Source organism: Heteronotia binoei, chromosome 1, assembly GCF_032191835.1.
Source record: "Heteronotia binoei isolate CCM8104 ecotype False Entrance Well chromosome 1, APGP_CSIRO_Hbin_v1, whole genome shotgun sequence".
Lineage (NCBI taxonomy): Eukaryota > Metazoa > Chordata > Lepidosauria > Squamata > Gekkonidae > Heteronotia > Heteronotia binoei.
This window is the reverse complement of record NC_083223.1, coordinates 13,745,287-13,853,034: the sequence shown is the minus strand read 5'-3', so window position 1 is coordinate 13,853,034 and position 107,748 is coordinate 13,745,287. Positions and strand designations below refer to the sequence as shown.

At 44.3% G+C, this 107,748-nt stretch overlaps 2 protein-coding genes and 1 pseudogene across 2 annotated transcripts; all 3 read right to left on the bottom strand.

Moving 5' to 3' along the window:
• Nucleotides 1-12,703: 12,703 nt before the first annotated feature.
• Nucleotides 12,704-45,753, bottom strand: LOC132566187 (cytochrome P450 2K6-like; annotated as a pseudogene).
• A 5,457-nt stretch (nt 45,754-51,210) lies between these two features.
• LOC132566256 (cytochrome P450 2K6-like) lies at nt 51,211-77,690 on the bottom strand. The gene is made up of 10 exons (XM_060231103.1): nt 77,477-77,690; nt 73,166-73,328; nt 63,185-63,334; nt 60,373-60,533; nt 58,924-59,054; nt 56,589-56,625; nt 56,166-56,307; nt 54,642-54,826; nt 53,739-53,880; nt 51,211-52,401 (listed from the first exon to the last, which is right to left on the bottom strand). Exons 1-10 carry the CDS (start codon nt 77,657-77,659, stop codon nt 52,214-52,216), a joined length of 1,482 nt encoding a protein of 493 aa, XP_060087086.1. The 5' UTR covers nt 77,660-77,690; the 3' UTR covers nt 51,211-52,213.
• Nucleotides 77,691-80,907: 3,217 nt separating this feature from the next.
• On the bottom strand, nt 80,908-106,925 carry LOC132566192 (cytochrome P450 2K6-like). Its single transcript, XM_060230978.1, has 9 exons — nt 106,572-106,925; nt 102,333-102,495; nt 97,595-97,744; nt 94,988-95,148; nt 93,446-93,619; nt 88,539-88,686; nt 83,729-83,913; nt 83,226-83,367; nt 80,908-82,207 (listed from the first exon to the last, which is right to left on the bottom strand). The coding sequence occupies exons 1-9, from the start codon at nt 106,752-106,754 to the stop codon at nt 82,020-82,022; spliced, it is 1,494 nt and encodes a 497-aa protein (XP_060086961.1). The 5' UTR covers nt 106,755-106,925; the 3' UTR covers nt 80,908-82,019.
• Nucleotides 106,926-107,748: the final 823 nt, after the last annotated feature.

The window sequence follows — 107,748 nt, the reverse complement described above, 5'->3', positions numbered from 1 at the left end:
AACCCAGTCATTCTTGTCTCATTTTTGGATAAACTGTTAATAGCCTTCACCAGGCATGTTCCCTGTGCATTATTCTGATGTTACAAATTGTTATGTGGGAATTTTCAGGCTTAATAATGATCCAGCATTAACACTCAGCTGTAGTGTTTCTCTCCATGACCTCTTTAACGTTTCCTGATTACTTTTGCTGCCACATTCAGATCCCTTGGTTCAACCTGAAGAGCAGGATGGGTTACTTGCACTGGGCAAAATGATGGAACAGTTATCACCTGGAGGTGGCTGTGAGGTAAAAGGGAACCCTTATTTCTAAAGAAATAGCTTCTTTTCCTTAAACAGAAATATAGTTTCTTGAGAAGTGAAAATGCTTAATTGTCTCAGTGTGGTTAAGAAGCCTAATGGTTTCATTAAACCTGCTATGCTACTTTTCTGGTTGCAAGATAGGTGCGGGCAGGCCTTATATCCTCCAAATTTTCTTGTATGACCAATTAAAAAAAAAGACTTTGGCAATTTTCCTTCTTTATTGTTATTTTTTCTTCCCCCAGACCTATCCAGTGTATTCTTAATTGTTCCATTAAAGTCCCCCATTATCAAAACTTGGTCATATGTCAGTTCATCAAATTGTTGTATAATGTCTTTTAAGAAAGCATCCTTTGCACCATTAGGTGCATACAGTCCCAATAACAACTTTTTTTTGCATTTAATATTATTTCTACTGCTACGAATCTTCCATCTTTATCTTTAAACACTAATTTTGGCTCCAATTCTTGTTTAATTTAAAAAATCACTCCCCTTTTCTTCTGTTCAGCCAATGAATAAAATTCTAATCCCAATTGTTTATTCCATAAAAATTTGTAATCCTTCTGTTTAATATGCACTTCTTGTAAACAAACTATATTACAATTTTGCTTTTTAATCCAATGAAACGTTGCCCTTCTTTTTTGTGGTGAATTTAGTTCATTTACAAAGACAATAATTTGTAATCCATCATGGTGCAAATTCTTTATGTTCTTCATAAAATCTACGCAGTTCCTGTGCATTTGTAATTGTGATTCTTTTTCCCTGAAGTTCAAAGCTCAGACCTTCAGGTATAATCCATCTAAACCTCATTTCATCGTCCCATAATTTTTCTGTCAATTTTTTATATGTTCTTCTATCATTTATCACTTGCCTTGGCAACTCCTTCATAATTCTTACTTTGCTGCCTCCCACTATCTAGAGGTGAGAGAGATTCTAGAAGAAGCCATCCCTCATTATATCAGGTGCCATTCACAAGTACATGGCCTTTTCCGCACAGTCTCCTACTCCATGTCAGGTCAGGATTGTGCGCCGGATTTAGCAAAGAGGTTCCACACGTTCTGCTCCTGATCAAATTTTTGGTCCTTCTTTTCTGCCTTTAACGCGGGTTTTCTGGACACCGCGAAAATCAGGAGTCCAGAAAACCCATGTTAAAGGCAGAAAAGAAGGACCAAAAATTTGATCAGGAGCGTAATGTGCGGAACTCTTCACTAAATCTGGCACACAATCCTGACCTGATGTGGAGTAGGAGACTGTGCGGAAAAGGCCCTTGACTCTGCATTCACCAACAGAGTAGAGGCAAAGCCAGGCACATCAGTGAATACCTGATTCCTCCTTTCCATTTCTGAGAAGATCCAGCCTGCTTTTGCTCCCTGCCATTGAATTTAAATGATATTCTGGAGTCGTAAACAATGAAGTAATGTCTTTATGTTCATTACTGGGTTGTTTTTCATTGCTTGCATAATCCAGACCAAATGATCTTTCAATTTGTTCGTTACACAATTTTGCCATTGGAAAGTCAAGAAAACTTTGTATCACTTTACATTTTTAACCACTACCCACCAGCTATATGTAAGTTCTGCTCACTGTATCCCATTCCCTCATTGGAAGTATGCCTGCATACAAAAGCTTACATTAAGAATAAAACTTACTTGACTACTTGACTCCAGTTTGGTGTAGTGGTTAAGAGTGTGGACTCTTATCTGAGAGAACTGGGTTTGATTCCCCACTCCTCCTCTTGCAGCTGCTGGAATGGCCTTGGATCAGCCATAGCTTTTGCAAGAATTGTCCTTGAAAGGGCAGTGTCTGAACAGAGCTCTCTCAGCCCCATCCACCTCACAGGGTGTTGTCGGGGAAGAAGATAAAGGAGATTGTAAGCTACTCTGAGACTCTGATTCAGACGAGAAGGGTGGGATATAAATCTACTCTCTTCTTCTTTATAATATAAACTGATTTAATTCATAAATGTAGCTAGCAGTGTGAGTGGGTGTCATTTATCTTTATCTCGCTGGAATTCTTCAAAGAACCTAGAGCACAATAAATTATTTGGTGGAGAGGAACATCAACATGGTGGAGGATAAGAGAATCTCAGCCATAATCCTCTGGTTTTTCAAAATTTGGCTTTACCCTTTATCTGTCAGCGTAGGGTTCATGGACATTCCAACAATGAGAGGACTCTTTTCAATTAGAAAATAAGTTTCATTTATTGGTTACATCTATGTAGCTACTGCAGAAGGTCTTTGAAAGTGATAACAAGCAATGGAAAGTTGCTGTCCTTTATGGACCAAGATCAAAGCATAGACATTTAAATCATTCTCACAATACATTTCCTTTCTACTTCTAAAAGGTGAATTGTTCACACAGTGATATCTCTACAAGCTAGCCAACACTGTCCTCCCATCTCTGTTCTCGGCCTTGGGTGGCCAACTGGGCTGCATAACTCTGCACATCAAACACTCTTTACAACCCTTTGGCGCCAGGCTCCCCTCTTCCTTGTTTTCATTCTCTGCTACACAGAATTACTGTCACAGTTCAAGGGGTTAGTAATCAATATGGCAATACAGCAGATCTGGTTAGTATCGATTTGAACACAAGCTGACATACTGCCCCCCTAAGCTCCTGCTCGGGGTTTGTCTGGGTGCAGTAGGTAAAATTGCTTAAGAAGCAGGGGAGCGTTGAGGTCGGCTGCTTTCACCCACTCATCGCAGCTAGGGGGAAAATAGCGCCACCTCACTAAATATTGCAGAACACCTCGGTGCAGTCTCGCATCGAGAATTTCTGTCACTTCGTGATGTTGTTGGCCCCGCACCTTGATCGGAGTTGGCTCGGGTCTCCGAGGATGCCAGTTCGACCCCCCCGGATCTCGACGGATAAGACTGCAATGGAAGACATGGTGTATTTTATTGAACAGTTTTGGTAAATCTAGCTCCACTGTAACTTTATTGATGACTCGCTTTATGCGGAAGGGTCCTAAGAACCGGTAAGCCAGTTTCTTAGAGGCTTGTGGTAGGGGTAGGTTTTTTGTAGACAGGAACACCGTGTCCCCGGCTTTGAAATCCCACCCCGGACTGTGTTTCTTATCAAACTGGGCTTTGTAGTCCCGTTTTGCCTCCTCCAGGTTCTCCTGGATGATCTTCCATGAGCTTTCTAAATTTTTCCACCATTGCTGGCATTCAGGGGAAAGAGGGGGGTCGCTCCCCCCCGGAAGCATTGGTAGCGGCTTCCCCTCATACCCGTGGACCGCCTGGAAAGGAGTGACTTTGATGGAGGCATGGAGGCTATTATTGTAGCTGTATTCGGCAAAAGGTAGCAAGTCCACCCAGTTACTTTGCTGGAAATTCACATAGCATCTCAGATATTGCTCTAAAAGACCATTAACCCTCTCACTTTGACCGTCCGTTTGGGGATGGTAGGCTGAACTTAATCCCTGCTCTATACCCATCAATTTGCAAAACTCCCGCAAGAAATTGGCAACGAACTGGGGCCCGCGGTCGCTGATCACTTTATCGGGGATCGAGTGGATCCGGGCCACGTGTACGAAGAAGAGATGGGCAAGCTCTTTCGCCGTTGGGAGCTTTCGACAGCGGATGAAGTGAGCTTGCTTCGAGAATGTGTCTACCACAACCCAAATTACTGTCCTTCTCCTGGAAGGGGGCAATTCTACTATAAAGTCCATAGAAATCGTTGACCACGGCCTCGCGGCGGAGGGCAGCGGTTGCAGCAATCCGGGGACTTTCCCCCCCCTCCTTTTTGCCATGAGGCAGGTCGGGCAAGTATTCACAAAGTCTGAAATGTCCTTTTTCATTTGTGGCCACCAGAATTGCCGATGGGCCATGTGGAGGGTTTTTACATAGCCGAAGTGCCCCGCCAATTTGCTAGTATGGCAGTGGTGCAGGACCTCGGCCTGCAGGGATTTGGGGACATACAATTTCCCTTCATGGTACCAGAATCCACCTTCTCCCTTTTTCAGCCCTTCTGGTCGTTCCTCCCCCTCTGCTTCGGCTTCCGAGATTAGTTTGCTTCCCCCCCAGGGTTCCTTAGCTCGCGCTTTGGTCTGGGATCGCGTTTGCACTGCCCCCACCACCACTCGCGGGGAGATTAGTGAGTCCACGATCTCCTACCGTTCGCTTTCGTGTTGGGGTTGCCTCGAAAGTGCGTCTGCTAAAAAATTCTTAGCCCCTGGGATATGGCGGAGAGTAAAATCAAATTTGGCAAAGAATCCTGCCCACCGGATTTGTTTCCCCGTTAATTTACGGCGCCCGGTCAGGGCCTCTAAATTCTTGTGGTCCGTCCAGATCTCAAACGGGATGCGGGCCCCTTCCAACCACGACCGCCATGTTTTTAAAGCGAAAGTGACCGCGTACGCCTCTTTGTCCCACACCGACCAATTTCTCTGCTCACTTGAGAATTTACGAGAAATGTAAGTGCACGGTCGCAGGTGCCCTTCCTCGTCCCTCTGCATGAGTATTGCTCCTACGGCCGTGTCGGAAGCGTCACATTGCACCACGAAGGGCTTTAGTTCATTGGGGTGCACTAGCACGGGTTCGCTCGTAAAGAGGCGCTTTAACTTATCGAACGCCTCTTGGCACTCATTAGTCCATTTCAGTTTGGCATTTGGCTTTTTCGCCTCCGGACCTTTCCCTTTGGTCTGTAATAGGTCCGTGAGGGGAAGGGCCACCTTGGCGAACCCCTGAATGAAGGACCTATAAAAATTTGCGAACCCGATGAATGATTGGAGCTGTTTGCGTGTCCTTGGGGGTTCCCACTCTAAGACCGCTTGGACTTTTGCAGGGTCCATCGCTAGCCCCTTCCCTGAGACCCGGAAGCCTAGGTAATCCAATTCCTCTTGATGGAACTCGCATTTTGATAGCTTGGCATACAATTTGTTCTGGAGGAGGGTGCTCAGTACCTCCCTCACAAGTTTCACGTGAGAGGCCAAGTCCTTGGAATAAATAATGATGTCATCCAGGTACACCACCACCCCCTTGTATAGGTATTTTCTTAGGACTTCATTTATGAAATTCATAAACACCCTTGGGGCGCCCTGCAGTCCGAACGGCATTACTAGGTATTCGAATTGACCTAAGGGCATATTGAAAGCCGTTTTCCATTCATCCCCCTCCTTTATCCTAACCCGGAAGTAAGCGTCCCGCAAGTCCAGTTTGGTGAAAATGGACCCCTCTGACACCGCACTCAGCAAGTCTTTGATGAGGGGGATGGGGTAGGCGTTGGACATGGAAATCCCATTAATCCCACGAAAATCTGTGCAAAATCTAAGACTGCCATCCTTTTTCTTCCGGAATAAAACTGGGGCGGCATGGGGGGCCGTTGCTGGCCGGATAAACCCCCGCAGCAGGTTCTTGTCTAAAAATTTTCGTAACTCTGCTTTCTCGGCCCACCCCATTGAATACAACTTGGCTTTGGGCAGAGGCTGGTCGGGCAACAGCTCTATTGCACAGTCCGTGGCCCGATGCGGGGGCAGATCGTCTGCCTCTGTCTCGCTAAACACCCCCTTCAAATCCCGGTATTTCCTGGGGATGGTTTTCGTTTCCTCTATGGATACACACAGTTTCTCATTCTTGGGAGGAGGTTGCGGACCCCAGATCTCCCTCCACAGGTGGGACGTGCACCTTCGGTCGGTGAAGTCTATGGTGTGCTCGCCCCACTGGAAGTCCGGCTGATGTCGGGCTAGCCAACCCACTCCCAGTACAATATCGAAGGAGCAGGAGGGGGCGATCACAAAAACCTCCATTTCCCAGTGTTCCTCCACCCCCATTAGGATTTCTTGTGATTGTTCGGTACATGGTTCCCCCCTCATTGGGGCTCCATCCATTTGCTCGAATTCGAGCAGTCGAGGTAATTTCTCCCACCCTATCCCCAATAGGTCCACTAGCCGCGGGGTGATTAACTCCCGCGTGCATCCTGAGTCTATCAGGGCCCGAGCATGAATGAATCTTTTTACTTTAACGTTCAGTAATGTCAATGGTATGAACATAAGTTCCCCCGAGATTCTCACCCTCAGTGGTGCCGCCTTCTCCGGGACCTGCTGCTGGGCACCCTCTAGCGCAGGTCGGTCTCGTTTCCCGCCGGCTCCATGCCCCAACTCTCCTCGGTGAGCTCGTCTAGCATTATAGAATCCTCGTCAAGCACCGCCGATAGTGCGGTGCTAACACGGCCCGATTCTTTCGGTTTCCCCACCCGAGTGGGCTTGGCCGGAGGGCCCTTGTGGACCGGCGCGGGGGTCTTCGCCCTTTCTGGGCAGCTGGAGGCCAAGTGATTGGGGTCCCCGCATTGGTAGCATTTGCGGGGCCCGGGGGTTGGCTTCGGTGTTGCCCCCCCCGTCTTTTTCACCTCGGGTTTGGCGGCGCCCCGGCTCTCGCGGCTGGTTTTCCCTTGTAGCCCTTGGTGCTGGATCGCCACCTCTTTCAGGTTGGTTTCGATTTCCCCTGCCAGCTGGATCCACTCTACTAGCGTGTCGGGGCGGACCTGCTGCAGGGCGCGGTCGAGGATCCCGGGGTTTAGTCCTCGACGGTATGCCCGGATCTTCATCGCCTCGCTCCAGCCCTTGATCTTGCGGCTGTGGTTGCGGAACTCTAGGGAGTATTCTCTGATGGATTTGCTCCCTTGGCGGAGCTCCTCTATTGCGGCTATCGCCAGAGTCTCTCGGAGGGGGTCTTCGAATTGTGCTAGTAGTGCTTGCAGGAACCCCGCCACGGTGGTCACCTCCGGGCCTCTGGTCTCGAACAGGGTGACGTACCACAGTTGCGCCTCACCCTCCAGCCTGGATCCCAGGTACGCTACTCGGCTATGTTCGTCTGGAAAGGACGTTCCCCAGTAGCGCATGTAGCTGTTGGCTTGGATCACAAAGTATTCTACTTTCTCCGCACTTCCAACAAAAGTGGCGTGAAGTTCTCGGGTTTTCACCTTCGAGCCCGGTGGGGGGTGTCCTGGAGGCCCTACCGGCCCAGGCGGCGAGGGAGGCGGGTTCATGATGGGCCCCGTTGGGGCATGTGGGGATTCTCCCACCGGAGGGGCTGCGGGTGCCGCCGCAAGCCGTCTTTCCACCACCGCCAGTACTCGGTCCACCTGTTTCACCACTTCGTTCCGGGTCAGATTCATGTTGCGGTTCATCTCCCGCCGGAGATCGCTCCCGAGAATCTCCATTTCCCTTCAGATTTCATCGAAAGGGTTGGGTTTCGGGGAGGACGGCCTCGAGTCGCCCTCGCCCTGGGAGTCGCCCCCGTTCGCGCCGCTGCCGCCAGTTCCGCTGGCTCCGGTGTCTTCAGGCACTCCCTCTCCTCCTCCTGGTTCCCCCGGGTTGCTTCCCATGTCTGAGTCTCCTGGATCCCCAGGATCGCGGAGGATGTTCGCGTGTCTCTGCGCCGCTTCCCCCATCAGTTTGGTGGAGGCCCTCGGCTTGCACGGGGCCTTTGGGGTGAGGAAAAGTATCTGGCTGCTCACCCGTTGAGGCCGCCACTTCTTGGTGCTGTACCAAGCCGGTGTCCCGGGTAGGCCAGGTATACAGGGTTCTCGGTCGTTTGGTGCTTCGGCCATCCGCCAGAAGTGACCCCGCCGATGAGCCCCATTAAAAGGGATCACTTTCAAAATGTCAGCGTAGGGTTCATGGACATTCCAACAATGAGAGGACTCTTTTCAATTAGAAAATAAGTTTCATTTATTGGTTACATCTATGTAGCTACTGCAGAAGGTCTTTGAAAGTGATAACAAGCAATGGAAAGTTGCTGTCCTTTATGGACCAAGATCAAAGCATAGACATTTAAATCATTCTCACAATACATTTCCTTTCTACTTCTAAAAGGTGAATTGTTCACACAGTGATATCTCTACAAGCTAGCCAACACTGTCCTCCCATCTCTGTTCTCGGCCTTGGGTGGCCAACTGGGCTGCATAACTCTGCACATCAAACACTCTTTACAATCCTTTGGCGCCAGGCTCCCCTCTTCCTTGTTTTCATTCTCTGCTACACAGAATTACTGTCACAGTTCAAGGGGTTAGCAATCAATATGGCAATACAGCAGATCTGGTTAGTATCGATTTGAACACAAGCTGACATTATCACCTGAAAGATATGAGAGTGAGTGAGAGTGAGAGAGTTGGATTTGGTTCAGAATTCATGACATATACTTGAGGAGTTTAGAATCATAACAAAAGCTATTATTGATGTCCGTTTCATGGTTGTTTCCATTGGTTTCAGTGGGAAATTCATTTCTGGATGAACTCATCTACGCAGCTCCTTTCTGGTTCTGTTTCCTGGACACACTAATCTGGTACAGAATGTTGGGAACTGGTTTCTAGAAAGATTCCCACATACCCAGCACAATAAACCTGCTGGTGGTTGGCACTGCCTTCTATGAACAGCAGTTTCTTATCTATATGATGTATGCATGTAAATTCTTATAGACTCCTAAACACACACACGCTATTATATTTTTAGATTGCTACTTAGGCCTATTTACTGTGAACCTAAAACAATAGTTTTTATACACACTCACATCCATACCATGATTGTTTTTCTATTCCCTTTTATGGCCTCTCAAGTCAATTCCTTAGCAACCTGGCATATGATATGGCAAGAGCGATGGTGGCACAAAGGATATTAGATACTGCCAGACAAACTGACTTAAATAACTCGCAAAAATGGCTTACCTTTATAGAGCCGTTTCATAGGTTACCTCCCATGCCATATTTGTTTCACCTAGCAAACCATGACTACAGAAGGATATTCTCCCTTATGAGGTGGGACGCCCTCCCTTCTTCAGTTACAGAGGGTAGATACAGGGAAATCCCCTATGAAGCTCGTATATACCCTTGCTGTAATGATAGCATAGAGTCATTAGTTCATGTCTTTTATGTCTGCAAGGGGTACAGTAAGCCCAGGGAATCCCTCCTGCCTTCCATGATTACTCCCCCTACTAGCAGTCAAAAAATATGCCAACTTAAAGAACTCCTGGAGGGCCAATATCCTGCAGTTACTCTTAAAATAGCTAAATTTGGTTGGTTTGCCTTTAGGATGAGAAAATTACTAGTAGCCTAAAATGCCGGAGTACGTTCATTTTAATGGCCATTTCTGTATATTTTTCAATTTTAATAACATTATAATACTTTTATCATGTTTTGCAGATAGTTCTTATGGATATGTATAGTTATCCTTTTTGTTTAAGATGTTGGCTTTTGTTGTAGATAAAATCTATCTGCTGTTCTTCTATCCATTGTCACCCAATTCCATTTTGTGGGCTCCCATAGGTTTGCCAGCTTTTCTCTGGCAATCCAATCAAATTGGTGAGATGCACAGTATAAAGTCCCAAAACTATGTAAGAATGTGTTTGAAGTAATATACTGAACAAATCCAAAATTATAGTAAATCAATTATAAAGTGTATTGTAATTGTTTCAAATATCCAAAATTAATTTTGGCGAACAACCAACAATGTTGCACAAAAAGAAGATACTCTAAACATCAAATCTGTTAAAAGTCTCTCATAACAGAAAGATATAAAAGTCTTTACATCCAATGCAGGTCATCAGGAAATAAACTCATGTTAGTATTTGTAACAAGTTATTGTAATTCTTTTTCACATATACAGAGGTAAAATTGTTGAGTTTAGCTGCTACATAAACATATTGTTGAATAATCTAAATTTTAATATTGTCATATACAAAAATGCATAGTATTTGTTACATTTCTTAATAAAAATTGAAACCTAATTTTTTTTAAGGGAAATAAATTCATGTACTCTGGGCTTTTACTGTAGAAAAGGGCCAGCAGGAACTCATTTGCATATTAGGCCATACTCCCTGACATCACCATGGTTTCACACAGGCTTTTTTGGTAGAAAAAGCCCAACAGGAACTAATTTGCATATTAGGCCACACACCCCTGGCACCAAGCCAGCCAGAACTGCGTTCCTGTGTGTTCCTGCTTAAAAAAAGAAAAGGAAAAAGAAAGGGAAAAAAACCCTGCATGTACTGTTCTCTCATGCACTGTACATTCCCAATGATCCAATACTTTAATATATCGGTCCACGTTTCTTCTGTACGGGCAAGTTACCTAAGGATAGCTGTGTTTTGCCAAAGCTTTATTAAGAAAAGAACCAATTTGCAGATAAACCCAACCATGTTCTGTCAATAGAAACATTTTGCATAAATAATTACAGGGCTTTTTTTGAGCAGGAATGCTGGCTTGGTGTCAGGGTGTGTGGCCTAATATGTAAATGAGTCCCTGCTGGGCTTTTTTCCCGCAAAAAGCCCTGTGTGTAACAATGGTGACGTCAGGAGGTGTGTGGCCTAATATGCAAATGAGTTCCTGCTGGGCTTTTTCTACCATAGAAAGCCCTGAATAATTATAACTTATCTTGTGTTTCAAGAACACTGCTACAAAGCAATCAAAAATACTCTGATACCTGTATACCAAATTTATTTTGGACAATACAGGTGTCTCATTAGAGTAACATTCTTCAGATTCTCAGACGGCAAAAACCTTAGCCATAAAAGGAAATTAAAAATCAGTCCTCAAACCAGCCAGGTGTTAACCATTGCACAACCTAAAGTTACCCTTAAAGCAATGTCACCCCATTTAATACATTGTCCAAAGTAATGGCTTATTTTAGTAACAGATATTTGTTAACGTTAATAGCACTGTAACCACGGCTCTAGATTTTCATGAGAACAAAAAGTCTTAGAGAGTCAGCATTATGTTGGAAATTAACAAAATGATCCAGGATCCACCTCTAAGACTAAGCCAATCTGTAGCTCTCTGGGAGGAAACCTTTCTGGCTGCAGAAACACCCCCCTGGATCAAAGCCAGTACTTTTAATTTTCTGCATCTCTTTCGCAACCGCAAAAAATCATTTCACCAAATAAAATCAATTGGGTTTTTGCTTACTCATTCACTGAAGAGTGGACTTTGTTTTATCCAGGGATCGTTTTGTAGAAAAACGGGGGAGGAGCTCATCCAGGGATTGTTATGCAGCTGTACCTACTATTCAATGGACAAGGAGGTGGAACTCTCAGAAGGAGGAGGAGGAACTCTCAGAAACATTCAGGAGCTGCGTGAGCTCCCACTGAATCCGAGGCCTGGTTTGATCTGTCCTTCTCTGACTTGCAGTAATTGTTCAAACAACATTTCAGAATTAGCAGGATGGGTAAGAAAACCAAGAAGATGAAGCAGATTTCATGTCCAGGGCTTTTCTTCTTCTTTTTTTTTTGTAGCAGGAACTCCTTTGCATATTAGGCCACACACCCTTGATGTAGTCAGTCCTCCTGGTGCTTACAGTAGGCCCTATACTAAGAGCCCTGTCACCTCTTGAAGGACTGCAAAAGAACAGTGGCAGCACAATATATGAAATCCAAAAATACAACAATACAAACTATTGTGCACAAACAAACACTCTTAACTGGTGTATATAAAGTTCTATTATAATGAAATGAACAGCCTACAACAGTGGGCATACATTCATACAGTATAAATAGAAAACAACAGTCTCAAAACAATATACCAAGGAGGACCCCACACAGTCACTGAGTTTTCCAAAATGAGTACACAGACTCAAAAATAATGTTCCACAGGAGTCCCTCCGTTGCGGCCGCAAATTAAGATATCAAAATGGGCGTTTGAGAAAGAACTTGGCTGGAGTTTTCAGTTGACTTACGAGGAAGCTGCAGGAGCAGCGGAATGCAATCAAATCCGGGGTTTGCGTGAAGGCTAGAATCTGTCCTTCAGAAGTCAACAAACAACGGAGGGACTCCTGTGGAACATTATTTTTGAGTCTGTGTACTCATTTTGGAAAACTCAGTGACTGTGTGGGGTCCTCCTTGGTATATTGTTTTGAGACTGTTGTTTTCTATTTATACTGTATGAATGTATGCCCACTGTTGTAGGCTGTTCATTTCATTATAATAGAACTTTATATACACCAGTTAAGAGTGTTTGTTTGTGCACAATAGTTTGTATTGTTGTATTTTTGGACCTCTTGGAGGACTGGCTACATCAGGGGTGTGTGGCTTAATACGCAAAGGAGTTCCTGCTACAAAAAAAGCCCTGTGTAAAACCCAGCACTAATGATATTTGTTTTGTCTACATAGCTGATACCCTTGGAAGGATCTCACTTGGAAGGATATAGTTGCCGTAGCTCAATTTTGTTGTTTTGAGGATTGGAAAACATCTGTAATGTGTCAGTGCAGGAAATCAGACACAGAAACATTTTCTACATACAGCAAACAATTCAAGAACTGAAGTATGGATTCTGAACCTAGTTATATCTCTGATCTAGCGTGTAGAGGTTCTACAGAGAGGTATATGAAACCCAAAGGTTTGTGACCAAGCATAGCGTGGTTCTGCTGATGCTGAGATGTCCTTATTAAGGCAAAAGATCAAAGTAGGAGTCAAGGTACACCTTTAAGACCAACAAAGTTTTATTCAGAGTGTAAGCTTTCAGGTATGCGCGCACACTTCGTCCGATGAGGAATCAGGTACAGTGGGCAGAGTTACATATAGTTGGTAAGCAGTGGTTTAGAATGCAAAATGGTACAAATTTAAGATCCAATGACTGAATAGTAAAATTAACAAATTGAGCAAAACTTTGATCTGGGTAGCATGAGCATGAGAAACCAATAAAACAGTAACATGTCAAAATGTGAGAATGCCTGCTAATCACTCTATTGTTATAAACCTGAGCTAAAAAGAGGGCATTTCTTTCTCAGATGTTTTTTCTATCCAACTAATTTACCTTTTAACATGTAACATACATATAGAAGAAGAAGACTGCAGGTTTATACCCCGCTCTTCTCTCTGAAACAGAGACTCAGAGTGGCTTACAATCTCCTATATCTTCTCCCCCCACAACAGACACCCTGTGAGGTGGGTGGGGCTGGAGAGGCCTCTCACAGCAGCTGCCCTTTCACGGACAACTCCTGCGAGAGCTATGGCTGACCCAAGGCCATTCCAGCGGCTGCAAGTGGAGGAGTGGGGGAATCAAACCCGGTTCTCCCAGATAAGAGTCCGCACACTTAACCACTACACCAAACTGGCTCTCAATTTGCCATTAGAAGGAATATACATTAAAATATAATGGAAGCTGTAGAAGAAGAGGACGGTTTGCAGAGGGAAGCTAAGCATGCTTGGATGTTATGAACGTGGCAGAGCACAGACACTGAAGGCCACGGGAGGTGTCGTGGCCCCAACTGTAGGGGTCAGGTCCAGGTCTTCTTTCGACATCCCAGGAGCTGGCTGGAAAGTGAATCTCTGCAGGAGGCTCGCGAAGAAGAGGAAGAGCTCCATTTTGGCCAGGGTCTCTCCAACACACGCTCGCCGACCTGTGACAATGAAAATGGCGCAGAGAAGCCCTGTTTATTTATAATGCTTTTATACCATCACCCCCATATAATGATGGCCGTGAAATGTAAATAAGGATGGCCGTGAAATGTAAAGAAGAAAATATGAGGACAGACTGAAGTACATAGGAACCCAGTGATTAAGACTACTGAGGAAGAATGCTAATCTTGAAAGAATAAGTCAGAAATGGCAATCGGGAACAGCTGCATTGGTCTGAAGCAGGAGAACAAAGTAGGCGTCCAGGGGCACCTTTAAGACCAACAAAGTTTTATTCAGAATAAATACGAAAGCTTACATTCTGAATAACGCTTTGTTGGTCTTAAAGGTGCCGCTGGACTCCTACTTTGTTCATCTGGGACATTGTTCTACTTGAGTATCTGATCTATTCATTAAATCCACAGTGATCAGTCCCAAAGGAGTTACCTGCAGAGAAAGGCAGGAAGGCATCCCTTTTGGCAAACTTTCCTTCGGAATCAAGGAAGTGCTCAGGATAGAATTGGAAGGGCTTCTCCCACTCGGATTCATCATACAGCACAGAGTACAGCAATGGAAGGATATATGTTCCCTGAAATGCAAAAGCAATGAGTTAATTGAAGAAAATGAAGATGGCCTATCAAGTATATCAGCTGTACTTCAGGCAAAGAAAATGCTATCCTACTAACAGAGGTACGTGAGAATTCAAATGCAATGAAATCTGCAATCTCCAGTGTGGAAATTGTGAATAAGCTTCTCTCTGATGTGAACATGGAGACTACGAAGAAAATAGTGAAGTTTTGTGCTCAAGTGATAAAATTGCGCTCCATATATATTTCTCAAGTAAATATGGGATCCTGGTTTGCCAATCTGTTTTACTAGAGTTGTAAATAAGTGCTTTTAATGGTAGGAATGTTTTGTGTGTGTGTGTGTGTGTGTGATTGTTGTAGTACCTTTTTGTGCATACTGGCCATGGGCCATTAATAAATCTGATTTTGACTTGGATGGACAATGCTTTCAGAATTTTTGGCGCAATCCAGGCCAAACCAGGCACACTCCCATTATTCCCATAAGACAAATCTATGCGATGTAAATGAACTTCATTAACTAGCTTTCTTATTCCATAAAACTAAATTTTGGTAGCAAAAAAAAAAAAAATCACAAATGTGCCATATTCAGCTGAGCAGTGAGTGTAAAGGAAAGAATGATCACCTTCGGGATGAAGTGGTCTCCAAGAGTGACGTCTGCATTAGTGGCATGTGGCAGGGCGGTAGGGGTAATATTAGCAAACCTCTGAATTTCATGAATCACAGCATCTGTGTATTGCAGTTTTGCCCGGTGCTCCATCCGTGGCTGAGCAGACCCGATTGCCTTTGTTATTTCTTCTTGCACTTTCTCTGCGAAAACAAAACATTTCCCCCCAATGAATTAAATATCTGTTTCGGATTTTGAATTTTTCCTCTAAATTGGCCTTAGAAAATTGCTGAAACAATTCAGTTTATATTGTAAAAGAAATTCACTATATGTCAATTACAATAAAGCAGAGATTATAGGCTTCAGCAAGTGGACGCGACGACGTAAATGAATGATGGGTGGGAACCTTTTAGAGCAGGTGACTTCTTTTAAATATCTAGGGGAAGTGTTTTATCAATCAGGTTACTTACTGGTCAGCACATATCAAACATACCAAACAGAAACTTTAGAGTAGTGATTTGTGTATTTAGATTTTATAGAGCAAAGGGAGGTTAGTTGGTGTCTCTCATGTTTGTAATTTTAAAATCTAAAGTACTCCCCCAATTGTTATATGGTGCCCCAATTTGGGGATTTGGGAACTTATACACTAGAAGTCCTACAGAATAAATTTGTGCGCATGTTTCTGGGAGTACTTGATTCAGCTTCATCAGTTATTGTTAGATCAGAGTTATTTTTGCCTTCAAAAGTTACATTAGCTTATAAAATTGCTATTAATTTTTAGCTGAAAATTTTCTTCTCCTTGTGGTCAACTTCTATAACTTTGGCCTATGAGGAGATGAAAAGAAAGCCATGGCACACCCAGATGTTGTGCTTATTGGCTAGGTTAGGATTCTCCAAGAAATACCTAAGGAGTTTTGTTCTCTTTATATCCAGACACTTGGTTAAACGAGGACGACTGGATATGAATGCTCAAGCAGATTTTTTGATTACTTAGTACCTTGAGATCAGCTTCTTTATAAAAGCCACATTTCTCTCTCTTTAACTTTGGGCGTTTTCCCACAGAGCTTACCTCGGAGCGACGTCCCTCTTCACCGCGCAGCGTCTGCGCGGATTTCCCACCAACTGCTCCGCATAACCAGGAAGTGCCGGACCTTTTGCGTCGCAGATGTAAACCGCTAAAAAGCAGTTTACGTTAGCGACACAAAAGCCGCAGCTATTCCTGGTTATGCGGAGCAGTTGGTGGGAAATCTGCGCAGATGCTGCGCAATGAAGAGGAACGTCGCTCCGAGGTAAGCTCTGTGGGAAAACGCCCTTTAACTCTTTTACTTTGATGATCTGCTGAGCATAGAAAGGCATTACTAAAGCTTGCATGGACATTTTACAACTGTCAGTACTGAATGGCAGCTTTCAACTTGATGAACAAGTTCTTGTGACCTTAAATCTGTTGAAGATCTGACTTGCGTGACCTTTCGGCGTGCAAGGTTTACAGAGGAGTGAGAAGGATACCTTGGAAATTTTTTTATTACGATTGTCAGGGAGATCATAATGAACTGAATTAAACATGTAACACTATTGGGAGAAATAAACGGATGACTTTGCTATTGACAAAAATTTGTTGATTGGTTGTTAAAACTAAGATAAAATTCAGATCTTTCAGTGTAAATCTTACCGATGAGTTATGATTGATAAGTAATACGTTACTATATGGAAGGTATTAGAAATTAATCTTTGTAATTACAGTTGTGAATCTTATACTATAGCTGGCAAGGCAACTGTCTGTGTTGCTATTTTATGATTATGTGCTTATTGTTTGCTATTATTTGAATCAATGCAGAAAAGTACTTTATGATGACTTCCCATCACCAGCCTCCTGTTTATTTATAACACTGCCCCTACACTTGAGTTGCTTTATTTATTTATTTAATATATATCCTGCCTTACTCAAAGCAGCTTACCTCATTCTCCTCTCTTCCATTTTTACAATCCTGTGAGGTAGGTTAGGATAAGAACATGGAACTGGCCCAAGGTCACTCAGTGAGCTTCCATGAGAGAATGGGGATTTGAACCTGTGTCTTCTAGATCCCATTCGAACTCTCTAACTGCTGCATTCACACTACTGTTAATTTATGTGCTGGAATATTGATGCCCTACAGTTAGCTCCCACAGACCTGTGATTTCTTGAGTCTGAATAGAGGTGTCCCATTCAATTTTAAGCTCGGGATGGAGTTCTGTATGTGCGTAGGGATGTCTGTATGAAGTTACTTCTTCCATTCAAGTAAAGCAGGAGCTGCATTGGTATTGGTGTACACGAGGGCATTAATCTCCTCCTAACCCCCCCCCTTCTGTAACATTAGAGCACATGGGAAAAAACAGGAAGTAGAGCTCACTGGTCCTTCCTGTTCTCCCTCACTCAGGTAACATCCAACAGTAGTCTCAGGGTTTTTCCTGTTCTTACTCTATACATAACTGAAACCCAGGAACCTAGAATAATGGAAACCCACCAATGGAAAGGACCTACTCTGAATTTCAGGATACTTCATCATCAGCAACAGGCCCCATAGCAAAGTAGTCGAAGTGGTCTCCATGCCGGCACCAAATAACCTCACCACAACAGCTTTTAGATTTTCATTATGGAAAAATTCATTGCTCTGGTTCTTGTTCTTTTCCTAGGAGATAAGTCAAAAGAAATCATTCCTTTCCCCTTCTCCAATTAAACTCTATGTCTCAATGCCTTGAGAAGTATAATAATCTGAAATTTCATTTGCAATCTCTATTTATTTCTCAAAAGACAAAAGGAATAATCAGGGGTGGAATTCTAGCAGGAGCGCCTTTGCATATTAGGCCACACACCCCTGATGTAGCCAATCCTCCAAGAGCTTACAAAAAAGCGCCTTGTCAGCTCTTGGAGGATTGGCTACATCAGATGTGTGTGGCCTAATATGCATAGGAGCTCCTGCTAGAATTCCACCCCTGGGAATAATTAGTTTTGTAACATTCAAATTTATGTTAGGATTTCAGTCTGAAATGGGAGCACCCTGCTTGGAATAGAATAGTAGAAATTCACCTACAATAGTATAATGTAACAACTTCTTAGGTTGGAACAGGGCTTTTTTTTTGTAGCAGGAACTCCTTTGCATATTAGGCCATGCCCCTCTTATGTAGCCAATCCTCCAGGAGCTTACAGGGCTCTTCTTACAGGGCCTACTGTAAGCTCTTGGAGGATTTATTGGACATTCCAATAAAATAAGATAAATTGTATTTATTCTTCCAAGTGAGCAAGAGCAAGTCCTGTCAGAGTAGGGAAGATGCAAACAATGCCTCTTGTAAATATTGAATCTAGCAAGAATAACATCCCTGAGAAGACCAGGAGGAAGGCCAATCAGGAGGAGGTAGTCAAAAAAACCTGAAGAACAAACTCATTGAGCATGATGGATAGAACTAGTAGGATCAATCCGCCTAATCCATTTTTAATTAAATGTACTGATTTAACAAGCCCCAAATTTGACATATCCTCGTTACCTCTGGTTTATTTGGCATTTGTAATTCCCCTTCCCTTGTTTCTTCAATTTTCCTTTATGTGTGTTGTTATAAATAAACTTTAAAAGATAGATAGATAGATAGATAGATAGATAGATAGATAGATAGATAGATAGATAGATAGATAGATAGATAGATAGATAGATAGATAGATGGATGGATGGATGGATGGATGGATAAGTTTTAGCAAGGAACCTCTTGCCTGCCATGTTCTTTGCTCAATAAAACTTTTTTTCTTTCAAGACAATGGTGTATTGAATCCAGAAGACCTTTCAGTATTTGACACACATCTCAAATGAAAACCCTGTAGTCAAGTCAAAACTTAATGCGGACAGGGACCCATCCAAAAACGAAAGAAAAATAAGTAACAAGTGGCATTAGAAAAACCAAGATATACAATTCAGCTTGGGTACAGTATAAAATATTTTACATTAAAATTTCAGTTTCCATTTTTAGTTCAGTCAGTCAGCCAGTTTATTATTACAGTCATTGACCAGAACATGTAAGTCATTTAAAACAACCTTAAAAGTACCTTATAAAAAATCCCACAAAGAGTCTACATATTAGGATTTGATGACTTGATGGTTATAACCGTAAAAAAGAATATAAAAGATTATTATTTAACTCTTTGGGTGCAGTCAGACATACCATTAAAAGCAGGTGTGTAGCGCTCAAATTTGAACGGCTGAATATTGATTCGATGCAGGGCCATTCAGACGAGCATCCAAGAATGCGACTCATTCTGTTGTTGAGTGATCAAACATCCAATACTATCATGCTCTTTTCTTGGAGCATGCGTGATCAGATGGTGATTTCTGGGAGGGGAGGTCCATTGAACATGCACCCAACTGTTTGGAGGTGGGAAATCAAACATTGCTTCAGAGGCGGGGGGGAAGGGGGGAAAGTTTCCGGAATTAATGTTGCCGATTCAAACCAAGGAACTGCCAGGAATTTCTTTCCTAGAAATTGGCAGTGACAACGATATCTGGAAATCCTCCACATTGAAAAAAATTTTTTTTTCCCCCTGTTCTGAATAGTGGGATAATGTTTCCTACCCCCCTCCGATCCTGTGTTGATTGGAGAAGCAGAAGCATCACCTCAGATTCCTGGATGATCTGGCAATGCGCATGTCTGCTGGGGCTTAAAAAAAAAAAAAAGGTGGGAGGGGCGGTAAACATTCCAAGGGACAGTATCATGTGTGAGCTCTCCAAACAGGAAAAAGCCAATCTTGTGCCACTTTTTTGAAAAAGGGCCGGACTTTCTGCGCTGTCAAATTAATGCGGCATTGAGGCGCAACAAGCTGGGATGACCCTGGATGACGCTCGATTGCCAGATGTGAATGTCTGAATGAACACATTTAATCCGTCAGCAAGATGGAGCTATGTCGCCACTAATGGTACGTCTGAACGCACCCTCAAAACCTTTTAAAAAGTCACTTTAACATTTGTTAAAAGATTTACAGTTTGGCCTATTTATCTTGCTTTTTGAGTTCTTTATGAACCTGGGAACAGAACCTAGCCACCTGTTGTTTCTAGTTATAAAACAAGGTAAATTAAAATATTTCATAGATATTTAAACGCTTTTATCAATTAGTTGTTCACAGCATCTTATGGCTTGTATAGCAAATGCTGCTGCCTTCATAGTAATTTCGTGGTTCTTATCTGCTAAAATCTTATCTAAATAAAAACTAAAATCTCTCCCCGAGAATTGGTCACAAATAGGAACAATATAAGTCGAGCGAGTGTTCTGATAAAGTTTACATTCAAAGAGAATGTGCTCTCTCATTTCCATCCTCCCATCTCCGCAAATACATAACCTTTCCACATAGGTTGTATCTGACCACTGAAGAGACCATATTTGCTCTTATGAATGTGAAGGCTCTTCTATAATCAGGTTTATCTAAATTCTGCAAGTATGCCATCAAAACTATTTGATTCAGGTTTCCCATGCCTGAAGGATAACATTTAATCTGGGACATATTGGCTGCTAACAGACTGGCACTTTGGGTCGACTCAGAGATGCCTCTAAGATTGACCCAAAAAACCCCTCCAGACGGCAACATCTGGTGCCTTTTCGCTGGGGCACCTCTGAGGTGTCTTCCAGCCGTCTGGAAGGCCGGGAAGTGCCTGGAGAACGTCCAGGGAGCTGTGGACGGAACGTGTGAGCTTTCCTGGGCTCCCCGAGTGCCCAGGGCCTGCCGCTTTCCCCAAGCGCTATCCAGAAGCTCCAGGGCACTCTATTTCTGGCCATCTTTATTTGGGGCGACTTCAAGTTCCCCCAAACCAGCCATCTGGTATCACCCTTCATGTTGTTTTTAAATATCTAGAATCCTTCGATTAAGGAAGGGTTTCACTGAACTGCCTTCCAACTGCATCATAACAAATGAAAATCACAAGCCTTGGCTAATTGATAGTGGTACTTCTATACATGTGAAATCAGATATTGAATTATTTGACTATTTGGACACAAATACTTCAGGAAGAGTGTGCCTAGCCAAAGGGGATTAAGTAGACATATAATGAAAAGGAAAAGAGACACTGAATTGCCAAATAGTGGCAAATGGTGGGACTGAAATTACTGCAGATGATGTTATACATTCCTGATTTAAAGGCAAATCTGCCAAGTGTGCCCACACTCTCACAAAAGGCATTTGCTATATGCTTTGAGAACGTATCTCAGGCCATGGTGAGCTATATTTCGCAGGCCTTGCTTGTTGTTTTTTATTGTTATTACAGTCCTTAGACCAGACACACAAAAAGAAAATACAAACACCAAGTCAAGCCAGTTGGCGGCTTGGAGAATACATTTAAAGTTAAAGTTGTTTTCTTTCCACCTCTGGCTTCCCATCTGTTTGCCTTCCTTCCTCCCTCCCTCCCTCTCCTCCCTTCTCTCAAACATCTGATGTTAAGAACATAAGAGAAGCCATGTTGGATCAGACCAATGGCCAATCCAGTCCAACACTCCGTGTCACATGGTGGCAAAAAAAAAAAATTATATACACACTGTGACTAATAGCCACTGACGGACCTCTGCTCCATATTTTTATCCAATCCCCTCTTGAAGCTGGCTATGCTTGTAGCTGATGCCACCTCCTGTGACAGTGAATTACACATGTTAATCACCCTTTGGGTGAAGAAATACTTCCTTTTATCCATTTTAACCTGTTTGCTGAGCAATTTCATTTAGTGCCCACGAGTTCTTGTATTGTGAGAAAGGGAGAAAAGGACTTCTTTCTCTACTTTCTCCATCCCATGCATTATCTTGTAAACCTCTATCATGTCACCCCGCAGGCGACGTTTCTCCAAGCTAAAGAGCCCCAAGCATTTCAACCTTTCTTCATAGGGAAAGTGTTCCAACCCTTTAATCATTCTAGTTGCCCTTTTCTGGACTTTCTCCAATGCTATAATATCCTTTTTGAGGTGCGGCGACCAGAACTGCACACAGTACTCCAAATGAGACCGCACCATCGATTTATACAGGGGCATTATGATATTGGCTGATTTGTTTTCAATTCCCTTCCTAATAATTCCCAGCATGGTGTTGGCCTTTTTGATTGCAATCGCACACTGTCTTGACATTTTCAGTGAGTTATCTACCACGACCCCAAGATCTCTCTCTTGGTCAGTCTCTGCCAGTTCACACCCCATCAACTTGTATTTGTAGCTGGGATTCTTGGCCCCAATGTGCATTACTTTGCACTTGGCCACATTGAAGCTCATCTACCACGTTGACGCCCACTCACCCAGCCTCAACAGATACCTTTGGAGTGCCTCACAATCCTCTCTGGTTCTCACCACCCTGAACAATTTAGTGTCATCTGCAAACATGGCCACTTCACTGCTCACTCCCAACTCCAAATCATTTATGAACAAGTTAAAGAGCATGGGACCCAGTACCGAGCCCTGCGGCACCCCCACAGTTTACCGTCCTCCACTGCGAAGACTGCCCATTTATACTCACTCTCTGCTTCCTATTAATCAGCCAGTTTTTGATCCACAAGAAGACCTGTCCTTTTACTCCATGACTCTCGAGCTTTCTAAGAAGCCTTTGATGAGGAACTTTATCAAAAGCTTTCTGGAAGTCAAGGTAAACAACATCTATTGGGTCTCCTTTGTCCACATATTTGTTCACCCCCTCAAAGAAATGTAACAGGTTAGTGAGGCAAGATCTTCCCTTACAGAACCCATGCTGAGTCTTCCTCAATAACCCGTGTTCATCAATGTGCCTATTCATTCTGTCCTTGATAATCGTTTCTACCAACTTTCCTGGTATTGAAGTCAGACTGACTGGCCTGTAATTTACTGGATCTCCTCTGGAACCTTTTTTAAGGATGGGGTGACATTTGCTACCTTCCAGTCCTCAGGAACGGAAGAAAATTTCAATGAAAGATTACAGATTTTTGTCAGAAGATCCACAAGTTCAACTTTGAGTTCTTTCAGAACTCTTGGATGTATGCCATCCAGACCTGGTGACTTATTAGTTTTTAATTCATCTATCAGTTGTAGGACCTCCTCTTTTGTCACCTCAATCTGACTCAGGTCTTTAAACACCCCTTCCAAAATTAGTGGTTCTGGAGCGGGCAAACACTTCTCATCTTCCACAGTGAAGACGGAGGCAAAAAATGCATTCAGCTTCTCAGCCATTTCCCTATCCTCCTTCAGTAATCCTTTGGCCCCTTGGTCATCCAAGGGCCCCACTGCCTCCCTGGCTGGTTTCCTGCTTCTAATATATTTGAAGAATTTTTTATTGTTGGTCTTTATGTTTTTTGCAATATGCTCCTCATAGTTCCTTTTTGCCTGCCTGATCACAGTCTTGCATTTGATTTGCCACAGCCTGTGTTCCCTTTTATTAATCTCACTTGGACTGGTTTTCCACCACTTAAAGGAGTCCTTCTTACCTTTTACAGCTTCCATTACTTTGTTTGTTAACCATGCAGGTCTTTTCTTATACCTGTTTGTGCCTTTCCTAACTTGTGGTATATATTTTATCTGAGCTTCTAGGATTGTAGATTTAAATAGCCTCCAAGCTTCCCCAAGGGTTTTGACCGTATTTACCTTTCCTTTCAGTTTCCTCTTCACATGCCTCCTCATCTCAGAGAATTTACCCCTTTTAAAGTTAAACGTGGTTGTGCCGGTCTTTTGGGGCAAATCCCTATTTATAAAAACGGTGAAATCAATAACGTTATGGTCACTGCTCCCAAGCGGTGCGGTCACTTTTACATCTCTCACCAAGTCTTGGGCATTACTTAGGACCAAATCCAGAATTGCCCCATCCCTGGTAGGTTCTGAGACCATCTGCTCCATAGCACAGTCATTGAGAGCATCAAGTAACTCAATCTCTTTCTTTCGACCAGAACACTTATTGACCCAATCAATCTGCGGGTAGTTAAAATCACCTATTACGACACAGTTTTTATGTTTAGCCGCTATCTTTAATCCTTCCATCATATTATAATCGTCCTCTCTCTTTTGATTTGGTGGGCGATAACAAACTCCCATAGTTAAATTTCCTTTTGGGCCCTCTATTTCAACCCAAAGCATTTCTAGAAGGGAGTCTAATTCTCTGACCTCAGTCTTACTGGACCGTATATTCTCTCTGACATACAGAGCCACTCCACCTCCAACCCTTCCCTCCCTATCCTTCCGATATAACTTATATTCAGGAATCACCGTGTCCCACTGATTCTCCTCATTTCACCTGGTTTCTGAAATTCCCACAATGTCTATGTTTTCTCCCAACACTAAATATTCCAATTCACCAATTTTACTTCGAACACTTCTAGCATTTGCATACAAATATCTATAATTTCCCAGGCAAGTTAGGCCCGCAACCTTCCTCCTGCTGCCTCGAGACTTTGGCAGACAGTCCATACTGTTTGTCACCATCACAGTGGACAACTCTGATCCATTACCCGGTAGAAAAGTAACAGCTAACCCTTCATTTATTTGAGATGAGTCCTCTCAAACCAGAGACATTTCATCTCCTGTTGGCTTTCCCCCAAGATTTAGCTTAAAAACTGCTCTGCCACCTTTTTGATTTTAAGCGCCGCAGCCTGGTTCCATCTGGGGACAAGTGGAGACTGTCTCTTTTGTACAGCTCCTGCATGTTCCAGAAAGCATCCCCGTGCCTAACAAACTTAAACCCTTCCTGCTTACACCATCGTCTCATCCACACATTGAGACTTCTGATTTGTGCCTATCTCTCCTGCCCTGCACGAGGAACAGGTAGCACTTCTGAGAAGGCTACCTTGGAGGTCCTGGCCTTAAGTCTCCTGCCTAGCAGCCTAAATTTTTCCTCCAGGACCTCACGACTGCATTCCCCCATATCGTTGGTGCCAACAAGCACCACGACCACTGGCTCCTCCCCAGCACTGTCTATCAGCCTATCTACTACACATGTAATGTCCACTGCCTTCACACCAGGCAGGAAAGTCACCATACAGTCAGTATGCGGTTTTGCCACCCAGCTGTCTACTTGCCTAAGGATCGAATCACCAACTACCAAGACCCCCCCCCTCTCCCCGCCCAGGGATGGTTCCTTGGCGCGAAAGGATTCCCGCTCACCAACTGAAGAAGAAGTCCCTTCTGAGGGTGCATTCCCCTTATCCTCAGCATGGTGCCCTGTTCCTTCTCGACCCTCACGCTCCCTGGCAGCAACGGGGCTGCCACGTTCAGAGCGGGGCTCATCTAATACACCCCTGAGAGTCTTCCCCGAGTGCCTAACTGACTGTCTCTGCTTCTCCAGGGCAGTCACCTCAGCCTCAAGGGTACGAACCTGTTCCCTGAGGACTAGGAGCTCCTTGCATCGAGCACACACCCAAGACTTCTGTCCTGTGGGCAGATAGTCATACATGTGACACACAGTGCAAAACAATGGAAAGCCTCCACCTCCCTGCTGGCATTCTACCTTCATGATAGCTTTTTAAAAAATATATATATACAGTCTTCTTTAAATCCTGTTTGTTTAAGTGGCTCCCCTTCTGGTGGGTCAACTTACCTTATTGGGAAAACAAGGAAATTAGGGATCTGGGTTCCTGGTCCTTACAGAGTCCCCAGGCTAAGAGCCACAGGCCAAGAGCCCTTTAACTCTTGCCCTTCGGCTCGCGCCTCTGGCAAGGCGCAGCTTAAAATGCAAAGAGGGTGGGGTGCACAGCCACTCCTAATCAATCAGCAACAATCACCTTCACCTTCAGCCCACTCAACCAAACAAACAGCAGTTCCTCAGCTATCGCAACCCAGCTGTGTCAGCTTATCTCAGAGTGGCTCTGCTCTGCTCTCCCTCAGACCTCTCTGAGATATGCTCAGCCTTTGGCAAGGCGCAGCTAAAAATGCAAAGAGGGTGGGGTGCAGAGCCACTCCTAAGCAATCAGCAGCAATCGGCAACAATCACTTTCAATCAGCTTCACCTTCAGCCCACTCAGCCAAACAAACAGCAGTTCCCCAGCTCTCACAACAAAGCTGTCTCAGTTTATCTCAGAGCTGCTCTGCTCTTCCTCAGACCTCTCTGAGATGTTCATGTCTTCTGGCTCTCAAACATCTGACATTTATTCTATGTGGCTCTTATGTTAAGCAAGTTTGGCCACCCCTGTGCTATAGCATAATAACAGTGACCATGATCTGTTAGCTCCTCTGAATTCTCACCTTTTCATTTTTTTAAAAAGTCAGTATTGTCTTTTTGTTGCAGAGACATAAGGAGAAAGACAATTGGGGAATTGGAGAAATCAGAATACCGTTTGTGCTGCGTAGTCAACTTGTGGTTTCCTTGTGGAAATTACAGCTAGTTTGAACATATATGAACATATGAAGCTGCCTTATACTGAATCAGACCCTCAGTCCATCAAAGTCAGTATTGTCTTCTCAGACTGGCAGCAGCTCTCCAGGGTCTCAAGCTGAGGTTTTTCATGCCTATTTGCCTGGTCCTTTTTTAGTTGGAGATGCCGGGGATTGAACCTGGGACCTTCTGCTTCCCAAGCAGATGCTCTACCACTGAGCCACCGTCCTTCCCCTGTTTGACGGGCTTCTTCCCTTTCCCTCAAGTTGGACTCTTTGCCAGCTGGCCTGGCCTGGCATTCACACGGAAAGAGAAGTTCACCTGTGATTATTGGCATGTTTACCTCTTGTTGTTGGATTAGAAACGCATCGATGAAGCTTCTCTGGTCATTCGCATCCAGTTCTTTGAGGTGTTCTGTCAAGGTGGCCTGTATGAAGGCGTACAGTTCATCGTTGTTCTTAAGGACGGTCTTGCGACCGCCAGAAAGAAAACACAGAGCAGGGAACATGTTGTACAGCTAAGAGAATAAAATACAAAAAAAAAAAGGGAAAAGACCAAGAAATCCTCTCAATTCCACTGCTGAGGCAGAAATCTCAAAAGTGTTTTGAGAATCTCATGTGACGCTGTAGCACCCAAACCCTCCCGCTGCTTTCCAGGAATTGCAGTAATTAGGATTACAAGGCTGTACAACAACCAGGAGAATAGGAATGGCGATATTGGGGAGGGGGGTTTACCGCCATTGTATGAGCTGTGATATCACTTCCAGGCAAAACCACAAGTGACACCACCCCGCGTGTGACATCGACATCTTTTAATCTTTCTGTCATTACTGTTTCAAGCAACAGTAAGCAACGAGGATAGACTGAGACCCTGCCAGCACTTAAAGTGCTACAGTTTTGGAAGGACTGTTTCATATATTTCCCTAAACATTTCAAATAAGTTGCCAAGTTTCTCAGAGCAAGTTTTCTATCTGCTATGAAGTCTTTTTTTAAAAAAAAAAAAATTATTAAGTGTGCATATATCAACATGTTTATACAGCTCATAAATACACGAGAGCCAGTTTGGTGTAGTGGTTAAGTGCACGGACTCTTATCTGGGAGAACCGGGTTTGATTCCCCACTCCTCCACTTGCACCTGCTGGAATAGCCTTGGGTCAGCCATAGCTCTGGCAGAGGTTGTTCTTGAAAGGGCAGCTGGTGTGAGAGCCCTCTCAGCCCCACCCACCTGTTGTGTCTGTTGTGGGGGGAGAAGATAAAGGAGATTGTAAGCCGCTGTGAGTCTCTGATTCAGAGAGAAGGGCGGGGTATAAATCTGCAATTCTTCTTCTTCTTCTTCTTCTTCGTTTTTTGCTTCTTGTCTTCTACAAATCAAACTGAATACTAACAACAAATAAACTCCTTCCTCTTTATCTTATTTCCTTTCTTTACCTGATTTCACCCGAATTATGATTCTAATCATAATTATATTCTTTCTTTTTGTTTCCAAAACTTCTTTACTTCTTTCACGAACTTCCATCTTTACACACTTAATTTTTAAAAACTTTAACTATCTTCTCTCGTGTCTCAAAAGAAAGCTGGAAAGGGTTACCTCCAGAAATGGGTGCTGCAGAAAAATCTCTACAGTCGGAGGTCTTGGGGGGGGGGGCACACCCACCACCTCCTTGCTAATCCATTGGCTTTAACAATTCAATTTTCATTTTCCATTCCCATTTATCATTTCTTTATCCTATCTTCTAACTATATACATATTCTGCCATTAATTACCCTCAACTTCTCTTCAAGAAAACATAATTTCCCGATTCAAACTCTTCCAGTCTTTTTTTAAATTACACTATTGTTACAAAGTCTTGAGTTTGTGCACTGAATCTTTAAAGAAGAAGAAGAAATTGGATTTATATCCCGTCCTAAACTCTGAATCTCAGAGTCTCAGAGCAGTCACAATCTCCTTTACCTCTCTCCCTCCACAATAGACACCCTGTGAGGTGGGTGGGGCTGAGAGAGCTCTCACAGAAGCTGCCCTTTCAAGGACAACTCTGCCAGAGCTATGGCTAACCCAAGGCCATTCCAGCAGGTGCAAGGCATGAATACGTATATAGCCCTTCCTCTACTGGTGTTTCAACCATTTTAAAACCAAATTTTAAGTCGTTTACCATGACTGAGGGACTTCCCACAAGCCGGATATTTTCTTTGTCCAAGTTTACTAATCTTAGAAATGTGGGATCTTCATAGTCATATCGTTTGCCGAGTAATATGGACACTATGATATTGGCAGAAGCCTCATTCATGATTGTAGTAGCCTGAAATGGTTTTCCTACAGAACAAATACCACAATGAAAACATGTTACAGGTCTGACATCAGTATCCTTATAAGAACATAAGAGAAGCCATGTTGGATCAGGCCAACGGCCCATCCAGTCCAACACTCTGTGTCACACAGTGGCAAAAAATTTTATATATACACACACACTGTGGCTAATAGCCACTGATGGACCTGTGCTCCATATTTTTATCTAAACCCCTCTTGAAGGTGGCTATACTTGTGGCCGCCACCACCTCCTGTGGCAGTGAATTCCACATGTTAATCACCCTTTGGGTGAAGAAGTACTTCCTTTTATCCGTTTTAACCTGTCTGCTCAGCAATTTCATCGAATGCCCACGAGTTCTTGTATTGTGAGAATTATGCCTTGTGGTTTAGCTTAAATATGCTTGGCTAGCATTTCTCATCCATTCTATGCTGACACAGAATGCTCTGCAGTGTGCAGAGGGGGAATTCTAGATTGGACCATGATTTGGAAGTGGTAGCTTTTTGAGCCAGTCTCAGGAGCCTGGAGGATGGGGTGAGGATGGGAGGAAGACGGGTGGCAGATGTTGCCATCTGGAAATATTTTCGGGGCCGATCTCAGAGGCGTCTCTGAGTCAACCCAAAGTGCCGGTCTGTAATCACCCAACAAAAACATGCAATTTCATTGACCGTGGAGCAAAAACTTTTGCTGTTGTTCTAGCTCTGATGGCAACTGCTGCACTGTTGTGTATGTGGACTAATGTGAACTGCTGCACTGTTGTGTATGTGGACTAATGTGAATATTATTATGTGTGTTCCTGCCTGGCCCATTGGAACCTTAAGGACTGAGCTTGGGGACTCAGGAACAATGGGCAGCAAGAAACAAATCCCTGCTGCCCTGCTCCAATTTTACCCAAAGGGTGATTAACATGTGGAATTCACTGTCACAGGAGGTGGTGGCAGCTACAGGCACAACAAGTTTCAAGAGGGGATCGGATAAGCATAAGGAGCAGAGGTCCATCTGTGGCTATTAGCTCATCCGGCACAGGGCAGAACGTTACTTCATGAATGTTATACAATGAGCAGCAGAAAGATAACATACAGGCAGGGCCCAGGGTTACTACAGGATAAAGCACTGAAGGGAAAAAGTAATCATGGCAAGAAGCATTCTTGACAATACATGACAATTAAATTGCTTTCTTTAGGAGAAATCCTTCTGCCTCTGTGTTTGGCAGAAGGATTCACTGCCACAGGAGGCGGTGGTGGCTACAAGCATAGCCAGCTTCAAGAGGGGATTGGATCAACATATGGAGCAGAGGTCCATCAATGGCTATTAGCCACAGCGTATTGTTGGAACTCTCTGTCTGGGGCAGTGATGCTCTGTATTCTTGGTGCTTGGGGGGAGGCACAGTGGGAGGACTTCTAGCCCCACTAGTGGACCTCCTGATGGCACTTGGGGGGTTTTTTTGGCCACTGTGTGGCACAGAGTGTTGGACTGGATGGGCCATTGGCTTGATCCAACATGGCTTCTCTTATGTTCTTATGTGACACAGTGTGTTGGACTGGATGGGCCATTGGCCTGATCCAACATGGCTTCTCTTATGTTCTTATGTGACACAGAGTGTTGGACTGGATGGGCCATTGGCCTGATCCAACATGGCTTCTCTTATGTTCTTATGTGACACAGAGTGTTGGACTGGATGGGCCATTGGCCTGATCCAACATAGCTTCTCTTATGTTCTTATGTGACACAGAGTGTTGGACTGGATGGGCCACTGGCCTGATCCAACATGGCTTCTCTTATGTTCTTATGTGACACAGAGTGTTGGACTGGATGGGCCATTGACCTGATCCAACATGGCTTCTCTTATGTTCTTAATCACAGGCCCCCTGCTGGTTTGAATGATCCAATGGCATCCTAGAATGGGAACCTTGACAGGTATATAGTTGGCCCCGTTGGCCCAGTTGAGTAGTCTTCTAGTTCAGCTGTTACCATGCTGTAACTAATAAAGAGAGCTATGATCACTGCAACCGCATCTCCTTCTTGCATTGAACCCACCATATTATATGCACCAAGTACAAAAAAATTATGATGAACTGAAAACTCTGTGGAAGACAGAATTTGCCCAACCCCATCTGCTACACTACAGAGGTTCTATCTTTGTGTGATCGAATCAGTGAAAATATAGCAGAATGCATGACAGAGGTTCGTCACATTACCGAACATTGTGAATTCGGGGGTCTTCTTGAAAGCTTGTTACGAGATCAGCTCGCGAGATTGTTACGGAGTTAAGGGTGGATGAGGCCATCTAGTGGAGAGCCAGTTTGGTGTGCAGAGCCAGTTTGGTGTAGCGGTTAAGTGTGCGGACTCTTATCTGGGAGAACCGGGTTTGATTCCCCACTCCTCCACTTGCACCTGCTAGAATGGCCTTCGGTCAGCCATAGCTCTGGCAGAGGTTGTCCTTGAAAGGGCAGCTGCTGTGAGAGCCCTCTCCAGCCCCACCCACCTCACAGGGTGTCTGTTGTGGGGGAGGAAGGGAAAGGAGATTGTGAGCCGCTCTGAGACTCTTCGGAGTGGAGGGCGGGATATAAATCCAATATCTTCATCTACCTCACAGGGTGTCTGTTGTGGGGGAGGAAGGGAAAGGAGATTGTGAGCTGCTCTGAGACTCTTCGGAGTGGAGGGTGGGATATAAATCCAATATCTTCTTCATCTTCTTAGCGGCACTTCCTCTCTGAACAGAATCTGATTTTTGCTGCAGCACGACAACAGGCATTAGCACCTGAAGCGGCTTTTTGTAATGTCAGGTCCAGTTTTCCCTTGGGAAGCCACAAAGAAGCCTGGTCTCATCTCCGCATAGACTTTGCTGGCCCCTCCCAGGGCAAAACCTTCCTAATTGTTATGGATTCATTTACAAAATGGCTTAAAGTAGCCATTGTGCCAGCTGTACCTCGTATGCTGCCATCACTGCTCACCATCAACTTTCTGCAACTCACAGAGTGCCAGACACAGTTGTTTCAGACAACAGTGCCGTTTTCACCTATGCAATTTCCCAAGACTGTGCTAACAAAAACCTCATTATGGCTACCACAGTGGCACCATGTCGACCCCAAGCAAATGGGCAGAAAGAGCAAATGGTACAGACTACAAAAGTCGCACTGAAAAGAATAACTTCTGAGGACTGGGCCATCAGATTGGCACAACATTACACCCTGTGCTTCAACTGGATCCACCCCAGCTGAGTTGCTCATGCGACACCGTCTCAGGACATGCCTAGATCATGTTCACCCTGATATTGCAAGTGACTTTCAGCCTCAAGAACAACAGGAACTGTATTGTGCTTTGACATCTAGGAATCTGCATACCTTCTCTTCTCAGAAAACAGTATGGGGTCAGAACTATGGAAACGGTTCACAGTTAGTTCTATCTAAAATACTGGGAGTTTATTTATTTATTTATTTGATGGAATTTATATCCTGCCCATTCTGCCAAGGCAAGCTCAGGTCACAGGATTAGTCTCATATACAGTGAATACTGCAGATGGACTGTTATGGAGATGTCATGTTGATCAAATGGATGGTCACACGCATACTCATAAGAACATAAGAAAAGCCATGTTGGATCAGACCAATGGCCCATCCAGTCCAACATTCTGTGTCACACATTGGCCAAAAAAAAAAAAAAAAACCACCCAGGCACCATCAGGAGGTCCATCAGTGGGGCTAGGACACAAGAAGCCCTCCCCCTGTTGCCCCCCCAAGCACCAAAAATACAGAGCATCACTGCCCCAGACAGAGATTTCCATCAATATGCTGTGGCTAACAGCCACTGATGGACCTTTGCTCCAGATGTTTATCCAATCCCTTCTTGAAGTCCTTTGCTCCTACTTCTTCAATGGAACCTTCTAAGAAAATCAACCCACCAACATCAGGTTCAGAATTCATTGGAGGTGGCCATCCTGATCACCCTCCTTCGTTGCAACAAAGTGGTGGTCTTATTACCGAGTTACCTGCGGAAGTGGTTTCTTCTGCTGAGACTACAGTTGAATCAAGCTAAAGGGGAAGACCACATCAGCAGTGAGAACTTCTGACCTGGATGGCTGAATCCACCTGGTAAGGGGAGTGGTGTATTGTGTACTGTCTCTTTCAGAGGCTATCCAAGTAGGCCTCAGAGCAATCAGGAGTGCAGGAGGGACTCCGTTTTTCTCATCTCAGTCTCCTTGCTAGCAGTCAGCAGGAATGCAGGACCTACTAAGAATCTGCAGAACCAGGCCAGAACCACCCTTGCCTAGAGCTCTAGAAACAGCTTCATTAAGGATTGTTATTTCTTATTCCAATAGCCATGTTACCTTTCCTACAGTTACTGTTAACAAAGTGATCTTCAGCCTGACGGAACTGAGTGTTGTTTGTTCCACTACACAAGACTCACCTTCAAAAGAGTCAAACTTCTGTATTAGGAAACGGCACTCCTCAACAATTTTGTCTTCTATGGTCTTCTTGCCCATTCCGTAGTCCTTTAATGTGCTTATCGTAAACCGCCTCATCACTTTCCAGTTCTCACCATTAGAAAAAATAATACCTGGAGAGAAACAAAAATCAGGGACATTTGTCCTAGACAATCTACTAAGACAAATCTATAAACTTCTACTCCAATACGATATAGAAACTGAACAACTTAAAATGTGTACGTTATAATGGACCCAGAATTTTAGACAAGAGATATCATTCCAACAATGGGAAAAGTTATGGACGAAAGATATACAATTTACTGTGAGTCAAGCATTAAGAGAAAATTGGTATATGCTTTGTCAATGTTATAAAAGATATTGAAAATGTGGACAAGAACTGAATAGGGATGTGCTGGAAATGCAAAGAGGCAGTAGGCACCTTCTACCATATGTGGTGGACATGCAAAATGGTAAGAAAGTTCTGGAAAGACATACATGATGAGATTCAGATAATTTTAAAAATGAACGTGGCTGTGAAACCAAAGACTATGACCGATTCCCCACTAGGCTTGTTCTTCGGTTTTATATATTTTATTGAAATTTTAGGGGGACAGGATAAAGAAATACAGAGTGGAAAAGGGGAAAGGGAAATGAATGAATGAATGAAAGCATATTAGGTCACACCCCCTGATGTAGTTTTGACAACAAATGCTCTGCATCACTAGATTACAAATAGTATTCTTAGTCTTTAGACGTTTATAGCCTATAGATTATAACCAGTGTTCCTTCTAAGCTGAGTTAGCGTGAGCTAGCTCACAGGTTTTTAGCCTCCAGCTTACACATTTTTGTCTTAGCTTAGGGAAAATGGCCCCGGAACATGCTAATTTATGCAGTAGCTCACAACTTTGATGCCAATAGCTCACAACTTCAGTGCCAGTAGCTCACAAAGTAGAATTTTTGCTCACAAGACTCTGCAGCTTAGAGGGAACATTGATTATAACTAATAATTTGCTTGTATAATTTAATAATATCAAAACTGAGAAACATACAGGAAAGTGTCACAGACCATATACAAAGTTGTATTTATGCATTAAGCAAATCATTAAAAAGTTTCCAAGGATTGTCTTCATCTCTTGATAATTTACCCTTAAGACGAAGCACAAGGACATCTGTTTCAGCTATCTCTAATATTTTATTGATCTCCTGCTTCTTTGAAGTTTCATGGTGCTTCCAGCCTTGTGCCATCAAAAGTCTTGCTGCAGTAATAATTTGTATCATCAAATGTTTATTCTGCCTCGAAAAGTCTACTGGTAGTATATTCAGTAAAACCAGTTCTGGTTTAAAATGGACATGGATTTTCAATATCTGTTGTAACGTGTCATGTATTATAATCCAATATTTTTTTATCACTCCACAAGTCCACCCCCCACTAGGCTTGTTCTGACGTCGAAAGTCTCCCCCCCCCCCGCCGTCCGTTCGATGCTTCCGTCTGATTTCGCACAAGCAGCCATGGGGCTGTGACTCACGCCACCTCTTTCCCACGTCAAACAAGATCCTCTGAAAACCAGTTTCTGCTTGCCACTGGAAAGAGATGGAGTGAGTCACACCCCCAAGGCAGCTTGTGCAAAATCAGATGTTGTGGGGGTAAAAGCTCTGACGCCAGAACAAACCTAGTGGGGAATTGGTCTATGTTGTTGGGAATCTTGCCAGACACCACTGAAAGAACATTTCATGAACTGTTCAGATACATGTTGGCTGCAGCTAGAATAGCATGGGGAACTTAATGGAAAGTGGAAGAACATCCAAACAATGAAAACGGGAAAGACAAAATAGCAGAGTATGTCATAATGGCTAAATTAATAAATTATATAAACTGAAGACTGATCAAAGAATTTTGAAAAAGACAGGAAAAGTACTATTATTATAGTACTACTTATTATAGGTAAAGGTGGAAAATTAGTTATATGGATTTCTACTTGTTTGGATCTGTATTGAAATTATTGAGATGCTATTTTTTGGATTCATTAATATCATTAAGATTATCAGTACATTTAGTATAGCCAGTATTATAACATCTCTCTCTCCTCTCTCTCTCTCTCGGCTTGGCTTCGCGAACGAAGATTTAAGAAGGGTGCAATAGTCCACGTTTGCTGCAGGCTCGCTGGTGGCTGACAAGACCAATGTGGGACAGGCAGGTCCGGCCACAGCGGCTGCAGGGAAAAGTCTGATTTAGGGTTGGTCCTGTAGCAGTGCGATTCTTCCTCAATCTCCTTTTGTCCTCAAGACCAGCTATGCGTGTGTTCTCAAAGGAAGAGACAGCCTGGTGGATGGTGTGTCTCCATGCTTTGCGATCTGAGGCTAGGTCAGACCACTGGTGATGGTTGATGTGACAGGTGCTAAGGGATTTCTTCAAGGAGTCCTTGTACCTCTTCTTTGGTGCCCCTCTATTTCGATGGCCGGTGGAGAGTTCGCCATACAGGGCAATCTTGGGAAGGCGGTGGTTTTCCATCCTAGAAATATGCCCTGCCCAACGCAGCTGCGTCTTCAACAGCAGTGCCTCGATGCTGGTAACCTCTGCCCGCTTGAGGACTTCAGTGTTGGTCACAAAGTCACTCCAGTGGATGTTGAGGATGGTGCGAAGGCAGCGCTGATGAAAGCGCTCGAGGAGTCGCAGGTGATGACGGTATAAAACCCACGATTCGGAGCCATAGATGAGGGTTGTCATCACAACCGCTTTGTAAACATTGATCTTTGTGCCTTTTTTCAGATGCTTGTTGCTCCACACTCTTTTGTGCAGTCGGCCAAATGCACGGTTTGCCTTTGCCAGCCTGTTGTCAATCTCCTTGTCGATCTTGGCATCTGAGGAGATGATGCACCCCAGGTAGCTGAACTGCTGGACTGTCTTCAGAACTGATTCACCCACAGTGATGCAGGGAGGGTGATAATCTTCCTGGGGTGCAGGCTGGTGGAGAACTTCTGTCTTCTTCAGACTAACTTCTAGGCCGAATAGCTTGGCAGCCTCTGCAAAGCAGGACGTCATATGCTGCAGAGCTGATACCGAGTGGGAGACAAGTGCAGCATCATCAGCAAACAGTAGCTCTCGGATGAGTTTTTCCATTGTCTTGGAGTGTGCCTTTAGTCGCCTCAGGTTGAACAGGCTGCCATCGGTGCGATAGCGGATGTAGACACCATCGTCCTCATCTAGATCTACTGCAGCTCTTTGAAGCATCATGCTAAAGAAGATCGTAAAGAGAGTTGGCGCGAGAACGCAGCCTTGCTTTACACCTGTGCCTATTGGGAAGGGCTCCGAGAGGTCGTTGCAGTGTCTGACTTGGCCTCGCTGGTCTTCGTGTAGCTGGATGATCATGCTGAGGAACCTTGGGGGACATCCTAAACGTTCCAAGATTTGCCACAGGCCTTTCCTGCTAACGGTATCAAAAGCTTTGGTAAGGTCGACAAAAGTCACATACAGAGCCTTGTTCTGTTCCCTGCATTTCTCTTGGAGCTGCCTGAGAACAAATACCATGTCGGTGGTGCTCCTGTTAGCTCTGAAGCCGCACTGGCTCTCTGGGAGGAGTTCTTCTGCAATGGTGGGCACCAGTCTGTTCAGGAGTATTCTGGCAAGGATTTTGCCTGCGATGGAGAGCAGGGTTATCCCCCGGTAGTTGGAGCAGTCTGACTTTTCCCCTTTGTTCTTGTATAGGGTGATGATGATTGCATCGCGAAAGTCCTGTGGTAATTTGCCTTGTTCCCAGCAGGTGACAAGTACTTTGTGAAGTGAGCTATGTAGTACTGTGCCCCCATGCTTCCAGATCTCTGGTGGAATTCCATCAACTCCTGCTGCCTTGCCACTTTTCAGTTGCTTGATGGCTTTAACAGTCTCTTCTAGGGTGGGGATCTCATCCAACTCTGTTTTCACCGGTTGAAGTGGGGTGAGGTGGATTGCTGAATCTTGAACTACGCGGTTGGCACTGAAGAGAACCTGAAAATACTCCGACCACCGGTTCAGTATGGATGCCTTGTCTGTGAGGAGCACTTGGCCGTCTGCACTATGCAAGGGACTCTGAGCCTGATATGATGGACCATATACTGCCTTCAGGGCTTCGTAGAACCCTCTTAAATCACCAGTGTCTGCACACAGCTGGGTTCTCTCTGCAAGCTTGGTCCACCACTCGTTCTGAATGTCTCGAAGCTTGCGCTGGAGGTTGCTACATGCAGCGCGAAATGTTGCTTTTTTCCCAGGGCAGGAGGGCTGAGCAAGATGTGCTTGGTAGGCAGATCTCTTTTTTGCCAGTAATTCTTGGATCTCTTGATTGTTCTCATCAAACCAGTCCTTGTTCTTCCTTGTGGAGAACCCGAGGACTTCTTCAGAGATCTGCAGGACGGTAGTTTTTAGGTGTTCCCAGAGTGCTTCTGGAGAAGGGTCTGTGGGGCAACTGAGGTCCTCAATTCTTGACTGGAGTTTTGCCTGGAAGGCAGCTTTAACTTCGGCTGACTGGAGGCTGCCAACCTGAAACTTCCTCCGAGGGATACCTCCTCTCCTGGGTGTGGGTTTAAAGTGAAGACGGAGATTGCAGCGTACAAGACGATGATCCGTATGACATTCTGCGCTGGGCATTACTCGGGTGTGTAAGACATCTCGAAGGTCTCTCTGGCGCACCAGAATGTAGTCGATAAGGTGCCAATGCTTGGACCGTGGGTGCATCCAGGTTGTCTTCAGACTGTTCTTCTGCTGGAAGATAGTGTTGGTGATGGTGAGCTGGTGCTCCATGCAGAATTCTAGCAGGAGGCGCCCGTTGTCATTGCAGTTGCCAATGCCGTGTTTGCCAAGTACTCCTTTCCAGGCTTCCAGGCTTCCAGGCTTATAACAAGCACCTGAAAAAAGGCACAAAGATCAATGTTTACAAAGCGGTTGTGATGACAACCCTCATCTACGGCTCCGAATCGTGGGTTTTATACCGTCATCACCTGCGACTCCTTGAGCGCTTTCATCAGTGCTGCCTTTGCACCATCCTCAACATCCACTGGAGTGACTTTGTGACCAACACTGAAGTCCTCAAGAGGGCGGAGGTTACAAGCATCGAAGCACTGCTGTTGAAGACACAGCTGCGCTGGGCAGGGCATATTTCTAGGATGGAAAACCACCGCCTTCCCAAGATTGCTCTGTATGGCGAACTTTCCACCGGCCATCGAAATAGAGGGGCACCAAAGAAGAGGTACAAGGACTCCTTGAAGAAATCCCTTGGCACCTGTCGCATCAACCATCACCAGTGGTCTGACCTAGCCTCAGATCGCAAAGCATGGAGGCACACCATCCACCAGGCTGTCTCTTCCTTTGAGAACGCACGCATAGCTGGTCTTGAGGACAAAAGGAGATTGAGGAAGAATCGCACTGCTACAGCACCAACCCCAAATCAGACTTTTCCCTGCAGCCACTGTGGCCGGATCTGCCTGTCCCGCATTGGTCTTGTCAGCCACCAGCGAGTCTGCAGCAGACGTGGACTACTGCACCCTTCTTAAATCTTCGTTCGCGAAGCCAAGCCGAGAGATAAGTACTTTTTGAAATAATGTTCTATGTAAGATCAGCCTTTGATTCATATACAGATCTATTCTATTGCTATATGTTTCTGAAATATTCTTAAAATATATGGCCTGCTTTTATTATAGTTTGATTATGACTATGATTCTAAGTATGATAGCTACATGATTAAAACATATCAATAATCCAAAACAAGATAAAACTACTTTAAATATCCAATATTTGATAACTCATATACAGCATGTAAAGATTATCCAACACTTGCTGATATAGTATTAACCTTAATTAGGATTGAGGGGGAAAATATTTGAGAATATTACAGATATGCATGAAAATGTGCATTTCAAATACTTTATGTCTATTGCGTTACTGATTGTCCTGGTTATGCGTATGTTAAATCTCTTAAAATCAAATTCTCATTTCCCTGCATTTTCATCTTTTTTTTCTGTACCCCTATCTTATTTAAAAATAAAAATGTATCTTTAAAAAAAAAAAAAAAGCATATTGATATGCAGAACAGCAGTTGGATCCTCCATGTTTGGGCTTTTGGACCACAGAAGACCCATCAGCCAGATTGGAGAAGTTACAATTTTCATTTACCAATGGAGACTAATATTGGCAATGGGGGACAGGAGCCGAGCAGGTGTGTGGGAGTTGGCGAACTAGGCGACGTCCTGGAGCACCAGCTCCCACATTGAACAAGAGAGGGCATCAGCTCCCACCCCATTCCTACTCGCGCCGTCCCTGAGCATTTCTCAGCTCTGAGGGGTCGGAGGAGCTCGGAGCATGCTGGGCAGAGGAAGGCGCCCAGCAGCCCTGTCCTGCTTTGTAGAGAGCTCAGCAGGGGCTGCGGAGTGGGGGGGAGTTGGCAAACTAGGTGACAATTTTCATTTACCAATGGAGACTAATATTGGCAATGGGGGACAGGAGCCGAGCAGGTGTGTGGGAGTTGGCGAACTAGGTGACGTCCTGGAGCACCAGCTCCCACATTAAACAAGAGAGGGCATCAGCTCCCACCCCATTCCTACTCGCGCCGTCCCTGAGCATTTCTCAGCTCTGAGGGGTCGGAGGAGCTCGGAGCATGCTGGGCAGGGGAAGGTGCCCAGCAGCCCTGTCCTGCTTTGTAGAGAGCTCAGCAGGGGCTGCGGAGTGGGGGGGGGGAGCCATTGTTTCTTTGTTCAGAGTAATCAGCGAAAAACAATGCCCCCGCAGCCCCTGTTCAGCTTTTTTACAAAGCAGGACAGGGCTGCTGGGCAGGGGGTGCAACCACACGTCGTCCCTATGACGTCACTTCTGGGACATGATTATACACTGGGGGGCGGCGTCGGCGTAGAGTTCTGCCTTGGGCGGCAGAAGCCCTAGCTCCAGGCCTGGGCAGGAGAAAGATAAGTTCCCAATTTCACTGCAAAGCATTTTCAGCAACAAGCAAAAGCAGGACCAAAATATAAGAAGAAGAAGGTATTGGATTTATATCCCGCCCTCCACTCCAAAGAGTCTCAGAGTGGCTTACAATCTCCTTTCCCTTCCTCCCCCACAACAGACACCCTGTGAGGTAGATGAAGATATTGGATTTATATCCCGCCCTCCACTCCAAAGAGTCTCAGAGTGGCTTACAATCTCCTACATCTTCTCCTCCCACAACAGGTGGGGCTGGAGAGGGCTCTCCCAGCAGCTGCCCTTTCAAGGACAACCTCTGCCAGAGCTATGGCTGACCCAAGGCCATTCCAGCAGGTGCAAGTGGAGGAGTGGGGAATCAAACCCGGTTCTCCCGCATAAGAGTCCGCACACTTAAGCACTGCACCAAACTGGCTCTCCAGTTATTTAAGAAATAAATAAAATGTTTACTGGCTCCCGCAGTCCACCTTGGCTGCATTTTAAACAAGATATATAATGGGGTTCACAACCGTTACTACTTTGGTGGGAACTTCCACCTTAAGGGTCAAATGTTACCATAATAAACAACAAAGGAGAAAGAAACACATATCAAAGAGATAACGGCTTTGAAGCCGCTGACTAGAGCATTCCTTCTCACACTCATGAGACAAAACAGTATTTCGTGAGAATCCAAACATTCCCATGCCAGATGGCGATGGCGATTATGTAGTAAATACCAAAGATCAGCTTCTAAGGGAAAGATATATTCAGGAGCTTGACAGTTTTCCCCAGCAGCATTAGACAGTAGTTAGTCACTTAGGAGAGCAAATTAAAAGAAACAAAGCTAAATAAGGTATAAAAATAGCAATGAAATCTGCCTTGAGTATCTGCCTAAAAAAAGCCAAGTGTCTCGGATGGTACCATGGGTATGTAGTTATCTTGCCTAAATGCAGACCATATATAGACCCGATCACATAGCATGAATCCACGTGCCCAGCTTGTGTTTCCACAGATTCTGCTGCACCAAGAGCGCCTTGGAGCATGTGCAGACTGCATTTTCCTTTAGAGAACAAAGTGTTTTTATAGCAATCACAGCTGCTGGCAAAACATCAGGTTCTACAATGCCAAGACCACAGCCGTACAACCTGGAAAATCTACAGCAAGTAATATTTTTATAGATCTTAAAGGTATAGTAACTCTTTCTAAACTCTCGGCCCCACCTACCTCACGGTGTGTTTGTTGTGTTTGTGTGTGTGTGGGGGGGGGGAGGTAGAGGAGATTGTGACCCCTCTGAGATTCAGAGTACAGAGCGGGATATAAATCCAGAATCTTCTTTATAAGCCAGTGTGGTGTAGTGGTTAAGTGTGCGGATTCTTATCTGGGAGAACCGGGTTTGATTCTCCACTCCTCCACTTGCACCTGCTGGAAGGGCCATGAATCAGCCATAGCTCTTGCAAGAGTTGTCCTTGAAAGGGCATCTTCTGGGAGAGCCCTCTCAGCCCCACCCACCTCATAGGGAGTCTGTTGTGGGGGGAGAAGATATAGGAGATTGTAAGCCGCTCTGAGTCTCTGATTCAATGTTATATATAAATATGGAGCAGAGGTCCATCAGTGGCTATTAGCCACAGTGTGTGTGTGTGTGTGTGTATAACTGGAGAGCCAGTTTGGTGTAGCCACAGTGTGTGTGTGTGTATATATATATAACTGGAGAGCCAGTTTGGTGTAGTGGTTAAGTGTGCGGACTCTTATCTGGGATAAGCGGGTTTGATTCCCCACTCCTCCACTTGCACCTGCTAGAATGGCCTTGGGTCAGCCATAGCTCTGGCAGAGGTTGTCCTTGAAAGGGCAGCTGCTGTGAGAGCCCTCTCAGCCCCACCCACCTCACAGGGTGTCTGTTGTGGGGGAGGGACATAAAGGAGATTGTGAGCCGCTCTGAGACTCTTTGGAGTGGAGGGCGGGATATAAATCCAATATCTTCTTCTTCTTCTCCAATATAATTTTTTTTGGGGCCACTGTGTGACACAGAGTGTTGGACTGGATGGGCCATTGGCCTGATCTAACATGGCTTCTCTTATGTTCTTATATGTGATCGGTAATGTGTCTATTATATGGAGTTCTTGCCTGGCTCACTGGAGCCTATAAGTCCAAGCTTGGGGACTCGGGAACAATGGGCAGTAGGATCCAAATCCCTGCTGCCCTGCTCCAATCACAGGCCCCCTACTGGTCCAATAGGATGCTAGCGCAGGAACCTGGAATATACGGTATATACAGATGGCCCCGTTGGCCTAGTAGGCAGTCTTTGAGTGCAGCCCTATATGATGCTGTATTGAATAAAGAGCTATGTTCACTACCACCTCGCCTCATCATTGCATGGAACCCGCTATATTATATTCAGAGAGAAGGGCGGGGTATAACTCTATAGCGTTCTTGTGTGAAGTGTCATTCAGTCACAGCCATCTCACAGCGGCCTTATGGGGTTTTGAAGGCAAGAGACAAACCGAGGCGTTTTGCCATCACCTGTCTCTGCATAGCAAGTCTGGACTGCCCTTGGTGCCCATTCAAGTTCTAACCAGGACCGACCCTGCTTAGCTTCCAAGGCCCAACAAGATTGGGCCAGCCTGTGCAGCTGGACTTATACTCTAAGGGCACTGATGAAGATTTTAAGAATTCTGGATGCTTCATCAGATGGGAAAAGTGGAAGAGGAGGAGGAAGAGGGAATTGGATTTATACCCCACTCTTCACTACCCAAAGGAGCCTTACAATTTCTGTCGCTTCCTTTCCCCACAACAGACACCTGTGAGATAGGTGGGGCTGAGAGAGCTCTAAGAGAACTCCTCTTGAGGGAACAGCTCTGAGAGGGTCACCCAGGGTCACTCAGCAGCTGCATGTGGAGGAGGAGTGGGAAATCTTCCAGTTCGTCCAGATTAAAAAGGTAAAGGTAGTCCCCTGTGCAAGCACCAGTCATTTTCGACTCTGGGGTGATGTTGCCTTCACAACGTTTTCACAGCAGACTTTTTACGGGGTGGTTTGCCATTGCCTTCCCCAGTCATCTACACTTTCCCCCCAGCAAGCTGGGTACTCATTTTACCAATCTCAGAAGGATGGAAAGCTGAGTCAACCTCGAGCCGGCTATCTGAACCAGCTTCCGCCAGGATTGAACTCAGGTTGTGAGCAGAGGGCTCCGACTGTAGTACTGCAGCTTTACCACTCTGCACCAAGGAGCCCTCTTCTTCCAGGTTAGAGTCCACCATTTTTACCACTGCACCATACTGGCTCTGGAAGTCCTCATAAGATGAAGGTATGAATCCACTGTGCTGTTGTTTGTGCCACTGTTTTTGAACCTTTTCCCTAGTGAAGTTTCCAGGAACTCAGTTTCTTAGGGCTATTCTTTGCCCTTGGGGTTGGAAAGGGACATAAGTGCTTGTATCAAAACAGTTTAAGCCAGCCTAGTTTTATAGATGAGGAAACTCCTGTTTGCATATCTCATGGGTCATATTTGGCAGATACTCTCGATGGTTGTAAGTTCCACCTTTGTAAACAAGACTAACTGCTCTTCGGAAAGAAGGACCTCACCGTGGCCATGATCAAGGTCCAAACACTGGGATTATGGGCCTGTCTGCAAAGGCATCTGCGTGGTTCACCAAAGCCTCCTTCACAGTCTTGTAGCCTGCCAGAACGACCATTTTCTGGAGTCCCAGTTGGATGGTAAAGACAGGGCCATACTCTTTGGAGATCTGAAATGGAATGAAAAGTAAAGGAGGAACATAGTTCCGATGGTCCAGCTAGGGTTGCCAGATGGTGTCAACAAAAATGCTAGATACATTTGGTAAACATTTGTTGACCGAACATATATTTGCTTACACAAACGCACCAAAAATGCCAGAAATGTCTCTTTATTAGAGGCTAGGATTGTCAACTCTGGTTTGAGAAATTCCTGGAGGTTTACAAGATTATGCATGGGATAGAGAAGGTAAAGAAAGAAGTACTTTTCTCCCTTCCTCACAATACGAGAACTCATGGACATTCAATGAAATTACTGAGCAGCTGCGTTAGAATGGATAAAAGGAAGTACTTCTTCACCCAAAGGGTGATTAAAACATGGAATTCACTGCCACAGGAGGTGGTGGTGGCTGCAAGCACAGATGGCTTCAAGAGGGGATTGGATCAACATATGGAGCAGAGGTCCATCAGTGGCTACTAGCCACAGCATATTGTTGGAATTCTCTGTCTGGGGTAATGATGCTCTGTATTCTTGATGCTTGGTGGGGGCACAGTGGGATGGCTTCTAGTGTCCTGGCCCCACTGATGGACCTCCTGATGGCACCTGGGGTTTTTTGGCCACTATGTAACACAGGGTGTTGGACTGGATGGGCCATTGATCTGATCCACCATGGTTTCTCTTATGTTCTTATTAGAGTTTGGAGTGAAGTTTATGTGTGGAAATGTGTCGCTGAAGCTTTTAATTGCATGGAGGCAAAGATCATATTCAGCTTCTGCTTAAGTGGACATAGCATTTTTCTTCCAGCAGTTGCTAATCCTAGGACCTACTCAGTCCTAGAGTGATATTTTAAGCACTAGGGCACCACACGTTTCCTCCATTTAATACATACAAACAGTATTAGGGGTTTTTAAATGCTTGCACAGCTAGAAATTCAACAGAGAACGGTAACAGATTTTTATATATACTGATACTTTCTAGCTTTCAAAAATGAAACCACTGTGTTCCTGATCGTATTACGGACTCCAGGGGAGAAGTTCTAAAATTAAAAACATTTATTGAGTGTTGTACATGTTTTATCACAACTGCAGGTTCAAGTCAGTTTCTCTCAAACTCTTTCAGTGTGTCCTTCCCCCACCTTTGAGGGGCAGATCATCACACCAACAATTTGAGCAGAGATCTTTGTGCAGAGCGTGCCCGGGGAATTAGTGCACCAGGGGGAAACTAAGTTGGATTGCTTTTTCCTGACATCTAGTTCTCCAAGTGCAGAAGAGTTCATTTCGTTTTCTTTATTTACTAGGAATAAGGCCCATCATGGGGAAAAAATACAATAGGCTCAAGAAAGAGGCTCTGGGCAAGTGCTCCCCCCACCACCCTTGCTGTCTTCCTACCAACCCATTCACCCAGGTGAAAGCATTCAATAAGTTCTCTTAGAACGGAAATAAAATATGAAGTCCTTTTCAACAAGATTATGGATTCTCCGAGAATAGATTAGATTGTTATCTTCTAAATTCTGTGGAAATGGGGTTTGAGGAGTGTTTGGTTTGGTTTAACTTGGTAAGGTATGACTGGGGAACATAATGGCAAACCAAACCCATTAAAAGTCTGCCAAGAAAACGTCATGATATGACATCACCCATGGGTTGGTAATGACTTGATGCTCACACTGGGGACTACCTTTTACCTTTAACTTGGTAGAGGTCTATGAATTTGTTCTAGGCACTGCAATGGTATAGTTAAACAGACTTCAGTTACAGCATTACTTCAGATGTATTAATATATGTATTGGTCTTCACATTAGGTCTTCACTAATATATGGCATGTATTTGTCTTCACATTAATTCTTTGCATTTGTGATGGAGAAACACCTAGGGGCACCCTATAGGACCTGCACAAAATATGGATCTAGAACAAAATGAACAAAAAAGGCTACCTTTAACATGGTTCTGTAAGGCCTCTTCAGATCCAATAGGTGGAGGTTTCCAATGAGTGGTAATGGGCGTGGTCCTGGTGGAAGCTTTTGGCTACTGCTCTTCCAGAAATGGCTCCATTTCCAATGGAATGCAAGCGTAAGGGCAAATAGGAACAACACAGAAAGAGGATCCATCCATTCCATTTCCTTGGATTGCTTGTTGAGGTTACAGAGAAATTAGCAATGGATTTTAATCAAGGGATGTTTCTGTCCCCTGAAAGCAGCCAAAGAGATTTGTTCGTATAGACATGTTCCAGTATAAGCTCTCACCAAGCATCCTACCTATGTATTTTCTAAGAGATATTCTCCAATATTCTCTCTGTTTCATAAAAAAAAGCCCTGTTTTGAATGGGTGGTTTCTAAGTCAACAAATGGAAACTCGACAGGCAGGTCTAAAGTCTCTTGATTGAAAGCTCAGCATAATAATACCTGGAAGGCTGTGCTAGTTAATTATCCACTGGGTCCAAAGGGTAGTGTTCTTAAATTTCCCAACTGGTGAAGATGACTTTCTGAATTATTTTCCCATTGAATTAATGATAAATATTTTGAAAATAACTGTAAGGTACCTGCTCCATTTCAACCTACCTATATATCGGGGATACAAAGGGAGGAAGATCTACATTTTTCTGTAGTGCAATTTTATTATTACTGTTTTCAGAGTAGCACACTGCTCGAGTTGCCAGCCTCCACGTGGGGTCTGGAGTAGGGATGTGCATTTGGTTTTGCAGAACCAAATACAACCCCATGGAAGCCAAATTGCCCTCAACAGAGGATGGGGAATTATAACGGTGGGCAATTAAGGCTCGGCGAGATCCAGGACCTATGTATACAGGAGATGTCTCTTAGAAAATTAGCTTAAATAATGAGGAAATGTTAACTAAAATAAATGGCTTTTTTAAAAATAAAATAAGACAAGCATACAAGAAAATAAATTCACTCAACATATATACAGACCTAGGAAAATAGCAGGGAATTGATAGGGGTAACACGAGGGTAAAACAGACAAGGTGATACTATGACCTCTCTTAGTTTTCAATGAAAGCTCCAACAGCAACAAAGAAGGGAGGCGGAAGGGAGAGTCACCTGGCGAATCTCCCTATGAGGACTCTAAACTGATCAGGTTTTGGGGGTGAATCTAAGCGGTAAGGTAGGGGTACCGTCAGGTGCACACCTGAGGATCATTGGGCTAGACCTTTTAAGGACTACCTCATGCCCTAAGGGAGAGACGTTCAGATGACCTATAACACTGGGTCAGGTGGGTTATGATGCGGGGACGTGTGGTACATGACCTCAGAAAAAGGGGAGCCTCCATGATGACGTTTGGAAAGTGACAGGTGATGAAGCGATTAACTACACTTACAAAGTTATCTAGAGTGACAATATAGAGCCAAATTGTTATCTGAGGTGACACCCGATTTACACAATGGTGCTGGTCTCCCAGTCGGGCTTGGCCTTTGTCTTCTTCTCATCTAGGCTGGCACAGTCTTTTGTGAGATGTTCCGTTTACAATAGGCTTGGAATGTCTGGCAGGATACACCTCAAGATAAGCTTGATTACATTATGGAAATGTCCAGGATGAGCAATAGGTCCATGGGGCTCTAGCTTCTTTGTCATGGCGTCTGAGGGTTCAGGAAGATTATCACTGCAGTTGTCAGCCCTTGTAATGGCTTCTGTCAGGACAGCTGAAAACCATAGCTGGACAGCCTCATGGTGGTGGTGTGATCTCTTTAACTGCAAAACTGGGGACTTGCGCATGATAGCGGGCTGGGAGTTTTGTTTGTAAGGCTGGAACCCACCAGAAAGGGGCTGCCTTGATGACTGGGATCCATGTTACTTACATGGACCTGTTAGGAAGCTGGCAGCAGAGGCCTATGCTCCAGGGTAGATGCGTGTAAGCCGAAAATCCAGGCGTCCTGGCAACCAAGCCGGTGATCACAATGTTCGTATAAACGTTAAAGAGGGGGCTCTGGCTCACACCCCAAAACAGCTGATTTGGCTGTACTCGTGTTGTATGCAGCCAAATCATATTCTCTGATCTGATTCGGCTACAGAATACTGCAATCCCAAATAGCCACTGATATTCGGCGGTTATTCGGCTCCATTATTCCCTATGGGCCATTGAAATCAATCGCAAAATAAGGTATAATCTAAGGGGGCTAAGGGGAGGAGGTTTCAGGGAGAGGCACCAAATTTGCAAAGGATCTGCAGGATCCTTCCCCACACTCGCCCCCCCCCCCCAAGTTTCAAAAAGATTGGCCATGGGGTCCAATTCCAGGGATGCCCCCATTCCCCATGCTTTCCTATGGCAGGGGGAAAGGTATCAATTTCTCCATGGTCGGAAAATTGGGGAGGAAGAGGTTTGAGGGAGAGGCACCAAATTTGCAGTGTAGCTGCAAGAGCCTCTCCCCCAAGGAACATCCAAGTTCCAAAGAGATTGGACCAGGGGTTTCCATTCTATAGGACCCCCTTCCCCATTGTCTCCTATGATAGGAGTAAACTTGCAAACACAGGCAACAGTCAGATTTTCCTAGAGAATTTCTGCAGTGGAAAGTCAACTGTGGCAAGGGTGCTTCTTTGCAAGGAGCATAACAGTGCTTTGCGCCCAGCAGAAGTGCCACGTATTGAATCTCTCTGAATGGCAAACCAAGGGGAGGGGGGTGCTTTCTGCAAGGACCACAGCACAGAAACAGTGCATTGAATGCACTGGTGCTAAGCAGCAGAGCCCTGGGCCAACCTAATAGTAATCAGCCCAGTGGCACAAGCTTACCAGCTACTGCCTATCTGCTGAATCCAGTGCCTTAGTGGCCTGTGTATTCCAAAGGATGAATAGACACAAATCTGAAATCAAGGTTCACAAAATTGAACAACAAAATTGAAAATTGAGCAACCTGTGTTACTGCAACATCATTTCAGATTGCTTAATTGCAATCATTACAAAACTCAGGGCAATTGCTTAATTGCAATCATTACAAAACTCAGGGCAATGAAACTCCAGGGGGCCCAACCAATATATTGAATTCTCATCTAATTACACAAGCTAAGTCACACAGTTCTTGCTTGTACGGAATTTTAACTTTGTTGGCCTTAAAGGGGTCACTGAACTCCAATTCGGTTCTCACACCTGTTTTTTCACTCCTTTGTTATCTGAATGCTGCCATTTACATGCCCTAGCAAAAGTGTTACTCCAATCTTGTCTGTGTTTATTGCTTTGTTACTTATACATATTGACTCTAACCAGCTCTTTCTGGCTACTCACCCACCCCTACTTGCATGTAATATTTGAGGAAATCTGATTTACTGTGTGAACTTGGGCACATGCATTCTTAATTGCGATGTATCTGAGGAAGTGTGCTTCTGCACATAAACATATACTTTAAATAAAAAATTGTTTGTCTTAGAAAACCATAGGAGGCCAAGGAGAGAACGGAGGCAACCCCTTTGGGTGCCTGGGGATTCCATTGCCCTGAGTTTTGTGATGAGTGTAATGATTGCAATTCAACCATCTCCTGTTCCAGTCTGTTCCTGAAATGATGTTGCAGGAATACACGTTGCTCAGCTTTGTGAATCTTGATTTCAGGTATTGGTCCATTTATCTCTACCTCAAACCCCCTCCCCTCCCCTCCAGCCACCATTCATTATACCCTATTTTGCCATTGATTTCAATGACTCATAGGGTATAATGTGCCCAAATATTTGGGAATAGCCGAATATCTCCCAAATCAGATTTGGCTACCAAATCTGCTATTCAAGGATATTCAGCCCCTTGAATTTTTTAGCCCTGAATAACCCTGAATCCGAATTTTTTTGCACACCCTTAGTCTGGAGATGTCCTGCTTTTACAACTGATCTCCAGCTGGCAGAGATCAGCTCCCCTAGAGAAAATGGTGGACTTCGTGACATTGTTCCATGCTGAGGCCCCACCCCTATCAAAAGCCCTCTCCCAGACCTACCCTCAAAGTCTCCATATATTTTCTAACACAGACCTGGCTAACCTACACATTGATGCAGTCTAAGCAGAAAAAAGGAGAAAATTGAGGTATGCTTGTGCAAAATGGTTGAAAAGAGAGCAGAATACTTAAAGAGCCAGTTTGGTGTAGTGGTTAAGTGTGTGGACTCTAATCTGGGAGAACCGGGTTTGATTCCCCACTCCTCCACTTGCACCTGCTGGAATGACCTTGAGTTAGCCATAGCTATCGCAGGACTTGTCCTTGAAAGGGTAGCTGCTGTGAGAGCCCTCTTAGCCCCACCGTCCTCACAGGGTGTCTGTTGTGGGGGAAGAAGACATAGGAGATTGTAAGCCGCTCTGAGTCTCTGATTCAGGAAGAAGGGCAGGGTATAAATCTGCAATTCTTCTTCTTCTAAAATGTTGTAACTCAGTCATTCTGCATATTAGGCCACACACCCTGATGTAGCCAATCATCCTGGAACTTACAGTAGGCCCTGTACTAAGAGCCCTGTAAGCTCTTGGAGGATTGGCTACATCAGGGGGGCGTGGCCTAATATGCAAAGGAGCTCCTGCTAGAAAAAGAGCCCTGATTATGACTAATGTTGAGAACTTTAATATGCACAGTGTTTGTAACCATAATGACAGTACATAACAAGATTAATAAAGGTCATTAATCTGCCTATGTTAACGATAGAAAGAAGGAAGAGAGAGATGTGCCCTTGAAGCTGGTGGCTAAGCAAGAGTGTGATTGCAAACCAAGGAGATGGATGAACTTTCTAAATGTTCATATCTTACTTGTCTGGAGCTTTCTGGGAGGAAGTTCTTCTGTCTTGAAGAAGAAGAAAGGAAGAAGAAGAATTGCAGATTTATACCCCGCCCTTCTCTCTGAATCAGAGACTCAGAGCGGTTTACAATCTCCTTTATCTTCTCCCCCAACAACAGACACCCTGTGACATGGGTGGGGCTAAGAGGGCTCTCACAGCAGCTGCCCTTTCAAGGACAACTCCTATGAGAACTATGGCTGACCCAAGGCCATTCCAGCAGTTGCAAGTGGAGGAGTGGGGAATCAAACATGGTTCTCCCAGATAAGAGTCCACACACTTAACCACTACACCAAACTGGCTCTCTCAATCAGAATGAGAGCCAGTTTCGTGTAGTGGTTAAGTGTGTGGACTCTTCTCTGGGAGAACCGGGTTTGATTCCCCACTCCTCCACTTACGGCTGCTGGAATGGCCTTGGCTTAGCCATAGCTATTGCAGGAGTTGTTCTTGAAAGGGCGGCTGCTGTGAGAGCCCTCTCAGCCCCACCTACATCACAGGGTGTCGGTTGTGGGGGGAGAAGATATAGGAAGTTGTAAGCCACTCGGAGTCTCTGATTCAGAGAGAAGAGCGGGTATAAAACTGTAGTCCTCTCGATCGAAGCCAGTACCTCCAATTTTAAACACTCCACTTGATCAAAGTCGGTACCTTTAATTTTCCACATTTCTTTCTCAACGACAAAAATTATTTGACCAAGACATCAATTGGGTTTGTTTACTCGTTCACCGAAGAGCGGTCTTTGTTTTATATATCCTTCTCTGACTTGAGGCAGTGTAATTGTTCAGAAAGATTTCAGAATTGGCAGAATGGGTACAAAAACCACATGGCATTACATTTTGTAGAGCAGGTTTCACGAGTAAAACCAACACTAACAATATTTATTTTGTCTACATAGTGGTACCATTGGAAGTACCTCACCCGGAAGAATACAATCAGCGCACCTCATTTTCATTGTCTGGAGACAGGAAGACATCTGTTATATGTCAATACAAGAAATCAGACGCAGAAAAATTTATTGTTTGTTTATGTTAACATATTCTGCCCTTTCCTGTGAACGGGCTCAGGGCGAATAACAACAAAAGTTAAAACAATTTAATAACAAAGGTTAAAACAATTAAAACTTACAAAAGAAAACAGTATATGTACCACCTTGGGGTGTTAAATATCAAAAGCACTACTGAGCTTTTGATATTTGATATGATATGAAGTCATATCTGACTTCATTGGAAAGAAGAAATTTTAGAAGGGCGTTTTCTCTAGCTAGATGTTCTGCCCTTCCATCTGCAGTTATGCAAGGCAGGTACAATAAAACCCCCTATTCTGAAAGGCTATGCTCATGCTCTCTAAGTGAAGCTGAATCTGTAGAGCATTTTTTTTCCCAGTTGCTCATATTATAGGGAGGCTTGTTTTAGAACAATTAATCCATTAGACACCTTTTTATATTAATACAAACAAAGCAAAACTTAATTGCTTCTTATCAGATAAGAATTCAGAGATTACGCATTCAGTTGCCGAGTTTTGTGCATTAATTCTTAGACTGCGGGAATTGCATTTTAAAAGTTCTCAAATTTCGATCTCTATTTTAGTATGTCTATGTCTGTTTTTATTCTTTCATATTATGTTTATACTGTATTCTGGTCGTGAGACTGTAATAAACTTTGATGATGATGATTATATATACCATAGGTGGCAGCGGTTTCCATTGGGCACATTCTATAAATCAGCTATAGACCCAAGGATGTAATAATAAAATAAGTTAGCATCACAGAAAGGAAGGGACGCTAAGCAGATGGAATAAGGACTTCTGCTGCCTCAACCAGTTCCCGGCGGAATTGTTTTTTTTTCTGTACAGGAAACAATTCAAGAAGTGAAGTTCATATTTTGAACTAAATACAAAGGTTTGTGACAAAGGATTGTCCGGTTCTGTTGAATCTCAAATGTCCATAATAAGCAAATAGTTGCAGGATGGTGTGCAGAAGGAACTAAGCATGGCGGGATGTTAGGAACGTGGCAAAGCACAGAAACTGAAGGGCATTGGAGACACAGCTAACCCTACCGCAGGGGTCAGGTCCAGGTCTTCTTTCGACATCCCAGGGGCTGGCTGGAAAGTGAATCTCTGCAGGAGACTCGCGAAGAAGAGGAAGAGCTCCATTTTGGCCAGGGTCTCACCAGCACACATTCTCCGACCTGCAGCAAAGTAGTTGAGGCAGAGAAGCCCTGTGTCAAGTCTGCTGTAATCTTTGTGTGTAGCTAAGCCATTTCTTTGGTTCAGGAAAAGGATCCTGGGTAAAACCACACTGTATACCAATGCTGCTAGCTCGAACTCTCCTCTCCCCCCTCCCACCCTTTGTTATGTAGCCTTGCTTTGAAATGGGAATATGGGAACAAGATTATAGAGCCTTCTCAGGAGAGCCTGGTGCCAGGAAGACGCTCAAGGCCACCTCAGGCCTGAGAACGAAATAGTAACATCAATGTGTGAATGTGCCCTGCATAGAGTGCCCCTCCCTCAAGAATTCCTTTGATCTGTACCTTAAATGTTGGCTCTGATTGTATACTCGCCAGTCTTTCAATCTCGTTCTATAGCCTAGCAACATGTTACAATAAACTAGAAACTTTTTATCAACAAAGATCTCGTTATTGAAACATCAGACTTGACACCCTGCTTATTTATAATGCTTTTATAAATAAAATACAAAGAAGTAAATATGAAGACGGACTAAAGTACATAGGAACCCAGTGGTCAATACTATTGAAGAAGAATGATCTTGAACTAATAATCGAGAGCTGGCCAGCTGGAACAGTGTTCTTTGAAATCGGTGAATGTGGGCAGCTGGTCTACCAGTTAAACCCACAGGCTGGAACTGTACCATAGAGAAATAACGATTGCCATTTTAAAAGGGAGAAAAACTGTCAAAATTGTTAAAATTCAATATCTTTGCTCAGGAAGAAGGGAGAAAAACGAAACTAGTCTCATCTGAAAGAACTGGCTCTAAGCTATTGGATTGGATGCTAAATTTTATGTGGGGATTTTTTTAAGGTTTGGTGATTTTTTATATGTCAGTAGAAAGAACAACACGTGCAAGAGCCCAATCATTTGACAAGATGCAGGCTCAATTTGACGCTCTGGAGGCAAAAATGTTAAAAGCTATGGACAAATTGCATTTGGCAATAAAAAAAGATATTAAAAAAGAAGTTGGAGACCTTAAGAAGGAGATAGAGAATTTTAAGGAAGAGACTCAAAATAAAGTGAAAGAGGTAGAGATGAAAGTGGATACACAGGCCTCTGCCTTGCTAAAAATTCAAGAAAAGGTCATAATACACGACTGTAAGTTGCTGGAGTCACAAGTGCGTCTAAGAGGGGTACCTGAAAAAGAAGACACAGACTTAAAAGGCTATATGGTGGATATCATCACTGAGTACATAGAAGAAGACCCTGACAGATTTAAGAGTATGTTGGAGGGTGCTTTGCTCTGCTGCTTCAGACCAACACAGCTGCCCACCCGGATCCATCTAAACAGAGTTACCTGCAGAGAAAGGCAGGAAGGCATCTCTCTTGGCAAACTTTCCTTCGGAATCAAGGAAGTGCTCAGGATAGAACTTAAAGGGTTTCTCCCACTCGGATTCATCATACAGCACAGAGTACAGCAATGGAAGGATATATGTTCCCTGAAATGGTAAAGCAATGAGTTACTGAAGATGGCCCATCAAGTACATTAGCTATCCTTCAGACAAAAAAAAAAAAAAGCCATCTTACAAACAGAGTTACATGAGAATTCAAATGCAATGAATACAGGGGGTTTTTTTGTAGCAGGAACCCCTGGAGCTTTCAGTAGACCCTGTAAGAAGACCCCTGTAAGCTCATGGAAGATTGGCTACATCAGGGGTGTGTGGTCTAATATGCAAAGGAGCTTCTGCTAGAATTCCACCCCTGTAGCCAATCCTCCCAAGAGCTTACAGGACTGTTAGTACACAGCCTTCTCTAAGCTCCAAGAGGATTGGCTACATCAGGGGTGTGTGGCCTAATATGCAAAGGAGCTTCTGCTAGAATTCCACCCCTGTAGCCAATCCTCCCAAGAGCTTACAGGACTGTTAGTACACAGCCTTCTCTAAACTCCAGGAGGATTGGCTACATCAGGGGTGTGTGGTCTAATATGCAAAGGAGTTCATCTTTTTTTTTAAAAAAAGGCTCTGAATGATGGCAACATTTTTTTTTTTTACTTGGGTGGACAGCGTTTTCAGAATTTCAAATTTACGGTACAATTCAGGCAAAGTCAGACATGTTCCCATTGTTGCCATAAGACCAATCTGTGGAAGGCAGAAGAACTCAATTCACTGGCTCTCTTATTCCACAAAACTAAATGTTGGTTGCAAACAAATCACAAATGTGCCATCTTAGCTCTACAGAATGTAGAGCAAAGAACGATCACCTTCGGGATGAAGTAGCCTCCAAGAGTGACATCTGCAGTGGTGGCACGTGGTAGAGTGGTAGGGGCAATATTACCAAACCTCTGGACTTCGTGGACCACTGCATCCGTGTAGGGCAGTTTTGCTCGGTGCTCAATCCGTGGCTGAGCGGACCCGATTACCTTTGTCATTTCATCTTGCACTTTCTCTGAGAAAACAGAACATTTTCCCCCAATGAATTAAATTTGTTTCTGGTTTTCAATTATTTCCAAAATATACTGGGACCATCTTTGTTAGTATGAATGGATCTTGCATTCTGCTCTTGAAAAAGCTTCTCCAGTCAGGGATCCAGTACTGGAGTGGGAGTCCCTTGGATTGTGATGGTGCCTGTTTTTTTTTTGGGCCACTGTGTGACACAGAGTTGTGATGGTGCCTGTTTTGTTTTGTTTTTTTCCCACTGTGTGACACAGAGTGTTGGACTGGATGGGCCATTGGCCTGATCCAACATGGCTTCTCTTATGTTCTTATGTGACACAGAGTGTTGGACTGGATGGGCCATTGGCCTGATCCAACATGGCTTCCCTTATGTTCTTATGTGACACAGAGTGTTGGACTGGATGGGCCACTGGTCTGATCCAACATGGCTTCTCTTACGTTCTTATGTGACACAGAGTGTTGGACTGGATGGGTCATTGGCCTGATCCAGCATGGCTTCTCTTATGTTCTTATGTTACACAGAGTGTTGGACTGGATGGGCCATTGGTCTGATCCAACATGGCTTCTCTTATGTTCTTATGTGACACAGAGTGTTGGACTGGATGGGTCACTGGCCTGATCCAACATGGCTTCTCTTATGTTCTTATGTGACACAGAGTGTTGGACTGGATGGGCCATTGGTCTGATCCAACATGGCTTCTCTTATGTTCTTATGTGACACAGAGTGTTGGACTGGATGGGTCATTGGCCTGATCCAGCATGGCTTCTCTTATGTTCTTATGTGACACAGAGTGTTGGACTGGATGGGCCATTGGCCTGATCCAACATGGCTTCTCTTATGTTCTTATGTGACGCAGAATGTTGGGCTGGATGGTCCATTGGCCTGATCCAACATGGCTTCTCTTATGTTCTTATGTGACACAGAGTGTTGGACTGGATGGGTCATTCGCCTGATCCAGCATGGCTTTTCTTATGTTCTTATATGATATTCAGGAGACTTTTTTGGGGGGGGGAGAGAGAAAGAGGGGTGGAACCCAAAATCTTTTCCATGGCTATTCCAATTTTGCCCTTAGTGAGAGTAGAGGGTCACTCTTTAAACATGATTGGGATCTTGGGGGAGGGTGACTTTAAAAGAGAATTCAATCCACCCCTGTTGTAACATTACAGCAGATGGGGTAAAACAGGAAGTATAACTCACTCGTGTTTCTGTTTCTCTCTCATTCAGGTAACATCCAACAGCAGTCTTTGGAGTTTTCCTGTTCTTACCTCTATGTATAACCAGAGTCCAGATATTCTAGAATAATGGAAACCAATCACTGAAGAAGACTTACTCTGAATTTCAGGGTACTTCATCATCAGCAATATGCCCCAACCCAAGGTAGTCGAAGTGGTGTCCATGCCAGCGCCAAATAAGTTTGAGACAACAGATTTTAGGTTTTCATTATGGAAAAATCTGTTGCTCTGGTTCTTGGTCTTTTCCTAGGAGATAAGATGAAAGAACATTCCTTTCAAGGGTTTATCCTGCTGTTTAATCCGCACTGATCCTTTTCCCACCCTGATTGTGATGAACAGGATAAAGTTGAAGCAGTGTTTGGAAAAAGGGGAGTTTCTGATGGAATTAACGGTATCATGTCAGGTGCACAGAAACACTTTTTAGGAAAACCCCATGAAGTTGGAACCAGTGTGGTCTTGCAAATGTCATATTAGGGGCACTATAAAAACATAATGAAAGATTAATTTCTCTAAGAGAGCACAGGCTGGAAGCCTTCCAAAAAAGTCCAGATCAATGTCCTATGGAGAACAATCTAGCAAGTATCCCAGGTGCTCCTTGATATATTATTTCCGTTCCAATCAATTATCCTACCATGATTTAAACAAATGCTCAGTGAAATTTTATTTGATTCCAGAATTAGAGAGTTTAAATATAGGTAATGTTTCATATAAAGGATTAAAGAGGATTTAAATGTAGAGAATGTTTCATGTAAAGGATTAAAGCCAGTTTGGTGTAGTGGTGAAGTGCCCGGACTCTTATCTGGGAGAACCGGGTTTGATTCCCTCACTCCTCCACTTGCGCCTGCTGGAATGGCCTTGGGTCAGCCGTAGCTCTCGTAGGAGTTGTCCTTGAAAGACCAACTGCTGAAAGAGCTCTCTCAGCCTCACCCACCTTACAGGGTGTCTACTGTGTGTGTGTGTGTGGGGGGGGGTGGATGGAAGGTAAAGAAGATTGCGACCACTCTGAGACTCATGCGGTGGTTTCACACAGGAGATTTGACCCAACCTAGGAATGCCTCCCGTTCGATTCAAAGGCACACGTTCACACTAGTACTTCTGCCCTCCGAGCCCAGCCCGTTCTCGTTCCGTCCCCAGCCGGCTCCCATCCACATTTAAAAGCTACCTGGATTCTTCCGGTAGCATCCCCCTGAATTGACTGTCTGAATGTCCTGGCGAGACTCATGAGCGGAAAAGCTGTGTGATTGTGTCAAGCTGTTTCCGGCACAGTCAGGGTGTTTGTTTTTTTCTAGCCCCTCTCCACGATGCGTTTGTGCACTTCTCTACATAAGCGCACACACAGGGGTCCCTCACAGAAAAACCACCCTTTCCACAGCGGAGACGGGCTAGCAGTGTAAAGAGGGAAGCACAGACCGCTGCCGGGATCCTGCTGCTTCAACGGCGTCTGTCTGATTCCTCTTAAACAGATCGGCCTGAATTGGGTTTTTTCGCCACAGTATACTATCACGTCAATTTCCCAGTGTGATAGCGCCCTTAGATTCAGAGTATAGGGCGGGATACAAATCCAATATCATCTTCTTCTTAGAACAGGTTTAAATGTAGAGAATGTTCCATGTAAAGGATTAGAATACACTCTGAATTTCTATTGCATTGGGAGGTGTGCTGTAATTGTATAATTTTATAATTAAACCTGAATTATGTTGTTAGCCGCCCTGAGCCTGCTCCGGCGGGGAGGGCGGGATACAAATAAAATTTTGTTGTTGTTGTTGTTGTGTGGCATTATACCTTTCTGAGGTCTTTCCCTTCCCCAAACCCTTCTCTCCGTAGGCTGTATCTCATAATCTCCCAAAATTCTGCAACTCAGACCTTGACACCCTACAGCACAAGAAGGCCAATGGGGCCTAGATTATTTTGGAGTTAGCAGCCCTATAAGAGACAGATTTTTACTGCCCAAATAACCACCATTTCCCTTGATCAGTGGTGGACTGGCCACGGTGTCATCTTGCCCGATGGCAAGTGGCCCCCCCCCTTAAACATTAGACAATATGTTGAAAATGTGAACGACCTTTTAGTAGCTTGAAAATATAATAGAAGTTCCAGTATTGTTACCGTAATGCAGCTAAAATTTACATTGTATTTAGGGTTGCCAGCCTCCAGGTGGGGCCTGGAGATCTCCCGCTTTTCCAACTGATCTCCAGCTGCAGGAGATCAGCTCCCCTGGAGAAAATGCAATCTTGTATTTGCGTTTAGTATCTACTGCACACTGCCAGTAAACTGTACAATATATGTACACTGTAATTACTAAAAAATGTATATATTTATTTTGCAAAAGTTTTCATTGTACCTTTTTTCCACTTAATGTATTTTTTAAAAAAATGTTATTTATTTCTTACAAAAATGAAATGATACTGTTATAGTTGTGGGTGGGCCCCCTATGTCTCCTGGCGACCAATATTTTAGACCCAGTTTGCCACAACCCTTGACTCAGCCCCCCCCCCTCACTCCACTGGAGGGCTTTAAAAAAAAACAACCATATAATTGATATTGTGCTATAGTATAATAACACTGTACATACTAAACTGTAACCATTATCAGTTAGTTCTTCTGAATTCTCAGCTTTTCATTTTTTAAAATGCCAGTGTTTGCCTTTCTTGTTTCAGGGACATAAGGGGAAAGACAACCGGGGACCTGAAAAAAGCGGAATAATGTTTGTGCGGCATATTTAATTTGTGGTTTTCTTGTGTAAATCCCAGCTGGTTTGATGGCCTGCTCGGCCTCCCCCCACACTGCATTCCTTTCCAGCTGGCCTGGCATTCCCATGGAAAAGAGACTTTAAATCAGTGGGTGAGAGAAGTTCACCTGTGATTATCCAGTTCTTTGAGGCGCTCTATGAAGGTGGCCTGTATGAAGGCGAACAGTTCATCCCTGTTCTTCAGGACGGTCTTGCGACCACCAAAAAGGAAACCCAGAGAAGGACACATGTTGTACAGCTGAAAGAATAAAATAGGATAAAGGAAAAAATTCCCCAAATCCTGTCGCCAAGGCAGAAATCTCAAAGGCATTCTAAAATCTCCCATGATGCTGTACCACCCAACAGTGCCGGATTAAACTCTGTGGAGGCCCCTAGGCAGTTGAAATCTTGGCGACCCCCTCACAAATTATCTCAGAGTCTGAGCACCTGCCCCACAGCCCCTGCGGCATCCTGCAGGCACCTTCTTAAAAGTCCCTTTTACTAAGCTGTAGGGGAGAGGCAGAGAAAGGCAAACTTGGCAGCAATGCCAGCAGCAACTACATCAGACAAGTCGAGCAAAGAGCAGCTCAGTTGCTGGCTGAGTGTGCAGGTTGGGAGGGCTGCAAGCAGGGGGGAAACCAGGCGGGGGGAGTGAGCCGGGGACCCTAAAAGTGTGGGGGCCCATAGGCCAGTGCCTACTTGGTCTAATTGTTAATCTGGCTCTGCCACCCAAACTCTCTTGCTGGTTTCCAGGTAGGGCTTTTTCTGTAGCAGGAACTCCTTTGCATATTAGGCCACACACCCCTGATGTAGCTGATCCTCCAAGAGCTTACAGGGCTCATCTTGAAGGATCTGCTGTAAGCTCTTAGAGGATTGGATGCGTCAGGGGTGTGTGGCCTAATATGAAAAGGGGTTCCTGCTACAAAAAAAGAGTCCTGTTTCCAGGCATTGCAGTGATTAGGATTATCTGGTTGTAGAACCACTAGGAGATTAGGAACGGGGTCATGGGGATGGCTGGCTGGCATTGCCGTGAGTTGGGATATCACTTCCAGGCAAAACCGCAAGGGACATTACCCTGCGTGTGACATCGACCTCTTCGTAACTCTTTCTGTCATTACTGTTTCAAGCAACAGCAAGTAACAGAGGTTGTCTTAGACCCAGGCAGCACTTAAAGTGGTACCGTTCTCAAAGGACTTTCACAAATATATTCCTAAACATTTCAAGTAAGTTGCAGGTTTCTCTGAACACGTTTTGTGTCTGCCAAGGCTTTTTTTTGTTCAGGAATGCACAAGAATGCAGTTCCGTCTGGCTTGGTGTCAAGGGGTGTGTGGCCTACTATGCAGATGAGTTCCTTCTGGGCTTTTTCTACCCCAAAAAGCCCTGTGTGAAACAATGATGACATCAGGGTGTGGCCTAATAAGCAAATGAACTCCTGCTGGGCTTTTTCTACCAAAAAAAGCCCCGGTATCTTGAATTTGTGCACTGAATCTTTCAAGGAGTGAATATGTAAATAGACCTGCCTGTGGTATTTGTACTGGTATTTCAGCCATTTTAAAACCAAACTTTAAATAGTTTACCCTGACCGAGGGCTTCCCAATGAGCTGGATGTTTTCATTGAGCAAGTTCAGTAATCTTATAAACGTGGGATCTTCGTATTCATATCGCTTGCCAAGTAAGATGGTCACTATAATATTGGCAGTAGCAGCATTCATGATTGTAGTAGCCTCAAATGGTTTTCCTACAGAACAAATATTACAATGAAAACTTTATGTTATGGAATTAACATCTGTATCACTTGTGCTTCGTGCAGTAGCTTGCATGTGCTTGGCTAGCATTTCTCATCCATTCTGTGTTGACACAGAATTAGGGTTGCCAATGCCCCCGGTTTGGAGGCCTTCCCCCCCCCCACTCCAGGGTCATCAGAAAGCGGCGGGGGGGGGGAGGGAAATGGCTACTGGGAACTCTATTATTACCTATGGAGACTTATTCCCATAGGAAATAATGGAACATTGATCGGGGAGAGCCAGTTTGGTGTAGTGGTTAAGTGTGCGGACTCTTATCTGGGAGAACCGGGTTTGATTCCCCACTCCTCCACTTGCAGCTGCTGGAATGGCCTTGGGTCAGCCATAGCTCTGGCAGAGGTTGTCCTTGAAAGGGCAGCTGCTGTGAGAGCCCTCTCCAGCCCCACCCACCTCACAGGGTGTCTGTTGTGGGGGAGAAAGGTAAAGGAGATTGTGAGCCGCTCTGAGACTCTTCGGAGTGGAGGGCGGGATATAAATCCAATATCTTCTTCTTCTTCTTCTATTTTTTGAGATAGAGGCACCATGCTTTCAGTATAGCATCCAGTGCCTCTCCCCAAAATACCCCTCAAGTTTCAAAACCATTGGACCAGGGGGTACAATTCAATGAGCCCCAAAATAAGGTGCCCCTATCCTTCATTATTTCCTATGGAAAGAAAGCATTTAAAAAGGTGATTGTCAGAACTCCCTTTGGAGTTCAGTTATGCTTGCCAGACCCTAGCTCCTGGCTCCACCCCCAAAGTCTCCTGGATCCACCACCAAAGTCTCCTGGCTCCACCACCAAAGTCCCCAGATATTTCTTGAATTGGACTTGGCAACCCTATACAGAATGCTCTGCAGTGTGCAAAGGGGGAATTCTAGACAGGACCATAAGAACATAAGAGAAGCCATGTTGGATCAGGCCAATGGCCCATCCAGTCCAACACTCTGTGTCACACAGTGGCCAAATATAGCCACTGATGGACCTCTGTTCCATATTTTTATCTAACCCCCTCTTGAAGCTGGCTATGCTTGTAGCCCCCACCACCTCCTGTGCCAGTGAATTCCACATGTTAATCACCCTTTGGGTGAAGAAGTACTTCTTTCTATCCATTTTAACCTGACTGCTCAGCAATTTCATTGAGTGCCCACAAGCTCTTGTATTGTGAGAAAGGGAGAAAAGTACTTCTTTCTCTACTTTCTCCATCCCATGCATAATCTTGTAAGCCTCTATCATGTCTCCCCGCAGTCAACGTTTCTCCAAGCAAAAGAGCCCCAAGCGTTTTAACCTTTCTTCATTGGGAAAGTTTTTCAAACTTTTAATTATTCTAGTTGCCCTTTTCTGGATTTTTTCCAATTCTATAATATACTTTTTGAGGTGTGGTGACCAGAATTGCACACAGTATTCCAAATGAGACCACACCATCGATTTATACAGGGGCATTATGATACTGGCTGATTTGCTTTCAATTCCCTTCCTAATAATTCCCAGCATTGGGAACCGCACACTGTCTTGACATTTTCAGTGAGTTATCTACCACAACCCCGAGATCTCTCTCTTGGTCAGTCTCTGCCGGTTCACACCCCATCAACTTGTATTTGTAGTTGGGATTCTTGCCCCCAATGTGCATTACTTTGCACTTGTCCATGTTGAACCTCATCTGCCACATTGACACCCACTCACCCAGCCTCAACAGGTCCCTTTGGAGTGCCTCACAATCCTCTCTGGTTCTTTGACCATGTCAAAGTCATGCAAAGGTGAAAAAGCCAACTCACTGTGGTGTACTGCCTCTTTAAGAGGCTATCCCAATAGAGCGAGTTGGAGAGGCTCAGTGCTTCTCTTCTCAGTCTCCCTGCCTAGCAGGAATGCAGGGCCTACTAAGAATCTGCAGAACCAGGCCAGGACAAGAAACTACTTAGGTAAGTATTGTTATTCCTTATGCCAATGGCCAAGTTACCTGTCCTACAGTTACTGTTAATAGATCAAAACAAACTAATTTATATAAAATACAGAAAGTGCGCAGCCAATGAGAGTATTATAGTATAATATACAAGGACTTAAGAAGGAGGTATTTAAGGAGAGAGGGGAGCTTATAGCATTCTTGATGGGATGGGGCTGGGGAGAAAATAAAGGAAGAAGAATGCAAAGTAAGAGACATTTTTATGACTCCTTTGTGTAGTCTTTGCGAATTCTAAAGGCTGCAATCAAAATGTAACTTGGTAGTTAGAATCTGCCAGAATTATATTCCTTAATTCAGAGTCTGAAAGACCCATACATTTCACCAGTAAGGGTTCGTATTTGGTTCGTATTTCTTTATATAGGCTACGCACAAGCAGAGTATTTTCAACAGTTTCTACTTTACCTGTGCCACACAGACAAACACGCTCAGCCACAGGCACCTTTTTATAGCAACCCTCTATGACCGCAGAAGGAAAAGTGTTACATCGGGCCATGGGAAAGGCCCTTCTATGGGATGGAATTGCCAGATTCGATAGATAAGGGGCTGGGGAAACGATATATCTCTTCTGGAGAGGAGTACAGTTACTGTTAATAAAGAGGCTTTCAGCCAAATGGAACTGGGAGCAGCGTGCTCTACTGCACAAAACTTACCTTCAAAAGTTTCGAACTTCTGTATTAGGAAATGGCACTCCTCAACAACTCTGTCTTCTATGGTCTTCTTGCCCATCCCATAGTCCCTTAACGTGCTTATCGCAAACCGCCTCATCACTTTCCAGTTCTCACCATTAGAAAAAACAAGACCTGGAGAGAAATAAAAACCAGGTATATGCAGAACGTAATGTAATGTAAGAGCCTCGTGGCGCAGAGTGGTAAGGCTGCAGTACTGCAGTCGGAGCCCTCTGCTCACGACCTGAGTTCGATCCCAGCGGAAGCTGGTTCAGGTATCTGGCTCAAGGTTGACTCAGCCTTCCATCCTTCTGAGATCAGTAAAATGAGTACCCAGCTTGCTGGGGGGAAAGTGTAGATGACTGGGGAAGGCAATGGCAAACCGCCTCGTAAAAAGCAAAAAGGGAGGGATGGTGGCTCAGTGGTAGAGCATCTGCTTGGGAAGCAAAAGGTCCCAGGTTCAATCCCCGGCATCTCCAAAAAAGGGTCCAGGCAAATAGGTGTGAAAAACCTCAGCTGAGACCCTGGAGAGCCACTGCCAGTCTGAGTAGACAATACTGACTTTGATGGACTGAGGGTCTGCTTCAGTATAAGGCAGTTTCATATGTTCATATATATAAGTCTGGCATGAAAACGTTGTGAAAGCAACGTCACTCCAGATTCAGAAACAACTGGTGCTTGCACAGGGGACTACCTTTACCTTTATATGCAGAACAGAGATCGGTTCCTCGCCATTTGATCCTTTTGGTATATTGATATGCAGAATATCAGGTATATTGACATGCAGAACAGCTATTGGTTCCTCAATGTTTGGCTTTTCATTAGGGTGGCCAGATTGTCCCGGTCACCCGGGAAAGTCCCGATTCTGGCCCCCAATTCCCGCCTCCCGGGCTGGCTATACCGGGACCATTAGAGATCCCGGTTTAGCCAGCGGGGAGCTGGCGGGCCGCGCGCGCGGTCGGGGAAGACGGTGAGTGAGGGACTGAGCGTCCCTGCGCGTGCGCACGGCGGTGTGGCGGGCTCTGCGCATGCGCGGGGCCAGGAGAGTGGGTGGCGTAGGGCCCGCCACACCGCCGTGCGCACGCGCAGGGACACTCGGTCCCTCACTCGCCACCTTCCCCGACCGCGCGTGCGGTCCGCCGGCTCCTCTCGTTGGCGTGGGGAGGCAGCGGAGGTGGCGGCGGAGGCGGCGGCGGGCCGGCGGCGCCTGCGGCGGTGTGGCGGGAGGCCCCGGGTCGGTGGGCTCGGCCGCCTCCTCCTCAGCCGCCAGCAGCACCAGCTGCCGCTGCGCCTCCTGGCCAGCCTGCCCGCCCGCCTGGAGGGGAGGCCGCGCCCTGGGAGAAGGTAAGCGGCAGCCGGCAGGCAGGGAGGGAGGGGGCCGAAAGCGGGGGGGGGGCTGGCGGGAGGGGCCTTCCTTCCTTCCCTCCTTCCCTCCTCCCTTCCTTCCCTCCCTCCTTCCTTCCTTCCTCCTTTCTTCCTCCCTCCCTCCTTCCTTCCTCCCTTTCTTCCTTCCTCCCTCCTTCCCTCCTTCCTTCCTTCCTTCCCTCCCTCCTTCCCTCCCTCCTTCTTCCCTCCCTCCCTCCTTCCTTCCTCATCCTTCCTTTCTTCCTCCCTCCCTCCTTCCTTCCCCCCTCCTTCCCTCCCTCCCTCCTTCCCTCCCTCCCTCCTTCCTTCCCTCCCTCCTTCCTTCCCTCTCTCCCTTTCTCCTCCCTTCCTTCCTTCCCTCCCTTCCTCCCTCCTTCCTTCCTTCCTCCCTTTCTTCCTTCCTCCCTCCCTCCTTCCCTCCTTCCTTCCTTCCCTCCTTCAGGCTGAAGCAGCCTGTCGGTCACTTCCGGGTTCCTGTCCTGCATCTCGACCTGTGTTATTAGTGACAGGCTGCTTCGGCGGGCCGCTGCGCCGGCCCCCTCGGTCCCACAACGATGGGACCGATGCCACAGGGACGGGCTCAAAACACTCTATAACCCCTCAAAAGAACAGCAGTCTAGCTCGCTTCCCCCGAGCCCTGCCTCCATAAGCCTCAAGGGGGCTCATTTTGCGGCATCTCCCGGCGGGAGGGTGGCACCCGCACGGGACACATATCAAATGAAAGAGGGGGTGCAGGCGTATCAGAAACAGCCGGCGGAGGGAGTCGGGAGACCACCCCACTGGAGGATCCACACCCCGAAAGTGATGAAGGTGGCGCAGATAGAGCCAACAGAGTAAACAGGACAAAATAAATAAGCTGCATTATGCAGCACAGTCTCACTGGAATCTCACTGGAATCTGACTGGCTTCTCAGTGTGGAACCCGTTCTCTCTAGTCTTCTCACTTTGAAAAAAGTAAAAAAAGAGTTTTATTTAACTTTATTTCCCCCTTTCCCTCTCTATAAATAATCTTGGTGTTTCCGGCGGTGATATTTGGGGGATTTTGGGGGACGTCACAGGAAGTGCTGTGAAGTCACTTCCTGTTTCCGGCAGTGGCATTTGGGGGAAATGATGTCATTTGGGGGAAATGATGTCACAGGAAGTGATGTCACTTCCTGCTTCTGGCAGGTGGCGGGGGGAATGATGTCACAGGAAGTGATGTCACTTCCTGTTTCCGGCGGCACACGCGCACACATTCCTTCCCCCCTCAAGGTGTCCCTGGCTGGCCTGCAGATATTATGGCCACCCTAAGGTATATTGACATGCAGAATATCAGGTATATTGATACGCAGAACAGTAATTAGTTCTTCACTGTCTGGTTCTTGGACTGTAGAAGAGCCATCATTCTAGTTGCAGAAGCTAAAACATTCACCTACTAATGGGTAGGAATATTGGGAATGGGGGAGGGTGGGCAGGAGAAAGATAAGTTCCTTGTTTCATCGTGAAACATTTTCAACGACGGGCAAAAGCAGGACCGAAATACAGGAAAGAAATACAATGTTTGCAGGGTCCCACTGTTTGTCCCTGAGAACTGAGCCAGCTTCCTTCCATATAACCAAGCATGTTTCTAGGTCACTCTACTAGGGCTGTGAAGATTTCCCAGAATTCCAGCCACTTCTGAGATAGGTTGCAGCTTCACCCCATCTACTCTGTTCTTGCTGGTTGTGGAATCGTCCTTTATGCCAGGCTAAGGAGACAGCACTCTTCCATCATGACTCTCCCTCTTCCCATGATGTGAACTTCAATACGTCCACCCCTTCCTTCACGCTCTCCCTGCAACCAGCCTCCCTATTCGTTACTCAGGGATGGGACATTGTGTGCTCTCTCCCTCTCTCTGTGTGTAAGGTGTCATTCAGTCACAGTCATCTTACGACAACCTCTTGGAGTTTTGAAGGCAAGAGACAAACAGAGGTGGTTTGCCATTGCCTGCCTCGGCATAGCAACCCTGGACTGCCTTGGTGGTCTCTCATCTAAGTATTAACCAGGGCCGACCCCTGCTTAGCTTCCAAGGTCTGACGAGATAGGGCCAGCCTGTGCTATTGGCCTTGTAGTGTTAGGGCATTGCTAAAGATTTTTAAAAAAAAAAATCTGAAAGTTTCATCCTGTGGAGAAAGTGAAAGAGCTGCATGAGGGAAGTCCTCATCTGATGAAGGTATGAATCCACTGCTACTGTCGTTTGTGCCTCTGTTTTTGAACCCTTTCCCCTGTGCTGTTTCCCTGATCTCAATTTCTTTTTTTCTTTTTTGAAAACAATTTTATTATTCTGCAATATATTGTGATAATAGTCATCCATTATTAAAAAAAATTAATACAAATACATTACATTTTCCTCCTCCCTCCCCCCCCCTTTTCGTGACCCCCACCGGTGCATTTTAATTAAAATGCTTAAAAAATAAAAAAGTAATTTTATCAATTTAAGAATCTTCATAAAAAAAGTCTTATAACCAAAATAGAATAGAAAATAAAGAAAAAAACATATGCTATAATTATAATCCATCTTCATTATAGTCCTTATCATTAAAAAGTAGTTAAAAATAATATCCTCACATAGTTCACTTTTTGACTGTAATCCTTAACAGAATAAGTTGAAAAGAAAATTATGTTCGTTTTTTAACCCTTTATTATTCCTCTAAAATTCAACTATTTTCAAAAATCTCCAAATATCCTTTAACCTTCCGTTGTTTTTCAACATATTTTTGAAATTTTCCCCACTCATCTTTAAACTTCTCTAAATCATATTCTTTTAAGATTCTTGTAAGCTTGTCCATTTCACACCTATGCATGACTTTCAAAGTCCAGTCCCATTTTTCTGGTATTTTGTCTTGCTTCCACATCCGCGCGTATAATGTCCTTGCAGCCGAAAGCATGTACCAAATTGCCGTTCTATCTTCTTTCAGAAAGTTTTCCATTTGTAATCCCAACAAAAAGATGTCTGGTGCCTTCTTAATATTATAGCCCCAAATTTTTGACATCTCTTGCTGAATCATTTGCCAAAATTGTTTTGCCTTTTCACAAGTCCACCAAATATGGTAGAAAGATCCTTCATGTTTTTTACATTTCCAACATCTATCCGACACCTGATTGTTCATTTTTGTCAGTTTCTTAGGTGTCATATACCACCTATACACCATTTTAAAACAGTTTTCTTTAATATTATAACATGTCGATTTCTTCATAGAGTTCTTCCATAGATACTCCCATGATTCCATCTGTATTTCTTTATTTATATTTATCGCCCATTTTATCATTTGAGATTTAACTACTTCATCTTCCATAGATCATTTCAATAGTAGTTTATAAATTCTTGAAATTAATTTTTCATTATCGCCAAACAGCATTCTCTCCAATTCTGTTTGTTCTTGTTTTATTTCATCATTTTTAATATGGTGTTCAAGCAAACTCTTAATTTGTTGCAGTTGAAACCAATTATACTTATATTCTAGTTCTTCCGCTGATTTTAATTCCACCTTTCCTCCATGTATTTTTAACAAATGTTTATATGATAAGCACTTCTCTTCATTGATATCTGAATATAACTTCATTTCTTCTGTTGGCACAATCCAAAGCGGCTTCCTCTCATCCCCATATCTTTTGTATTTTGACCAGGTATTTAATAAACTACTTCTTAGATAATGATGTGAGGAAAAAGACATCCATCTTACTTTTCCCATAACACAAATAGGCAAGCCAACCAAAAACATTTCCATGACCTTCTAGTACTAACAATTTTCTATTTAGTAACGTCATCCATTCCTTGATCCACGCCAAACATACTGCATCATGGTACAACTTTAAATCCAGCAATTGGAAACCTCCCCTTTCTTTAGCATCAGTCAGCATTTTCATTTTCATTTTTGTTTTTTTTCCCGGCCCATACAAATTCTGAAATTTTCCTTTGCCATTTATTAAATTGTTTATTATCCTTCACTATTGGAATTGTTTGAAACAAGAACATAATTCTTGGTAAAACATTCATTTTAATTGCGGAAATTCTGCCCAGTATAGACAAGTTCAATTTATTCCACTTTATCAGATCTCCATCAATCTTATGCCAAATTTTCTCATAATTATTTTTATACAAGTCAATATTTTTTGTTGTGATTTCCACACCTAGATATTTTACTTTGGAGGTCACTTCACATTCTGTTAAGCTTTGTAGTTCTTTCTGTCTGTTCTTTGACATATTTTTGCACAAAATTTTCAATTTTTCTTTATTTATATAAAAGCCTGCCAATTCTCCATACTCTTGTATCTTACGAAGCAACAATGGTGTTACATGAGTGGGATTTTCATTTATAAACATTACATCATCTGCAAACGCTCTGTATTTTTAAGAAAAACCTTTCAATTTCAGTCCCTCAATCTCTTTATCTTCTTGGATTTGCATAAGCAATACCTCTAAAGTCATTATAACTATCAATGGAGATAGAGGGCAACCTTGTCTTGTTCCTTTGCTAATTATCATTTTTTCCGTCAAATCTGCATTTATACAGAGCCTTGCTTGTTGTTCAATATATATCGCTTTCACCATCCTTATAAAATCTTCTCCCAATCTCAATTTCTCAATCACTGCAAACATAAAATCCCAATGCACATTATCAAATGCTTTCTCTGCATCAGCAAAAAATAATGCTACTTCTTTTTCAGGATGTTTCTCATAATATTCAATAATATCTATAACTGTTCTGATATTATCTCTAATTTGCCTCCTGGGAAGAAATCCTGCTTGCTCTTCTTTAATGAAATTATTCAAATGCTGTTTAAGGCGTTCTGCTAATATTCTAGCATATATTTTATAGTCATTATTAAGTAATGAAATTGGTCTGTACTTTTTTACGTTCGTGGCATCTCTGTCTTCTTTCAGTATCAATGAAATTACTGCTTCTTTCCAAGTATTAGGTATTTTCCCATCTATTCTTATATTATTCATCAACTTCTGAAGTTTTGATAGTAGAGCCTCCATGAGGACTTTGTAAAATTTTGCTGTAAAACCATCTGGACCGGTGCCTTCCCTAATTTCATTGAATTAATTGCCACCTCTATTTCTTCTTTTCAAATTGGTTCATTTAATACCTTCTCCATATTTTCGGTTAAGGAGTTTACTTTAATTTTCTGTAAGTATATGCCAATTTTTCCTTTATCCACCTCTTGACGTTTAAACAGCTTGACATAGTGTTTATAAAATTCTCTTTTAATTCCTTCCTAGTCAACAAATTCCTTGCCTCCCGATACAATTTTGTTAATCACTTTATTCTCCCTTTTTTTTTTTTTTTTCATTTGCCAGGCCAAGTATTTTCCAGGCTTATTTGCTCCTTCAAAAGATTTCTGTTGAAGTCTTTTTAAATTCCATTCCACTTCTTTGTTTAACAAATGTTTCAATTGACTTTGTAATATTGTAATCTCCCTTATAATTTTCTTTTTCCCAGGCCTCTTTTTAAGCTCCTTCTCCTTCTTCCCAATCTCTTTCTGAATGTCCATCATTTGTTTGTCTTTGGCTCTTTTATCTTGATTATTCAATGTAATTAGGATGCCCCTCATTACCGCTTTATATGTATCCCACACTGTTTGAAATTGAATGTCCTCATTTTCATTAATTTGAAAAAAAAAAAGATTTAGTCTCCTTTTCCAGAGACTCTACTACATCCTTTTTCTGCAGCAAATCTTCATTTATCCGCCATCTTAAAATCTTTTTTACGGGTCTTGCAGACCACATTAATGGATTATGGTCTGCCTCTGTTTCAGGAAGAATCTCTATTTTTTTTTTCGTTATAAGTCTCAATTTTTTTGTAATCCATAACATGCCGATTCTTGAAAAAGAATTATGCCTTGCTGAAAAGAAAGTGTAGTCACGTTCTTTATGATTAAATTCCCTATATCTTCCAGACTTTCTTGTTTTACTAGATCAAAAAATGACTTTGGTAATTTTCCTTCATTATTTTTTCCCCCAGATCTATCCAGAATATTTGTAACTGTTCCGTTAAAATCTCCCATTAAAATTTGCTCATATGTCACTTGTTCTAGTTGTTGCAAAATGTCTTTAAAGTCTTTTGCTCCATTTGGGGCGTACAATTCCAATAGCAAAGTTCTTTTATGATTCAACATCATTTCCACCGCAATAAATCTACTATCAACATCCTTAAAATCAATTTTGTATCTAATTCTTGTTTAATATAAAAAAACCACATCCCTTTTTTTCTCCTTAGCCAATGAATAAAATTCCACACCAATTTGTTTATTCCATAAAAATTTGTAATCCATTTGTTTGATATTTACTTCTTGTAGGCAAATTACATTTTTTCTTTCCCAATCCAATGAAAAGTTGCCCTTCTTTTTTGTGGTGAATTTAGTCCATTTACATTCCAAGATATTAATTTGTAATCCATCATGATTTTTTTTAATCTGTACCCCCAAATTCCTTATGTTCCTCCAAAAAATTTGTCATTTCTTGAGTGCTTGTAATTGTAAATCTCTTTCCTTTGTATTCAAAACTTAGACCCTCTGGAAGCATCCATCTGTATCTCATTTCATTTTCTCTCAGCTTGTCAGTCAGTTTTTTATACAATCTTCTGTCATTTATAACTTTCCTTGGCAGTTCTTTCATGATTTTTACACTGCTGCCATCCACCTCCAATGTGTTTTCAAATTGTTTACTTAGGATCCTTCCCACCATATCTCTTGTCACCAGTCTCACTACCACATCTCTTGGTAGTTTATTTTTTCTGGCATATTCTGATTTGACCCTGTAGATATAATCATAAAAATAACTGGTTTCATCAGGGTCATCCCCCAAAAATTCAGCAATAATTTTTATTATATATGTCCTTAAGTCAGTCTCAACAGATTCAGGCACCCCTCTCAAATGTATCTGGTTTTCCATTAATTTACAATCTTGTAGTACTGCTTTCTCCTGCATTTTTTTTATAGTGGAATCCACTGTATGAATTTTAACATCATGATCTTTCACCTTTTCTTCTACCTCCTGCACTTTTTTAAACGCTGCTTGAGAGTCTTTTCTGAGATCCTCAATTTCTTTTTTAATTTCCTTTTTAACCGCCTCAGCACTGGATTGAATGTCTTTTTTTTTAATTCCTTCTTGCTCTCAGTTGCTGAGTCTTTTATTACTTTTGCCAATCTTGCCTCCATGGTTTCTATTGCTTCTTGCCATTTAGACATCTTTGCTTCCTCAGGTGACCTAGCCCTCATACGAATCTGCTTTGCTCCTGATTTATGGAAAGACATCACTGCCTGCCCATTGTAAAAATAGGCTCCAAAGTTGACCTCACCAAATTGATTTTTGATTATACAGTCTTTAAGATTAGGGCATGCCCTTTCAAATGAGCCCAAAATCGCTGTTCCCAGAAGCTCCTAGGTTGAGATATTAATTTTTTAAAATTTTATTTTCTTCAAAATGGCATCCGTGGCTTTTCTGCCCCCCTTTTTAAAAAAAATTCCTTTTTCTTCTAGAGTGCTCCAAAATTGATTCAAAACATAGAGTCCAATAGATTTTACCTTATAATGATGATATCTGCCGGCTCGGCTGATTTTTAAAGTCCCATTTTCTTTTTAAAATGTTTTAAACTTTTGACCTTCTTTTAATGGCCGCCGGTGTTTCTCTATGATTCTGATCCTAGAGAGGGCTAGGAGGCTTACAGTTTTCCCTTCTCTTAATGGCTACTTCCTTCCTTTCTTGCCACGAGGTCTCATTTTCTATGGTTGAGAGCTCTTACGTTACTTCTGTGGCACCACTTCCTGTGACATCCTTCTGGTCAGTAGTTCTGTTTCGGAGGGGGTTGTCTCGCCCGATCACAGGTATTTCAAACAACAGTTGTTTTTCCTCTTTTAAACTTGTTTCTCTAATTTCATTAGTCCCAAATTCGCCCCCTCCTTTATCTTCTTTGCTTTAAAATAATATCGTTGAATCCAGACCTTTATTTTTGTTTCAAATAAGTCTTATTTTAGTCCCAGAGTGATAGATAAAGATTTTTTACCTTTAAGTCATTATCCTTTCAAACACTGTTCTCTTCAGAAATATATATTATTCAGTTCCAAAGAAGTTTTGAATCTTGATGAATTTAAGTCAATTTAACGATCCCAGAAGTCCTCTGTAGACGTTGGAATGCAACCCTTCTCCGGGGACTCTTCAAAGCCAAAAAGGAACCCCAATGGGATTCCTCGTCAGCCAAAGTAAATCCCCTCAGAATTTCAAAAGCATGTCTTGGCCTTCTCCTTGCCTAGGAGAAGTAGGCAGCAGGTGTTAGGATCACCTTCTCTGCCCAGAACAGAGGCTCTGGTCTGCTCCTCTATTGAGAAGCAGCTCAATCCTCCATGACTCAAACCCAGAAGTCTCCCATGATCTCAATTTTTGGGGGCTGTTCTTTGACCTCGGGATTGGGGGGCTGGAAATAAGGGCTTGTATCAGAACAGTTTAATCCAGCCTCATTCTATAGATAGGAAAACTCCAGTTTGCATATCTCCCAGGATAATGTTCAGTACAGACTCTCCATGGGTGACAGTTCTACCCATGTAAGCAAGTCTAACTACTCTCCAGAAAGAAGGACCTCACCATTGCCACGATCATACTCTTCAAACACTGGGATCACGGGCCTGTCCATAAAGGCATCTGCCTGGTTCACCAAAGCTTCCTTCACAGTCTTGTAGCCCGCCAGAATCACCATTTTCTGGAATCCAAACTGGAGCCTGAAGACAGGGCCGTATTGTTTAGAGAACTGCAATGAACGGAAAGATAAATAAGAAACAGAGTTCCAATCAGGGGTTGAATTCTAGCAGGAGCTCCTTTGTATTTTAGGGCACACACCCCTGATGTAGCCAATCCTCCAAGAGCTTACAAAAAGAGCCTTGTAAGCTCTTGGAGGATTGGCTACATCAGGGGGTGTGGCCTAATATGCAAAGGAGCTCCTGCAAGAATTCCACCCCTGGTTCCAATCAACCAGCTAGGGTTGCCAGAGGGTGTCAACAAAAATACTAGACACATCTGGTAAAAATTAGTCAACCAAATAAATATGTACACATACAAACACAAGAAAAATGTCAGAAATGTCTCTTAAATAGATGCTAGGGTAGCCAACTCTGGGTTGGGAAATTCCTGGAGAGTTTGGAGTGGAGTTCCTGTGTGGAAATGTGTTGCCAAAGCTTTCAACTGCATGGAGGTAAAGATCATATTCAGCCTCTGTGAAAGGGACACAACATTTTTTCCCCATCCTAGAGTGATATGGTAAGCACTAAGACAGCACTTTTCTCCACCATTTAATATTTACAAATACATCCAGGCATTTAAGGTTTTAAACGGTTGCACAGCAGGTAGAAATTCAACAGAAAAAGGTAACAGTGACTGATTTCACACGAGGCTTGTTCCTGGTGGAGAACCCTTTTGCTCCCGGAGTGTCTCTCGGTTTTCGCACAAGCTGCCCTGGAGCTGTGAGTTGGTGTGCCAGTTTTCCTCAGCAAGTGAGATCCTCTTACGAGCGGTTTCTGCTTGCCACAGAAAAGCGGCATGCCAGCCGCTTGTGCATGCCAGCTGGGACAGCTTGTGCGAAAACCAAGAGAAGCACCGGGGGCAAAAGGGCTCTCCACCCAGAACAAGCCCTAGTGCGAAATCAGTCAGTGTCTTTATACTGGTACTTTCTATATTTGAACTGTTTTCCTGATGGTATTATGGTCTCTGGAGGAGAAGTTCCAAAAGGAAAACATATAAGTATTGTACATGTTCTGCCACAGCCGCTGGTTCAAGTCAGTTTCTCTTGAACTCTTTCAGTTCCTCCCCCCCACACACACACACACCTTTGAGGGGCATAACACCACACCAACTGTTTGAGCAGAGGTCTTCGGACACAGCACACAGAAAAAATTAGCACACCAGGGAAAAACTACATTGGATTGCTTTCCCCTAACATCTACTTTTCAAAGTGCAGAAGAGTGTATTTCATTTTATTTAATTATTCCCCACTTTTTTTCTCCCGTGGGCACCCAAAAGAGCTTACACCAACAGGATCTGAGGCGGCAGTTGAAAAGTTTAAGTGAACTATTGAGCTGACAGCAAGCATATGCCCTAACCGCAAGACAGAGAGAGAACAAGAAATGTATGCTATGCTTGTGTTTAGAAAAGTACCTAGTGGACGAGATTCCTGCCACATGGCTTGAAAAGTCAGTGTTATAGAAATGAGCCCACGTAGAAGCTTAGAAGTAGACAGGGAGCAGGTTCTGTCTCCATGATGTGTTACGTTTCTACTAAGAAAAACATTCTTGATTCACAAAGCTAACCACCTGCGCAGGAAATATTGGTGGCAAACCTCATGTTAATAAGCTGCTTTTTGTAAACCCACTCTGAAGGTATATATGCTCGTGTGTGAAGAATTAGAGGCAGCTCAATTCTTTTGGTCACTAGACCGTTGAGCTCTGACGCGTCAATAAAATCTGTTTTTTGACCTGTGTGGTTCCATGCCTGGCAGTTTTTTTCCCTGGAATTCCTGCTACAGATCTCCTGTCGGTCGGCTGAGTAGTAGATTCCATTCTTTTCAAACCTTCCTGGCTACAATGGAGAACAAGGAGATGATGTGTGGGGGTGGGTGTTGTCACTTTATCAAGCCACAGGGAGGACACAGAGCATGTGCTTAGCCTTCCAGGTTGCATAAGAACATAAGAGAAGCCATGTTAGATCAGGCCAATGGCCCATCCAGTCCAACATTCTGTGTCACACAGCGGCCAAATATAAATATATATATATATATATATACACACACACACACTGTGGCTAATAGCCACTGATGGACCTCTGCTCCATATTTTTATCTAACCCCTTCTTGAAGGTGGCTATGCTTGTGGCCGCCACCACCTCCTGTGGCAGTGAATTCCACATGTTAATCACCCTTTGGGTGAAGAAGTACTTCCTTTTATCCGTTTTAACCTGTCTGCTCAGCAATTTCATCGAATGCCCACAAGTTCTTGTATTGTGAGAAAGGGAGAAAAGGACTTCTTTCTCTGCTTTCTCCATCCCATGCATTATCTTGTAAACCTCTATCATGTCACCCCTCAGTCGACGTTTCTCCAAGCTAAAGAGCCCTAAGCGTTTCAACCTTTCTTCATAGGGAAGGTGTTTCAGCCCTTTAATCATTCTAGTTGCCCTTTTCGGAACTTTCTCCAATGCTAAGTCCAACCAGAAATATCTGGAGACTTTGGGGGTGGAGCCAGGAGCAAGGATGTGACAAGCACAACTGAACTCCAAAGGGAGTTCTGGCCATCACATTTAAAGGGACCACACACCTTTTAAATGCCTCCCCTCCCATTTGGAATAATGAAGGATAGGGGCACCTTTTTTGAGGCTCGTAGAATTGGACCCCCTGGTGAAATCCTTTTGAAACTTGGAGTGTGTTTTGAGGAGAGGCACCAGATGCTATGCCAAAAATTTGGTGCCTCTACCTCAAACAACAGCCCTCCCAGAGCCCCAGATATCCACAGATCAATTTTCCATTACACCCTATGGGAATAGGTCTTCATTGGGAATAATGGAGTGCACTGCAGACATTTTCCTTCTCCCCCCCCCCCCTGCTTTCTGATGACCCTGAAGTGGGGGAGGGCCTCCAAACTGAGGGATCCCCTTCCCCCACCTGAGAATTGGCAGCCCTTTGCTCTGTGTTTGTTATGAAACAAAAATTTAAAATACTGAAGTGTCCAGTTCAATATGTCCAGCGCAGCCCTTTCGCAAAGGAGGGAATACTCCTGTAGATAAAGTTTACACAGAACCCAGAGAACCAAAACTACACTCCTATTCATCTTAACCTAAGATGAACCATTTCCCCCTGAGATGCAAGTTTTCTATATGTAGGGAGGTTTTAAAAAAAATGTAAATCAGTATTCAGACATGTGACTTTCCCCATCTCTAACTCTTGGTGTTAGCATCTGGAAACACTGGCTGCAACTCGAGAACAGTTTCCATCTCCACCTTTCTTCTCCTCTCATAGCTTGTAGGAATCTATTAACAGCTTTCCCTGTCTTCCAAATTATTCCTCAAGGTATGACTGCGGAGGTTTCAATGAAGATCTAATTAATCGATGGATATATTTATTACGACCATAGATCGGAATAAAACAAAGAGGTATCAATCAAGAGAGATAATATAAAACTAGATAAAAATTCTATTTTGCCCTAAAATAAAACAAAACTACTTGCTGCTGTGGATCTCTGGCGTATTCTATAAGCAGCTGCAAAGAATTTTGCACAGTTAATAGATGTTTGTGAGTTAGTCTCTTTCAGAAGATTTTCTATGATTTCTTTATCTGAATGGCTGGGGTAAGATTGAAGCAAAAGGGCAATGAACTTCACATGAAGATCTAATTTTAGTCCCAATCAGGGCAATCCTAGGAACACAGGAAGCCCCACTGAAGAGACCTGAGTGAGGTTCCAAGTTGACTCGCTGGTGAATGATCTACCTCCAACATAGCTTTGATTCCAACTTTCTATCTTTTCATTATTATTAATGGGGTCCTCTTCCCCAATTCAATTTTCCATATGTTCTGTTAAAACAGAAATAAAATACAAAGTTATTTTCAACTGGATTATGGATTCTCCAGGAATAGATTAGCTTATCTTCTAAATTTTGGGATTTGAGGAATGTTTGGTTTTGTTTAACTTGGTAAACATCTATGAATTCGTTCTTGGCCCTGCAATGGTTTAGTTGAAGAGACTCAACTTACAGCATTACTTCTGAAGTACTAATATATCAAGTGCATTTTATTAATGCATAAGCAAGTCGTGTGACGTATTTGTCTTCACATTAATGCTCACGTTTGTGATGGAGAAACTTAAGGTCTCTCTGCCCTACAAGACCAGCAGTAGACTAGAACAAAAGGAAAAAGGTTACCTTTAACATGGTTCTGTAAGGCCTCTTCAGATCCAGTAAGTGAAGGTTTCCAATGAGTGGTAATGGGCGTGGTCCTGGTGGAAGCTTTTGGCTACTGCTCTTCCAGAAATCATTCATTTCCCGAAGGAATGCAAGTATAAGGGCAAATAGGAACAACACAGTGAGAGGATCCATCCAATCCATTTCTTGCTAAGAAATTGCTTGTCAAGGTTATAGAGAAATTTGCAATGAATTTTGATCAAGAGGTGTGTCTGTCCCCTGAAATGAGCCAAAAGATTTGTTTATGTAGACACAGTCCAGTATAACTTCTCACCAAGCATCCAACCCATGCATTTTCAAAGAAACATCCCTCAATATTCTGTGTGCTTCATCTAAAAAACCCTTTGTTTGAATGGGTGGCGTCTAATTCATCACATGGAAACTTGACTCTCCTGACTGAAAGTTCTGTTCAATATTATGTAGAAGGCTACACTAGTTAATTATCTCCTGGGTCCAAAGTTGCCATTGAATATTTTGGTTAACTATTGACTGTTACAAATCTACAAAAATCTCAAAAAAAAAAAAAGGAAAGTAAACTAGAAGTTAAAGCATACGAAGTATCATGTAAGGTATAACAAGGGTATAACAACGGATGCAATACAATGGCAACAACAATAAAGATGTAGACATAAATCTAAAAGTTATCCCTTCGCATTGCCACCTTGGCACGTATTTTCTTTGCTGCAAGGGCAAAGACTAAACTTTCTGGGAGATGGGCAGCCCAATCCTGAGAACTGTCGTGTAGCTGCGCTCGAGTATAGAACTAGCGTAGATGGGCCACAGTCGGCTCCCAAAGGGGAGACGTTACACCAGGCAGGGAGGGTGAGTGTGGGCAGGGAAGCAAGAGAGAAGCCATCACCATGGTGATTATGCCAATACCACGCAATTGGCCCGCTGCTGAGGTGGGGGTGGGGGAGAGACAGGGTCACGCGGGACCACGGGATTGGCCAGCCCACTACATGTGACCAGGAGAGGGGGTGGAAGGCCTGCGTGTCAGATGCTGTCAATCCCCTCACACCTTCCCACTGTAAGAGACTCTGCCAATGGCAGGCAGGCAGACAGGCAGAGGCATGTGCAGACATATAGGAAGCACAAAGTGCAGGAGTTCACTGCCATAGACAGCAGCTGGAATGTGTGTCTGGGAGTGAGCAGACCACCAAGTCCAGCAGACACACACCCACACCTGTGTCACCCTGGTGCCCGTTGTCATGTGCACGGAACACCTCCCCCAGGGGCTGCAGAACTCAGAGTGCAAGCCACTGGGCATGCATCCACTTCATCAGCCCCCCCCCCCGTGCCCTGCCAGGGGGGTGGGAACATGGCAGAGGACAGACCAAGGAAAGGGAGCAGGCAGCAGCACAGAGGAGTGGGACCAGCAAATGCCCCCGCCTGAGCCCACTGCCTGGTTCAAGTGCTGGAGAAGCTTGCACACCACCCGATCTTGAGCAAGGGGAGGGGGAGGACAGTGGGGGTGCACAGTTGCACTTACCCAGCCTCGGGCGATAGTCCTCGCACGCTGAGTCTCCGGGAGCCAGGAACCTGTGGAGACCTGGAAAAAAGAGCAGTTAGCCCCAGGGGAGGGACCTCGCTCTCCCCCTCGCAAGTCAAAGATATTGTCAAAGCAATTGCACAGTGAAGAACCCGTTGCCAACATGCCTGTCTCTCGCTCTAAGTTCACATGGCAGGGAGCTCCCCGGCAGAGCCCCTGGTCATGTGCGGCTGTCCCTAACAACTGAGTTGTGTGAGGCCAGAGTGGAAGTATTTCTAGGAGGGGCGAAATGGCGATTGGCTGCTGGGGAGGGGGCTTGTCAGCCCAGGGTGTGAGGGGATTGGTAAGGCAAATACACCGCTACCTAAGGGGTTTGTGAGCTCCCGTAAGGGCAGGGGCAATCTTTGTTTTCAGTTTCAATGAGTGCCTATAGAATATGCTGCTGTTTTCACAGACGTAACTTTACGCCTCTCGGGGGGGGGGGGCATGTCATGGCCCGAACTCCTTAGGGAGCCACCTAAGCCTGGCCATGCCCCTGCCTCTTCCCCCTCTTGTGCCAGAGTGCCTCGCTCTGCTGCACCTCTGCCAATGCGTGGGCACAGTCCTCAGGCTTCGCTGCTCTCAGGCAGGGCTGCGCTCCGGTGGCCCCATGCTGACGTTAAGTCCCCTCCACCGCAGCGGAGCTGGATTTATGATGGTGCAAATGCTATTTAAATTGGCAACACCCAAAGCAAAACTACTTCTCATGGCAACACCGTGCATCTGGAAAAAGAACTCTTGATCTTTGATAAAGCCACAGGTGAAACGATATCCTATGGTGAGCTGGCATTGGAAGAGGAGATGAAACAGAGGAGATGAAACAGAGGAGATGAAACAGAGGAGATGATAATCATCAGAGGAGATGATAATCTGAAAAAAAAACTTGGGTATGGGGAATTGTAACAATTTAATCTACATTTGGAGTGGTCCTGGAGAGGAATGAGTTGGTAATTTACTGAAACATGCAACCTGAGGAAACTGACATCCATGTCAGTGGATACAGTTCCATGAAGTTTTTGTTGTGGCTGGTTTCTGACATCATATCAACAGAGGTCCTGTTTTTTTCTAGAAGGAATTGTTACCGCTCAGTTGGAATGTTTTGCTGTGACATTGCACTTTTATATCTGGGACTGCCCTTTTTGTTATTGGAAAGGTCCCCTGTGCAAGCACCAGTCATTTCCAACTCTGGGGTGATGTTGCTTTCACATCGTTTTCATGGCAGACTTTTTGCGGGGTGGTTTGCCATTGCCTTCCCCAGTAGGCTCGCTTTCCCCCCAGCAAGCTGGGTACTCATTTTACCGACCTCGGAAGAATGGAAGGCTGAGTCAACCTTGGGCTGGCTACTTGAAAACCCAGTTTACACCGGGGATCGAACTCAGGTCGTGAGTAGAGCTTAGGAATGAAGTACTGCAGCTTTAACACTCTGCGCCACAGGGCTCTTCAAATTCATGAAACTTTAAAGTTCTATCAAATTCAGCTCATCAATAATTGTCCATAAAGTCTTAAAGTGCTCATTAGCTGATTTAGTAAACATTTTTGTTATTGAATGTTTACTAAATCAGCTAATGAGCACTTTAAGACTATGGACAATTATTGATGAACTGAATTTGATAGAACTTTAAAGTTTCATGTATTTGATATCTTTACAAATATGATGGAGTCAACATCTAGAAGTTGTAGAAATTGTACTTCATTACTTATACCATGGTTTCTTTTCTTTTATACTGCCTACGTCTATTCCGTGGTTTCTCTCTATGTTGCATTGCCATTGACGCTGGTAAACAGCTAGCAATATAATTGCCACGTAAACCTGTGGCAACCATTTTGCTAGCATAATATAAAAGGTACGGTAGCAAAGCCAAAGTCATATACTACAGATTTTTTTATTATAACTAACATTGACAACTTTAATATGCACAGTGTTTGATAATCATAATGACAGGTACATAACACTATTAACAAGGGTCATTAATCTGCCCATGATAAGAATAGAAAGAAGGAAAAGAGAGATGTACATTTAAAGCTGATGGATAAGCAAGCCTAGCAGATGAATGGATCTTTGGAACTTTCTGGGACGAAATCCTTCTGTCTTGCAGAACACTCCGCTGGATCAAAGCTAGTACCTTTAATTTTCCACATTTTTTTCTCAACTACAAAAATTGTTTCACCAAGTCATCAGTTGGGTTTCTTTACTCATTCACTGAAGAGTGGTCTTTGTTCTGCATATCCTTTTCAGATTTCTGGCAGTGTAATTGCTTAAAGAAATTCCAGAATTAGCAGAACAGGTACAAAAACCATGTGGCCTTACATGTTAGATAGAGAGATTTTGGATTTATATCCAGCCCTATATTCTGAATCTCAGAGCAGTCACAATCTCCTTTACCTCCCCACCCCCCACATGCACAACAGATACCCTGTGAGGTGGTTGGGGCTGAGAGAGCTCTAACAGCAGCTGCCCTTTCAAGGACAACTCCTATGAGAGCTATGGCTGACCCAAGGCCATTCCAGCAGGTGCAAGTGGAGGATTGGGGAATCAAATCCGGTTCTCCCAGATAAGAGCCCGCACACTTAACCACTACACCAAGCATGTTTATGAAGCAGGTTTCATGTGTAAAATCCAACACTAAAGATATTCATTTTGTCTACATAACTGGTACCATTGGAAGCATCTCACTTGGAAGAATAGAATCTCTGTACCTCACTTTCATTATTTCAGGGATTGGAAGACATCTTTAACGTGTCAATATGAGAAATCAGACACAGAAACATTGTTTTCTCCATACAATAAACAATTCAAGAACTGAAGTCTAAATTTTGAACTAAGTTCCGTCTCTAATCTAGTTTGTAGGGCTTCCGCAGACAAGTATGTAAAACAGGAAGGTTTGTGACAAAGCAGTCGAGTTCTGCTAAATCTGAAATCAAAAAGGTGCAGAAGAGGAGGATGGTGTGGAGAGGGAAGCTAAGCGTGGTTGGATGTTAAGAACGTGGCAAAGCACACAAGCTGTAGGGCATTGGAGACAGAGTTATTGCAACTGCAGGGGTCAGGTCCAGGTCTTCTTTTGACATCCCAGGAGCTGGCTGGAAAGTGAATCTCTGCAGAAGATTTGCAAAGAAGAGGAAGAGCTCCATTTTAGCCAGGGTCTCTCCAACACACACTCGCCGACCTGTGACAATGCAGACGGGGCAGAGAAGCCCCGTTTATTTATAACGCTTTTATACACTTTCCCTTATATAATGATAGCCATAAAATACAAAGAAGTAAATCTGAGGAACCCAGTGATTAAGACTACCGAGAAAGAATGTTAAGAACATAAGAACATAAGAGAAGCCATGTTGGATCAGGCCAACGGCCCATCCAGTCCAACACTCTGTGTCACACAGTGGCAAAAAATTTTATATACACACACACACTGTGGCTAATAGCCACTGATGGACCTGTGTTCCATATTTTTATCTAAACCCCTCTTGAAGGTGGCTATACTTGTGGCCGCCACCACCTCCTGTGGCAGTGAATTCCACATGTTAATCACCCTTTGGGTGAAGAAGTACTTCCTTTTATCCGTTTTAACCTGACTGCTCAGCAATTTCATCGAATGTCCACGAGTTCTTGTATTGTGAGAAAGGGAGAAAAGTACTTCTTTCTCTACTTTCTCCATCCCATGCATTATCTTGTAAACCTCTATCATGTCACCTCGCAGTCGACGTTTCTCCAAGCTAAAGAGTCCCAAGCGTTTCAACCTTTCTTCATAGGGAAAGTGCTCCAGCCCTTTAATCATTCTAGTTGCCCTTTTCTGGACTTTCTCCAATGCTATAATATCCTTTTTGAGGTGCGGCGACCAGAACTGCACACAGTACTCCAAATGAGACCGCACCATTGATTTATGCAGGGGCATTATGATACTGGCTGATTTGTTTTCAATTCCCTTCCTAATAATTCCCAGCATGGCGTTGGCCTTTTTTATTGCAAACGCACACTGTCTTGACATTTTCAGTGAGTTATCTACCACGACCCCAAGATCTCTCTCTTGGTCAGTCTCTGCCAGTTCACACCCCATCAACTTGTAATGTTCATCTTGAAAGAACAGTGAGAAATGGCCAGCTGGAAAAGTGTTTTTCAGGTCAATGGGCTTGGGTACCTGATCTACTAATTAAACCCACAGTGATCAATCTAAAAGGAGTTACCTGCAGAGAAAGGCAGGAAGGCATCCCTCTTGACAAACCTTCCTTCGGAATCAAGGAAGTGCTCAGGATAGAATTTGAAGGGTTTCTCCCACTCGGATTCATCATACAGCACAGAGTACAGGAATGGAGTGACATTAGTACCCTGTAGAGGAGAGGAGAAGCAATGTGTTATTGAAGAAAATGAAGATGGCCCATCAAGTACATTAGCTATCCTTCAGACAAAGAAAACACCATCTTACAGAGTTATGTAAGAGTCCAAATGCAATGAAAGCAGAATTTAAAAATTGACTTGGATGGACAACGTTTTTAGAATTTGAAAGTTTTGGTACAATCCAAGGGAAGTCAGACACGTCCCCATTGTTTCCATAAAACAAATCCATGGGATGTAGAAGAACTTCTTTAACTGGCTCTCTTATTCCACAAAACTAAATGTTGGTTGCAAAAATAATTCACACATGTGCCATATTCGGCTGAGCAGCGAATGTAAAGCAATGAATGATCACCTTTGGAATGAAGTAGTCTCCAAGAGTGATGCCTGCAGTGGTGAGATGTGGCAGGGTGGTGGGGGCAATGTTAGCAAACCTCTGGACTTCGTGAATCACCGCATCTGTATACGGCAGTTTTGCTCGGTGCTCTATCCGTGGCTGAGCAGACCCAATTACCTTGGTCATTTCATCTTGCACTTTCCCTAAGAAAACAGAACACTTTATCTGAATGAATTAAGTTGGTTTTCAGATTTTGAATCATTCCCTAAATATACTGAGGCCATCTTAATTAGTATGAATGGATCTTTCAAGAACTGCTCTTAAGAGAACTTCTGACTGACCCAAGGTCATACCAGGAACTGCATGTGGAAGAGTGGGAATCAAACCTGGTTCTTCTGAAATAGAGTCTGCACTGATAACCATTACACCAAACTCTGTCTCATTCTCTCTCTCCATGTGCGTACACAAACATACACACATATATAATCAGCCTAATGAGGATTAATTTACAAAAGTTTATACTAGAATAAAAATTATTACTTTCCACCACTGGGGGAGAGAAAAATGGTGCATAGCCACACTTTGAAGCTCTCTGTTTTTAAGACTATGTTATCTTAATATACCCTTGTTATTTTAATTTTTTTCATAAATGACTCCTTCAAATTTTTCTTGGTCCATAGAACCTTGTTTTTGTCTGAAAATTCATTAATTTACGAGTTCCCATAAGATGGGGAGGAAAACTGAAGGAGCAAAGATTACTAAACAATTAAGAAATGATGACTGATACCATTCAAGGACACTGTAAGTAAAAAATCAGCTTTCTCTGCTCTTTCCTCATTAAATATTTGTGAGAACTTTGAATTAGAGCAAGCTTTATCTTCTTGGTCTTCCTCAAGTTGCCATTTCTGAGTGCCTCCTAATTCTCCTAAATTTCCAGAAGAAGGCAAGCCATCTCACCAGTGTGAGAGTGAGGTATATGGACTGAACTCTCAAAAAGACTTTTTACTGAAATTTATAGATCAGTGTCTGCTTACAATTATGTCAATTTTCCAGCAATTGAATTATATCTCCATTCAACGTAATCACCACAATCACAACTTTCATTCCTTTGCTTAGGTTTTGAGTTCCCTGTATTCTTTGAGAGGTATAGAGAATGAGAAAATAAAAAACCCAGAAATAATTCAAAAAAGTTTTTCATGCAGAAGCCACAATTCAAACAATAATCAGAGGAACAAAGCAGTCGACAAGTGCACCTTTAAGACCAAATAAGTTTTATTCAGAATGTAAGCTTTCGTATGCTCTTAAGCAGACTTCATCAGACAAGATGGAATGGCAAGCTATCTTTAAATATAGAGAAAATGGGCAGTGAGTTGGTATGTAGAGTCATGGGAATGTTTTTAGCAGATCAAAAGAATCCCAAATTGGGGTCAGTGTTTGTTTAGTATAGTTAACTGGGCTGTAACAGCAGTGGAGGGTGATAAAAAGCAGACATGTCATAGGTCTGAAGTGCCATAAATCTGGATGTTATTCTGGCTTCTTAGCTGTGAGTTTAAATGGAGCGCATTAGTATCTCAAGAAGTTATAGCAACATTATAGTTTGCCATTAGAAGAAAAGAATACACTAGAATATAGTTGAAGATGGGTTAGTATATTTAATAAGATAAACAGCCAATATCCCTATTTGAGTATGTCAGTACAAAAAAACCCCAAAATATTCTGATACACTGTTGTAAAATAGAAATACATTCTAGTTTGCCATTAGGGAAAAAGGGTACATTAGAATATAGCGGGAGATGGGACAGTACATGTAACGAGACAAACAGTCTGCAGCATTTATGTTTCTAGATGCTGAAAAGCATTTGATAATCAATCTTGAACTTTTTATAAAAAATGTATTACAATATTTAACTTGCAGATCCAAATTTGAGACTTGGATACAAGGAATCAATATGAAACAGAATGGAGAAATTGTAATTAATGGAGTATTAACAGATGGATTTTAAACTGAAAACGGGACAAGGCAAGGTGTCCGTTATTAGAACAGCTATTAATTCTTGCAGTGGAAATTCCAACCTCCAAAATAAGACTGGACTCCAAAATTGAAGGACTGAAAGTAGATGGAGAGGAATTTAAATTGAAATGTTATGCTGATTGTGTTGTTTTATAAATAGCACAAGAACCAGCTTGATAGAAAATCAATCTAACATAACAGCACTGCTGTAAGAAAGTGCTGCTATAACAAGTGTTTAAACTATACATAGGTTGTATTTTTGTAATTCATAGAATTCATTGATAATACAATCAGCACTTGTGAATAAACATGATCGTGCAATCAACACTTGAAATCAAACTATGTCTAGACATTCAATCATTTTCACACCATGTATGAATATCGTAACCTGTTATAAAGTAGAATCCAAGTCCAACTCGAAAATAGCAAATTCGTAATGCAAAATAAGTCCTCCTGACTTCTGACTATATTTCTTTGAAAAAATTCCAAATCACAATCCAACAGATACCTAGTAGAAATCCATTTCAAAACCTTGCCAAGAATCACCAATTTCCAATCCAGTCCTCGAGCTGTCCCAGATTTTCGTATAAGTGATATTCAACTGACAGCATAGAATTCATAGCAGAACACAGAGCCTCAGTTTAATTCAAACGGAAAGTGCCTTTCTTGAGTTTCCGTTTCACCTTTAAGTTCAGGATGGAACTCTGTAGGCAGAAAGGGATGACTGCACAAAGCTACCTCTTCCGTTCAAGTAAAGCAGGAGCTGCTTTGGTATTTTTTTTTTTCAAGTCACCAAAATCTTCTCCATGGCCATTCTAATGTCTAATCTTGCTCTTAGAGAGAGAGAGTGAAGGGTCACTTTCTAAACATGATTGGGATCTTGGGGAAGGGCACAACAGATGCCACTTTAGAACAGAATGTACATGAGGGCATTAATATCCTCCTAAACCAATGCACAATTTTAGAAGTGGTAGTTAATGGATGAAACTTGCAGCACATTGTAAAAGAAGGAAGATGCTCTGGTTATCCCAGTTTTTCAAATATGGCAATAGCTGGCAGAGAAATGGTGGATTTGTCTAAGGCAGTTTGTAATATGCCTTGTGAATGTTTCGAATTGGGGTAAAAAGGACTAGCCTGATCTCATCAGATCTCTGAAGCTATGCAGGGACAGCCCTGGCTAGTAAATGTATGGGAGACTTCCATGGAATACCAGGGCTGTGACACAGAAGAAGGCAGTGGCAAACCACCTCTACACTTCCCCCACCTCGAAAACCCTCTGGAGTCATCGTAAGTTAGCTGTGGTTTAGGGTTGCCAAGTCCCTCCGCCGCTGTGGAAATGCTCTAGGATTCGCTGTAAAACTCTATGGCACCATAGAATTTTTAGTGCGAGTCCTAGAGTGCTCCCGGTGCAACGTCCCCAGTGCGATGATGTCACTTCTGGGTGACATCATCACGCTAGGGACAGCGTGCACTGATGGGGCTCTTTGAGGGCAAGGATCCCCTCAGCGGCCTGCTCCCTGCCAGCAGATTGGGGACCTCTAGGGCGGATCCCCCACCCCTCGAGAGTTTGGCAGCCCTACGGTGGCTTGACAGCACTTTCCATCACCAAAAAATGTGAAAGGACGGCAACAAGTTTTAAACTCAATGTTTTCCAATATAGGTTTCCCACCCCTGTCGCCCATTTAATGTACACAAAGAGTTGCCAGTCTCCCACCCCCGTTGGGCACTTCCCACAGCTGACTGATGGGGGGGAAATGTGCCAAAATAGGGCAAGAAACATCAGCATCCCCTAGAAATGATGTGCATCCGGTAATGATATCAGTGTGTTGCTGAGGGGTGGTGGGGTTGTCCTGTCATTTTAAGGGAAACTCTGTGGTTTAGCCATAGGCACACAAGAGGGCGGAGGTTACAAGCATCGAGGCACTGCTGTTGGAGACGCAGCTGCGCTGGGCAGGGCATATTTCTAGGATGGAAAACCACTGCCTTCCCAAGATTGCTCTGTATGGCGAACTTTCCACCGGCCATCGAAATAGAGGGGCACCAAAGAAAGAGGTACAAGGACTCCTTGAAGAAATCCCTTGGCACCTGTCGCATCAACCATCACCAGTGGTCTGACCTAGCCTCAGATCGCAAAGCATGGAGGCACACCATCCACCAGGCTGTCTCTTCCTTTGAGAACGCACGCATAGCTGGTCTTGAGAACAAAAGGAGATTGAGGAAGGATCGCACTGCTACAGCACCAACCCCAAATCAGACTTTTCCCTGCAGCCACTGTGGCCGGATCTGCCTGTCCCGCATTGGTCTTGTCAGCCACCAGCGAGCCTGCAGCAGACGTGGACTACTGCACCTTTCTTAAATCTTCGTTTGCGAAGTCAAGCCGAGAGAGAGACACAGGTGAAAACTGGAAGGGACAGCAGTGGATAGCTGGTGATGCCCCTCTCCCCTTCAGTAAGTTCCCTCCTTGCTCCCTTGCTGATTTCACTTTTTTCAAGTCACCAAAAATCTTCTCCATGGCCATTCTAATATCTACTTTTGCCCTTAGAGAGTGAGAGTGAAACGTCACTCTTTAAACATGATTGGGATCTTGTGGAAGGGGAAAAAACGTGCCATTTCAGAAGCGAATTCAACCCATCCCCTTCTGTAGCATTACACCAGATGGGGGGAAAACAGGAAGTGTAACTCACTGGTGCTTCTTCTTCTCCCTCATCCAGGTAACATCCAACAGCAGTCTCAGGGTTTTTCCTGTTTTTACATCTATGCATGAGCGGCATCCAGATTTCCTAGAATAATGGAAACCAACCAACGGAAAGGGCTTACTCTGAATTTCAGGGTACTTCATCATAAACAACATGCTCCAACGCAAGGTAGACGAAGTGGTCTCCACAGCAGCACCAAATAAGTTTGCAACAATAGATTTTAGGTTTTCATTATGGAAAAATCTGTTGTTCTGTTCCTTATTCTTTTCCTAGGATGTAAAAGGAAAGAAAGCATTCCATTCCATTTCTTTCTCCAGCTAAAACTCTGCGGCTCAATACTTTGAGCAGTATAACAATCTGAAATTTCGTTTGCAATCTCTGTTTCTCAAAAGTCAAAAGGGATACATTATTTTTTGCAAGCTCCAAAGTTATATTCAGATTTTGACCTGAAATGGGATTACCCTGCTTGGAATAGAAAAGTAGAAGAAGACTGCAGATTTATACCCCACCCTTCTCTCTGAATCAGAGTCTCAAAGCTGCTTACAATCTCCTCTATCTCCTTCCTCCACAACAGACACCCTGTGAGGTGGGTGGGGCTGAGAGCTCTCCCAGAGGCTGCCCTTTCAAGGACAACTCCTACAAAAGCTATGGCTGACCCAAGGCCATTCCAGCAGCTGCAAGTGGAGGAGTGGGGAATCAAACCCGGTTCTCCCAGATAAGAGTCCACACATAAGAACATAAGAGAACATAAGAGAAGCCATGTTGAATCAGGTCAATGGCCCATCCAGTGCAACACTCTGTGTCACACAGTGGCCAACCCCCCCCCCCCAAAAAAAAAACAAGTGCCATCAGGAGGTTCACAAGTGGGTCTAGAAGCCCTTCCACTTTGCCCCCCAAGCACCAAGAATACAGGGCATCACTGCCCCAGACAGTTCCAATAATATACTGTGGCTAATAGCCACTGATGGACCTCTGCTCCATATTTTTATCCAATCCCCTCTTGAAGCTGTCTATGCTTGTAGCCGCCACCACCTCCTGTGGCAGTGAATTCCACGTGTTAATCACCCTTTGGGTGAAGAAGTACTTCCTTTTATCCGTTCTAACCCGACTGCTCAGCAATTTCATTGAATGCCCACAAGTTCTTGTATTGTGAGAAAGAGAGAAAAGTACTTCTTTATCTACTTTCTCCATCCCATGCATAATTTTGTAAACCTCTATCATGTCACCCCGCAGTTGACATTTCTCCAAGCTAAAGAGCCCCAAGCATTTTAACCTTTCTTCATAGGGAAAGTGTTCCAACCCTTGAATCATTCTAGTTGCCCTTTTATGGACTTTTTCCAGTGCTATAATATCCTTTTTTGAAAAGGATATTATAATATTCTTTTTGAAAAGGATATTATAGCATTTAACCACTAAACCAAACTGGCTCTCGATTCACCTACCACAGTAAGATGATACAGCAGCTTAGATTGGAATCTAAAGGACATTTGAATGAAATAAGATAAATTGTGTCTATTCTACCAATCAAGCAAGAGCAAATCCTGTCAGAGCAGAGAAGATGCAAAAAGCCACTTCTCATAAACATCATTGAATGGGCATTCATTCTAGGAAGGGTGAAGGCGCTGAGAAGACCAGGAGGAAGGAGAATCAGGAGGTATTCCAGAAAAGTAGTGACAGACTTCACATTTCTGGGATCCAAGATCACTGCAGATGGTGACTGTAGCCATGAAATTAAGAGACGTTTGCTCCTTGGGAGGACAGCTATGGCGAACCTGGGCAGTATAATAAAAAGTAGAGACATCACCCTGCCAACAAAGTCCATATAGTCAAAGCGATGGTATTCCCAGTAGTAATGTATGGCTGTGAGAGCTCGACCATAAGGTAGGCCGAGCGCAGAAGAATAGATGCTTTTGAGCTGTGGTGCTGGAGAAGACTCTTGAGAGTCCCTTGGACTGCAAGAAGATCCAATCAGTCAGTCCTAAGAGAAATCAACCCTGACTGCTCCCTGGAAGGCCAGATGCTGAAGCTGAAGCTCAAATACTTTGGCCACCCAATTAGAAGGGAGCACTTCCTGGAGAAGATCCTGATGCTGGGAAAGAGGGAAGGCAAAAGAAGAAGGGGATGGCCAAAGATGAGATAGCTGGACAGCATTATTGATGTAACTAACACAAATTTGAGCAGACTTCGGAGGATGGTGGAAGACAGGAGGGCCTGGCTTGACTTTGTCCATGGGGTCACAAAGAGTCGGACTCGACTGTGCGACTGAACAACAAAAATTCCAGAAAAACTGAAAAACCAACTCATGGAGCATAAAGAACAAAACCGTTATGGACAATAGAAGTATTATGATCAGTCTGCCTAATCCATTTATTGATTCAGCAAGCCCTAATGCAGGATGTCAGATGTGTTGCCTGGGGGACGAATCAGGCCCATGAAGGGTTCCAATGAGGCCTGCGAGCAAGTCTGCTTTTCCTTCTCTCTCGCTTCCTTCTGCATCACTTCTTGCTTTTGCCAGGCTTGCTCAATTGCACAGGAGTGACAGAGCAAAGTCACTATTTTCTCCGTTGGTTGATGCTCCTCACTTTGGGCTTTGCCAGGCTCTCTCAATCGCACAGCAGAGCTACCGAGCCAAGCCTCTTTTCCTTCCTTCTGCCCCTCCTTATTCTATGGGAGGAAGGAAAAGAGCCAGAGCTTCCTTTGCCCAGTTCCGTCGATTACATGGTAGAGATACATAGGCCCTTTTCACACTTACCAGTGGAAACCGGAAGGGAGTCGGTATTGTGCCGCTTGCAGTAATCCGAGACAGGGATGGGAGTTTTCAGACACATGTTTTTTTTTTCCGGTAGGGTTCCGTGATTGAAGCGAGCCATTTCACACTGTTCCGCACTGTTCCGCTCTTATCTCGCTTCCACCAGCGCCAGCCGTTTTTGCCTGCCGGCTCGCGATCTCCAGCTTTTTTTGGGGGGGGGAACGTCGGGCTAAGATCGCTATAGCGACGTATCACAACAGCAACACCATAGAGATGGCTAGGCTCTATTGAGATAAGTTACCAGGTTTCAGCGGTGGCGATATCTGGCATCTTAATGGAGCCCAGGCATCCCTATGGTGATGCTGTTGTGATACGTCGCTATAGCGCTATAGCGATCTTAGCCCGACGTTCCAAAAAAAAAAGCCGGAGATCGCGCGCGCCGGCGGGCGAAAAAGGGCGCAAAAACTGCTCCCGGGTTAGATACTGGACATTTCACACAGCACCCCATAGCGATTTCAACCCGGAAGGAGGGGTTTAAAAGTGGAAGAAGCTGCTCTTTGTTTGTAACGACTCAGGCACGCCTCACTACCGGGACAGCCGCGGGAGTGTGTGAAAAGGTGAGAGTATTCCGGTAGCAGCCAGTTACTGAATCGGGTCTGTCTGAAATGCCAGCAGAAACCCGTTACTGTTCAGTAACTGACCAGCTTCCATACCGGAATACATAGACTGTGTGAAAAAGCCCTAAATCTTTAATTGTACTTGTCTGTGTCCTTTATAAAGCTTATATCTCTGCTACCAGGCATTACATTTTAAGACACATATGGCCGGGCCTGACAAGGCCTCATTTATGTCAGATCTGGCCCTCATAACAAAAGAGTTCGACACCCCTGCCCCAATGCCTTGATGGATTCTGTGGTAAAAGGAATAGCTAACTGTTTCTTGTCCATGAACCTAAGCCGTTATGATTTCTAAGAACCCTCCTTCGATAAAGTCAGATAGCCAATAACACTTTCAATAAACTTTCCAATATTTCCCCCCACCAAAAATGGGGAAATAAAAGAGACAGATGGAAATCTTCCTCATGCCACTGTGGCTACATAGGAGAAAGTAATTTTAAAAGTATGATAGGAGTTAGGTTTTATGATGCCAGTTATAATTCAAGCAGTTATAATTCAAGCAGCATTTTAAGGTAGCCACAGTATGTATATATATATTTTGGCCACTGTGTGACATAGAGTGTTGGACTGGATGGGCCATTGGCCTAATCCAACATGACTTCTCTTATGTTCTTATGTGACACAGAGTGTTGGACTGGATGGGCCATTGGCCTGATCCAACATGGCTTCTCTTATGTTCTTATGTGACACAGAGTGTTGGACTGGAGGGGTCATTGGCCTGATCCAACATGGCTTCTCTTCTGTTCCTATGTGACACAGAGTGTTGGACTGGAGGGGCCATTGGCCTGATCCAACATGGCTTCTCTTCTGTTCCTATGTGACACAGAGTGTTGGACTGGAGGGGCCATTGGCCTGATCCAACATGGCTTCTCTTCTGTTTCTATGTGACACAGAGTGTTGGACTGGAGGGGCCATTGGCCTGATCCAACATGGCTTCACTTATGTTCTTATGTGACACAGAGTGTTGGACTGGATGGGCCATTGGCCTGATCCAACATGGCTTCTCTTATGTTCTTATGTGACACAGAGTGTTGGACTGGATGGGCCATTGGCCTGATCCAACATGGGTTCTCACTGTGGCCATGATCTGTAAGTTCTTCCAAATTATCAGCTTTTCATTTTTTTTTCAGTGTTGCATTTTTTATTACAGAGACATAAGGGGAAAGACAACTGGTGAACCGGGGAAAGCAGAATACTATTTCTGCTGCAGATTGTGTTAGAACTGCAGTACTGCAGTCCTAAGCTCTGCTCACGACCTGAGTTCTATCTCCAGTGGTAGCTGGGTTTTCAGGTAGCCGGCTCGAGGTTGACTCAGCCTTCCATTCTTCCGAGGTCGGTAAAATGAGTCCCCAGCTTGCTGGGGGGGAAGTGTAGATGACTGGGGAAGGCAATGGCAAACCACCACCCCGGAAAAAGTCTGCCTCACCCCAGATTCGGAAATGACTGGTGCTTGCACAGGGGACCTTTCCTTTCTTGTGGAAATCCCAGCTCCCCCTTCCCCTAAGCTGGATTCCTTCCCATGTGGCCCAGCATTCACATGCAAAGAGATTTTAAATCAATGGGTGAGAAAAGTTCACCACCTGTGATTATCTGCATCTTTACCTCTTGCTGCTGGATTAGAAAAGTATCGATGAAGCTTCTCTGGTCGTTCACATCCAGTTCTTTGAGGTGTTCTATGAAGGTGGCCTGTATGAAGGCGAACAGTTCATCCCTGTTCTTCAGGACAGTCTTGCGACCACCAAAAAAAAAACCCAGAGCAGGAAACGTGTTGTACAGCTAAAAGAATAAAACAGGAGAAAGGGGAAAGATCATGAAATCTCCAAACCCTACAGCCAAGGCAGAAATCTCAAAGGTGTTTTAAAATCTCTGTGACACTGTAACACCCATACTCTTGCGCTAGTTTCTAAGCACTGCCATTATTAGAGTTATCTGGTTGTGGAACCACTGACAGATTAGGAATGGGGACATAGAAGAAGAAGACATTGGATTTATATCCGGCCCTCCATTCTGAATCTCAGAGTCTCAGAGCGGCTCACAATCTCCTTTATCTTCCTCCCCAACCCTGTGAGGTTAGGGTTGCCAATCCCCAGGTGGGGGCAGGGGATCCCCCGGTTTGGAGACCCTTCCCCCGCTTCAGGGTCATCAGAAAGCGGGGGGAGGGGAGGGAAATGTCTGCTGGGAACTCTATTATTCCCTATGGAGATTTATTCCCATAGAAAATCATGGAGAATTGATCCACAGGTATCTGGGGCTCTGGAGGGGATGTGTTTTAGGGTAGAGGCACCAAATTTTCAGTATAGCATCTAGTGCCCCTCTCCAAAATACCACCCAAGTTTCCAAAAGATTGGACCAGGGGGTCCAATTCTATGATCCCCAAAAGAAGGTGCCCCTATCCTTCATTATTTCCTATGGAAGGAAGGAATTGAAAAGGTCCCTTTAAATGTGATGGCCAGAACTCCCTTTGGAGTTCAATGATGCTTGTCACAGCCTTGATCTTGGCCCCACCCCTAATGTCTCCTGGCTCCACCCCCAAAGTCTCCTGGCTCCACCCCCAAAGTCCCCAGATATTTCTTGAATTGGACTTGGCAACCCTATGTGAAGTGCATGTGGCTGAGAGAGCTCTCCCAGCAGCTGCCCTTTCAAGGACAACCTCTATGAGAGCTATGGCTGACTGAAGGCCATTCCAGCAGCTGCAAGTGGAGGAGTGGGGATTCAAACTCGGTTCTCCCAGATAAGAGTCCGCACACTTAACCACTACACCAAACTGGCTAGGGGGCTAGTCGCCGGCATTGCATATTCTGTGACATAACTTTCAGAAAAAAACCGCAAGTGACCGCACCCTGTGCACAACATCAACATCTTTCTAAATCTTTCTCCCGCTACTGTTTCAAGCAGCAGCAAACGCTAGTTGTCTGAGGCCCTGGCAACACTTACTGTAAATGGTACAGTTCTGAAAGGACTGTTCCATATATTTCCCAAAACAGTGCAAATAAGTTGCAAGTTTCTCAGAACAAGACTTGTATCAGCTACGAAGTCAAGAGTTTGTGCCGTAAATCTTTAAAGGCGTCAAGATATACATAGTCCTGCCTGTCCAATTAGTACTGGAATTTCAACCCTTTAAAAACCAAACTTCAAATAGTTTACCCTGACTGAAGGCTTTCCAAAGAGCCGGAAGTTTTCCTTGACCAAGTTCAGTAATCTTATAAATGTGGGATCTTCGTATTCATATCGCTTGCCGAGTAAGATGGTCACTATAACGTTGGCAGGAGCGGCATTCATGATTGTGTTAATGTCAAATGGTTTTCCTATAGAACAGATATTACAATGAAAAAATTATGTTATGGAATTAACATCGTTATCTTTTGTGCCTCGTGCATTAGCTTGCGTATGCTCGCCGAGCAGTGTCATCTATTCTATGCTGACATAGAATGCTTTGCAGCGTGCAGAGGGGGGATTCTAGACTGGACCGCGTTGAAATGTGGTTCAGGTATTTTTTTAGTGCCTCCCAACTGCAAAGATAAAAAGCCAACTCACTGTCGTGTACTGCCTCTTTAAGAGGCTATCCCAGTAGGCCTCAGAAAAAGCAGGAGACTAGGAGGGGCTCAGTGCTTCTCTTCTCAGCATCTTGTTTTTGAAGCACACCTGCCCTGAAGACTGTGAACTGACAGGGCACTTCAGTGCTGATGAGATTTCCAAGGCACTGAAGAACATCTAGAGTGGAAAGGCACTAGGCTTTGACTGCATCCATAATCAGTTTCTGATGAGCAGCGGCAAGTTCACTAAGAAGTGGCTTTCAAAGTTTCTCACTGACATAATGAGAACATGAAGACTCCCAGGAGAATTCAAGAAACCAAAGATAGTTGCTATTCTGAAACCTGGGGAACCAAAACATCTAACGGAAAATTACAGACCTAGTTCCCTTTTGAGCTCCTGTTATATACTCCTGAAAAGGCTAATCCTGGACAGAATCAGTGACAGAATTAATAAACATGTCCCTGTAGAGCAAGCAGGATTTAGTCCTTGTCATAGTTGTGAAGACCAGGTTCTCAGCTTAACAACTTTCATTGAGGCAGGGTATCAAGAGTATCTTAAGACATCAGCAGTTTTCATCAGTCTGACTGCTGCTTATTGACACAGTCTGGAGGGATGGTCTGCTATACAAGTTTTTACAAACTTTCCCCTGCAGAACATTATTTAGTCTCCTAAATAACATGCTGAGCAATGGAGCTTTCCAGGTAATTACAGGTCAGTCAATCAGCAAGCAGAAGAAACTGAACAACGATCAACCTGAGGGCTTGGGTATCGCTCCAGTTCTTGTTAATCTATACATCCCTGATAACCCCAAGACAATATCCAGGAAGTTCGTTTACGTCAAGGGCTGCACTAGGCCATATATGAGAAATTGATGAGAGTCAATCAACCCCTTAATTCTTCGATCGAACCTTCTAAGGAAACCAACGCACCAACGTCAGGTTCAGAACTCATTGGTGGAGGCCATCCTGATCCTGCCAATAAGGATTCTCCTCCTCCATCACAAGGAAATGGTGGTCTTATCACTGAGTTAACTGTGGAAGAGGTTTCTTCTGCTGAGACTGCAGGTGAATCAAGCCAAAGAGGAAGACCATGGCAACAGTGAAAAATCTTTGTTCTGGTGGCAGAACAAGCAGGATAGTCGGAAGGACTCAGGGCTTGTTTTCTCAGGGTGGTTTCACACAAGAGATTTGGCCAAACCTAGCCCCGCCTCCCATTCAGATTAAAAGTGCATGATCACACCAGCGCATCCGCCCTCCAAGCCGCACCCATTCTCATCCTGTCTCCAGGTGCCTTCCATCCACATTAAAAAGCTATCTGGATCATTCCTGTAGTATCCCCCTGAATCTCCTTCAGGTCGCATAATCGCTAGCCATCTGAATGCCCAGGAGCGACTCATAAGTGGAAGAGAAGTGTGATCGAGCCAAGCCATTTCTGGCATGGGGGGTGGGGTGGTTCCCCTAACACCTCTCTGAGGAGCGTTTGTGCGCTTTTCTGCTTGAGCACACACACGGGAGGACTTTTTAAAAAGAACAACCCTTTCCGCAGCAGGTCCGTGGTTGAGCCACGCTAGCAGCGTGAATGGGCAACCATGGACCGCTGTTGGGATCCTGCCGCTTCAACAGCGGCTGTCTGATAGCCTGGAAACGGACCAAACTGAAGCGGGTTTTTAGGTGACGGGATAATGTCGCGTCAATTTCACAGTGTGAAACCAACCTCAGTCTCCCAGCCTAGCAATCTGCAGAAATGCAAGGCCTACTAGAGCCAGTTTGGTGTAGTGGTTAAGTGTGCGGACTCTTATCTGGGAGAACCGGGTTTGATTCCCCCACTCCTCCACTTGCACCTGCTGGCATGGCCTTGGGTCAGCCATAGCTCTGGCAGAGGTTGTCCTTGAAAGGGCAGCTGTTGTGAAAGCCCTGTCAGCCCCACCCACCTCACAGGGTGTCTGTTGTGGGGGAGGAAGACAAAGGAGATTGTGAGCTACTCTGAGATTCAGGGTGGAGGGTGGAATATAAATCCAATGTCTTCTTCTTCTACTACTACTAAGAATCTGCAGAACCAGGTCAGAACCACCCTTCCCTAGCGCGTGAGAAACAGCTTAGGTAAGTGTTGTTGTTCCTTATGCCAGTAGTCAAGTTACCTGCCCTACAATTACTGTTAATAAAGAGGCCTTCAGTCAAACAGAACTGGGTGTTGTTCACTCCACTAGACAAAACTCACCTTTAAAAGATTCAAACTTCTTTATTAGGAAACTACACTCCTCAACAATTCTGTTTTCTACGGTCTTCTTGCCCATTCCGTAATCTCTTAAGGTGGATATTGCAAACCGCCTCATCACTTTCCAGTTTTCACCATTAGAAAAAACAATACCTGGAGAGAAATGAAAATAAGGTTTATGCAGAACAGTGACTGGTTCCTCACTGTTTGGCTCTTGGACTGTAGAAGACCCATCATTCTGGTTGGAGAAGCTACAACATTCACCTACTAATCGGAACTAATTCCGGGAATCAGGAGAGAGATGTTCCTCGTTTTAATGCAAAACATTTTCAACAACGGGCAAAAGCAGGACCAAAATACAGGAAAGAAATAAAATGTATACCGGGTCCCACCGTTTGTTCCTGAGCCAGTTCCTATCCATATAAGCAAGGGTGTTTCTAGGTGAAATAATTAATAAAGAACTTATGTACAATGTATCAGATCTCTTATTGGAATTACAAAGAATAATATGATACAACAGACCACCCAACGTTAGATATCTATAAAGGTAAAAGTAGCCCCCTGTGCAAACACCAGTCGTTTCTGACTTTGGGGTGATGTCGCATCACAATATTTTCACGGCAGACTTTTTTTACAGGGTGATTTGTCATTGCCTTCCCCAGTCATCTACCCTTTACCCCCAGCAAGCTGGGTACTCATTTTACCGATCTCGGAAGGATGGAAGGCTGAGTCAACCTTGAGCCGGCGACCTGAACCCAGCTTCTGCCGGGATTGAACTCAGGTTTTGAGCAGACTGCAGGACTGCAACTTTACCACTCTGCACCACTTGGAGACACTCAGTTCCATGAAATAGCTCGGAACTGTTGTGTACTGCATTTTAGGACCTGAATTCAAAACTCAGCGCCACTTCGCACACTCCGGGGAACTGTGGGGAACTGCGGGTCACCTGAGAGAGGCTGGGCCCTTCCGGGGAGCCAATGAGTGTTTAGGGCACGAATATTCAACTGCCCGGACTGGCCAAGACTCAGGAGGAGGTTGTTCCAGGTGCGGCCAAATAAACAAGGACCTGGCCCCGCCACATTGCCTTGCTGTTGTGTGTTGGTTCAATAAAGCCGGTTTGGTGTAGTGGTTAAGTGTGCGGACTCTTATCTGGGAGAACCGGGTTTGATTCCCCACTCCTCCACTTGCACCTGCTGGAATGGCCTTGGGTCAGCCCTAGCTCTGGCAGAGGTTGTCCTTGAAAGGGCAGCTGCTGTGAGAGCCCTCTCAACCCCACCCACCTCACAGGGTGTCTGTTGTGGGGGAGGAAGGGAAAGGAGATTGTGAGCCGCTCTGAGACTCTTCGGAGTGGAGGGCAGGACATAAATCCAATATCTTCATCTACCTCACAGGGTGTCTGTTGTGGGGGAGGAAGGGAAAGGAGATTGTGAGCCGCTCTGAGACTCTTCGGAGTGGAGGGCGGGATATAATTCCAATATCTTCATCTACCTCACAGGGTGTCTGTTGTGGGGGAGGAAGGGAAAGGAGATTGTGAGCCGCTCTGAGACTCTTCGGAGTGGAGGGCGGGATATAAATCCAATATCTTCATCTACCTCACAGGGTGTCTGTTGTTGGGGAGGAAGGGAAAGGAGATTTTGAGCCGCTCTGAGACTCTTTGGAGTGGAGGGTGGGATATAAATCCAATATCTTCATCTACCTCACAGGGTGTCTGTTGTGGGGGAGGAAGATAAAGGAGATTGTGAGCCGCTCTGAGACTCTTCGGAGTGGAGGGTGGGATATAAATCCAATATCTTCTTCTTCTTCTAGTTAGGGTTGAACGTCTCTGAACCCAGTATTTTACAAGAACAGTCTTCAAGTCCTTTAAAAGTCATAAACTGATTTCCCACTAGCGGTGCTCCGCCCTCATGCTTCTGTCTCCCCCCCCCCCCCAGCTAAAGCGATCGATTTCTCATCAATCGCTCTGCAGGTGCATTTTGAGCTTCTGGAAACTTCCGTTCCCTGTGCAGTTTTTAGATGCTGTGTTTTCAGGATTACATCGCTGAACAGGGAATTGGAGACTGCTGTAGCTCAGAAGGCACCCGTGGGGCAACTGGTGGGAAATCTTTGGCTTGCCCCGAGGAAAGCAGAAGCATAGGTGCGGAGCAATGCTAGTGGGAAATCGGCAATAGACTCCACAAGTATCCTAAGCGAGGCTTTTTTTGAGTAGGAAAGCAGAGGAACACAGCTTCGGATGGCTCGGCATCAGGGGGTGTGGCCTAATATTTATTTTATTTATTTATTTCCGTAGATTTATATTCGCCCTTTCCCGTGAAGGGCTCAGGGTGGACTCCGGCATAATAGAACCATTAAAACCGACAATAAAACCTCAGTACAGTTAAACAATTAAAACAATGGATCAGAATTAATTTAGGATGGCCTGGATAGTGTGGGCACCAGCGTTCCCTCTAAGCTGAGTTAGTGTGAGCTAGCTCGTAGATTTTTAGCCTCCTGCTCACACAGTTTTGTCTTAGCTCAGGAAGGATGACCCCAGGACACAATAATTTATGCAGTCGCTCACAACTTTAATACCGGTAGCTCACAAAGCAGAATTTTTGCTCGCAAGACTCCACAGCTTAGAGGGAACATTGGACTGGGCACATAAGGCATAATTATTGTAGGCAACTTAGATTGCCCAAATATGTCAGCACCACTGGCCCCAGTCGAGGAGGCACTTATTACTGGGAGGCCAGTTAGATGGCATAATAGGATGAGGATGCCCGCTTGCCTCAACCATAGGCCTGGCGGAACAGCTCTGTTTTACAGGCGCTCCGGAACGGTAACAAATCTGGAAGGGCCCAAATCTCCATAGTGAGCTGATTCCACCAGGTCGGGGCCAGGGCCAAAAAAGGCCCTGGCTGAAGCAAGCCTAGGGTTGCCAAGTCCAATTCAAGAAATATCTGGGGACTTTGGGGGTGGAGCCAGGAGACTTTGGGGGTGGAGCCAGGAGACGTTAGGGGTGGAGCCAAGATCAAGGCTGTGACAAGCATAATTGAACTCCAAAGGGAGTTCTGGCCCTCACATTTAAAGGGACGGCACACCTTTTTAATTCCTTCCTTCCATAGGAAATAATGAACGATAGGGGCACCTTCTTTTGGGGCTCATAGAATTGGACCCCCTGGTCCAATCTTTTTGAAACTTGGGGGGGTATTTTGGGGAGAGGCACTAGATGCTATGCTGAAAATTTGGTGCCTCTATCCCAAAAAACAGCCCCCCCCAGAGCCCCAGATACCCACGGATCAATTCTCCATGATTTTCTATGGGAATAAATCTCCAAAGGGAATAATAGAGTTCCCAGCAGACATTTCCCTCTCCTGCCCCCGCTTTCTGACGACCCTGAAGTGGGGGGAGGGCCTCCAAACCGGGGGATCCCCTGCCCCCACCTGGGGATTGGCAACCCTAAGCAAGCCAGATGTCCTTTGGTCCAGGGATGGTCAGAAGATGTTGTCTGGCCTATCATAATGGCCTTCTGGGCTCATATGGGAAGAGACGGTCCCGAAACGTCAATACTAGAACCTTGCAGGGGTAGCCAGTGCAAACCGCACAGCATCATCTGACTGCTTGCCCATAAAGGCAATTCAGTCAGCAATTGTGCTGCTGCATTCTGCACCAGCTGGAATTTCTGGATCAATCTCAAGGGCAAGCCTGTGTAGAGTGACTTACAGGAGTCTAACCTGGAAGTGATTGTTGCATGGATCACTGTAGTTAAGTCCTGAGGAGCCAGATAGGGTGCTAGTTGTTTGACCTGCCGGAGATGGTGAAAGGCAGATCGTGCAACAGCTGTGACCTGGGCCTCCATAGAAAGGAGTTCCTTTCTATGCGAATGAGTTCCTGCATGGGTTTTCCTACAAAAAAGCCCAGGTCGTAAGAAAGATGAAGTGCATGTAGCTTCAAAGCTTCAACAATCCACAAAGTGCCTGTGCTGATTGCTTCCTATGGAAAGTTAAGGAGATTCTTCATAGCCACCTCTAGAGGTGCCCTTTATCTTTCTGTTGTTTGTACCTCTGTTTTTGAACCCTTTTCCCTGTGCTGTTGTCAAGCACGCATATTCCCGTGTGCCATGATGGTCCATAAGACAAAGAGCAGAACACCAACCTCTCCTGCTCCCCTCCCCCTCTTTTACAACTTAAGGGCAAGTAGTAAATCCATCTGGCCCAAGGATGTTTAGGTTAGCCTTGCTGTGAACGGTGCGATGTGCCTCTCCTCCAGATTCACACAGCCAGGTCTTATCAGCTCTCAGAGAAGGTGTGGGAAAGGGAGATGTTTTTAATAGCCTGCATTCCTTAGTAGTAAAAGAGATACTATGTAGTAACCTTTGAACCCGTGACTCAAATTGCATCTGTATGGTATCCTTTGAAGCTATCCTATAAAGTAACTATGTAAGTCTGTATACGTCATTACTTCCAAGGATCCTGTCCTTGGCAAAGCTATGGAGTTTCTACAATAAAGCAACTTTTGATTAAATAACAAAAGACTGATTATTGAGAAATATCGATGCTTGACATCTGTTTCCAGGATCTCAATTCCTTGGGGCTTTTCTTTGCCCTCGAGGTGAGGGGGAGGACATAAGTGCTTGTATCAAAGCAGTTTAATCCAGCCTAGTTCTATAGATAGGAAAACTCCAGCTCGCATATCTCCTAGGGCAGGGATGGCCTGTCTACAAATCTATTCAAGACCAGCTACTCTTCAGAAAGAAGGACCTCACCATGGCCATGATGAAACTCATCAAATACTGGGATCACAGCCTTGTTCGGAAAGGCATGTGTCTGGTTCACCAAAGCCTCCTTCATGGTCTTATAGCCTGCCAGAACGACCGTTTTCTGGAATCCCAATTGGATGCTGAAGACAGGACCATACTGTTTAGACAACTGAAATACAATGAAAGACAAATGAGGAACAGAGTTCCGATTATCCAGCCAGGGTTACCAGATGGTGTCAACAAAAATACTAGACACATTTGTAGGGTTGCCAAGTCCCCTGCATCCTCCGGTAGGAGTTTCGCTCATGCACAAAGTGCATGTGCAATGCAATGATGTCACCCGGAAGTGATGTCATCGTGCTGGTGACGTCGCATGCAGCCGCTCTAGGAGTTTCCGGGAAAACTCTAATTTTTCCCGGATGCTCTAGCAATTTGGGAGGAGAAACTCTATGGTACAATAGAGAGCATAGAATTTTGCCTCCTGAATTGCCAGAGTGTTTGGGGAAAACCACAGAGTGACGTCATTGCACTGGCAACATCGGGGGAAGTTCCCCCCCACTAGCCCAAAGTGGGCCGGTGAGTTGGGAACCTCCAGGGCAGGAGAATCCCCGTTGTAGGGTTGGCAGCCCTACATATTTGGTAAAAATGTGTTGGCCAAATATATATATATATGTACACACACAAACACAAGAAAAATGCCAGAAATGTCTCTTTAGTAGATGTTAGGGTTGCCAACTCCGGGTTGGGAAAGTCCTGGAGGGTTTGGAGTGGAGTTTGTGTGTGGAGATGTTCTATTGAGGCTTTTAATTGCATGGAGGTAAAGAAGACCATATCCAGCCTCTGTTAGAGGGACACAACATTTTTCTCCCAGCAGTTGCCAACCCTAGGAGGTGGTCAGAGGTGGCCAAACTTACATAATGTAAGAGCCCCATCGGATGACTGAGAGCCTCAAGACATGAACATCAGAAGTCTTGAGAGCCATAAGACAGGGAGGAAGGGAGGGAGGGAGGAAGAGAGGGAGGGAAGGAGGAAGGAAGGAAGGAGGGGAGGGAAGAAGGGTGGAAAGGAGGGAGGGAGAGAGGGAGGAAGGAAGGAAGGAAGGAAGGAAGGAAGGAAGGAAGGAAGGAAGGGAGGGAGGGAGGGAGGGAGGAAAGAAGGGAGAGAGGGAAGGGGGATGGAAGGAAAATAGATGGGAGAGGGAGGGAGAGGTGGAAAGGAAGCAACTTTAAATGTATTCTCCAAGCTGCTAGCTGGCTTGGCTTGGAGAAGTGATTTAAAGAGAGAAATGCATTCTCCAAGCCAGCCAACAGGTGAGTGGGGGCCTTGTGAGCCACACAATATGCGTGAAAGAGCAACAATTTGGCCACCCCTGATCTAGTCAGTCCTAGAGTGACCTGCTAAGCACTAGGACACCACACTTTCCCTCCCATTTAATACATACAAATACACCCAAACATTTGGGGTTTGGTAGAAATTCAAGAGAGAAAGATAATAACAGGCTAAATTCCATTTTTACAAGTCCTGTATAGCTTTAAAAAAATGAAACCACTGTGTTCCTATTCATAGTATGGTCTCCGGGGGAGAAGTTATGAAATGTAAACATGTATTAAATGTTGTCAGGGCTTTTTTTATAGCAGGAACTCCTTTGCATATTAGGCCACACACCCCAATGTAGCCAATCCTCCAAGGGCTTACAGGGCTCTAAGTACAGGGCCTACTGTAAGCTCCAGGAGGATTGACTACATCAGGGGTGTGTGGCCTAATATGCAAAGGAGCTCCTGCTAGAATTCCACCCCTGATATTAGGCCACACCCCCTGATGCAGCCAATCCTCCTGGAGCTTATAGGGCTCTTAGTACAGGGCGTATTGTAAGCTCCAGGAGGATTGGGTACATCAGGGCCTAATATGCAAAAGAGTTCCTGCTGCGAAAAAAGCCCTGAGTGTTGTGCAGGGCTTTTTCTTTTTTAGCAGGAATTCGTTTACATATTAGGCCTAATGCCCCTGATGTAGCCAATCCTCCAAGAGCTTACAGGGCTCTTCTTACAGGACCTACCGCAAGCTCTTGGAGGATGGGCTACATCAGGGGGTGCAGCTGCATAACAATCCCTGGATTAGGAGAGCAGGCAGCCAGCCAGCCACCAGGGGCTTTGCCACACCCCCAGCAGCCCTCATTAACCACTGAAGACGCCCACGCCACCCTTTCCCCACTTCTTATGTGATTTGGGGTGACGATTGGCTTGCTGGCCTTTTGACTGGTGGAGGGGTGTGGCCCAGGAGAGCCCCAGGTGAGTGAGGCCTGCTAGGGCTGCCCTCACTTGCCTGGGGCTCTACTTTCTTGCATCCAATTTGGTTTTGGCTGGTGGGGGGACAGCATATGCTAATGAGTTATACCAATGAGCTCTGCCACCTATTTTCCTACAAAACGACCCCTGCTTCTTTTCAAACCTTGCTGGCTGCAATGGAGAACATGAGGGAGATGCCTGTGGGTATTGTCCTTTTATCAAGCTATAGGGGGAAGACAGAGCACGTGTATGGAACTTTGCCTTCCTGGTTGCAGGTCTCTCAAATTTTCTCAGTTTTTGTTATGGGTTAGAAAAGGAAAATACTGGAGCATCCAGTTCAATATATCCAGCGCAATATATCCACCTATACTCCTATAGGTATGGTTTACACAGAATCCAGAGCACCAAAACTACCCTTCTAGGCATCTTAACCTAAGAAAAACATTTCCCCCTGAGATGCAAATTTTCTATATGTAAGGAATTTTTTTTTCAAAATGTAAAGCAGCATTCAAACTTGTGACTTTCCCCAGCTCTAGCTCTTGGTCTGACATCACTGCTTTCCACAGCTATAGCATCTGGAATCACTGAGACTTGAGGGGACTTTCCTCCACCACTTTTCTTCTCTCGAGGTATGACTACTGAGTTTCAATGAAAATCTGATTTCCCAGTCAGTACAATCCTAAGAACACAGGAAGCCCCGCTGAAGAGACCTGAGTGAGATTCTGAGTTGACTTCCCGGCACATGATCTATCTCGAACATAGCTTTGACTCCAACTTTCTATGTTTTCACTATTATTAAATGGGGGCCTGTCCCCCAACTCAATTTTCTCTATGTTCTGTTAGAACAAAAATAAAATAGGAAGTCCTTTTCAACTTAGGGTTGCCAATCCCCAGGTGGGGGCAGGGGATCCCCCGGTTTGGAGGCCCTCCCCCTGCTTCAGGTTAATCAGAAAGCGGGGGAGGGGAGGGAAATGTCTGCTGGGTACTCATGATTCCCTATGGAGACTTATTCCCATAGAAAATAATGGCGAATTTATCCATGGGTATCTGGGGCTCTGGGGGCCCTGTTTTTTGAGGTAGAGGCACCAGATTTTCAGTATAGTATCCAGTGGCTCTCCTCAAAATAATCCCTAAGTTTCAAAAAGATTGGACCATGGGGTCCAATTCTATGAGCCCCCAAAGAAGGTGCCCCTATCCTTCATTATTTCCTATGGAAATTTAAAAGATGTGCAATCCCTTGAAATGTGATGACCAAAACTCCCTTTTGAGTTCAATTATGCTTGTCACAGCCTTGATCTTGGCTCCACCCCCAATGTCTCCTGGCTCTACTCCCAAAGTCTCCTGGTTCCACCCCCAAAGTCCCCAGATATTTCTTGAATTGGACTTGGCAACCCTATTTCAACTGGATTATGGATTCTCTTCTAAATTCTAGCTTGGTTTGGTGTAACTTGGTAAAGGTCTGTTAGTTTGTTCTTGGCATTGTAGTTTAAATTAATCTGTATTCAGTTACCGCAATAATTACTTCCAGTGTACTAATATATCAAGCACATTTTATTAATATATAAGCAAATTGTGTGACATACATTTGTTTTCACATTAAATGCTCGCATTTGTGATGGAGAAACTTAAGGGTGTTTTCCCACAGAGCTTACCTCGGAGCGACGTCCCTCTTCACCGCGCAGCGTCTGCGCGGATTTCCCACCAACTGCTCTGCATAACCAGGAAGAGCCACGGCTTTTGCGTCGCTAAAGTAAACTAGTTTTTAGCGGTTTACATCTGCAACACAAAAGGTCCGGCACTTCTTGGTTATGCGGAGCAGTTGGTGGGAAATCCGCGCAGACGCTGCGCGGTGAAGAGGGACGTCGCTCCGAGGTAAGCTCTGTGGGAAAACGCCCTAAGTCTCTCTGCTCTACAAGACCAGTACAAGACAGGACTTTAGAAAGAAAACAAGCAAGAAAGTTACCTTTAACATGGTTCTGTAAGGCCTCTTCAGATCCAGTAGGTGGAGGTTTCCAATGAGTGGTAATGGGCATGGTCCTGGTGGAAACCTTCGGCTACTGCTCTTCCAGAAATTGCTCCTTTCCCAAAGGAATGCAAGTGTGAGGGCAAATAGGAACAACACAAAAATAGTATCCATCCAATCCATTTCTTGCTAAGAAGAGATTGCTTGTTGAGGTTACAGGGAAATTTGCAATGAATTTTGCTCAAGGTGTGTGTCCGTCTCCTGAAATGAGTGACAGAGATTTGTTTATGTAGACATGGCCCAATATCAGTTCTCACCAAGCATCCAACCCATGCATTTTCAAAGAAATATCCCTCAATATTCTGTGCACTTCATCTAAAAACCCCTGTGTTTGAATGGGCGCCATCTACTTCATCCAATGGAAACTTGACTCTCCTCACTGAAAGTTCAGCCCAATATTATATGGAAGGCTAAGCTAGTTAATTATCTACTGGGTCCAAAGTGTAGGGTTGCCACTGAATATTTTGGTTAACTACTGAACTTGTAGTTCAATAACTTTCCAACGGGTCAACATGACCCTCTGAATTGTTTTCCCTTGGAATCAATGACAAGTATTTTGAAACAAATGTGAGACCCTTGCTCCATTTCAACCTGCCTAGATATCAGAGATGTAAAGTGAGAGAGAGAGATGTATTTTTCTGTATTGCGACTAAGGTTGCCAAGTCGAATTCAAGAAATATCTGGGGACTTTGGGGGTGGAGCCAGGAGACATTAGGGGCGGAGCCAGGAGCAAGGGTGTGACAAGCATAAATGAACTCCAAAGGGAGTTCTGGCCATCACATTTAAAGGGACGGCACACCTTTTCAATTCCTTCCTTCCATAGGAAATAATGAAGGATAGGGGCACCTTCTTTTGGGGCTCATAGAACTGGACCCCCTGGTCCAATCTTTTTGAAACTTGGGAGGTATTTTGGGGAGAGGCACTAGATACTATACTGAAAATTTGGTGCCTCTACCCCAAAAATCAGCCCCCCCCCCGAGCCCCAGATACCCATGGATCAATTCTCCATGATTTTCTATGGGAATAAATCTCCATAGGGAATAATAGAGTTCCCAGCAGACATTTCCCTCCCCTCCCCCTGCTTTCTGATGACCCTGAAGCGGGGGGAGGGTCTCCA

Bases quoted from the DNA above. Each gene is read 5' to 3' on its own strand.
- LOC132566256 (XM_060231103.1), bottom strand. From the start codon at position 77,659: ATGGATTGGATGGATCCTCTCACTGTGTTGTTCCTATTTGCCCTTATA. The intron at 59,055-60,372 runs GTAAACTATTTA...TTATTCTTTCAG, and splicing joins TTGGGAAGCCCTCGGTCAGG to CTGTACAACATGTGTCCTTC. The intron at 56,626-58,923 runs GTGAACTTCTCT...TGTTCTCCATAG, and splicing joins AAAGAACTGGATAATCACAG to GACATTGATCTGGACTTTTT.
- LOC132566192 (XM_060230978.1), bottom strand. From the start codon at position 106,754: ATGGATTGGATGGATACTATTTTTGTGTTGTTCCTATTTGCCCTCACA. The intron at 102,496-106,571 runs GTAACTTTCTTG...ATTGTATTTCAG, and splicing joins CTTACAGAACCATGTTAAAG to TTGTCTAAACAGTATGGTCC. The intron at 83,368-83,728 runs GTGATCATTCAT...TCTCCTCTACAG, and splicing joins GAGACTACTTCATTCCAAAG to GGTACTAATGTCACTCCATT.